Source organism: Anopheles moucheti, chromosome 3 (genome assembly GCF_943734755.1).
Source record: "Anopheles moucheti chromosome 3, idAnoMoucSN_F20_07, whole genome shotgun sequence".
NCBI lineage: Eukaryota > Metazoa > Arthropoda > Insecta > Diptera > Culicidae > Anopheles > Anopheles moucheti.
In genome coordinates this window covers 86,343,614-86,465,452 of record NC_069141.1, presented here as the reverse complement: position 1 = coordinate 86,465,452, position 121,839 = coordinate 86,343,614, and the positions used below count along the sequence as shown (strand labels likewise).

At 49.8% G+C, this 121,839-nt stretch overlaps 2 protein-coding genes across 2 annotated transcripts; one reads left to right on the top strand and one right to left on the bottom strand.

Moving 5' to 3' along the window:
* Nucleotides 1-9,663: 9,663 nt before the first annotated feature.
* LOC128304656 (titin-like) lies at nucleotides 9,664-62,958 on the bottom strand. Its single transcript, XM_053041866.1, has 6 exons — nucleotides 62,847-62,958; nucleotides 34,275-34,420; nucleotides 31,554-31,764; nucleotides 30,904-31,015; nucleotides 28,372-28,547; nucleotides 9,664-10,055 (listed from the first exon to the last, which is right to left on the bottom strand). The coding sequence occupies exons 1-6, from the start codon at nucleotides 62,956-62,958 to the stop codon at nucleotides 9,664-9,666; spliced, it is 1,149 nt and encodes a 382-aa protein (XP_052897826.1).
* Nucleotides 62,959-64,445: 1,487 nt separating this feature from the next.
* Nucleotides 64,446-65,684, top strand: LOC128303078 (chaoptin-like). The gene has a single exon (XM_053039932.1). It carries the CDS (start codon nucleotides 64,446-64,448, stop codon nucleotides 65,682-65,684), a length of 1,239 nt encoding a protein of 412 aa, XP_052895892.1.
* Nucleotides 65,685-121,839: the final 56,155 nt, after the last annotated feature.

Below are 121,839 nucleotides of genomic sequence, written 5' to 3'. Positions count from 1 at the left end.
TAAGTTTTTCCCAAAAACCATTCTTCTAACATAACGTACAGAGTGTGTTTATTCGTTTATATGTTTAAAAGTATCACATTTTGGTTGTTTCATTGCTTTGTTTTTCTGCAATTTTCCCACAATACGAACAAGCGCAAGCAAGCCGATGCAAGCAAAAAGTGGGTGATTTTAATTTGGAAACTTTTCAAAATTTATTATGCAGATAATGAATAAATCAACCTCCTGGCGTTGACTAATTCAGCAAAACTTTCGCACAAATTTTAACCCCTTTCAGCGCAAAACTTCCCGCGCGAAAGCATGCTGTTGTTATTTGTATTGTGATTTTGCCGCCACCCTGCGCTGCGGCCTTCTTTTCGGACGTTTGCCGGAATCGGGAAAAGGACGAGCTGGTTGATGGGGGATGTTACGGATTAGGGGTTGTTTTTCATTTGTGATTCTCTCTCGCTATTTCTTGGGATTATTTAATCATCAGTTTCAGGGTACCGGCGTGTCGAGTTCAATTAGTGCTTACTTTGCGCTGAAAGGTGTTGAGTACACGGCGGAAAAATGAAATGTATAGTCTTCGGAAGAGTTTGTTTGCTCCTTATCATAATTTAACTCGATTGTTGTGTTATGTGTTAATCAATGTGTATTATTCGCCTTACGAACTAGTGAGTTTTGTTTATAAATGTGTAAATTGTATTTTCGGGACTTTTTTTTTGTTGAAAGAAAATGTTTGGAAAATCAGATCGAGTTCCAGGATCTATCTATCAGAAACATAACAAGAATAATTCCTCTTAGTACGATAAAACAATCGCTTAAAACTTCACCGATCCTTCGTTTTGGTACCAAGTTTCCGGGAAGGATCTAGAAGAATTTCCTTTCATTTTCCTGGTGGAAAGTATTCCCTGTCCAACATAAGGACTGAACTACAGTGTGCGCCTTGTGCTAGGAAAATCAATCCATTATTGATTTCTTGCCAAGAGTCTTAAGGTCAAGAGCAACAAAACGGTAACCGGTTTTACTGCACTACTGGCAGAAACACGTCAATGTCAGCAACAAATTGATACACTCGGTAAGTGTGTGTGCGCTTTGGGTAAAGATGAAGACGATGGCGATGATGATGATGATGATGATGATGATGGGGATGGTTGCAGTTCGGTTCCGGCAGCGCTGCCAAATCTGGCGCTCAAAGATTGACGTGCAACTTTCGTGGCGGTAATCATTTATATCCGACAGTCAATTCGTGGCAATTGGAGTTGCACTCGGTTCTGGCTGATTGATTTGCTGGATCGATTGTTTTGCACCCTGTTGGCAGCGTCGGGAAGAAGTCGATGCAACAATGTCGATTTTTCACGGTGAACATTTTTTTTTTCAAGGAGTTCCAGCAAAGTGGATAATAATTTTTTTGAAGAATAGTTTTCCTGCACAGCAAAGAAAGGTAAGTTTTCCCTTGCACCATTGGGTTAATAGAAATTTATTGAATAGTTCGTGGAAAATCCCATCACATACAATTAAAAGCTTTTTTCGTGTACATGGCATACCTTTGGGGGTTTTGGGTTGATATTTAGAATGCTTAAAGATCCAACGGTTGTCGTGGAAACTGCGATGGTTTTCACTAGACAGAACCAGAATCCATTTCCAACATGGATCGTTCCCTCGCAATACTGAATTATCTATCCGGCTAAAAGGGAAGAAAGTAAGTCGTGCAAAAAAAAAACAGAACCACCAGTATCAATTTAAATAACTTTGTACTGCGCAGCACTATTAGCCAATTTCATCTTTAATCAGCAGAATACGCACTGGTATCTTTTCAACCTGCCTGTGACCTTTCCGATGAGCGGATCGACAGAAAATGCTTTCACCTGACACTTTTCACCATGGCTTCAACCGCGGCGCACAACAACCAGTGGCAAAGAAACAACAACTTTAGTGAAATAAATTAAAAATATGAGTAAAGTTTACCATGTGCCACAACACATACCCACGCACACAACTCGGCTCGGGCCACTGGTTAAACTTTGTGCTTTCTTGGCATGACCGAGCTTTTGTAGTTGCTTCGTTTCCTTTTCTATTCTTCCTTGCCCTTGAGCGGCCAAACTCACCTCATTCCCTCAACGTGCATGAGATTATTTCATTCCATTTTTATGACGCTTGCGACACGCGGACTTACCTGCCCGGTGTTTTCTTTGCCCGTTTCTCCCGTGGTGATTGTTGTGGTGCTGTGTTTTGCACGGTTGACTTTAGGCTGGCTGGCTAAAAGTTTGCACCGGTCGCTCGTGCCCGTGCACAAATAATCCTGTCACGTTTTCAGAACTCGACAGAATTAAGCGATTGAAGCGGGTAAAGGTTGAATTTATCCACCAGTGCCAGTGCCTAACGCTGGCTCGGAGGTTTTGAAGGTGCAAAAATTGGAAAAACAAGCGACACACACCTTCCGCCCTGGGTGTGTTTTCGTTCGAAGTGTTTAAAGTTCCTCGCGGGTGGTGAAGACGTGCAGCAAGTATCTCAATTAGATGGTGAAAAAATGGACCCGATCCTTCCCTTAGCTGATTGGGGTACATGGTGCAAAGGTGGATACAAGGACGGTAACAAAAACAAAACATTTTTATTTATGATCGAAGTTTTGTTTGTTTCTCTAAACCAGTCCAATCCTTGTCGGTTGTTTTGTGTCTCTGTACGTGCTAAAGTAATACTTTTCTTATGATTCACTGAGCGTGCGATGCATAAATTATATCAATGACTATACAAAAATTTAAACAAATCTGAAAATTTGCTTAAAGTTTATAAAAGAAGCTAAAGCTATTTTCAGAAGTTTTTCTAAATTTGGAAATAAGCATAAAAAATACAACGGAAATACACTTTATAATGTGAACAAAAAGAAAGAAAACAGTGATAAACAAGTATTGTCTATTTTACGTTCTTTCCTTTACTCCTCGTGTTCAATATGTTAATAGGAAGAATAACAACCATTGGTTTGAATTTTATCATTTTTTATCAATAATATTTATTATTTCAGATACTTTCGTCACTTTTATTATAACCATTTCCCTTCACTTTTCTCCACGAATTCGTATTCCCGAATGGTAACACCGTTAGGCATCCCGGATTTGTTTTCCCTTTGTATTTCTGCTAAACCCCTTACGTTTAGAAGTTTCACGTATTAAAGTATCAACCTATCTTACAACGCCAACGGCCAAATCAAACGCTGGCTTACGTTGGGTGGCTGCGTGTTGCAGAACCAGTGGTAGCCACTGTTACGGGAAACAGACGAAAACCTTCCCCAGGCGTTAAACGCATGAAAAAACCCGCTCCCTACGCCTACCACCGGCAATCATCCGCGGAAGGAGAAGGTTACCCTCTTACCTTGCATGTCGGATGTGGTTAGGTGAAGTTTTATTACTTTAAAAATACATCTAGCGCTGTTTGGTTTGATTCGTTTTAATTGAACGATAGAACAAGACTCACAAAAGCAAACCAACACATGCTAAAACAAAACCCCCGGAAAGCTAATGGAAGGACTAGCTCGTGCACGGTTCAGTCATATCCATACACGACGAGAGTTAATTAGGTGCGAGAGAACCTTTCACCTTGGAACGTATTACGCAAAGCAAAACCAAAAACCATCAGCACCGTAATCAAAATTACATTTTCACTTGTGTCTGCCGGTTTGGGACGTTAGCAATCATTGCGAAACAGGTGGAAAAAAGGAGCCCAAGATGGAAAGCTTCCTTCCGGCGCTTTCCATTCACACGTCGGGTTGGAAAAGCAGGGTAAAATTTCATTCGTTACATTCAAATTATTCCTCACCACGGTCGGCAGGCTTAGCAGGCTTTGGGTTTTTGCTCACCTTTCTCCCAACTTCAGCACCGCCTGCTTAGAGCTGGTGGGTGTGGTTTTCCGCCGAAAAAAACAGCAAAACCGCTTCCTTCAAGTGTTGTGTCTTCGTATGATTTTTTAGTACATTCTTCTATCTGCTGTGTTTTACACGCGCCCCGTAAACGAATTTTCCCAAATCCCGAACGCTAAAATCTACCTACAGGTGTATGTGTGTCGGCGTGTGGGTGTGTCTGTGTGTGGTTATATTTGTGCGTGTTTATTTGTGTGTTGTTTTTCTTACAATTAAAACATTTTTTATTACACCTCTTACACCGCCCCTAACGGTATGGCGCGAACTGTAAACCAACCGTGTCACGACGCGGCACATTCTTCAAACCGGTTCACGATTTTTAACGATCCGGTGCTATTGTGGTTTCACTCTCCTTTAGCATTCTTTCTTACCTTCCACAGCGCCACAAGCACATCCCAACAATGAATGGGGATGGTTGCCACCGCCCTCATCGCGGTCAGCCCAGGAAACCGGGTGTAATTCAATGGAAATAATTAGCCTTTTTAACAGTTATTTTTAATCGTTTCCATAATTGTTTCCGCGGGCTCTTGTATTTTTCCTTTGCAGAGTGTGTTGTTTTTTTCTCTCTCTTTCCATCGATTCAATATCCTTCTGCACCGACCAATTCACTAACGCAAAGCACCACTCCAAGCCCAGCGATACATCGTCCCGAGCGCCGGGCCTTCCACTGGCCTACCGTCCATAATTTGTTCGCACCCGTTCACTCGCAATTGGATTATCGCTTTCGCATGTACCGTTTTGGTTTTGTTTCGTTTAACTTATTTATTTTGATTCACTTGTCCCCGGCTCCCCCGTTTCGCACGCTCGTAAACGGAGCACCCGAATTGGGGGGAGGAGTGTTAGCACTTTAATTATTCCTTTTATGCTTTATTTTACAATTTTCACTCACCGTTGATTTCTTGTCGTTTCTTGTTTTAAATGGTTTTATTTGAGTGTGTATTTTTCTCCTCTTTTCCTTCGTTTATTTTCTGTGTGTTTTTGTGTGCCAAAAGTATAGAGATTTTTTATTCCGTTTGTGTGTGTGTGTGTGTGTGTGTGTGTTTGGTTTGTTTTGTTTTGTAGTTTTCTATTTTGGTAGTTTAAAATTATTTTTCTGCTTCGTTCTTCCTTTTTTAACATGCTTTAGATTTAGATTTTTCTTCATTTTGTCGCTTTAGTTTAACTCTATCGCGTGCGTGTTTTTTTGTTTGTTGTTTTCAAGTTTGCATTACTATTATTATTGTACTAGTGCCGCCGGCTCGGCAGTGCCGCGGCTATCCGGCACTCGTTAATCAGCCGGCTGGCTACTAGCAAACGATTCATTACTCCGGTTGTTGCACAATTAAAACTAACGACCAACACTTGCCGAGCGAAATTCCCATTCGCACGGCTGTATCACGCTTTTCAGTCAGGTTTTTTTTCATGTTGGGTTTTTTGTGTTTGTTTTTTTGTTGTTTTGTTTCTCTAGCTGCCGGACTTTTATGGTGTGGCACCATTTCATTTCACCACCCCGTGCAGTCACACACACACACGCTTGGATAGTTTAGTGTTATTATATTCTCCGTTTTGTTGCCAGAAAGAAATCCTGCTGTTAGGGTTTGATAAAAACAAACCCCATACAAGCTACTGCTATCATGTGTTGTTTCTTTGTTTGTGAGTTTTTCTTTTTCTGTGTTTTTTTCTCTTTTTTTTGGGGGGCATCTTTCGATCGCTGTGAAAATGGACGTTCCGCTTTTTGGGGGTGGCTTGGTAAAACACTTGAACCAAAACAACGTACACTGGTGTCCTTCATCTGCTTGGTTGTGGAGGTTCCACATTGGGTCGTTCGAGCTTTTTTCAGCTCCAACTTTGCTGGAGCCGGCGACCGACAAAATCAAGAACCATACCATACACGTTGATCTGTTTGTCTATCACATACCGGAAACAAACATTTGGCCACACAAAATGGTTTCAATTTTGCATTCCACTGCAGGAGCTGATGACCGGGGCTTTGGGAAAAGGTGACCATGAAAACCATCGTATCATCGGGTGCAGCTGATTGTTGTTGATTGAAATAGTTTCGTTCCATTTTCCCTGCACTTCTGCACCGACGCTTCGAGCTGTGCTTGTTGAGTGCGGCCGAGGTGCATGCCGAAGTGAATGGGAAAGTTTTCCCATTGTCACCCGGTTGAGGCGGATGCGGAGTTTGCTGTACTATCCGGCAGTCTGCACCTGTTCTAAGGTGCGGTTGTGCTTTGCATCGTTACACAAACTATTTTCCGAATGCCAAAAGAAAATAGAATTGTCATTCGATTTGTTTCACTAGCTTGGCATCATCGGGGTTTTGGAATCGTGCAAACCACACGACGTGAGTAAGTCCTGTTGTTTTACACTTTGCAGCTAAATTTATCATCCTTCTTCGGGGAAATTGCCTTGGCCCGTTGTGAGGTTCGTGCGCTTACAGCACACTGGCGCACAGCATCCACCGTATCGCAACCGATGGCACATAGGATAACAACAGAAATGAAAAATAAATGCCGAATCGATCACTGGGAATAGATATTCGATCCGGTCGGGTGGAAAATGTTTCGTACGATGGTACAGAATGTAATTCTTCTGCTTCGGCGTGCAACATAGCCATGTGAGGAAACACACTACTCTAGTCATATTTCCTTACAGCCGTTCCACGTCCGTGATCAATGTTCAATCTTGCGGATATCTATCGAGGGAAATGTATGGAATTTTTGTCGAGCTTTTCGTACGATACGTACGACGATGAGGGTGTTTTTTTCCCCAGCTAATCGAACACACAGCAATGTTTTGAATGAAGAGTTGTTCGAGGGAAATATTGCACTCCTCATGTGGAAGATTACCAAATGCGAAGAGAAATGAGAAATTTTCCATATTGTGCATGTAAATAGTTTCTTCTAAAGCGTGAAGAAGTTGAAAGCGATTATACACAACATGTATGATAATAAATCAAAAGCTATGCATCATGATTATAGCCGACCAGAATTTGTTGAAATTCTACTCTATTTTCATGTTAAATAACTAAATGACTCTAGAGAATTAATGGACAACATTTAGGTTTAAGTAATTTGCGTGCGTTAGGCATTCGACGATGTCGTTATGCCTACAGTGTAATGCGCATGGTATAAATCAGGGCGTTTTGACAGAAGGAACAATCCGCCTGAATGTAGGCAATAAGCACAAGAATCTCTCGTATTTTAGTAACAATTTGAAAAAAAAATCAAATATCTCACTAACAATCCCTTAATGTGGATTTAAACAAGGATTCGCAGAATTAAATGCCAATTCGTCTAACATGATTGCCGCTCGGCGAACAACTACTGTTTAATGTGAGTATAAAAAAAGTCTCATTTCATGTTTATAATCCGCCTAGCTAAATGCCATAAGGTCAACCGAACGCATCAGCATGACATCAGCACTGTTCCCAGTACTGAGCAGGATTAGAAAGTTTTCTCGCAACTGCAACTGCAAACGCTATGAAACGCTATTTGCATTATCCAGGTGGTGGGTGTACGTTGCAAAAGATAAAGTGCTCCAATATGGCTCGCAATTTGAGTCCACCGAACCGTAACTGCTGATCCCGATGGCTGACGCTGCGGTGGCTTTCGATTGCAACTTCATCCATGTGCCGTTCACCCACCCGAAACCTCTCTGCCGCCCTTTTGGTTCGAGATAAAATAACTATAATTTGCATTTTTAATCGTTTATGCAAATACCATCAATGATGCAGCGGTACCGCAGCACAACCAATGCACACTGGTTGGGCATTATAAGAAATTGGCATTGCTGGAGGCGGCTGGAAACTATGAAGTACCATGCAATCGTACTCGATACCGCGCTGAAGTGTGGAGTGGAAATGGAAACTTTTCCACCGGGCACTTCATCCATTCGCGAAACTCCCTTTCAATGGAACAGATAAATGTATTTTATTCATGATTAGTTGCGAACGCCCTGCCGTGCAGCGTTTGGCTCATTATTTCTACTGGCGAAAAGGGGAAGCGCGGTGGCACGATCCACCGAACGCTGCACGATTTATCGTCTATCGTTCAGCGATCCAGGCTAACGCTACTAATCCTTGGGAAATCTTTCCGCGAAGTAAAAGTGAGGTGAAACTGGAAGTTTCCTGAGTGCGCTAAACTTTTATATTGCTTTCCTAGGCGAAGGGAAGCTTTTTCGATTCCATTTTAATCATAGTTTGATTACAGTGCTTCTTACAGCATTATGCCATGTTTGTAAGTTCGGTTTGAAAACATCATCCTTCTTAAGGTATAAAAATACCCATCATGAAGAATAAGTTTCAAATAATAATAAAATTTTAGAAAACTCAAAGTAAAAAATGAAGGAAGTTGAAGAACATGTGTGCAATTTGATGCACAAATCAACTTTTACATCAAATAGATAAATTAATAAAACCTCTTCGCAAACGCCTTACTCATATGACACACCCTGTGCATGCATTATCAACTGCAACAAATCCAGGAAAAGAAATCTTTCGTACCGTTTCGTGTACTCTTGCTTCCGATAATGATACCATTACAGTCTTTGCTCCTTGAGCCTTTCTCGTGACCGGGTAGCAGCAAACATCGAGCGCATCGAACAAAACGCAAATCCACAAGTTTTCCTGCAGGAAAAAGTTGTACTCTCGATCGGTTTAACTAACCTCCGCCGCATTGCAAAAGGGAGACGGATTACAGCAGTACTGGGTTTGTATGCGGTAAGCCGAACGAAATGTAAAACGGAATCTTTTCCATCTGTCCGAAACGAAGAACCAAATAAAAAACAGAAACCACCCTCGTTCGGGACGATCGGGAGGATTTACTTTGCCCAGACAACGTCGAATTGAACGTATTCCGTTTGTTTAATCAATATTTCATCGTAAATACTTTTATCCGCTTGCCATTGCGGTGCGGGTGAACGACGGTGATGATGATGATGATGAAGTTTTACGTCTCTCTAGAAACTGCCCTGCGAAAGAATCCCACCTTGGGCGTGAGAGCTTTTGACTTTGGCTCCAAGCAAGGGGAATGGTTTTGGTTCGAAGCAAATTTACTCAGCTAGGAAAATTTGTAGCCAAAGTTCGACAACTATTGCGGATAGATTAGGGCGAAACAATCTCATCGCAGTGATTGATTCGGGCGGAATGTGGCAGGAATGTGTGTGTTTGTCTTACAAATGGATCGATTTGAAATGATTGATTTTATGAAGCAATCAATCGCCCAGCGGTTTGGTAGAAATCGGTTCGAAAGTTTAGTGCATGCTAACCACACGCTGGTTAGGAGAGCAGGGCGCACCCGTTGCAATTAAAACGCTGCGTACATGCAGTGGCCTACATGAGCCACCACAAAAGATGTCTCCGTTTGGGTAGATCAACTGCACAACGGCAGATAACAATTTAAGCTCACCTGCAACTGCAACATGGTTACCATTGGATGATGTTAGGAGCACCGGTAGTACGGTTTTCGTACGTGTCTTATTTGCCTTGCAAACATGCCATCCAAACGCATTGACCCTTTCACAGCATCTCTCTCTCTCTCTCTCTTCTCTTCCTGGCACACCAACACCCAGCCATCGCTTGTGCCGTCTAGTCCAACTGTTGTACTTTCTGTTGTTGCAGCTCGGCCAAACAAACCGAAACCGCACCGAATCCCTTAATTGCCCGTAAAGATTAACCCTAAACATTTTAATGCTAGAAAACCTGTACAAAATATTTATACGTATGTCAGCTCGGCGCTTCAGGGCCAACCTTTCCTTCGTGCTACCCGTACGAAGTACTCGGTAGGGACCGTTTAAACTACATCGAACAGTTTAATACTTTTGCTGAAGATCGTCTTAACGGAGTGTAGCAGAACGGTTAGTATACAGTGCAGTACAGTGCGGCCGGAACGCCTGGCGACGTGGTAAGGCTCGTGCCGTCGTTTGTGTCCCATCGGTCGGGATGGCATCGGGATGGTGGGGCCAGCCGCCCTCCCAAACGATGCCGACCAGCATGTCAGCAGCGTGATGAGACTGATCGTGGCAGGAAGCAAACTGACCAGCGTCGGACAGCACAGCGTGCTGCCTTCTGCCGGCCGTAACCAACCGCACCGATATGCGGTGGTCAGGGACAGTGCCGCACTGGCACCGGACGTTGCCGTCGGGTTCTCGTTTGGATTGCGATGCATTGCGGCTGGCTTTTCACCTGCAAAACATAAACGGAGAGAAAGAAAACCGATTAGCAAATAAAAACAAAACATCTCCGGGTAAAAACTCGTCCCGTCGGGTGCAACAATGCAGATGGATTAGGGAGAAGTAGTAGTAGTAGTGGTAGTAGTAGTAATGGTAGTAGTGGCAACGCGGTCCCTTGAAATAGTTTGTCTCGTGCTACAAGGACAAATAAAATGAAATACACAGAACCATCCCTGACGTTTGATGGAGCGTGCTCAACTCGGACACAAAGTCAAACGAAATGGCTGCCCTTCACGAGCAGCACTCTTGTGGTGATGATGACGAGTTTTGGAGAAATTGTTAAAAAATTTGACAATATAGTTAACCGTAGCCAGACAGTGACAGACAGACGGCCATTTCCGGTGTGATTTATTGTCATGGAAATGGCGTTCATTTGCTGCACGCTGGAGGAACGCAACGGTACGATTGAAACCACTTGGTTGATGAAAACCGCAAACTGCAGTAAAATAAGAGCGAAACAACAATCTTTCGACGTTTGAGTGTGTTTTTCAAAAGGTTTTCCGCGTTGAGCTGAAAACGACGTCGGGTATGGGGTTTATTTCGTTTCGTTTCATTTAAGTATATTGAATGTTCCATTTCAACTGGCCCGGTGCATCAAGCGCATGTCAAGCATTCCAATCAAGTGATGACAGTCGGTTGCAGTGAACCTCAATAGAACGGCTGATTGGCATCTGGTCGTCAATAGATTCGTTACTTTAAAGAGTAATATTTTCGTATGACAATGTTGCTACATATCAATGATTGCAGTAATAGGGGGTTTTATGAATCTTTGGGAACTATTTACCCATGAACATTTATCGGAGATAGTTCTTCATTAAAGGAAAGCATTTGGTGAAAAATAAGGTCTTCTAACGAGTCTGTAGCAAGAAAACTGGAATTTCCAAGAGCTACTTAGATCCATGCCATTGGAGAGACAATCCTTAATGAGCTTGTCATGTTCGGAATAGAGATTCGAGTACGACAAAGCTTACAGTTTGTCCAAAACTTGACCATTCAACATTAATTAGAAAAAATTGAATCAACGTTAATAAAAATAGATTATAACATTATAAATATGGCCTATAAGATGAGCGCTACTTATTCTTGCTTTTTACACACGTGGCCACACTTTTTACACACGTGGCCACACACAGATACTTGTAATTGTCAAGATAATACGGTTATGGAAGTAATGTGTAGCACAAACGATTTGTCACGTCAGCAATAGAATAGCCGTGCGGACATGTCTTCCAGCATGGACCTTTACTGGACAAGTTCAACAAACCGTGAACCCTTTTCCATCATCCATCATCGCAAAAGCCAACCGATAGGTTAGCCTGCACCGTTCCAAGCATTCTGTTCACCTGTCAATAACAACGGATCGCAAAATATTGGATAGATGTGGAAAAGTTGCAAACGTTCATCAATTTTAAATCAACGCGCTCTAGTTATTGCCGCGCTTGTGCCAGTTGCCGAAAAAAGTGTTTGCTAAACAAAAGACGGTACAAACCAGCACACGAGCGCACCACGGCGTGTCCACTGGTCAAAGGGCGTGAAAATGTATCCGACTGCTAAACGACTTTGATGAAGATTGATTTCATTGCTTTTGTTTAGCTTTCTTTTGGTTTTGTTCGATGTTTGCGCCTTGGCCGATGCTGATACGCACCACAAGAAGGCGCTACAGCCTTCTTGACCGGACCGTGTACACCTTTTTGTTCCACTCGTTCCACCCCAAAAGCCAAGTCAATCGTGTGTAAAGATATGATTCAAACAATCAACGCTTACCAACCTCCCCCGAGACGGATAAAGTGTCAAAGGTGCCACGGGGGGGGAAAAGGCCGGTGCCACGAAAATTGATTGAATTTTAAGGTGTAAGTTCCCCGAAGGTGCGTGTAGTAAACATGTCAGCGCCCGGTGCCACGCATAAAGGTGACAAACTTTTTCGACTTGTTTTGCCAGGGTGAGTCACGTGTGCTAAAGGTGTGGTCTTGCCAGACATCAACACCCCGGCACAGGGTCGGGTGTACGTAAGCGATGTTTATTGGAAGCACACAGAAAGCTGAAAGTGGTGCAAGAAATATTCTTCCTTGGAGAGTTTGATTTTCCACTTTTGGGTTGGAATTTTTCGCACACGTTGGTTTGAAAGTTCCTATCAAAGGTAAGCCGACGAAATAAAAACCGCTTTGATGCGGGTATTGCGGAACGAACACACGCAGCATGAGCACAACTTGACCAGAATAATAAGGGCAAAATGGGAATACGCAAGCCAGGTACTGTAGCCAACCCGACGGGCATTGCTAGTTGAAAGCAAGGGTACAACAATTTGCATAAAAAGCTAAACTTCGCCTTATAGGTAGGGGGTAGTTTGAGGATGTTTAAACCTTTCACTTTAACACGTTTACAATGATGGGGCCTACGGAGAGATGCAGCGAGCAGAAGAAGAACTTTCGCGACCCTAAAGATGGTTATGGTTATATTTTCTTCACGGTAAAACCGAGCAGAAGCAAATGGAAAAGTTGAACTTTTCGACGCATGTAAGCGATAGAAAATAGAAGAAAATAAAACACAAAGAAATAGAAGAAAGAGTGAAAGTGTATCAGTAAAAGTGAAGAAGAGTAATGACATTGATGAATAGAAGTGAATAAGGTACATTAACAGTTGAATTCATGGTAACAGAACCTCCGAAAAAATAATGAGACCACATCAGAGTTGAAAATTGTAAAACGAATTGCATAACCCGGGAGGCTTGTATCAATTAGCCTAAAAGTATGCAATTTGCCAATTTTGCTCTACATGAATTTATAGTTCAAGTGATAAGTTGCCAGTCATTTCCAGATTCTTTTCAAGCTGAGTTTGACTATGTGAAGGTAGATTTGAAGTCATTCCATTTTTCCAACCAGATTGAATAGTTTGTATTCAGTTTTAGACACTATCTAAAATGTGAGGTATATTAGAAATCTACTCTTTCACATTCCAGTTCAACAGGAAAAGAATCCATAAATGATTCCAAAACGCTGTGAATTAATATTCAAAACGCATTCCTTTCATCTGGAGTATTCTGGCAAAACCGTCCTCGGAATGATGCTGGCAGCTAAATACGTAATGTGTTGTAAACTCATTTTTTTACCAGTAACAGTGTTTCTACAATGTTTTCAACAAAAACCGTCCCCTCGGTGGAGAAAAAAAGACCACTCACATGATCAATTTTCAGTCTGCCTCTAGCCTCCGTTGCGAAAGGACGTATTTCGTTTGGAAGCGTGCCTGCGGATTCTGCATTTGGCAGGCAGTGGTCAGTGTCCTGAAGTACGATTGCGTACTTATCGTGCTTTCCGTTGTGGCTGTAGCGTGCTAATCGGTGTCCCCGTTTGTCTCCGATATTCGTTCGGTAGACGTGTGTGTTGTGAGTGTAGCGATCGAATTGCGATAAGCGTGCTCAGCGTAGCAACGCTTTCGCAACGATCAACGTTTGTTATCTGTGTAGTGCGTGTGTGCATTCGTCGATCGTGCGTAAATATCAAACCGGTATTTATAATCCTTCTGCCCTCTCTGATCCGTTGTCTCGGACTCTACCATGGGGGTAGAGGAGGAGCTTTCCGATTCGGACAGGGATATGGAACAGTGCGCCAAAAGGAAGCCGGGACGCCCGAGGTCCGGCCAAGCTTCCAAAAAGGTGGCATCGGACAATAGACCGTCTGCATCGGGAGCCGTGCAAAGTGGTGTGAGTGGGCCGAGTGACAACGGCCTACACCGAGCACGCGCTTACCCACCATCATGGCAGGGTTTGCCGGTTGTTTATTTTATGCCGCGCGTAAAACAGCTCGATGTGCGCTCAATAGCCGCATCGCTGTTTAAGAAGTACCAGGGAGTAACCGATGTTTTTCGGCTGCGCCCTAACAAGATTAAGGTCACCGCAAAAGACCGGGCACAAGCCAACGTCATTGCGGCGGACCCAGAGTATACGGAGCACTACCGGGTTTACATCCCCGGTAGTCTGGTAGAGGTTACCGGCGTAATCGAAGATTTTGATTACCCGGAGGAAGATCTGGTGAAGTTTGGACAAGGGACATTTGCTGCCCCCGATACGCCCAAAGTGAAAATTCTTGAGGCAAAAAAGCTCTATAGAGCTGCCAATGATGAGAAAAATGTAAAAACTTTTGTCCCGACTTCCTCTATTCGGGTTACGTTTGAGGGAACGGTACTTCCGCAGGCAATCATCCTTGAAGGCCTCCGGATACCCATCGACCGGCCATACATACCGAAGGTGGCCACTTGTTCGAAGTGCAACCGCATTGGTCACACGGAACCATATTGCACACGTAAAACGTGCTGTGGAAAATGTAGAGGGACACATGCTACCGAGGATTGCAAAGCTTTGACCCATAAATGCTCGCATTGTCGGGACGAATGGCATGAGGTAGTTTCGTGCCCCGTGTATCGGAAGATACAAAAAGAGCAGACTAAAACAATAGCCGAGCGGGCACGCGGCTCTTATAGTGATGCTCTTAAAAACGCCAATAACCCTTTTGCCGTGCTGACCAATGTAGATGTAACTAACGCATCTAGTCCGGTTGCACCGAGTCAAGGTACGGTCATGGGATCGAATAAAGGACCGAGAATATTGTACAAAAAGGTACAAAAAAAGGTCCTTAAAAAAATGAAGAAACCCTTGGCACCACAGCGTCACGTGACCAGTAAACTTTCTAACCCCTCCCCCGTGAATCCAACACGGAACGCTGATCCTTCTTTTCCTGATCCATTACTTCCTAGGAAACAGCCCAAGAAAAAGCGATCTCCTCGGACTAAGGTTCCTGAAGAGAACTTGGCTTTCTCTAAGGAGCCTAAAAGCTTCCCGAGGATACCTACCCCATCCTTAACCGAGATCCTCCAGTCCCTCCTCATGACCCTAAACCTCCCGCAACCATTGCAACTGATCGCTACTTGGGCCCTTCCTTACCTGAAGGGGATGATCAAACAGTGGCTGGCACAATGGCCGTGCCTAAGTATGATGGTCCGCCTGGACGACTAGTCTTCCAATGGCTACCATCATACAATGGAACTGCAGAAGTCTGTTGGGAAAAATAGATTCTTTTAAAGCACTGGTAGGCGAACACAATTGCGATGTGTTCGCACTCTGTGAAACTTGGCTATCGGAAGACATAAATCTAACCTTCCCGGGGTATAACATAATCCGTGAAGACCGAATCTCCAGGGGTGGGGGGGTACTGATCGGTATAGGAAAGAGTCACAGCTTTTCCAGAATACCAACCCCAAACCAACTATGTATTGAAACTGTCGCAATAAAGGCAAAACTTGGGGGTCTTCACGTGACAATTGCATCTGTTTATATCCCCCCGATAGCCAATAATGAAAAAGACAAAATTGAAAAGTTCAAAAAGGATCTTGGAAATTTAGCAACGGACTTGCCTGGACCGCTTTTGATCCTGGGAGATTTTAACTCCCATGGAATCGAATGGGGGAGCGATAAGGATGATATCCGCGCTCCCATCATTCGTGAGTTTTGCGACAGGTTTGCGTTTTCTATCCTGAACTCAGGAGAGGCAACTAGGATGCCGACGCCGAAAAGTAGAGCAAGTGCACTGGATCTGTCTCTATGTCCTTTAGCTATGGCCCTGGATTTTAGTTGGAAGGTCATCCAGGACCCTATCGGAAGTGATCACTTACCGATAGAAATTTCCTATGTCAAGGGATGTCCAGTTAATGCAAATCCCGTCAAATGTGACTTGACGAGGAACATTGACTGGACAAGATACGGTGAATTAGTAGCCGCTTCGCTTTCTCTTGTAGGAGAAAATTTGCTCCCTGTAAAGGAGTATGAAAACCTTGTTTTAATAATAAACAAGTGCGCCCTTGAAGCTCAAACAAGGGGCACCCACCAAGCAAGGAAATTCAAAAGACCTCCCACTCCTTGGTGGGACAAGGACTGCCAAGCGGCTTTTAACAAGAAGCGGAAGGCATTTAAAGCCTTCAGAGACACAGGTTCCAGGTCATTATATGACAAATATAAAGGACTGGAGAGATTGTGCAAAAACCTCCTGAAGGCGAAGAAAAAGGGTTATTGGCGCCAATACGTCAATAATCTTGATCCTTCCACTTCTCTAAATTCGCTTTGGAAAATGGCTAGAAGGATGCGAAACAGCAACAACACCAACGAGAACGAATGTTTTTCTGGCGAATGGCTTAACGAGTTTGCTCACAAGTTTTGCCCCGATTTCGTTCCAGCGCAAAACTTCTTCCAAGATGCGCCTGGTAGTGATCCAATGTTGGACTCACCATTCACCATGATGGAGCTATCTCTGGCTCTTCTTTCATGCAAAAATTCGACCCCAGGTCTGGACCAGGTTAGTAGCAAACTACTTCAAAACCTACCAGACGTGGGCAAGAAACGACTGTTGAGAATCTTCAACAATATGTTGGAACTCAACATCGTCCCGCAGGAATGGAGAGAAGTGAAAGTTGTCACTATTTTGAAGCCTGGCAAACCGCCATCAAGACACGACTCATATCGTCCGATATCTTTGTTGTCGTGTCTGAGGAAACTCCTAGAAAGAATGATTCTTTTCCGATTAGAAGAATGGTTGGAATCCCACAACCTTCTTTCAAATACCCAGTTTGGTTTCCGTAAAGCTAAGGGTACTAATGACTGTTTAGCGCTTCTGGTAACAGAAATTGAACTTGCTCGTGCTCGCAAGCAAAACATGGGGTCTATTTTTCTAGATATACAGGGGGCGTTTGATTCAGTTTCTCCGCACAAACTGAGCCAAAAACTGCAAACTGCCGGGCTGGGACCAAAATTGAATAATTTCCTATTCAATCTTTTGTCGGAAAAAGCTATGAATTTTAACAATGGTCACGTTCAATTAAAACGAACCAGCTACCACGGACTGGCACAAGGGTCCTGTCTGAGCCCCCTGCTATATAATTTTTATGTGAGTGAAATAGATTCTTGTCTAGCACCCAACTGCAGTATTAGACAATTGGCAGACGACGGCGTCATTTCAGTCGCTAGCAGGGACGCCGTCGAAATACAACAGGCTTTACAAACCACTCTGGACAATCTTGCCGAGTGGTCCGATAACCTTGGTATCAAGTTTTCTACAACGAAAACTGAAATGGTAGTCTTTTCTCCTTTTAGCGACACCGAAAAAAATAGGGAGAAAAGACTATATGAACCAAACATTGATGTCTTTTTATACGGGGAAAAGATATCAATCACCGACAATTTTCGATACCTTGGTGTTTGGTTCAACTCCAGGCTCAACTGGAGCGTGCACATCACCCAGCTGATAAAAAAATGCTCGAAAAGAATCAACTTTCTAAGGACAGTCACAGGATTTTGGTGGGGCGCACACCCATCAGATGTCCTGCGACTGTATAAGACTACGGTACTCTCCGTATTGGAATATGGTTGCATATGCTTCCATTGGGCATCCAATACGCAGTTTCTTAAATTGGAGAGATTACAGTATCGTAGTCTTAGACTCGCACTAGGGAGCATGAAATCTACGCACAACATGTCCCTAGAAGTGATGACCGGAGTGATGCCGCTGAGATTACGTTTTGAAATGCTGTCGCTTCGCCTTCTAGTTCGTTCTTCAGTATCAAATCCCTTGATCATAGAAAATTTTAAAGCGCTTATAGAGACAGGTTCTAAGAGCAAAATTATTAATATCTATAATGATTTTGTTACTCTACAAGTCAATCCTAGCGCCCCACAAGCAGTAAACCGTGCTGCCCTTCCTGAGTGCTACAGTTCCATTGTTAGTACGGACTCCTCGTTGCGTGAGGAGATCAAGATCATTCCTCATGATCTTCGCCCGAGGGTTGTGCCGGGCATTTTTGTGAACAAGTACGGCCATATTGACAAAATGAACCAGTATTACACTGATGGGTCATCCTCTGAGGAGGGCACTGGCTTCGGCGTTTTTAGCGAGACCACCGAAGCATTCTTCAAATTGAGGCAGCCATGTTCCGTGTTCACGGCTGAGCTTGCCGCAATTTTTTACGCACTATTGTTAATAGCAGCGAGTCCCCCGAATCAGTACTTCATATTTACAGATAGCCTTAGTGCTATTGAAGCACTGAAAACTCCGAGGGCTGTTAAGAGCCAAGTCCATCTTGTAGCTAAAATTGTTGAGTTGCTCGGCTCAATGTTTAACAAGGCGTTTAGAATATCGCTAATTTGGGTCCCTTCTCATTCGGGAATACCTGGTAACGAGAAAGCTGACTCACTGGCCAAAACAGGCGCCACAGAAGGCGTTTTTTACGACAGGCCTATCTCAACCCAAGAATTCCTCCGTTCGCCACAGCAACTTTTCCTGTCAAGATGGCAGAGCATGTGGGAAGCGGACGAATTAGGGCGTTTCCTTTTCTCGATCTCTCCGCAAGTGTCCCTGCGGCCTTGGTTTGGTGGGCTCCCTGTAGATCGTGCTTTCATTCGAATGATGTCCCGACTCATGTCGAATCATTTCGCTTTGGATGGACATCTACAGCGTATTAATCTGGCAACGTCAAAGGTATGTGGCTGCGGTGTAGGATTTCACGATGTGGACCACCTTCTGTGGTCCTGCGTGGAGTTTGAAACCGCCAGACCTTCCTTGTTGGATGCGGCCGGGATAATCGGAAGGCTCCCGGGTACTCCAATACGCGACATTTTGGGGTGTAGGGACCTCAAGTTTATGAGGCTCATTTACTGCTTTGCGCGAGATAACGGACTTATCCTTTGATTCCTGTCCTTAATTTCCATTGTTCCCATATCCCTTCGTAGTACATCTTTTGTTCTTTGTTGTCTTTGTGGATAATTGTTTTATGTAGTGCCACTTTAAGCCGATGAGGAAACAGTCACCTCCAAGGACAACGCCAAAACCACTGAAAGGGAGGCAGACTTATTGGTGTATACTTGTAGTCCGTCTCTAACCCATCTGCTGTCTTGTTTTGTTCTAGTTCCGTTAAGGGTCGGCCAAAGTCGAACAGTGCCAAGTTGTTCCAGTGAAGAGTGGCGCAATCGCCTATCAGCCACACCACGTACAATAGATGCAACACATAAACCACTATGCATCACAACAACTAAAACAATAGCCCCGGATCAATACCATCACACAAAACAATAGGACAACAGACGTATCACATACAACAACGACAGACAAACAACATCGAAATACACCAACTACCATCACAACCGAGCATGCCCGGGATAAGGTAAATCGCAAGGAGGAAATGCCTTGTGACAAAAATTTGTTATTTTCATTCAACACAAGCGGTGTTGAAAATACGGCATTGCCGTCATAATGAAATTTAAATAAATAAAAAAATGATCAATTTCCACATCAAGTGGAACATAAATTAATGCTTAACAAGCGAACGAAGAAAAAAGGTTATTTTTACAGTGTTCTGTAACGTTGCAGATAAAAAAAAAACATGAAAACTTTCAGAAGAAAAAAGAATGCTTATTTTGTGGTCCCCCCAAATACCAAACCATGGTAGAGGAGAAACTTTGCTAGCAGATAAAATTTACAGTTCACGAGCACTTTTTACCGAACAGAAAGAAAACATAATCGTGAAGCGAAAGTTTTTTCTTTCGCCCCCAAAAACCGATCCCAATTCTTTTGCGTTTGTTTCCATCCATCAACATGTGGCGATACATGTGGGATGGGCAATTTTGCTAACATTTTATTTTCGCTTTACGACCCATGTGCGGTGAAATCCTGGAAAGTTCTCCATGAAGTGTAAATGTGTGAAAACTATGCGTGCTGGTGAAGCGCACGGAATGTCCTGCAGGCTGCATTGGATTTTTATCAAACTCCATGTTGCAACTTTCGACGCAACGCGCCAAACAAAGGTGAAATAGTATGATGACATACAACTAAAAAAAAGTGAAAGTTCCGTTCCGAAAAAAACACACACTGGTAGTTTGTTTTGTATGTTTTTTTTTCGCTGCCTTCTATCGCACTTTACCGTATTCCATTGCTACGTAAGTGCCTTCTATCGGTGGGTGGATATGGTTTTAAAAGTAATTAAATAAACTTTTTCCAGCATCGGAATCCTCCGGAAGGGAAAGTAAATCAATTATACCAAACTATGCGCATACATCCAGAGTCATGTTTGTTCATATATGCTCACAGACACACATCCGTTTAGGAACAAACACACACACACACACACAGTAGCATCCGTAGAATGAACTGGGTAATCTACTTTACAAACGGATCGTACACGAAAGTAACACGGCAAACTGAACTAGCGTCAGCACAAATTAAATCGTAAAAGCGGAAACTTTTTCTCTCATTCCCTCTGTCTCTGTTTGACAAAAAAAGAAGAACCCAAAGACGTTAAACTTTTGGTAAATTATGAGATCCCGTGCTTTCTACTTCGCCCAAAGTACCGGAAACACCCACATCCTTTTCCCCGCCTGATGCTTCACCTACTCAAGCACCCGGCAGAGGCTGGCGGGATTGTTACACAATAGTTTCCCGGAGCACGTTCGCCAAAATTTTGGTACTGTCAAGACAGTATGAGAGATAATTCCACACCGTAGGTGTATGTGAGTCGTTACCATCTCTTCCGCGGCTGAAAGACGTGCACGTGGTTACATTCATTGCAACACCAAGCCGGTCAACCAACGTACGTACGGGCAACGTACCAGTGTCCCCATGGGGTCCATACAGTGACCGCTCGATTCGTTCACGTTTCATCGACGTGACTTTTTACTTGCCGTTACCGAAACGGGTTACACCATTACATGGCCAAAAGGTTAGCAATCGTATCAACCTAACGGGGCCGTTTACAAGGTAGAAAGCACCGAGCTGGACGCGATTTTCCTCACGAGCGCACAATTTATGACTCCCAGCGTTATGATGTTTTGTTTCCGTCGATAAAACTTCTGGCCGGGAGTTGCATAAATGCGGGGTGCCATTCAAAGTTATTACTAATTGGTATTGTGATTATAATTAAATATGTTTCATGAAACATGTGTAGGGTTGATGTTTTAGTCAATGTGTTTTGCACGTCAATCAGAGGACCAAGGATCTAGCTTAAAACTGGTCCGTAATTCTAATCGGTTTGCTGGAAAAATTATATTTTTCAAACATAAAGCGCTGTTTTCTTTAAAAGTAGACAGACGAATAATTTATAATAAGTTACGCACGACAGTCACTTTGACGGAAACAATACGCGTTTAGTAATTCACCAATGATGGTTTGAGTTCAGTATACGCCTGAAGGTATGCATTTATGCTATTTTTTTCTCCAATTATACTTTGGGCAAAATTTACCAATTGCATACTTTTAGGCGGTTAACAAAATTTGTACGATAATTACATTGAAATAACCCACCCTAACCCGTATCATACTTAATGATGTGTTTTTATTGGAAATTTTTAATTATAACAGTCACCAAGATTTAAAAAAAACCTAAAATCCCGCCTTGCAAAGAAACAATAACATATGGTAGTCGTCATAAATATTTTTATACGACTTTATACAGCAACAACCATCACACCAAACAAAGACGTGTTAAATGGTAAGCAACGTTCCTCCGTATCGTAAACACGTTTTATATGCCGTTTTGTGGAATAGCAGTAAAAAGTCAACCCAGCATGGTTTATTCTCTACAAGGAAAAAGTAGGGAACAGAATTTTAAACTGTCAAACGCTGCATCGTAGTACAGCGCGACGGTTTGTAAGCAGTGAAGCAAAAACAAAACCCAACGCCAAAGAAAACTATCCTCTGTCAATGGGCCGAGTGGTGGAATGAAAGCTTCTTCCATTCGTTCCAGCGCGGTAAGAGCCATTCCAGCATTGGAAAAATGCTTTAGCTTAACTGTAATATCATAAACATCAAATGAAAATGGAGTAGGAACGACACGCCCCTATCCTGCTGCCGACCATCATGGCACCAAACCAGCACTGGTGGTATATATCGGTACGGTCTTAATTTTACATAATTCAACAAATGAAAATTTATTACACACGCTCCTACATTTTCCTACCAGGCCAGGACCTCAGCTGAGGTTGCCTTCGGTTACCGTGTTTGTGCGCCTTTAGGACGAAACCGAATCCTAAAACGGTTGGCGCGTTTGTCTTCCCATTTAAGGCGGCAAAACGGAGTGTTCGGAAGCAACAAACTGCTCGCCTCCAATGTGGCGTCTACGGAACAGTGGAAAGATAATGCAAAGTGAATGGAAATCGGAATCTCAGGCATGTGGCAGTGGGTGGTGATAGCTGGGGCGGGATACATTTCATTTTCCTTTCTTATTTTCCCTTTTGAAAAACTCTCGACCGAATCTTGGGTCTTGTACTGCAAAAAGCAGGCTTACATTGCTACCAGTGCAGATGTTGTGCATTGCGTTCGCTCCGCTCTGTTCACGGTGGGTCCCTATTGCTTGTAATGTGCTTACGTTCGACGAACTTATGCTTTTACAGCCATTGAATTGATGGGATTGGTTGATCTGGATTGGTAATCGTAATGCGGATTGACGAATCGAGTAAAGAGGCAGATGTTTTTGTCGCTCTCAAATGCATGTTTTATGTAAGATGAGTTTCGTAGTTACTTTCATGGTGCGAAATCTCTCTTAGACATGAACCATTTGTAACAAAGAAACATACTCAAACAGGCACATGTTACAATGTGCCACACTGCTTATTGGTACATTATTTATCGTAACATGGTTATGGTCAAAAAGATGGACCCACTTTTGAGCGGTCCAGCTCTTTTTTATTATAATGCTGCCAGCTACAACTGAGCCACAAAAAAGATATAAAAGATGTAACAGAAATTAAAACGATGCAAAAGTAAAATGAATTGAAGTTGAAGCTCCCTCTAGTGGCAATTCATTTATAAATGCAAGAAGCAAAAAAAGGGGACGAATGTGGCGCCAGTCAATGGCCGTTTAATGACCCATTTTCCACCGCGGGGGTTGGGCCGAAGTAGTACACAAAAAAGTCGACCCTAAAGAGAAAAAGAGTGAGAGAAAAAAAGAGCCCCAAATGTATTGATGGAAGGATGAAAATCCAACAAAATATAACGTGCTTCACCGCATTCGCCTGGAAGAGATTAATTTTCTCGCGCTGCATAAAAATATGCGAATGGCAAATGAATGCTTAATGCATTTCCACTACACCGCCAGGTGCTGGATGTTGATGGGTTTGATGGGAATAAAGTACACACTCTGAAGATGACACCCGTGCAACGAACCATGGTGGACAGATCCGGAACATACATCATTTGGCGGTGAACCTTACAGAGAGCGAAAGGGAGAAGTAGAGATAGAAAGGGAAGGACGCGGCCAGTGTGGTGGGAAATTCGTTTCGCAGGTTGTACATCGCTGCCGTCCTTTTTTTCAATGCTACTGCCCATTCCCTTCACCCTGGGTGAGAACACTTTTTTCATGCAGCTCTTAAAATGAGGTTAAATCACTCACCGGGTCTTGTTCGCCCGCTCGGGGATCGAGACGTTTAACACCCCACAGGACAGGACAGGCTGTGGTTTATTCTTTGATACAGGCAGAGTGCACCAACGTATCATGCGATGGGCGAACAAGAAAGAGGGAGCGAGAGAACCGTGATTGGCTATGGTAAAGGTCCTTGAGCTTAATTTATGCGACGTGGTGTGAAAATAGTTTTTGCTTTGATGTGTGCAAGTGCTGCTACTCGTTTCGCTGCATTCTATCTTATCTGCTATAGTTCATGGCCATGTGACAATCGCCCTTTTGCATACTCACATCACCTCACGTGGTCCACATTGTCAATAGGAGCGTGTCAAGATATAATGGTAAAGTTCTTCAGCCTTTCTGAGTGAAAGAGCATTTCACGCATATTTGGCGATGATGTATAAATGTTTTAATACTTTATATTTTTTTATGTTTTTTTGGTTAACTTATCACAATTATTTGGCTTATACAACAATTCGTATTAATTCGAGATGTTTCTTTGAGTATTCAGCAAGTTTGGAAGAAGATTGGCAGAGGAATGCCCACTTTAATAACTGTAATTGAGAAACTTTAAAAAACTATGTGTTCTCGTATGAGTGAGAACGTGATGTGAACAAATCTTCAACAACAACCTCACTTGGCACGTAAGTAAAGTAAAGCATCACATAAAAGCTCATAAAAAGCGCTTACATATTTTTTGTTGCCGCAAAATTTCCACTCTGCACCAGCATACTGCAACAGCATTGCGTTAACGGAGCAAAGAACTATCAAACATTTATATCAATTTCTAGTGCAACTGTTTGCACCATTTCCTCCATGCCACAGTGCAGTTTACTCTCAATCAGCTCGTAACTAGCGAAAAACCGGCATAACCATCGATCTCTCCTTCGCTCCTGACGGTGCGCTCTGCGTCATTGCACCGCCATAAATGCATTAATGAAATTCATTTTCTCACATCCTGCACCTCGACATGCCACAACGAACGAGCGAACGAACGAGCTGCAGCATCGGGGCGTGTGTGTAACAATTTCCTGGGCCTGTTTGAAGAGGAAGACACAGCTACAACAACGAAAAAATACATTCCTACCCCGTTTGGTTCGGTACGCCTCACGTGGCCCACGATGGTGAAGTTTTACCAGCAGCATCCCCACAGGACGGCCACCCTTTTACGAAGTTTCCAATCATTCCCATACAGCCGTACGGAGCTCCAAGGGTGTGTGTGAGCTTGTGACTGAAAATGGAGCCCATCCGTTCGCCATGATTCAACCAAACACGTCCAACCGACCCAGAAGGACCGGGCGGTCTGCTACCGGGCGGTAGTGGAAATAACAAACGAATCATAAAATAAGACTGAACCAAACCGCCAGGAAGTAATGCGCCGGAAAAAAGGGCATCAGAAGCGGGATGGACGGTGTAAAATAACTTTTGTAACAATTTCGTTCTCATTTTTGCCTTCAATCGCACACACACACACCCGCACACATACACCGAGTGGAAGAATGCAAAGGCAAAAAAGTTACGCGAAACTGGCCTAACAGCCAGAAGTTGTATTAAAAACTTTCGAACCCGCACTCCCAAAAACGGCACCCGTGTCCGTTTTGCCTCTCGCCCATTTTGGCGCCCAATTTACAGCGGAAGTGAATATTAAAGTTATCGTTTTTGCTTCACACGCACGAGCAGCTTTTCAGTGTGTGTGGGTGTGTGTGGGTGAGTGTCATTTTTGTTTCGTACACTTCCTATTGGATGCCATTTCTCCAGGACTCCAGAATTTGAAAGCCAAATGGTAAGGGAGACACAAAGTTTAATGCACGGACAGTTCCCATTAGGAACTCAATTACGTTTCAGGCGGTGCGTGTGCAACCCGACACACCCATACACACTGCCTGATGGCCGTTTCCTGTTCAGGGAAATGTGTTTATCACACGCCTGGTCATGGAATTCTCCCTACGTATCGCTAGGGCAGCTTTTTTGCCCCCTAATTCCAACTTGTTATCCTATTCCCGGTACAAACGGAGGAAAGCAAATTAAACGCACTTATTTGTCGGAGTGCCAAGTTTGCCACTTTGGCATTAGATCGAAACCGATCCCTGGTGTTGGTGACGAAATAGACAGTTCATAAATGCAGTTTTTTTGTTCCTTTGTCGCTTGCTTTCTTTTTTACAGTGCCAGAAATCAAAAGCGTGACAGATCTAGTAGTGCATCCAATGGAAAGGAGAGTAATTTTATTCAAGCTTTTGAAGCTGGAAGAGTTTTAAATAGAGAAAGCGCATAGAGAGAAAAAGAAGAGAGAAAGAGAGGAAGAGAGAGAGAGAGAGAGAGAGAGAGAGAGTCATTTCTGGCTTAATAGAATTAATTTTACCACGTAGCTGGATAGTGCGTCCTTGCGGATTGGTCCGGATGGGATTTTGGACCGGTCCTGCCGTGTGAAGAACAGAACAGCGATCTTTTATGCGATCTTACACAAAAGCGATCCACTAGCTCATGTTTGCCTCGGAAATGTAAATCAGAATTATTTTTACTACTTAGCCAGATAGTCAATCCTTGCTAACGCGGACAATTTTATAATATATTCGATCCATGTTTGTTGAAATGTATTTAAATGTGCACTTATTATCGGCATAAACATCAAACATCGCTCAATTATCAACACGACATATGAACACCGTTTATCGGATTGTGTGTTGTTTTAACCTTCTGTCCTTAGAAAATGGGAAATTTGTACCGTGTCACAGTGCAACACAAAATTATCCGCACACAAACAAAAAAGCACAATGTACGGGTGCCAAGTTTCGCAACAACGGTTCATACCAATCCGACGAAAGCTTCACGCTGCGGAACCAAAAATACCGCTTCCAGATTTCGTGTTTTCGTTTCTTTTTTGTTTTTCTTCCTCGAAGCTTTGTTTTTTTTTTGCTGTCTTCCTCGGGGTGACGGAAGTGGAAGGAAATTAAATTTCTCCCGCATGGCCATGTTTCACGCCATCCTCCCGGGTGCCCTTGACATGCGACGGTATGGCACCTCCGAACATAGTGAGTCTCGCTGCAACCACCCCCACCCGGCCGGGCACAATTTAATGCAATCCATTATACTCCTGTGTCGTTGCCATCGAGCACATGTGAACGGGAAAATTGTATATTTATTTCCACCTCACCATTACTCTTTGTAGCAATGCAAGAGTAACGTGAATTTTTCTTTGGGTCTTTCGGGTTGTTTTCCTTTACCCCGCCGCCACACGGTGAGCTTTTCCAAGCTGTGGAAAACATTGCTTCACGAAATAAAACAACCTTAAACAAACTCCTCGTTTCTAACACAGGCACAAACCCCTGACATAGGCTTACAAATACACTCAAGCGTGCCGGGGGTTTTTCGGTGGAGCCCGGGTTTTTTTTTTGGGTTGCAGGTCGACTTTCACCGTGCTAGTGCTCGGCACTACGGACACCAAGATCCTTGAGTCGCTTTCATCTTGCACCGTTCCCGGTTCCCCTTTACGTCATCAATCTTGGCCCCGTTCCCCGACTACGGGACGCAAAACGAACATATGTTATTGCACTGCTCATATTTCACAAAGTGTCCGATAATGATGCATTGCAGTAGTCCCAAGGCAATTTCTTCTACGTTCGGTTCGGTGTAGGAAGAAATGCACACGGCACACGGGGCGGTTTGGCACGATACACGATCTACGGAACGTGAAGTTTGCTGCAAACACACAAACGTCGTTGGGTCTGGGCTGGTACGTTCGTACGGTGCTGCACAGTGGGGAAATTTGGTAGAAAGTTAGCGTCAATATTATTATTTCAACAAATTTAATCCAATATAATTATGATTGATGAATTGGATGCAGTTTCACCTTTTGTGAATTTCAAGATAGCTCCATCAACATCTTTTGTTAAATATTCATCACCAACAATAATAACCAAATTTTTAATTTACTACGTAGAATTCATCAAGACTATTCCAACCTTTTCTTAGCAATGGTCTTCAAGGATCGAGTTAAACATTTTAAAATAAATATTATTAAGAAAGGAGATAAAAAGGTGCCATTAAAACTTAGCAACCATCTGAAAAATTACTGAAAAATTGTAGTAAATGATTGCTAGTTGCGTGTAATCGTGTAATGAATAATCTCATTCCCAGAACATTTCTACTTTATTCAATCCTTCAAAACAAAGCGTTAAAACTAATTTTCATTTGCAAATAAAGGATTTTACTATTTTTTGCCTACATTTGGGCGTTTATTTATTTATGGCGTTCATTTAGGCGTCTCCTTTATCGTAATTCCTCAGGTTTTTCTTTTAATTTAACTCATGTTTTTATACTTTGCTTCACGTCAATGCCTGGTATTTTTGTTTTTGAATGATATACTTCAAAATGGTCAACTTTTGTCCCACTGTGCCCATGCTATGTCCCCGTATGGCGTCGGTTGTTAGCCTGAATATGGAATTTATAAATTTGCTTTTCCCAATTCTTTACCTTCCCTGATTCTCAAAGCGGGGCAAGAAGCAGTACTCAGCACAATTCCTATTTTCATAATCGACCAAAGCATTGGCGAAGTTATTTTCACTCGCACGTCTCCTGTTGTGTCCTGCAGCTCCGCTCGAAATTTGCTGAACCTCCATCGGGGACAGCGTTATGGTAATGTAGCGTTATAGCTTTTGCAGCGTTTTTTTTTACTGAAGTTGCATTCCATCCGCGGTTGACCGAGTGCGACCCTTGCACTGGCGTCCCGAGGAAGGAAGATCGATGCCATATGCAAAAACCTTCTTCTGGTACGCCGACAATATTTCCCCTACCGGTCGGGGCCGCCGGCAAAGGGCCAGAGAGAAGCAATGTGGCATAATACAACTTACCTTTCAGCACGTGCACGTAAATACTCGATTGGCGCGCGTTGGCCGGAGCGCAGGTGTAGTTGCCACCGTGCCGGGCCGTCGCATTCCGCACCGACAGGATGCTGGAGGCTAGCTTATTGTTCGACACGGACACGCCATCCTCCTGATCGTAGTTCACCATCCGATCTTCGTGATACCTGTGTACGATGAGAAAGTAGGGAAGAATGGCTCCATCAGAAGGGGCGAAAATAGAATTGAGGCGAAACCGGTAACAAAAAAGCACACCAAACAGCAAGGAAGCAAAACGTCACGGTATGCCACGGTGTGCTACTTTACTGAGACAGGTAGGTTGCTAGGTTACTACCCCATCTCCGTCGTCCGCTGAGCTAACAGGACTTGTCGAGCGTTGTCACCGCTCGGGGTATTTGTTTATTTTTTCCACCGGTTTTTTTGTCGCTCTTTTACGTTCGCTTAGCTTCGCTCAGCATAATAAATGAAGTGGAAGAGATTGAAATTTGATACGCGCTCATAAATCGTCCCAGCACATGCTGGTGCTGACAAAACACCAGCGCACACATCGCACACAGGTATGAACCGTCTCGGTTCTGCGTCCCATATAGAGGCGACGGTCGATTTAGGGCGAGTCAAGCCGATTGCCGACAAAGAAAGTAAACCGTCCCGTATTCCCGTGTTGTTGCTTTTGTTTTCCTCCCCTGCTGTGGTGGTATGCCTTTTTTTAAAGCTTTAAAGGGACATTTAAGTGGTGAAAATTACTCCATCAGGCCCGAAACCTTTAATCCCAACGTAAAGGGAACGATAAAATGTGTTAAATTCCGGTTCATAAACCCGGTGCTTGCTGACAGCAGGTGAAAGTAATAAAGAGTTTTTTTTCTCTAGCAAATCTTTTACTTAACAGGGTAGTGACACTATGGTGGCAAGCGAGTTTGTTTGACTAATAAATCTGTTCAAAATGAGGTCTTTATGGGGACCATTGAATAAACTTTTCGAGTATGCTCAACATAATTTCAAGCTGTTTGTTACCATTTTTATTACTGCGTCAGTCTCATTTGTAAAAGAGTTTGAGTAATGAATATTTATTCCAATAGCCTTTTAATTGGTAAGGCTCATACTTCCTCAACGCTGCTTTATTTTACCGGATTCATGCAACTATTGTCCATCAGCATAAGTACTGGTCCTGTTCAAAGTGAACGTTCTTACTTGAAGTTTTTGTGGAATTGTTGTGTTGGTAAAACAGCTTCTGTTTTACAGAAAATCCGTTCTGTTTTTTTTTAAATCCAACTTACTATTGGCCACTTTCATAGAGCGCAGCAGGGTTGGCAGCGATATAGCACTGAGATCGTGGAGATCTTAGATCAGCTTAAACAGTGCATATTGTAATAAAAGGGTAACTAAATCGTAGTATCTAGTATTCACATAATGATGCTAACCCTTCTCCAAGTTTAGACCTTGCGAATACGATGTAGATGTGAACCGAAACGAAATCTCAATTGCATCTTAAAGTAAATATAATATGCAATACATGAATCTTGTGCTGTGTAAAGCTGATATGCCCTAGCTAAACAACTACCTTAAATAGAATCTTCTTCTCTCACCCGTGCACCCATTTTTCAGAAGCTTCCATCATTTTTTCGAATTAAATCTATTGATCTACCAGGAATGTTGTCCATCCTACCTTCCTCGCTTCCAACTGGATTCAAATTCTTTACTCACTAGCTCGAATCAAATCCGACAGCACGTGGTCGCAGGATTGCTGTTTGCATTCCATGTCCCAAGCGAAAGCAAAACAACGCACTCAAATGGGCCGGGCGCGGCCACGACGACCAACATACCACCACAGCAAAGCTCGCCCCACCACGGAAACAACTCCACCGAAGAGGAAATATTTGGGAAGCGGACTCCCAATTTTATGATTACGACGCATTCCATCACGCCAATGCGTCCTGGAGTGAAAGGTGCTTCTGCCCGGTGGGATGAAAAGAAAACAACCCGGCGAACCCTGCATACACCCTGCCCATTTCCGGGCGTCCGGAGCGTCGTGCGGTGATCATCTCGGGAATCATAGACCCGCACAAAATTGGAACCGTTTCATCTTTTCTGCCCACATCAAAAAGGGCACGGCCATGGGACTCGATTCCGCCATAAATCGTACCACGACACGGCCCCAATTCCCCCATCGTTTTCCATTCGTGTGGATCGAAATTCGCGGTTCAGAATCTTTCAATGGGTGGGATTTTTTTTTTTGCGCTGCCACCGACAACGATGGCGACGGTGGGTTTTGCTGCCACTTGACGGATATTTATTTATTTCATTTCATCGCCCTCATCGCTGCTGCTTGATCGTTTCGGAACATTTCGGGGTCGGTAGGTGGTACGGTATATTCTTTCTTTTTTCACATATATTCATCCTGCACTTTTGCAACCGATATTTTCTCTTGTCGTCATAAATCTTTCATAACCGATCAACCGAAACCGACGAGTGGCGCGCATAAAGAAAAGCACACATAAAAAAAAACAGTGTACGCGGAATACTTACCAAAAGACGTAAAGCGGACTTTCGGTGGCACGTTTCAGTTTGCATTCCAGTCGCAGTGTCGATCCTTCGTCTATATGCAAATCGGGCGATTCGAGAATTTCTGCGACCGCCTCTGTTGGTGTGAAGGGAGTTTGGAAAAGTAGAGAAAGAGAAAGAGAGAGAGATAGGATGAATGAATGGAACGTCAAATGCATTAAGGGTGCTTTGAAAGGGAAATTCCTTTCCCCACGTAACGTTTCTTGTATCAAAGATATAAAAGTGACAGATAGCAATCGACCATCTGCGGGCGCTGGAGTCTGTTATCATAACTAGAGTTATACAACGTCATTTAGAACGAACGTAACCAAATCATTCGTTGGAAACCAGCTAGATCTTGCCTTCCTCCGTGTCCCAAGTTCAAGTGGCAACAGCAAAAATAGTCTCCATTTCTATGAGACCAGAACACCGAAAACCGGTTCGGTGTTTCCCAGGTGACTAATAATTCATCAGATATTTCCATATAAATTACATTTCTTTGCGCCCAGGTACGCAAACCAAATCGATTAAGAAATTTCATTCACAAAAACCCCTTGTCACACAAAGCAAAATGGCGCTTGGTAGGGGATGACGGGGAAGCGCTAAAATCAAGGATTTCCATCCAAAATGCTTACCGACGATCCTAAGCTCGATGAATATCGACTGGGGTGGATGGGTGGATATTTGGCACTCGTACAGTCCTTCGTCCTCCTTTCGGGCGTTCTTTATCCGCAGCGCCCAGTTGCCGAGGTGGCGCGTATGCTCGACCAGGAACCGATCGTCGCTACTGTACGTCGAAAGGCCGACCGTCAGCAGCTGGTAGTCTTTCCGCCGGAACCAGGACACCTGCAGAAATGCGAGAGAGTGGAAGAGGAAAAATGCCGCATGGATGGAAACACGATCAAGTACGGGGTGTGTGTATGTGTGCTATTGCTCTACCACATCCAGCTGCATGCAGTGGAAGCAACTAAACAACGGTGAAAGAAATAAACTAATGAAAGCATTTTGGACCATTTGGCACACACGGAACACACGGCAAAGTGAGTGAAAATTTAATTTGAAACAATTTCCCCACAACTCAGGCACGGAAAATGGGACCACCTTTCCGGTGAGCTAGCACGAAAAGGGTGTCTGTCTGTTTGTCGTTTGAAACCGATGGCTCTTGACCGTACTTGTCGAATTTTACAAGCCTTGTCGACCATTTTTATCCACCACTCACACCCAAGTGCGGTGCACTTTGGTACCACCAAACTGGGGTTGTTGTTGCCGACGCTGCTGCAGAAAGACGGTAGCCCTTCTATTTCCGGCAATTTGCCCGGAAAGATCCGGGCCACGCTGCGGAGAATATTCTACCCAGTATCTGGCACGATCGGGCCCGCACGGTCGCAGTGTCGGATAAAATTTCAATTAGCAATAAATTCCTAAATTTTCACTTGTTGTAATTGCTTGGCAGATGGTTTTCGGTGCCTCCCGGAGTGTGGCACAAGTGCCGCAATGGAAGCGCGCATTGCTGGAGCCGGGCCGGGCCCGGGTTGAAGGTGCCTATTTAGTGTGGAAGGCGATACAGTACGCGGGCAGAAGGTGAAAAACTTTGAAACGGTAAAATTCATCTGCTATCGATTTAACCTTGCCGCATTACGGGGCAACGGGGCAGGAGGAAAGCAATGGAACGCAGGCAGACATGCTGTAGCAATTTCAATTTACAACGAGCTTTCGTACAAGCAAACTTTTCTTTGGCGTCAGCGTTTTTCTCTCTACTTTTTTGTTGCCTGAAGAAAGCGTACGGAAAGTTAAAAAATAGGCTGGAATTAACTTTTTCAGATTTTTTCCTTCTCGCTGTACTGACAGTAGCAATATTGTCTTGGATACTTTTGTATATGTTAGTTAAGTGGAACAAGTTTGAAGTTGGAGGAGAATACTACTCAGAATTTTTTCGCTTTCCAATATTTTAGATATCGAAGAAACGGTGGCATATATATGGTGGTAGTGTAACTGTCACTCACAATCTGCAAAGACAGATGCAAAGGAGTATTTAAATACCTAACTAAACACAATAATTCTTTGACTACACAGGTATTATTATGTCTTCTTTTGTAATAAAACTTTTACTACTTTAAAGATCATATTACTTTTTGATCATATTTCCTGTCATGCGTGCGATGTTGTTGTAGCAATGCGCTCATAGGTGAAGCACATTTTAAACTCAGTAAAGTAGTACATTTTTCAACTGAAACTTCGAAATAAACACACAAAAACAGCATTGATTGAAATGCAAGACAGCGGAAAAATCTTCGCTGACCTACAAAATAGTATCGGTGAAAAACGAAACACCGGATGTCTGCGATGTTGGAAACCGAGCCAGTGTCCATTCGATGCTGGAAAAGCTATCTTACTGTACAACCGGAAGCAGGTTGTTTTCGACTTTCTTCTGCTTGGTGTGTTTTTCTCTGCCTTTGCTCCTATCGGTCTATTCTATTTAAACTTTTTCCGCTATTCGGCAGGACTGTCGTGCTGAATGGGAAAATCAATCTGTTCGATGGCTATCATTTCTGTCCGAATGGTTCACCCACTAGAACGAGAATCGTTAGGTTTTCGTGGCAGCAATAATGCCGTGGAACTTTATGTTGTATCAGCATCGTTCGGGCGCTAGTGTTACGAGAGTTTTCCGAAAAGAAGATCCGCTTTGGATGTGTCCTCACTAAACGGAAGCAGGGCAACAATAAGTATCACAAATAGCAACGTTATTTTCGATCCTTTTGCAGCACAATACCTGTACGACCTTCTTTTTTTCATTTGGGGAACCTCTGGAAGAGATTATAGCTGCTTTAGGACTATCGAAAATAGGTTGCTTCGTTGCAGTCCAGTGGTCCAGTTGCGGATTGATTACAATCGTTGGCATGTGCCAGTCATTCTATTGCTACCGTGCGCAATTACTTTACAAGTGCAGGACATAAATCGTTTACAAGGGTAGATACTGTTATGCCCTCCTTGTTTGGTTTGAATTGGGGTTAAGATGTATTTATTCATGACTTCAAGAGTACACGAAACACAAGTGTATCCACAATGAATAGTTTTTCGACTGAACAGATTCTCTACATCCAGGCTATGTTATGTCGAATGAATAAACTTGCGAAATGGTTAGGCTTCGCATACAAAATGATTAATTATTGCTTCTCAAGAAGCACTGTGGTTACCAATGGTTCGAAAAATGCTTTCATTGTAATAAAACTAGTAACAAATATAAACTGAAACAATTAAACTGAATGTAAAACTACCCAACACAGAAACAAAAGGCAAGTACAAAAATATGAAACAGAAGCAAACCAAAGCGTTCGACTAACAAAATACTTACTTACAGTGGCTGGTGTTGTCATGGTGACGCTGCAGGGCAGCACCGCTAGGCCTCCTCGTTGACTAATTACTCTAGTGTTATTCTTAGTAATAAATTGACTTTGTAATGGACCTAATGAGTTTCTGTGCGCTGCCTTCGCCTCGTTGGAATCTGCGAAGAGAAATGAGAGAAACGAAAACAAAAACACACAGATAAGAAAAGCCACATCCTCCAAACCACACAATGTCACACGGAAGGAAGGAAGAGAAAGCAGCAGCACAACAAAGAAGGTAACGCTAGAATCGCATCCTCGAGCGATATGAGGTGACATTAGCATCATCGGTTAGCGAACGCCACTCCCATCTACCGTGTTGCGAAGATTAATGAGTCTTGGCGACAGATCGTTTTCGGAATTGGATTAAAGCCCGGGCTGATTATTATCATCCAGGGCAATAAAACACCTCCCTTTCGTTGGTCTCATCTTAGCAGCGCCGATCCCGCTTTCCCCTCCGCCGAGATGCTCAGCTGCTTGAAGCACGGGAAAGAAAATGCAAATATCATGTCGTAATGAAGTTTAAATTTGCCTCTTTGGCTAATCTCACATCCCAGCGCGGGATGCCAGTTGTTAAATAACTTTCCTACACCTTTCCCACTTTCGCCATCGCGTGCTTGTTTTTGTTAGAGTCTTCTGCTGTTATGGGGCTTGAGAAGCATGTTTTTCATCGAAATGACTTCTGAATTGGCACATTTCCGATGGCAGTGCCCGTCACGGTTGTCAAGGTTTGCGCGATGCATAAGCATAATTACCGACGTACCGACGAGCGCACGGACACGGTTTTTCGTTTTTCCCCATCCCGTGTGAGTGCTGCTGTTGTTGTTGTGTTTTTTTTTTGTGCTGAGACGACAAGAAGTTTTCACTCGCAGCAAGAGTTGCTGTTCTAATTAATGTACTTGGTTGGGGAGTTCTGGTGTGAACTGTATTAATTATTTCGTGTATGTTGTTATAAAGTACATAAAGTACACTATTGAGAGCAAAAGAATAGTTTAGTAGAAGGTGTCAAACACAAATAAAAAGCATCGAATAATGTACACAAGTCTTAAGAACATTTTCAAATTTTTTGAGTATCTTAAGTTGGGGGACATAGTAAGTCGATACCAACAAATGTATGGGTAAGATTTTTCTGTTACAATAGTTAATCTAGTAACTTAAGACTGTAAAGGACAGCTTATAAATGTTCAGTTTTCATCAATGTTTACAGGACTTTATGATATAATTTAGCAGAAACCAATCGTGAATTGTTGTATTTAGTAAATGATATTTAAAACAAATTCAAGTCGTTGGACTACACAATTTGATTGTTAAATACATATTATTACAATGCTTGGCAATTAACTACAAATTAGGCACGCTTCAACGATAAGCAGCGTAAGGATTTCACCACCACAACAATACAAATGTGCCACGCACCGACATTTACTACATCCCGACGGTGAATGGAAAGAAAATAAAACAATCGGAAATGCTCTTGCAATCAGTGCCAGTGGCAGTGGCTCTTCACCGCAACGATCAGCATCAGCGCATGAAGCGTCAGCACATCAGCAGTACGCTGCTGCTGCGTCGTGTGATTGCATTAACATTTATTACCGCTTTCCTGATGGGTGCCCTGCAAAATTTCCGTCCCATTAAGAACGCATCAATGCCAACAGGGCCGCCCAACCTCACGACGTGCGGCCGGAAGTAAACTGACTAATGACAGACCACCGAATGGTAATGCTGTTACTTCCATCGGTGCTGCTTCCGAGGGTCGGTAATCAAACCTCACAAGACACAGCTAATTACATAGCTTATTATTGCTTGCTTTCCGCCCTAACTACTGCTGCCATGTTGGGGGTGTGATAACAGGAAGACAGTTTCTCGAAGCTTTCGCACCACGAAGCTTCCGCAATGGCCTGTGCTTGCTTTGCGTCACTGGCGGAGAGATTGCCATAATTAGGCTGGTGGAGTGGTTGTAATTTCGTATTTTGTGTTTATTTAATTCAATTGCCGTTCGGTGCTTTTGATGAGCAGTTCCCGCTCACCGAGGAAGGGAAGGGCGTGTGTTTGCTGTAATGTCAGCGCGGGTTGGCAGGGAACAGCTCCAATAGGGAAGGAATCTTTTTGTGCTGGTACAATCTCAAATGTAACTACCGTACCGTTCAGCTTTCCTTTCCAGCGCACCATTGAAGTGCATGGTGATTGAGCGCTGTCAGACGCATACAGAGCAGATTCCGTTGAATTGATTTCAATTTCTTCAGCACTGCGATGTTTGATCGTTGCAGGAAGGTTGCAATAGCGGATGAAATAAGCCAATCAATCTGTCGAAATCGCTTCTCACGGGCGGCGCACGGCAAGCGATGATGAAACGCTCGAATGGAGCGCCTTAATTGCATCAGTCTTGCAAAAGGAACACGAGGATGAAAGATGCGCATCGTTACACATGCACCGGTGAAGCTAAATGGAATTCGTAGTAGAGGATGTGCTTCTTTAAACGGAATGATTATGCGGACGGAGCTGAGCAATCACTTGTTTCAACAAAGATGGCACAGGGTGGAATTTCAGTTGGAAAATGAGCAAATGTATGGAAGCAAATATTAACGCAAGGAAGAGGGCCACTTACGAGCTAGCTTTTCTGATTTTGAGCTCTTATGCACTGTGATCTTCTTGACGTTTTCAGTGAACTTACTGCTTACTTGTGATTGCAGTACCGAACAAAAATGTCCTATCTTAGGAAGGACACGCTTTCCATCTTAATAATTCTTAATAGCCCAAATTCGATAAGTAGTGATTGAATGAAATACACACACAAACACATAGATACTTTCGCAACAGTGGAGGATCAATCCCCTTGGAGGCCCAGGGCGGTATTATAGTTGGGGCCTCTAAAAACGATGCAAAAGGGAAGGGGAACATTGAGGGGACTTGAAATGAGACAAGGCGAAAAGCGCAGTGAGAAGGGGCCTACTCCGCCTACCGTTTGATCTGCCGCTGGGCCGCCCCTAATCATCTTCTTCAAATGGACCGCCAGGGCCATCACCATCTTCGAATACAATATCGGAACCGGCTAAATCACCACCAACACCAGTTACCACTGCACCTGTACTCTTCTAAATGTAGCTACAATCATAGGTGCGCCAACTTCGAGAAGCTTCACTTGGTGGAATTTACAATTACAGCATCCAAGGAACACTTTGCCATCGAATTGGTTCGCTCGCTGTGCTTCCGGGAGATTCGCCATGCAAAACTCAGTTATACTTCTTCGATCTTAACTTAACTTAACAAAACACTCAAGCACCAGCATTTGGTGGTGAACTTAATCGCTATTGTCTATCCTGTATCCTGGGTATTTATCATACGCAATCCACTAACATGGATGTTCAGTCATACGTATGAACGCATGTCTGTTCGCGATGAGCTGCGCCTTTGCCTCCTTTCACGTATACCAGGTATTGACCAGTGCCGGAACAACACACCGACTGCAGGTGAGATGGGTCATGTGTGTTTGTGACGACATCGCCGGTAGCACGGAATATACACGGGAGATTGTGCTGCAACATCGTGCTACAGGATCCTTAAGGCCAGTGTATGAGACCAACCAGATCATGCGTCCACTACAGTACCCGATCCTGTTTCCACGGGGTGAAGCCGGTTGTACTCATGGTATGTTTAAGATACGTCGTCGAGGAAGACAGCCGAAACAATCGAGCACGGGGACAAACACAGATAGTGGTGCCGTCATCAATGAGGATGATCCCCAGATGGAGCCGAATGCGGAGAAAAAATCATTGCATATCCTGGCGGGAGATCGCTTATTCTCTGACGCATTGTGAGGGGTAATCACCTGTCATACATTTTGCAATACAGAATGAGCGAGTTACTAAGTTGTGAATTTCGATGTTTTTGTTTATTTATTATTCAGTAGATTGTTTAACACTGTGTATCCCATTAAACAAACAACGCAAATTTTATATAATAATAATAATTTGTGTTATGCTAAACTTGTAAACTAAAATGCTAGGTCAAGTTTTTGTGTTGAAAGACTACCTCCATGATCATTCGCTCACGTCGATGTTTTAGGCGATGAATAAAAATTAACGGTTGATTCCTGTGGTGAGCTTCTACTTACTGAACTTTTTCAACAACTGATCATGTTTTATAGCATTCTTTGATCCATTAGGTGCGGGGCCACGAGAGTTGACAAAATGATGACTAATTTGACCAATGACCAAATCAGCTGGTCAACTGTGAAAACCATTATACCGTTGCCGCGCACACAATTGTTTTCAGATTTTCGATACCAGGAGAGCATGTTTTTCAAGAGGTGGAATAAATTTGCGCTGCAGGTGAAATAACCTACAGCGTGGAATAAATTTGCCCATCAATATTGCATTGCATACTATCAAACCCGTGAGAGTGTTCACTAGTTTAAGAAAAATGGATGAAACGGAGAACATCCTTCATTTCGCTCAAACTTTCCATGGGCTGGTACGAAATTCCATACAAAACCCGCTGTTTTCAGATTCCCGATACCAGGAAAGCATCCACGGAAGAGGTAGCACCTTGTACAGTAATTTTGCTCGAAAACCGCCTAAAGGTATGTAATGTTTAAACACTAACTATCCCGTTGGTCGTGAAAAATTTCTTCGAAAACCGCCGAAAGGTATGCAATTTTTAAACACTAACTTTCCCGTTGGTCGTAAAAAATTTCTTCGAAAACCACCAGTTTTCGAATGTATAGTACCAGGAGAGCATGCACGGAAGAGGTAGCACCTGGTAATTTTGCCCGCCTAAAGGTATGCAATGTTTAAACACTAACTTTCCATACAAACCAGCTGTTTTCAGATTTCCGATACCAGGAGAGCATGTTTTTCAAGAGGTAACACCTGGTACCAGCAGAGCAAGAACACAATTCATGAAAAGTTTCATGAAATTAATTCATGAAATATTTCATGAAACATTTCATGAAAATTTCATGAAAATTTCATGAAATATTTCATGAAATATTTCATGAAACATTTCATGAAATATTTCATGAATGAAATATTTCATGAATGAAATTTTTATGAACGAAATTTTCATGAATGAAATTTTTATGAATGAAATTTTTATGAATGAAATTTTTAGGAGTGAAATTTTTATGAATGAAATTTTTATGAATGAAATTTTCATGAATGAAATTTTTATGAATGAAATTTTTATGAATGAAATTTTTATGAATGAAATTTTTATGAATGAAATATTTCATGATTGAAATTTTTATGAATGAGATTTTTATGAATGAAATTTTTATGAATGAAATTTATATGAATGAAATTTTCATGAATGAAATTTTTATGAATGAAATTTTTATGAATGAAATTTTCATGAATGAAATTTTTATGAATGAAATTTTCATGAATGAAATTTTTATGAATGAAATTTTTATGAATGAAATTTTTATGAATGAAATTTTTAGGAATGAAATTTTCATGAATGAAATTTTTATGAATGAAATTTTTATGAATGAAATTTTAATGAATGAAATTTTTATGAATGAAATTTTTATGAATGAAATTTTTATGAATGAAATATTTCATGAATGAAATTTTTATGAATGAGATTTTTATGAATGAAATTTTCATGAATGAAATTTTCATTAAGGAAATTTATATGAATGAAATTTTCATGAATGAAATTTTCATGAATGAAATTTTTATGAATGAAATTTTCATGAATGAAATTTTTATGAATGAAATTTTCATGAATGAAATTTTAATGAATGAAATTTTCATGAATGCAAATTTTATGAATGAAAATTTAATGAATGCAAATTTTATGAATGAAAATTTAATGTTTCATGAAATGTTTCATGAAATATTTCATGAAATTTTCATGAAATTTTTCATGAAATGTTTCATGAAATATTTCATGAAATTTTTCATTAAAAAATTTCATGAAATATTTCATGAAACTTTTCATGAATTGTTGGGCGCCATCTTGCTCTGCTGGTACCAGGTGTTACCTCTTGAAAAACATGCTCTCCTGGTATCGGAAATCTGAAAACAGCTGGTTTGTATGGAAAGTTAGTGTTTAAACATTGCATACCTTTAGGCGGGCAAAATTACCAGGTGCTACCTCTTCCGTGCATGCTCTCCTGGTACTATACATTCGAAAACTGGTGGTTTTCGAAGAAATTTTTTACGACCAACGGGAAAGTTAGTGTTTAAAAATTGCATACCTTTCGGCGGTTTTCGAAGAAATTTTTCACGACCAACGGGATAGTTAGTGTTTAAACATTACATACCTTTAGGCGGTTTTCGAGCAAAATTACTGTACAAGGTGCTACCTCTTCCGTGGATGCTTTCCTGGTATCGGGAATCTGAAAACAGCGGGTTTTGTATGGAATTTCGTACCAGCCCATGGAAAGTTTGAGCGAAATGAAGGATGTTCTCCGTTTCATCCATTTTTCTTAAACTAGTGAACACTCTCACGGGTTTGATAGTATGCAATGCAATATTGATGGGCAAATTTATTCCACGCTGTAGGTTATTTCACCTGCAGCGCAAATTTATTCCACCTCTTGAAAAACATGCTCTCCTGGTATCGAAAATCTGAAAACAATTGTGTGCGCGGCAACGGTATAATGGTTTTCACAGTTGACCAGTTGATTTGGTTATTGGACAAATTTGTCAGCATTTTGTCAACTCTCGTGGCCCTGCACATATTAATGTGAAATTTTATCGTTCGCTTGATTTTCGCATATTAAGTTTGATGCTCCAAGTCAAGATCGGTTGTCCGTGCGTCAAGAAATCCATGAATTTCTGGGCCGATCTCTTCGGTCATTGTGAAGACACTTGCGATCATTTCGTCACATTTACACTTGCACATTTACATCAATATGAAACACACTATGTGCTCCTCAGGCACAATTTGATACTCAGTACCAAATTATAGGTTTACAACACCACAAAACTCTCACTAATTTTTCTCAAACAAACTGAGTTTTCAATGCAAAAAAACGAGACCGCTTTCAGCACGCACGGCAATGTTTTACCAAGACTACTATGATAGGTGCTTCGTTGAATACATCGTTTTTATATCAATGGATACTTAATTTTTTCAAGTATCTTTTTTCGTGTTCTTTTTTAATTTAGATCAACGATTTCGCGGTGATGATCTTCAACCGTATGGATTTAGAATTGGAAATTTTAGATCAATTTCAGTCTAACAACGATGCAAATGTTACCGAGATTACAACAATGTAGTTTGAACAGTATTCTACACGGGGATATGATGAAGTGTTTGGACAGTTTGGGATGGGTGGACATAAGCTGGACCTACAATCCAGCTTCGAATAAGTAATATTCAAGAAAAACAGAAATAGTATTCCAAGAACCATGAGGTTGTAACATCAAACGGAAAGTTCAAAAAATAGAATACATGAATAGGTTGAAGTAAAAGGGCATATAAGGGTTCACGGGGCGGCCAGATGGTGTATTGGTAGCGCAGTCGGTCTGTACAAGACAGGACCACGGAAAAATTTCATTTAGCCCACCAAACCTCCGTACGCAGCACTGACTATCCTACGGGTAAATAAAGTAAAAAAAAAACAAGTAATGGTAGGCTTAAGCATCCTGAAGATGTCGTGCCGATAAAGAAGAAGGAGTTTGAATGCACTGCATTCTTCTCTTGCGTAGCCGTGTAACCGGACCGATATACCTAATCAAATAGAAACAAATGTTTTATATAACCAAGGATATATAAAATTCAAAGATACCAAGGATATTTTCGATCAATTTTCTACCTTTTTAATTAGATTTTGTGCTATAAATTAACTCTGCTGTTAAATTTCCAAAAATCGCACAATCTGCACAAATTGTTTGGGGCCCCCAACACGACGAGGCCCCAGGCGACCGCCTACTCCGCCTACCTTTTGATCCGCCGCGAAATTCGCAAAAAGAAAATCCTGTGTATTGTATGTTTACTGCTTTAAAATTTATATTGCCCAAATGTACGGCGTTCTAACACAATAAACAATCAACATAATTAATCAGCCAATCAAACGTAAATCGAACTGACAATCGAAAACACATTCCCAGACCCCCTTATTACATCCATCAAACACTGTACACTGTGCCATCTGTTCCCGCACGGCCGCCCGGCCGGATACACTTATTACTTCCTACCACACTGTCACGTCAATCTATTTGTCATCCGGCGTTTTGGGGGTAACATTAACTTTTACCCCCCACCGGTCCGTGTCATAACGATCGATGCCCGGGGCACATTTTCACCCTCACTGAGAACCTATTTGTCATCCCGTTAGACTCACACAGTTACCGTAATGTATGCAACAATAGTAATTGATTCATTGTTTTCCTGTCACCATAAATTATACCACACGGTGTCAACCCGGCGCTTGGGTGGCGTCCGGGCGGCTTCGCAGGCAGGGTGCATTTCTCGAAGTCAGTCAAAGGAATTTATTCGTGTTTAGTATTGAGAAGACTCTGCTGCTGAAGTTGGCGAAGAATGTGCCGATGGTACGGGGAAGGCTTATGGGTAGCATATAAATTTGCCAGTTACATACGAGACGATTGTTTCTCCACTGGTGTATGATTGATACGAAACATGGTTCTATTTTATGACCCATTCAAACGTACACCAGGTAAGTGTCTGCTCGACTAACACCTTCACTAACAACTGCCGTACTCTAGAGCACTGCGGCAAGTGAAAGCATTCCGTTTTCTTTCCAGCTGCGGCAGCTTCCAAGCGAAGGTAATAAATTATGCAGAGCTTGATGTCATCTGGGGCATCCCGAGCACTGCTTTTCGGTCTGCACTGCTGCTTCTTTCCATCCCACCCAAGTTGAATGTAAGAACGTCGGGAATGAAAATTCATGTTCATTTCGCCGATGGACGATGCTTCACAGTGGATGGCTTAACTTTAACATCAGCCAGCAACCCTCCAAGCTACACTTAAGTGAGCGGCAACCCACACCACCCGACCCACCACTGACTTATCTTACTCCTTGTGTCTTATCATCCCCCCTCCCCCTACTTTACGCTTCCCCTGTCCCCTGGAGGGATGCTACAGCTGGTGGGTGTTTTTTTTCATCCCTCCATCACACGCAAACGAATGGCAGTGACCACACACCTGCGTACCGAGCAGCAGGCGTACCGGAGGCTACGCCGTTGCTCTAAATTGTTGATTTGGGAGCCATTCTGGAGTGAAATTAAGAAATTCGCTTTTAATGAAGCACTCTCCGGAGGATGATGGGACCGGTTCCGCGTAACAACGCGCGACCCAGCGCGTTCTCCCTCCGGCACACGCGTTAACCACTTGACCGTTTGGTTGCAGTAAAGCGCACCACTTGCATGGTGTTTCCTGCCCTTACACTTTCTTTTAAAACAACACCAACGAAAAGATAGCAACCGAAATACAACAAAAAGTAAGATACTTAGATCCTTTTTTTATGCAAACTCAAAGGAGGGAAACAACAGAATTGCGGGTGGCACGTAAACCAGTGCGCAGCCCAAAATTGTTTCGTGTCTGCATAATGCAGTGCATGTGCGGAGAGGGCAAAACCAAGCTGTGCAAAAGTTTTTAATTAATGGTAGAGTTGTAAGCAAAATCACAAATTTTAATTAGATGATAACGCAAACGAATGCAAAGTGGATGGTTCGTGTTTCAGTCGTTTCAATCGGGGCAATTTTATTTTAGTGAAGAGAAAATGGTGTCCTCCTGGTTGATTTTTTGTGACGACACTTTCGCGGTTTGACACTTGCTAACTAGTTGTGCCATTAGATACGTGCGTTTGCAAATTGGAAAGCAGTGATCCTGTTGAGGGCAAAAGTTAATAGACGATTTGAAAGTATAATTACATTACATAACAATGCCGCTTGATGAAGTTTATAAAAATGTTATTAAATTAATGGACTCGAATTTTTGTGTTCGTAGTTACATAATTTGTAGGTAATTTGTTTTTTTTTGAAGTTCTTTAAAATATTAAGTATTGTGTTTTAAGTCTGTTCAAATAGAGCAGTTTTATGAAGAACTAATTTTCATACAGCCACATCACAGAGCACATCTAAATACTACGAAAATGGCCCTTTGAAGGGACAATTTCATAGAAGAGCTTGAAACGTAAATACACATGGAAAAGTCCTAAATCCGAGTTCATCGGAAGAATTGATGGAGTTCTTCATCTTAAGGAAATAGCTACCAAATCAGAATAAGAACCAAATCCCTAATCAATCGATGCCATTCCGAAAATGTTGACAGCATGGGATGCATTCACAGCGTATATTATCGTAACTGATGAGCTTAGTCCATTTGACATCCCAGGTAACGAGTGAACACGCTGGAACGGATTAAATTCGTCATAAAAGGGTTGACTTATACAATAGAATTCATTACGCAGTTAGAAAAGATAAACAAGCAAAGGCCATAAACAGCAAAAGCGCATGAAAAAAGTACAATCGACAGAAAAGATGGCCAAAATTCACAAACTTTAACGTCCATCAATAAAATTATCAAACGTGAACACAGGATGTTTTATTATGATTTGCTTCCTAAATCTATTATGTTCCATATATTCGTCCCATCGTTAACAGAATTTTCTAGTAAATAAATTGGGAACATCCAAATCCGTACACACGCTATGGGATCGCGTGACATGTTACCAGTTTACCTTTCTTCAAAGTCGTGAGTATAGGTCTTCTGCTACGGCTTTAAAAGTCATTCGCTTTTCTCCTACCAGTGTTGTCCGCTATTCATCATATTTACTCGTGGCTCACCAAGCAGAACTTCCAGCGAAGAAAAATATGCCGTCCGTGCCATGTTTTTGTCTTCGATTATAAAAAATCCCGAAGAGTAACGTTTCATGTCATATACTTTTCATGCAGCTTTCTCTTTATTGCCACTTCGCCGTTTTGCACTTTCTCATCCGGTTTTTCTTAGCGACAAAGTATGATCCCTTTCCTTTAATAACGCCAAATATGCGTGCCTCGGTTGGAAGTGAAATCTTTTCCCGAGGAGGGTCGCAAACCCTGCTGTAAAGCATAATCCATAGCCAACGTGACCAAAGAACGACCGGACGTGAGAGTGGCGAATGAAGATTTATCATACTTCTCAAAACGTGAGAGTCACTTTCACTTGTCTTGGTGCACACACACACAAACGCAGAAGACAAAAAAAAAGGATGAACTCATAAATCTTATCATCTTTTGCGGGATGGCGGAAAAGGGATAGCTCCTAGTGAAAGTGAACAGAATGACATTATTTTTGCCTCCCCACTGGCCCGAAATCTGTGGCAAAGTTAGGCGACAAAAAAAGAAAACTTTGAATGTGCAAGACGGCACAGAGTAGGCGAGTGAGCAAATCGGATGATCTAGCGTGATGAGTGAACGAAAGTTAATCATCTCGAATGATGATTGGGTCAAACGAGCGGGAAAATTGATCTCGCATTCATTCATACGCCGTGGCTGACTGGGCGTCTCCATTATATACATATTTTTTCCCCCCGGCCACAATGGAACCGTTCGGGATTGTGTACACTGGCTGCAACCTCATCATCGTTCGTCATAATTGTGATCGGTGGAAGCGAAGGCACAACACACAGGGCTGGACCGGTGATCCATTTCCATACGGGGAAGAAAATTGGTTGATGAAAAATATGTTCCGGAAGAGGGTCATTGTTGACAGTGCAGGGGGGGGGGGGGGGGGGGGTGGACCATTTTTTTTATCTCGAGCCTAAGCCATGCCTTTTCGCCTTTATGTTACTTATTCTTTTTTGTATCGCTTTATTCGGTGCCTTTTTTTCGTGCGTGTGTGTATCTGTACTTAAAGCAGCTAAAATTGAATTTGTGGTTTTATGTACCATGCCGTTTTATGGGCCATCCCTTTTCATCCTTTCCAGCATACTTTTTTTCCCCTGTGAAAGGATATTACTTCCTTCTTCTCCCGCGATTTTCTTTTCTGTCTTTTCCTCTATACTACCCTCTTTCATCACTTCAATCACAAAATAAAACCGCAAACCACATGCACACACAGACACACACACATACAGAAAGCAGATTCCGTTTGCGCATCATCAGATTTTCTTACAAATACTCACCGAAACCGGGAGTGTCGTCACCGCACCATGACCAGGCGGTTACGGGTGCACAAAACGTAATGCCTGTGGGCCGGTGATGTGATTGGAATAAATTTTCATACAAATGTTACTTAATTATTAACGCCTCGGATACAGCGGCAGCAATGTCCCACTACGTAAAAAAAAAATCGCACCCCAAAGCACCGAGGGGCTGCAGTACACGAGACGCATACGATATCGATTGCCCCAACGTGGACCGTGGCGCCCTGTGACGCGTTTTTGTGCGGCTGGAAAAGGCCTCTCCTGCCATGCCAAGAAAGTAAACCGGTGAATGTTTCATGAGCCTCACATCGGCTTTGTTTTCCCGCCCGCTCGTCCCCAAAAGGGAAGCAAGGAAAGGTACATTTTATCTTGGCATAAGAAAGCAGCGGGAAGAAACTTTATGGCCGACGTTTTGTGTACGGTCGCACAAAACACAAACACCATCGTGACCGAGTGGACGACACGGTGGGCAATAAATAGCAAACCACATTATCCTGCCATTGCCATTTGTATATGGCACACGACCGAAACAATCCCGGGAACGGGACAAGCTGGTGTGAAGTCGTTTTGTATTGGTTTGCGACTGGCCGCGTCGTTCATTTTGCTGCCGTTTGCGGTTCGCTCGATGGTAATGAACAGTACGACCGGAAGATGCGGTCAATATGCTCGATAAGCGGTTGATCCAGCTGCTTCCGCACGGACGTGCAGCGACTGCAGTGATTGCAGTTCAGGGTTCATGAAGCTAGTCTGTTTTTTTTTTCGCGAATAAGAACGTAGATTTCTCTCCTCACAAAAATGGTACGAAAATTATTCTTTCCTTTCAACATTTTAGATGCATAAAATAGGAACTCATCGTGGTGGTGATGATGTAAAAAGCATTGTGCAGAGTTTGTGTTTAAATTTCAACAATAATTCTCCAACGAAAACAAGGCGGAAAGCTGCAGGAATTTCCATATCTTCGCCGTCCAGTTGATTTGCATTTAATACACTATTCAGCTTCATTCACATAAGAATAAGTCACCATCTCCGACCGAGCTCCGATTCCCTCCCATTCTTCCACTTCCACCACCACACGCCACACTGTTCGCGCACCCTTTCGTCCATTAAGAACGAGTGCATGTTTTTTGTTTCTTTCTCTGCCACGCTTCGAGGCTGGCTCTTGGCTTACCATCAGCATCATCTTCACAGCTGCACGACCATGCAAACGATGCTCATAAAAGTTGTGAATGGGATTCCATTTATTTATTCCATACGGCCCCGTACCAAAAATATGCTGATCTTTGCAGCTGGGATGGCTACGGCTGGCTATTGCTACAATATCATCTGCTCATCCCGTGCATTCCCGTTTCGTACCGAGTGTCCGTGCCAAACCAAACGCGCCCGAGGAGCAGTGTAATGAATTCTAATCTTGCAACAACGTTCCTATGCAAGTATGGTAACTCGTTCCGGGCCTCGGTGTGTTCTGGTTTGGAGGTGTTTTTTCCCTTCTTCTACTGCTTTCTGTACAGTTTCCGTGCTTTTCGCTCGAAATGTATGCTGATCTCATAAATTGAATCTGCCAAAACAGGAGTGACTCAGCGGTATGTGCATTAAACTGGTCGATATGAATTTCAACAAGGGCAAGCTTTATTTCAAACTCATTTAACTTCATACTACTAACTCATCGTTCGTGTTAAATGAGGGTTGCGTTAGGTTGTTTAACGTTAGTTTGGGTTTTTTTTTGAATGAATCCTTTCAAAATGACATAAGTATATAAGCTTATCATTTCAAGGGAGGGGAGGCAGGGTGGGGGGGGGAGGTTGCTTGCGAAAACATAATATAATCTCTGATTGATTAGAGTATGTAAATTTCAAATTATTCATGCTCTTTTGATGAATGCTTCGGTGGCAGCCATCAATCATAACACAACAATAAGGTTCGCTGGGACCTACTTGGTTGTACCATACACTACAAATGTGGTGATGTAGGTGAACGAGCAAGTATGGCAGTTTTTGCAACGTTTTTAATACTTCTCAGCATCCAAAACTAAACATGGAAGCCTTTATTCTAACTCACTCCGCTACCTGCTACAACTCACTGATCACTGATCACCGATCGATGTAAAGCCAATTCTGTAACTTTTGCTTACAGAAGCTGTTCAGTTGATGGACATGCTTCATTAAATACCGATTTGTGCCATAACAAACAAAAACCTCTCGTAATCAAGTCATAACAAAAATAAAACATAAAACAATCACAAACCTTGATGCTTTTAGGTACTCATCACAAATAAATCACAATAATACATGAATAATCACAAAATACCCAAAAAGATTTTCGAAGAACATAAAACTGTTTTTTTTTTGTTCAAACCTCTTTCTAAACCTATTTTTCTCACAATTATCTTTGCAGGCAAATCGAAAACTCACAATTTAGCGGGCAACGTTAAAATATGACCCACTTTTCCACACGAACGAGTCATCTGTTAAGGAATGCCACCGTCCCGGATATCATAAAACTGTATCCGAATAGGATCGGAAAAATTTGTCACCTCGTTTAGCCATCCCAGGATCCCCCCCCCCCCCCCCCCCCTCTCCCGAACTCTCGCGACCTTTGACAGGCAAATCTTTCAATTCATTAGCATACAAATGTCGTTGATAATGTTACTTCACAGAGCGAAGGCAAAGGTCAGCGGACAATATCTCTCTCCCCCCCGAGCTGTGAATAAAAACTCGAAAGAAACGGTGTGCCACTATCGCCCATCTTGCTGCCGAGAAACCTCTTTCCCGGAAACGAGTTCCCTGAGACATCCCTTTGTGCTATAAATATCTGAACTTTCAACAAAACCCAATGAGACCCTTCTTCCCGGCTGTCAGGGGTGCACAAGCGCAGCAAAAAACCGGGGATGGCGAAAAATATTCCTCCAAGTGTAAAACATGGGATTGGCGGCGGGGGTTGAAAAATTCGTCCTTATCCTTTCGGTTAGTTCCGTTGGGCGAGAAAGTTTCTTACGCACCTTGTTCCATTTTCACCCGCCAGTGTAACTCTACCGGCTGGCTGACCAAAGATGGCCACTGAATGGTGCCAGCCAGGCTTATCACCTTCCAGAAACCAACGCTACCCTAACCTTCGGATCGGAATCGGACGAAAAGCCCAGATCGAAAGTGGAAGATTAGCTGTAACGGAACCGCCTGGTAGTGGGGCTGGGTTGGTGCGCATTTTGACCGGAAACTTTCACACTGATCCACGGGAAAAACGGCCGTACGCTTTTCAACTAGCGGATGGGTTGGGTGCCCGTTCGATTTTGCTGGAAAGCCCGACGGCTTTCATTGGCACCAGCATCGGCAGCCACGCGGTGTGGGTTTTGTTACCAGATTTCAAAGTTGGAACATCGATCCTCGGTCATGTCAGCGTGAGCAGCCGGTATTAGGGTTATAATTGATGGATTTTAAACTTTCTTTTCTACCTTTCGTCGTTAGCAGTAACAACAAAAAAGTGGATAAGAAAAGCATCTTCCAATCTTTTATCAAAGTACGTGAGAAGATTCTTCAAGCAAAGCTTTGAAGTTCACAAAAGAAAGCGTTCCGCGAGCGGTAATTTTCGACAACCTTTTCGAATGAATTATTCGACATTCTAAAAGCCCGTTACCTATTGCTTGATCTTTCCGCCATCATGAGCGCAGCACGAGTACCAAAACACAGGATGTATTCCACCTACAAACTTAAAAGCGTGAGGACGTGCAATGATTGAAAATTATTTTGGAGGATCTTCAAAAGGCTACGATTGATTCAAACTTTGCTTTTGTTTGGCAAAAGTCTTCGAAACACTGTAATTCTAATTAAATCACTCAAATGAAAGCTGCAAATGATTGTTTCGAAGCAATCCATATTCACACCTCGGTAATTATTTGCCCTGAAGCTTTAAAAGCTAACCGAAACCATTTTACGCATCCCAAGATGCGATTAGTGCAGCTGTGTTTTCTTTATTTTACGGATAATCAGTCTTCTAACTACAACGTACCATAGCCTCCGGGTAGAGAAAATATAAATTGTTTGTAACTCATCGCCATAAACGCTGGATACGGTTCGGGATCAGTGCTTTAGGGAGCAGAAACCACTTCTTGATAAATGTGCTCCTTGCTTGAACATTGACCACTAAGGGTAAACATCTTTTGCCCATAACACACACACACACACACGCGCAACATCAAGGAAAAACGGACAACCGACGCTTTCTCGGAAGGAAAAGCAAGTGAAAGAAAGTGAGGAAGATTTGTTTTCCCAGCTGCAATAATATTGAGATGGAAAACAACTTCGGTCTTTGGAAGGGGTAGAAAGAAGGCCAACAAAGCAAAAGAAGATGCTGATGAGAAGAGCGTTCGTTTAACTGCCCTGTACACAGTCAACAAATCGATAGCGATTGGGACGTTTTCGCTCAGCACAGCAGGCCATGCTACATGCAACATCTTACTTGTCCTTCCTTGCCGGAACCTTTAGTGCTCCCGAAGCATCTTCGGCCGCTTTTCACTGTTATCTCCATTTCCCATCGATACAGGGCGGCCGTGACTGATGGGCCAGCAATCCATTCCCGTAAACCCCAACGCCCGACCTTTTGATGACTTCAGTGCACACTCCAGCACACGGAGTGCGCCGACCTCAAAACCGACATTGTTGATCCAGTCGGCTGGAAAAGATAAATTGGGAACGCACGCAACGACAAAGGCCAATAAACTAGTCCGCCAGCATCAGCACGCCACCCGGCCGTTGCCCGGCGCGATTCGGGCTGAGTATCACATTTGTGAAGTGTTCTGTGTACACACTTTGTGGGTCTTTTTGCTTTTAACGTTGACACCAGGCGGGAGAAGATGTCCAAAGCCTTGGCTGTCTCGTGCGGTAGAAAAGAAACATGCGATGGAAAGGCAAAGCTGCCCAGACATGACGGGGTAAGGCAGAAAGGTGATTAGATGCCGTATGCAATTAATACGGAAGATTTTCGCCCTGCGGGATGACTTGTCCGCTCGTGTCAAAAAAGGGAGGTCAACTGGATGCGTACGCCGCGCCACGTACAATGTGTATGGCGTATCTGATAAGGATACATATGAGGCGGTGTGACAAAGTGGAACAAAATACGGCCGGACATCGGATACGTTGGGAGGGCCAGTTGACTTTGTTTTTTTTTTTTTGCCGGTAAGATTTATTGCGCGGGTGTGGTACGACCATGCTGACTAGAAGCACAGCTCGGGAGATAAATGTATTTTTCTTTGGGGAGAAAGATTCATGCTGAGACAAGCGCCCTGTTTATGGGGCTGTGCAATTATTAATTGTTGGGTTAATTTCTCGTTTATTATGCACAATCTATCATGCTATTACTAAACACCTTCTAGTAAATAGCGCAAGTTTCGTGGAAATATATGGGATATTGGTAATAGTTCTTCCATAATTCTCTGTATTAAGAAACTTATTAAAACACTTTTTTTGAAGTACAACTATTTCGTTTTCAATTTTTGCAGCTATTAAAGTTAGTAAATAGTGTAAAGAAGGTTTGTTAGTTTGTCTAAGTATGTTCAATGTTGTACGATGTTGGACAGATTTCATATATGGCAATATAAAAAAAAACTATTTTAAAAAGGTTAACATTTACTATTTCATAAATGAAATATCAGTTGAGGTCCTATGTATAATGTGAGCATTACTCCGGTGTATAAGTAGACTGTTAACATTTTTTAAATACACTAATCAAACAATTTGTTTTTCTACTACCTACACAATATGCGTAACCGGCATCCCCAGGAAAACAGGTACCAGCTGGTAGACGAACCCAAGACGATCAGAATAGCTCATTAAAACTTATTTCAACCCATCCCCGGGATGCCTGGTAGCTTCACACCCGTAATAGGGTACGGCTAATACATGATTTATCTATCACACATGTTGAACGGAGCAAAACACCCTCGGCAGACCCGCTCACCATGAAAGGACACATGTTCTCGCATCTAAGCCGACACCCGTACCCGAAAGGCATCCGGGCCACGAGTACTCACAACTATCCGAAAACCATTTAATTATTCCAATTATGAAAACTCGCTGCTACCTTTGCTCGCAACGATGCCAATGTTCCCGGGAAACATCCCCCCGGGGGGGTTGGCTCTTTGCATGGCACGGTGAACAGCGCAGGCGAAAGTTTTGAGGAGATGAGAGCGAAAACAAAACGACGAATCGACCGGAACGACCCCGCGTAAAGGAGGATCGAGATCTTTTGGAGCGTAAAAGATGGTTGTCGTTTGCGAAAGCGGGTTCTCGTTTTGATGCCGAGTGGAGCCAGCAGATTTTGTCGGAGATTGTTGCACGTGGTTTCAGTGAAAAACGCTTCATAACGTGTTAGTGGGTGTACGGTTTTCAACCCAGCAGTTCCCGTTCGGTGAGAAACTGTACCCCTAGCACAATTACATTTGATCCAATTAACATCTAATCTAAACGTCTTGTGCGACGGTAGCGAACGGTACGCTATCGTAGCTCTCTTGCCGGATTGTGCCAAGTGTTTAGGAATAGAGGGAAATGTTATTAATTAATCAGCTGTTATACTGTAATCTAAACGCTTTCCCATTACATTACCCCCATCAACGCCCGTAAACGGTGCGGTGTCCCTAGCGCGTTTGCATGGGTGACTCAAAATAGAACTTTCCTTCCGTGTGTTTATGTGTACTGCGGCAGCTTTAGATGTAATTCGAAACCCATCACTTCCACGTGCAAAACGAACAACTAGCTCGACATCTTACTCTGTGCATGATTGGAAAATCATTACACTATGCCCGCCAGTTCATCACGTTTACGTCATTTGATGCGCCGAAGCGTGAATCAGAAACGGGGAAATAACGCAAGGCGTTCGAGCCCTTGGGAATTACACTTACTCCCAACGTTTGGAAGGTTCGCAAAATGATCCTTCACGCAAGCTTTTCCGTCACTTTCGCTGGCAAATGCTTTCAGGCGTAACAGGATGAATGGGTTCTGTGCTGGCAGATTTTGCACCGATCGCTCTTTCTTATTAGTTAGTTTACGCCCGATCGAAAATGACACCGCTTGCACAAGCATCGGTAAGATGCTAATAAGAGTTTCTGGCTCGTTTGCATAACTTTGCAAACTTCTGCCCAAAGCATTCCGTCTTTCATATTTTCGCTGTAAAATGTATTTTTTCACCATTTACACTTTGAGGGAAATATGAGCGTTGAGCGTAAATTCGATAAAATTTTGTAGGGGAATTTCCGGGCAGGAAAAACAATATTTGTAACTCGAAAAAAAGCGATGCTATATGAGTAGGGAAATTAATTTTAAGTTATTTGCTTTGATTATGCTACCCTGAAAATGCAGCCTTAATTGTTATTAATGTTATTCAACAAATAGATCGGTAAAGTAACTGCTGAACTGCTTCCAATATGTGTTGGCATGTGAGTGTAAATTCAAAAGCTTCCAACATCAACAAATAGCACGAAGATATGCTTTGGATTTCTAGCTTGATATAGAACCGTAAAGTGAATATTTGTTCTTTGTTTCATTGTACTTACCATCAATACATTGTGTGTATTTCATTGAAAAGTGAAGGTCTTGTCTTTGCAGAATGTATAAGAGAACACAACAAAAGAGGTTGATCGTAGATCGAGAATATGTTATTGTAAATTTTAAGTATCTCGTTGTTAAATTCTGTGTCCTCTCGCTAGAATCCATACGTTAGAAGCTATTCCTGAATGCAACATACCCAAGGGATGTGAAATCACATATGCTCAGATTCATTGGAATCTATAATCTGATGATTGTATTACTCTTGCCATTTGAAACATAGTTACGTGTTATGTGTATTGTTTAATGTTTTGGACATCACAAACCAGCTTGATTGCAATGCTAGCCGTAAGATGAACAAGATGTACGATGGAATACTTAGTTCGAAACAGCGATACCTTCAGGAAGGCCTGCTGAACAGTGAGAACTTGAAAAAGAGTGAGCGTGAGGGAAGGGAGATACTATTAGCCGGAAATTTACGAATGGTTCGTTAAAGATTGTACAGAATGCGTCAATTTCGTGCTATCATTGTTGCTGTTGAATACTCCACAAAATACTGTACAGTCGGCTACTTACTAATCGCAGCATTAAATATATACACGCATCGACAATAGTTCCACGAAATTGACCCGTAAAGTTAAACCAAGTGACAGCGTCTATGGCGTAGGTTATCAGGCTGAAACAGCCTGATCAGTCTCAAATCCTACCAAACATTAGCACTTCAAAAAATAGAATAATCAACTTTGCAAGGCTACGTTAGAAGTCACAACGCTCTACAGGTTTTCTTTTTACAACTCAAAACTCGGTTGTTATCTGCAAATGGGTATTTAAAGAGATTTCGTCTTTGGGAACTGTGCTTAGTTTCAATCTTTCGTTCGAGCCGTACAGTTCCCGAATTTCCGTGCTGCAATGGGCTGGCTGTACAGCTTATCACTTTTAAGGTAAAGTCGTTTCTACAGTTGCCAAACTTGGGCGTGTAAGATCACTTATGGTTTTATTTCAACTGTTTCCCTTGGTGTAGTGTTTTAATCGCCTGCAGTTTCGTTACTGCTGAGTATAGTTACCCAAGCTACAAGGCATACCACAGGCAACCCGAAAGGAATGCACCCAGAGGACGGCCGTTAAATGGAATTCAAAAATGGCCACGGTACAGTTGCAGTGAATCTAATCCGAGCTACGATTGTATATTTCGCGATGTGTCAATCGATAGAAGTTCTCCCGGTGCTTACTTCGGTGATGTTGAGACAACGCGTAACAGCCAGAAAAACATTACATTCGAAAAATCAGTCATGAAAAAGCTACCGGAGACACTGTTAGACTCGTTCAGAAAAGTCGAGAAGCTCGATCTGACTGACCTCCAGATAGAGGAAATCGAACCGAACGTCTTCACAAACGGTATCTACATCCGGGAACTGTATTTGGGCTGCAACGATATTCGCGTATTACCACATGGTGTGTTTCATAACATGAGGTCTCTTGAATTGTTGGTGCTGAATCGGAACCTCCTCGAGCATTTGCCATGGAACATCTTTGCCAATACATCTAATCTCATCGAACTGTCGATTGCGGACAACAACCTGGGGCGAATCGATGATAATACCTTCAAGAATGTTAAAAATTTGAAGCAGCTATCATTGCCCAACAATAATCTCACCAACATTGACCTTTCGCTCATTCCGAGCCTTATCTCGGCAAATGTCAGTTCCAACTTGCTAACGACATTGGCAATCTCGGTGGCTGTGGTCGGACTCGATGCCTCGCACAATCGCATCAACACAGTGACGGGTCCAAGCAATGGAGAGCTCGAGAGTCTCTTTTTGCAACATAACAATCTAAAAAACATCGCATGGCTTAAGCGCTATTCCGGACTGATCGTTTTGGATCTTTCATACAATGAGCTAGAAAAGGTAACAGACAATCACTTCAAGAATTCGTACCGTCTAGAGAAATTATACCTGTCTAACAACCGGCTGGTGGCGTTGAACCTGAATTCCGCACCTATCCGAACACTCAAGACACTCGATGTCCGGCACAACCATCTACTGGTTGTGGAAACGAACAAGGATCAGTTCAATACCCTAAAGGAGCTGTATCTCGATCACAACGCGATCGTGAAGCTCAAGCTCAGCTCCATAAACATGCTCCAAAACCTCACAATATCGCACAACGATTGGGATTGCAAAAATCTGGACGAACTGTTTCGAAATGTGTCCAAATCGGTGATTCATGACAGTGACCGCTCCTGCAAGGTAAACTATAAACTCAAACAAGGCATTTGCTGCAAGGAAAGTGACAAACCGTACCTGGAACGACTGATACAGCTCAAAAGTCCAAGCAGCGACGCAGAAATGCTCGATAGTGACGAATCCAATCCAGAGTCTGAACTTAACGGGCTGAAGAGTGATATCGGGCGGCTAACGAAAATCGAGGAGCTTCTTCAAGACCTGCAAACTAACATAGCTTGGATAAAGAGCAAGATGAATGATGATGATTCGCCCAGTAGCACCGATAGACCCGATAGACCGTAAGCACCAAGATACAGAAGTAGTGGAGCAGAAGGAACTAGCTCTACCCAATCAGTACACTGAGGAAAATCAAAGGGAGGTTGATATTAAAATGGAGGATGTATGTTCGTCACCGAAGAAATCTGTGCGAGCAGGGCAGAAATAAAATGTATAAGAATTTATGCAACTATTGAATTTTAAAAGTCGAACCATTGAACTTAATCGAAAGTCGAATCGAAAGCAGTTCGCACAGCTAACAGTGAAACTGTTGAGAAAATGTTGCTTGCAAAATGTTGAGAATATGTTTTAACGGCTAATACTATGCATTCCAGCCGACGACACCACGCCATGACCAGTGTGTATGACAAAACATTCGCTTTGCATCATATCACAAAATGTGGGCTCCATGCTCCGATGTAGAGCACAACTCAATGAGGAAGATCACTGGCAGAGGATTAAAATACTGCAACATTTAAACAGACAAACATCTTTCAAAAAAATCATCCCTCATGACCCGTACACTTCGTAGGAGCATTTCCGATCTTTCTGTTCCACAGCCCAAACCATTTTCTGTCACTCCCACAAGTTGACTTACGAACGGTGAAATTCAATTTCTTCGCCAACCAACCGCCTATCCTATTCGGCGAAGTGAGAACTTTCTCCAGCCTTCGCTAATGGTTGCCGACTGCGGGGTGAACGTAAAGTTACAATATCAATCGTTAACCGAGGTTCTGCAAAAGGTAGTCATGGGGTTCGGGAAGTGTTCCGTAGACCAGCTACGGAATAATTCCTTTCCATTCGGCGCGTTACTTTGTCGACCTTTCTCCGGAAGGGAATTATTGTTATTCACTTCTCAGCAAGATCGCTACTCCCGGGGATATTTCCACATTAAACGTGTTGCCCTATCGAGCCCGTCCGTGACCATGTTCGATGAGACGCAGAGGTAAACATTGGTAAACCCGACTGCAAAAAAGCGGCACAGACGCGAACTTCCGCTTTTTTTTTGCCAAACGGCTAACAACCTTTCCACTCACTAACGATAATCCTGTTCCCAATGTCGAGGACGTGAACGATGATGAGGATGATGATGGTGATGACGCTCGGATGGTGATTGTGAAGCGAAAAGCTGATTTCGAGCTAAAACGATGACATTAAGCTGAAAAGCATTCGGCTTGGTTTGGATCGACGAAGAAATCCAGCTAGACGGAAAATGGGTTTCCTTCATTGACAATGTGCACTATGTTCACGCCCGCTGCGGGCATTTCACTGGAAAAAGCTCGTTCAAGCCGTGTATCTGGCATTGTTAAAGTTTGACAAAGTAAAGGGTATAAATCAGTTGGAAAGATTTCTGAAGCATTCGTTTAAAGACAGTCAGCAACGTCCCAAGCCATTATGCTTAATTTTCGTGGTACAAGAATCGAGCTCGAAACATACGTCTCTATCCTGGACGGATTTTTTGTCCGCCATGACGTTGCAATCAATTTCACCGTACGTCGATTATGTTGCTACGTTTTATTTCCGCTGCCTCCGGTTCCAACGGGATGTCACTGTACCTTTATCCTTGGCGTTTTGTTACATGTACTACTCGTAGCTTCTCGAGCTAATTCCAACGCGTTGGTTGGGAAAAGCAAGAAAAGCAAAGAAACGTTGATCGTGCAATCATTCGGTGTTCTGCATTTTCATTGCGCCTTCCGTTCCCTGCCATCCTGATGTCGATGCTACCCATGGACGAATTCCAGCAAATCGGTAATGCAAGCGTTCGAGCATGAAATGAACGCCAGCGATGGCGGTGGATGAACAAATCGATTTAGTTACGTGTGAAAGCGCTACCAACGCTGTTCCGTCGCTTGAATTGTTCGAACGCGCGATGCGATTAGCTGCGAGATTGATAGTCTTTAGCAAATGCACACGAACCAGTTCCACAACAAACAGGGAAAGAAAATTCGTACATCCCAGTTGTGATGTGTTTTGCAATATGGTATTAGACAAAACAAACATGAGGCCAAAATGTGATTTGAATTTTTGCGTAATGGAGCGCATTACGCAACGCACGGTGAATAAAATCACCCCACATTTCCACACACAAAACCACCCCAGTCGAAATGCCTCAGCCCCAAAAGAAAGAGGGAAGAAATTCGAAACCCTTGATGAATGTGAATAAATTGAGCGATCGTCGGGTTGTGGGGGGTTTTTTTTCTTGCTTTCGTTGGAACGTTGGCAAACGGGACGTAATAATGAGCCGAACATGCAAACATGCGGCGAACATCATGCTCAAACACCATTTACGCTAATGGAGTTCGGGCCGAAGAGTTTTTAGAAACAATTTGCAGCCACACATTCTGTCATGATGGGCCTTCACTTTAGAGGGGGAGGGGTTTCGGGGCAAAATATTGCAATTCCAATTCCCATCCCTAAGCCAACGCCTCAAAACGCCCTACGCCACACCGGGACACCACCGGAGGTTATCGTGTCAATTACTGCCGCTGGTTCGTTCGAGCGGTTGCAGCGAGTGTACGGGGAAGTGGTCTTTTAGCCTTTTTATTCGCCTTTCCGTAGGATAAGTTTTACATTCCGTAAGGGACATTTTTACCACTCTTTCAGACCCGCTTCCATTACCGTCCGGGAGGCAATGTAGTAAACCTTTTGCGGAATGTCATCTGCATACAGTAATGGTGGATAGCGTTGGCAAAACCCTCTTCAAGTGACTCACCATGAGAAGGTATTGCAGGAGAAAAAATGAAAACCATTTTCGGGGACATTCTATCGTTCCTTTCGAACTGTCTCTTAATGGGAAATTGTCGCACACATTCGAACCTTGGAACAGGCGGAAGCTAAACCGGAAAACGGCTGACTGGAGAGATTTTTTGCCTCACCATTCACCATTTTCCACGTGTGTCTTTGGGTGTGTGTGTGTGTGTGTGTGTGTGTGTGTGTGTGTGTGTGTGTGTGTATAATTTGTTCACAAGGAAAAACTTTCTCAGCACAATTTTGAAATCGCTCGAAATGGGCCACTATAAAGTGCTTCCCATATTTCGCCATCCAACCTTCCCACACGTGGGAAAAGTTGAATCCCTCACGATGACAACATGAAACGTCGCTGTATCTATCTCTCACGGTTTTGTTTTTTCGCATTTGGCTCGACCGACTTTCTGGTGGGACATTATTAAAAAAAACACACACACCAGAAGGTACTAACCTTACCAATCCGCACGCCTGGAGTTAGGCTTCGGCTGATGGCCACCATTTGACCCATTTTACACATGTTCATTACATACTATCAAAATTCTACAATCTGCATCTTCCATCGGTTGGCCTCGCCGGTTTCATCGTTGTGTGTGTGGCCTTTCCGGTGGGGCACACAGAATTGGGAAAGTTTCTCGCGCTACAACCACTTGCCCTGCTCCTGCCTTTGCCGATGCAATGGTGGCCCAAGTACCGCCATGCGCTCACGGTAGGTTTGGCTAGCTTCATACCCCAAGAGTCGTACCACACTACATTATGATGGCTCGTCGCGCACGTAATCCGGAATAGGAAATGTTCCCAATGTGTGCCACGCAGCCGGTGTCCCTCCCCTCGCGGGGAACCGAAAGGAAACCGTGTTCGGCAACACGAAACAATAGCGAGCCAAGGTTTCAGCGTCAACTTTTCCGACTGTTTGTGCGCACTTTCCTAAAGTCATGTGCAGGAAACTTGTCCTTTCCCGCAACCCAACAGGCTCGAGTAACTTCGAGGAAGAAAAGCAGTGGCTGGTCTCATTCAACCATCGGCACGATGGTTGTAGGATGTGTAATAGAGTTTTTCATGGGGTGAACTAGCCCTTCCTCGCTCGTTTCTGACTCTTTCCCGATCGACACGGCTGATGTTAATTTTTCCATTCCATGCAGTAAAGCCCAAGCCCGAGCCCGATCTGGTTCAATGATACGGGGTGTAACTCGAACGCCCCAACAAAAGCTAGTTTGGTTGAAGTTTTTCACATTTTCTTTACCACCTGCTCCCCACACTGCCTTGTCAATACCCGTTCTCCATTGTGAATTAACGATTCCAGAGTCTTGCAATTCTTGCGACTCTTGAACAGCTGTGCAAAGAGGCAAGGCAATGGGGATGGAATGGGACGTGTAGGGCCAGGTTTGTTTTGTGTTTGTATTTTTGCGTTCATGTCTAACCAAAGCCCAACCACCCGACCACTCGTCGCTTTCATGCGTGATTCGAAGAGGCGTTGGAGTTTTGTTGTCAGTTGTTAGCCAGCAATCGAGCCTGATTGCCCACAAACGCTTCTGTGGTTAGGCCGGAGGACGATGGCACGGAAACTTTATCTTTCAGCTGCTACATGTGCAAGGGAGTTGGATGCAGCAATGTAGGGCATACTCTCCGAGTTATGTTTGTGATGCTTTGTATCAATGCCATTAGTACAGGTTCTTCTCGTTAACCAGGCAGAAGCATAAAGGGAAACTAATCTTAAATTGTGGTTTTACACTATTCGAACAGCCAATCATTCTTTGATGAGTGTCATTGTACAGGCAATGGACTTTTGCGAATGGACAAGATTGAAGTAAACAAGTGAAAGATTAATAAAGAAGCACAATTGCTCAATAAAAGCGACATGTCCGAACCTACGTAACGTATTCTCTAGGTAGAAGTTGAGCGCCTACACGTATGCAATATGTATGCAAATGCTATGTAACAATTTACGAAAAAGGTATATTTAATTGATACATTCAAATGCTATTCGTAGCATTAGAAATAGAACAATACGTGTATCTTATAATTCTAATACGTTAAGGATTCCTATTCATGGATCAGCTTTGTGCGCTCAAGTCTGAGCCTAAAGGTATGCAAAAAAAATCTTTTTTTTTTGTTTCTTCATACTATACTATATAAATACTATATGCGGCTTGGTGAAGGACATCACTATGTTGTTGAATTAATTAATGAAGTCAAAGTATAAAAGATATAACTTTCTGCGATAACAAACTGCTAAGGGACTATTTTAACAGTTCTTTTTTATAAAACCGGTAGGTATATTTAGTTCAGATAACCATGTACCAGCTCTAGTATCATTTTGTATAATTTGATTTATATTTCCACACAGTGACATTCTCCTTGAGAAATACACAGTCCAGATAATAGCGCATTCAATCATCACAATTCCAATCCACTCCAAGAGCCTTTCGAAACTTCACACTAATCAAATTCAACTGCAAAACGAGAAATATTTAACGCAACGCTGGCAGAAGTGGGCAGAAAAAAAACAATAAACAGCATCGAAAATCCAACCGGCTTTATTAAACGGAAACTTTTACTTTTCAATCAACTCCTGGTGCCCGTGAATCGTGAATTTATTAAACACTTTTCCCTCGCCCTCCAGCGGGTCACGAAGTCTTCCAATTCCTCGAAAGTAGCTCTCGAAAAGTTGCCACCGTGTTGGCGCCAATGGAAATCGTGACGCAAAGTAGCAAGTTGCGCTTCACAGGGAAGCGGGAAAAAAACGCACGCACAAACCCCAAGACATAGGCTGTATGGTAGGGAAAAAAGCCCCAAAAAGCAACGTTTCTCGAAATAAATAAAAAAAAAAACAATTCCTTTGTCCCTTTCTGGTCTGCGCGATTCCAAACGCCAGGCCACGGTTCGGGAGAAAACCGAAATGTAATTAATTTATCCAATAAGTCTTCCGCAGCTCAATGAAAGTCAACCTACCGAGCGGAAGGGCCTAAAAGCGAAGCATTGGGTAAGGGATTGGAGGGGATGCGTTTTGGCCTGGGAGGGAAATTTTAATGAGCTGGAACTGCTTCTCAGCCCAACCGTGCAGGCGTCCGCCTAATCACACCAGCCGCGGAAAGTACGGATAGGAAAACAGGTGGGATGGTGGGAAGACGGGGCGCGAGGTGAACAGTGGAAAAAGCGCTTCGTGTCACTTTACCGGTGAACGGAACACAACTTGTCACTTTCTCCGCCCTGTCCCATCAAGCTGAGGGAAAAACGGAAAATAATGAACCCCGGTGACGTTTAAATTGTTTATCCTAAACTAATTAAGCTCGGACCGGCCGAAACCCCCTGGGCTGTTGAAGAAGGGTGCTTAAAGATCCAACGTTCAGTTTCGATGGGTTCTATGTTTGGTAAGGTTAGACTCTCTTCGAACGGGAGCTTGGGCATGGAACAATCAATCGATATAACATCGCTAGTGGGAAAATTCTTTACGGTTGCCAATGCTTAACCAGCACAACCAGATGGAAACAGGTTTAAGCGTACTAAGTGAACTTCTCTTACTCTCAACTGTCATGTTTGAAGTTTTTTCAATTGGTATGAATTATCCTCCAATAATATTTGGGCAAATTAGTTTTGCCAAGTATACCGGAATCGTCTTCACATCGTATCATCGATATGTCTTGTGCTGACATTTGAAGAGGCGACTTACCTTTCCTTCGATGGCGGCCATTGCTCTGCAGGTGATGATTATCCAGAAAGTATCCATCCAGCGAGTTGAACAGTGTGAGCAAGTACACCAGCACGAGCTTTTCGAGCCACATTTTCCCACCACATTCAGCACCACCACCCGGTTCCGGTGGTGTGCAAGTCGTAACGGCAGCGACACTGGCAACAGGCGCGTTATCGATAGTACCGGTTGTAGTTGCAAATGCAAACAATCACTAATCACTGCGAAACACTCAACACACGCGCATGATATGCGCAAAACTGGGAGGCGTAATTATGATTTGCTGTAGGAAATGATTTTCACAATGTTCTACAACTTCAGCTTAATTTGTCACTGTGATGCACACGTGCCATTTAGTATGGTTTTTGCATGGATATGCTTTCCAGAAATGCAAATGCTTGAAAGCACATGGTCACTGAATCACCTGACATTTCGTGGTGTTGGCGTGGTTATCGTCATGTTTTACTGCAAACGATTTCTTGGAATATCGAAACAAAAAAATATAGTTTTACTGTCGCCTTTCGAAACACAGTGTTATGTTATGTGTTATGTGTATTGTTTAATGTTTTGGACATCACAAACCAGCTTGATTGCAATGCTAGCCGTAAGATGAACAAGATGTACGATGGAATACTTAGTTCGAAACAGCGATACCTTCAGGAAGGCCTGCTGAACAGTGAGAACTTGAAAAAGAGTGAGCGTGAGGGAAGGGAGATACTATTAGCCGGAAATTTACGAATGGTTCGTTAAAGATTGTACAGAATGCGTCAATTTCGTGCTATCATTGTTGCTGTTGAATACTCCACAAAATACTGTACAGTCGGCTACTTACTAATCGCAGCATTAAATATATACACGCATCGACAATAGTTCCACGAAATTGACCCGTAAAGTTAAACCAAGTGACAGCGTCTATGGCGTAGGTTATCAGGCTGAAACAGCCTGATCAGTCTCAAATCCTACCAAACATTAGCACTTCAAAAAATAGAATAATCAACTTTGCAAGGCTACGTTAGAGATCACAACGCTCTACAGGTTTTCTTTTTACAACTCAAAACTCGGTTGTTATCTGCGAATGGGTATTTAAAGAGATTTCGTCTTTGGGAACTGTGCTTAGTTTCAATCTTTCGTTCGAGCCGTACAGTTCCCGAATTTCCGTGCTGCAATGGGCTGGCTGTACAGCTTATCACTTTTAAGGTAAAGTCGTTTCTACAGTTGCCAAACTTGGGCGTGTAAGATCACTTACGGTTTTATTTCAACTGTTTCCCTTGGTGTAGTGTTTTATTCACCTGTAGTTTCGTTACTGCTGAGTATAGTTATCCAAGCTACAAGGCATACCCAAGGATTGCACTCAGAGGGCAGAAGCAAAATTGTAGGGATTCTAATACTAGCTTCGACAGAAACCAAAAGCAAACTGTCCTTAGTGAATCTAGCTCGCGGTACAGTTGCAGTGAATCTAATCCGAGCTACGATTGTATATTTCGCGATGTGTCAATCGATAGAAGTTCTCCCGGTGCTTACTTCGGTGATGTTGAGACAACGCGTAACAGCCAGAAAAACATTACATTCGAAAAATCAGTCATGAAAAAGCTACCGAAGACACTGTTAGACTCGTTCAGAAAAGTCGAGAAGCTCGATCTGACTGACCTCCAGATAGAGGAAATCGAACCGAACGTCTTCACAAACGGTATCTACATCCGGGAACTGTATTTGGGCCTCAACGATATTCGCGTATTACCACATGGTGTGTTTCATAACATGAGGTCTCTTGAATTGTTGGTGCTGGATCGGAACCTCCTCGAGCATTTGCCATGGAACATCTTTGCCAATACATCTAATCTCATCGAACTGTCGATTGCGGACAACAACCTGGGGCGAATCGATGATAATACCTTCAAGAATGTTAAAAATTTGAAGCAGCTATCATTGCCCAACAATAACCTCTCCAACATTGACCTTTCGCTCATTCCGAGCCTTATCTCGGCAAATGTCAGTTCCAACTTGCTAACGACATTGGCAATCTCGGTGGCTGTGGTCGGACTCGATGCCTCGCACAATCGCATCAACACAGTGACGGGTCCAAGCAATGGAGAGCTCGAGAGTCTCTTTTTGCAACATAACAATCTAACAAACATCGCATGGCTTAAGCGCTATTCCGGACTGATCGTTTTGGATCTTTCATACAATGAGATAGAAAAGGTAACAGACAATCACTTCAAGAATTCGTACCGTCTAGAGAAATTATACCTGTCTAACAACCGGCTGGTGGCGTTGAACCTGAATTCCGCACCTATCCGAACACTCAAGACACTCGATGTCCGGCACAACCATCTACTGGTTGTGGAAACGAACAAGGATCAGTTCAATACCCTAAAGGAGCTGTATCTCGATCACAACGCGATCGTGAAGCTCAAGCTCAGCTCCATAAACATGCTCCAAAACCTCACAATATCGCACAACGATTGGGATTGCAAAAATCTGGACGAACTGTTTCGAAATGTGTCCAAATCGGTGATTCATGACAGTGACCGCTCCTGCAAGGTAAACTATAAACTCAAACAAGGCATTTGCTGCAAGGAAAGTGACAAACCGTACCTGGAACGACTGATACAGCTCAAAAGTCCAAGCAGCGACGCAGAAATGCTCGATAGTGACGAATCCAATCCAGAGTCTGAACTTAACGGGCTGAAGAGTGATATCGGGCGGCTAACGAAAATCGAGGAGCTTCTTCAAGACCTGCAAACTAACATAGCTTGGATAAAGAGCAAGATGAATGATGATGATTCGCCCAGTAGCACCGATAGACCCGATAGACCGTAAGCACCAAGATACAGAAGTAGTGGAGCAGAAGGAACTAGCTCTACCCAATCAGTACACTGAGGAAAATCAAAGGGAGGTTGATATTAAAATGGAGGATGTATGTTCGTCACCGAAGAAATCTGTGCGAGCAGAGCAGAAATAAAATGTATAAGAATTTATGCAACTATTGAATTTTAAAAGTCGAACCATTGAACTTAATCGAAAGTCGAATCGAAAGCAGTTCGCACAGCTAACAGTGAAACTGTTGAGAAAATGTTGCTTGCAAAATGTTGAGAATATGTTTTAACGGCTAATACACCACGCCATGACCAGTGTGTATGACAAAACATTCGCTTTGCATCATATCACAAAATGTGGGCTCCATGCTCCGATGTAGAGCACAACTCAATGAGGAAGATCACTGGCAGAGGATTAAAATACTGCAACATTTAAACAGACAAACATCTTTCAAAAAAATCATCCCTCATGACCCGTACGCTTCGTAGGAGCATTTCCGATCTTTCAGTTCCACAGCCCAAACCATTTTCTGTCACTCCCACAAGTTGACTTACGAACGGTGAAATTCAATTTCTTCGCCAACCAACCGCCTATCCTATTCGGCGAAGTGAGAACTTTCTCCAGCCTTCGCTAATGGTTGCCGACTGCGGGGTGAACGTAAAGTTACAATATCAATCGTTAACCGAGGTTCTGCAAAAGGTAGTCATGGGGTTCGGGAAGTGTTCCGTAGACCAGCTACGGAATAATTCCTTTCCATTCGGCGCGTTACTTTGTCGACCTTTCTCCGGAAGGGAATTATTGTTATTCACTTCTCAGCAAGATCGCTACTCCCGGGGATATTTCCACATTAAACGTGTTGCCCTATCGAGCCCGTCCGTGACCATGTTCGATGAGACGCAGAGGTAAACATTGGTAAACCCGACTGCAAAAAAGCGGCACGGACGCGAACTTCCGCTTTTTTTTTGCCAAACGGCTAACAACCTTTCCACTCACTAACGATAATCCTGTTCCCAATGTCGAGGACGTGAACGATGATGAGGATGATGATGGTGATGACGCTCGGATGGTGATTGTGAAGCGAAAAGCTGATTTCGAGCTGAAACGATGACATTAAGCTGAAAAGCATTCGGCTTGGTTTGGATCGTCGAAGAAATCCAGCTAGACGGAAAATGGGTTTCCTTCACGCGCGCACTTCACCATTCCACACTCACTAGCACTCATGCACGGGCGCCATTTGGTCGTTCCGAGCGTGAGGGCCCGGATGTGGACAAAAGTATTTAGCATATAAATGGACGACTAATTTATGATTATTTCACATCCACTCGCACCCGATTTGCTGCTCCAAACAATTCCAAGCACCCCAGCCTGCTCACCGATCCCATGGCCGAGGGTCCCCTGAGCTGTGTTGGTTTGATTTGTTTTCTGCTCACAGCACACCTTACCACATCAGCTGCGGTTGTGGAAGAGGGTGGTAGATGCAGGAAACGTACGGAAGCACACTTAAGCCGGATTACAAACTTTGCCATTTGCCACCACGTTTCCGGTGCGTCGCATTGATTCGTGCCTAATGTGGTCCTAAGATTCGCATAAGCATAAGACACTCCACTCCGGAGCGTCACGTGAGCGCCCAGGGAGTGAAGTTTGGTCCGGGATAATATCCCGGGTGTATGGAGTGATGTAGTGATGTCGTCCGTTTTGGTACTGGCCATTCAGGGACATGAGCCCCACAGCGGAAGTTTTAATCCTTCGGCAGCTTTCACAAGCTGTCAAAAACTCGGACGGGCGCGCGGTCTTGAATGAACACCGGCGACCACGACCATCCGATAGCTTACCGGCCATGACCCAGACCTTTCGGGAAGCATCACCAAAATAGATTTTAATCGGATTTCTGGTCGGTGAACGGTGTGCGATGTTTCGTGTGCAGCCTGTCGGATACGCGATCTTCCGAACTTTTCCGGAGCCGGATCCTGTAGCCAGTACGGTGAAACAGCTGGTCCGTTGATTCCTTTGCTTGGAGTGTCTTGGTCGAGCGAATGATACACCGGTGCCAAATATTCTTACACATGCTAATGGATCGAATCAGGCCGGGGAGGAACCGGGAACCGACCCGCCCGCTATTAGCATCCATTTCTTCGCTCCACATCTCTTGCGTAAATATTTAAAACCGGCGGTCTGTTTTGTTGCCACCAATTCGCCACAATATTCGCACTGCGCGTGGAACACATTTATCGACCCGCCATGTCTGTCGCTGTGCCTGTTTCATGACTTTCGAGGGCACATCACTGTCAGGCGACAGGCAATACGGCACTGACCTCGTTAGCTTCGCTCACACGGGTTGACTCTACGCCACACGTTCTGGCTGCTGCGCGCATCGATTTATCTTCGTTTTCACCTTAATTTATCATAATTTATGAGGCGCGCTGCATTGCCCGTCTGCCACTGTACGGCGGTGTTTGTTTGCTCCTTCTGCCGTTAATGCACACCTTTGGTAGGTCATGCCCCCACGCCACGTTTGGGAAGGAGCGGGTGGTGAGATCTACTAGAAGGTGCTATTAGATCACCATCAGCATCACGTGGAGCACTGCTAGCATTGCACTACCGAAACGGGAGCATCAAACTTTTAAGCCGCACCATTACGAGAGACAGGGGTGGTAATCACATCCCATGCCACCCTTGCCGTACACAACACAGACAGGCACACGCACACACACACACACGTCGCATCCACTACACTGTCACCCACCAGGTGTGCGAAGAAATCAGAACAAGAAGAACGGACGCCACACACGCCTATTCGACACCAGAACGAACGGATTCGGAAATCACGGAATCTACGGGCTTTCGAACCGGTTGCCACGAGGTATCGCAGTTAACTGAAAAGGGAGCCTGGTCCTGCGATCTCCCTAAACAGCAGCACCGTGTGTGCACGGTTCGGCATCTCGGTGCGGCGATTTGGCACCGCCGTTCGTGTTCGTGGCCGTTTGCGCTTCGGCTGCCACGCAAAAGCTTCCCTGCGTATGGGCTCGCACTGCTCGAATCGGACGGCTGGCTGCTCGAAACACACCGTCGAAGGACAACGAATGGGGTGGCGCATGCGCTTGGCAGGCGTGTCGCTGTGTACTGCGGACGGTGCATAGTGAAATTGAGCTACTGGCTGTTTGCCAACACACAACCCGTGCGCTCAGTTACCGGGGCCAGCGAAAACGCACAAACATCGGCTAGCGTTCGGTGCGATAGGGTGGCTTGCACGTACAGCTGCACGTCTCAGGGCGGGTGGGTCTTCTTCCTTACGCGAAGCGGCCAAATTTCTGTAAGGAGTTGGGCTGTTGGCTTGAAGAAGGCCAACGGAAAATGGTGCATCTGTCAACGACCTACGACTATGTTGCAATCGATGTAATATTGCAGAACTTCCTGTGAAGAAAAAATGCAATCGAGCCCGGGAGTAAAGTACGGCACAATGGGCTATACAATGCCGATTGGAGGAAAGAGCTTTCAAAACACATTTCCTCCTATAAATGCTAAGCTTCCTTTGTGTGAATTAGATAACGCTTCGGAGCAATGTAATCACTCTGATGTGTCTGCATAATCCTTATGAATTCGGTGTTCGGGTGCCATCTTGATGCAACATCGCCATCAGGTGCTATAAACGATGAGGGTTGAAATTTCTAAGCACTTTTGCTGACCTAGCATTGTAACGTAGTCAAATATTCGCCTGGTATTATTATAATTTTCAAGGAAGATCCTGTGCCTGTGATCCTGTGGTGCTAACGAGCCATTCAAACATAATTGGGGTTCAAGGGATGACTGAAACATTCAGGTCTAAAGGGCTGCAATATGAAACCATGTAATCAAACACTGGCCTGAAGAATAATGAGTTAATTCATTCCATTAACCAGCTTAGCCTTGGTCTATTACAAGTTCACAACTCTCCAAGAGTTATGGTACCTCGTTATCTGGTATTGAATTCAATTTTAAATAATGAACTGAGCAATTGAAAATGTTGTATGACCAAAGAAATCATATGGTCTACGCATCCGGCTCCGAAATGACCAATGATAATATCCGTTTTGCTAGTATGCCAGCTGCTGATGGGTAAACTGGAACCAGGTGTTATTTTTTACCTTCACATGCTCCCGCCCAAAACCGTGCTCAACAATCTAACCACGCACGATTAACTAACATAGCTAATCAAATTGAAACTTGTTTGGACACAATAATCTCTCTCCCGCCACCGTCAAGCACTTCTTTTTACGAACCAGATCCTAATAAAAGGCAACAGTTACCCGGTTGCTCCGCTGGCCCCACTCGATAGAACGCCTCGTTCACTTTAACGAGTGGCTGATGCTGACGATAGTTTCGCCCAAGCAATAAAACGCATCGTGACAGCAAAGGCAAATGGCGAACAGTTTGGCACTTTGCAAGCAACGAAAACAGTACCGTAGAGGGATTGTAATGGTTATCGAGTGGATTTTGATTAGTTTTGATAGTGACCGAACAATCCGGACGAGGCACCTTCTGACTCGTGTGGTTTTATTACTGCAGTTTGCAGCAACTGTGATGTGGTGGTGGTGCACCTTTCGAAATGCGGACAATATTCCTTTTTAAAACACGTTCAACTGTTCCAAATTTTCCTTTTTTAACTTTTAAATTTCCTTGAACGATGGTGGTTATAACATGATGGTAGAAACTGTAAATTATTTCTAAAAATTGTTAATCACTTTTGGATCTATGTTCATGAAACTTATGAATGTCAAAGGAACCTTAAACTCGTGTATGATCGTTGATGATCTTCACATGTCGGGTCACAGCATTTAAAAATCCTTACCAGCAATTAAAAAATCACTAAACAAAATGTATCCCCAATCAAATCGGGCTTTATTGAACTCGATCTCAATCAGGCAACACCCCCATTGGTGTCGTTTCCACACAGAGGCTGCCCACACTTGAAGCGTACTCGGTTTTTGGATTCATTCCGGCAAAAATACCCAACCATTTCCGTTCCCTTTCCGGTTAAGCTTCATGTTCGTGATTTTCTATGCGCTTCATTTCTTATGCCCAAGCCTTCAAGCGTCAAGTTCAATTATTTCGTACGTGTGAAATTGTGCAACGCGCCACACAAAACGGCATTTATTAAAATCAACGCAACGAACGGCTGGGCAGAAGGAGGCTACGTCACTTAACCGTCACGGAACACCGAAGCGAACATGAGTTTAAACTGAACGGCACGTGGTTACCCCGTGCCCCGAAAAAGCGTTTGCCTGGTTTTTCGTGCACTGAAAGCTGGCTAACACGCAATTTCTCATGTTGAACGGTATTTAGTAGTGAACCGGTAACAAAATCTAATGTCCTTCTGGTTACTGCTTTTGTTGTTGGCATCAATCAACACTCAAAGACAGAAACTTGATGGATGGAGGATGGAGCTCTATTCGGTGCTGTCACATTGCGTTTGAATTTACCGTTTGTCGTCGTTTGTGCACGTTGGCTCTGGGTTCGTAGTTAACCACAATATGGTGGTAATTCAATGTTGAGATTATGTCGTTTAGCAATATCATTTGAAAAGAAAAGCATATCTTATTTATTAATTGCTTTTAGCAATTTTTTTTTTGCACAAAAAGAGTTTTTTTTGTTGGGTGTTGACTGTTTTTCCTACCTGGGAGTATGCAATAACTCAATTGTTTTTGATTTGCAAGTGTAACAAGTGTGAATTACTGCTTTACAATTTTACACACAGCACTAGTTCGTACTTTTAGACACATATTTTAGACACACATGTTTTTAGTTATCGCATACATCGAGGCGTATTGTACGTTGTTAACGATGAGCTCTTTGCGGTAAATTTTTTTTTTTGCGGGATAACTTTTTTCAATTGTTTAACTATTTTGAGATTAGTTCATACCATGATATCAACTTTTCCACATAATAATTGCAAATCCACGAAACATATTTCAATCTGACGTCTACGACAACATTTTATTGACCGCATCCGTCTGTGGCACAAATTAGTTTTTCAAACATAGACCTGCCTAGGCTTGACAAATCCAATCCAATTAATAGCAATTTAACAAATAGAATTGTATAAAGACATACAGTCAATCGTGCTCAATTCTTTGGCGGAAAATAAGTAGCTTAAACCATTGTAATGCTTTCGAAATCTTGTCCAGCTTCAATTATCTCCGAACATATTTATATTGCAGCTCTCGCCATTTCCCTCTCCCAATTCGTTCCACCTTTCGCGTGGCGATCGTCAAACGTTTTGTTTTCCCTGGATTGAAAAAGCCACACAAACCAATTACCATACAGGAGTGCAACCTCTTGCACCTGCTGCCGATTTTACCTTGCGGCGAAAGTTCCGAGAGCGCGAGACAAGAAAGACACGGCATGGCCCCTCTCCAAGCTCAACAACGTCAAACCAGTATAAATCAGCGCTAATGTGACATTTTAATGTTACTACACGCAGGTAGTACCTGCATGCCGAACACCGTTCGAGACGGATGCGTGGGAAAACCGGGAACCGGCCTCAGCTATCCGGCCCGCTCAACCCACATTGCACAGTGATCTCCATTGTGGACGTGGGAAATAATGCGAATCCTGGAGAAATTACACAAACAAAACGCAAGCTACGTAGGGGACCGACGGTACCGATTTCCTCGTCCTGCGCGAAAGTACTGCACAACAAACACACACACGCGCACTACACCGACTCGTTATAAGAACCTCCGTTTGGTCCTCGTGCGGGAAGGGCAATAATAATTAAATAAATATTTTATTGTGCTACATAAATAAATTTGCCCACCAAACAGCCGGAGCCATCGACGGATGGACGGGTTTAGGTATGCCCGTGTTGGCTCGGTAACGGCCAACCGGAAATGTCGCAGCAAAGGGCGAACCGTCACCACCTCGCATCATGCCCATGATGGGCACACCGTAGAAAGGGGTCATGGAGTCGTACTGCCTCGTGGAATCCAAGGGTTTGCGCAATCGACCCCTAGGAGCAGGTACCCTGTCGGGAAGCATCGGCACGAAACGATGCTACCGGAGCAATAGGTAACATCCGCCAACGTGGGTAAAGGTTTGCTTTACGGTCACCGTTGCTGTGACCCGCGCTTCGAAACGGAATGTCGTAACAGAAGTCTGTGTTTGTGACCCGTGCAGCGAATGCTGGCACGGTGTAATGTTTGAACTGTGAGGCATTAGTGTCGAGGATAGTGTTCCAGCGCCGTTTGCTGTAGCAAATGGTCGGGCAATTGTTTATGCTTGTCGAAAACATTATTTATAGGACATTCGGAAAGCGGCATGATGATGCTGTCATAAAATGGGTATTGAAATTTGTAATGAGACGTAGAATATGGAGTGATGGCACCGGTTGCCGGATTGAAAATATAAATCGAATAATGTTGCTGTCATTCGTGAGTTTTAATGAATCGGCCCAGAGGTATTTTGTACGATGCAGCATGCTTATAAGCATAGGAATTGGTTCCATTCATGGAATCAAACAACTAACAAAATACGCTAGTTTTGGGATCACATTCCAACTGGGCTATGTTCTATTGTAAAGATCGATTAGCGAGAGAATCGAGAGCTGCTCTGACTCTGGCCGTGAATTTATTTCACATATGATTCCTGCGGTATTGTTTCAAATACAGCGACAAAAAAGTCACTAACGCTTCTGGCGGGAAACCGTTGCTGTTGCTGTTGTACGCTGGACAGTGCACTGGGTTATCTTGCGATTGCCATTAATAGTAGGCACAGTATCCATCTTAGCTTTGCAACATCAGAAAAAGTAGCAACAACAACAGCACCGCCTGCTGCAGCAGAACCAACAGCACGGTGTACGGCACTCTCAACAGCAACTAGCTCACCCACTCAACAATCAGGATCATCTCTCTCTACTAACGAGCATAACAGCGAGCTTCTAGGTCATGGCTGCCATTTCTGGCTTACATGAATTAATTGTACCACGTAGCCGAATAGTCGGTCCTGTGTAGTACAAGGACAGCATCCACGGAAGAGGTAGCACCTAGCACAGCAATTTCGCGCGAAAACCACCGCAAAATTTCGACGGAAACTACCAGTTTCCGAAAGTATAGTACCAAGAGAGCATGCACGGAAGAGGTAGCACCTAGTACAGCAATTTCGCGCGAAAACCACCGCAAAATCGCTTCAAAAGCTTCCAGTTTAGTACCGGGAGCGCATCCACGGAAGAGGTAGCACCTAGTACAGTCATTTTGGTCGAAAACCACCGAAAAACTGCTTCAAAAAGTACCAGTTTCCGAATGTATACTACCAGGAGAGCATCCACGGGAAGAGGTAGCTCCTGGTACTGCGCCGTAAGGTATGCAATGTGTATACGCTAACTTTGCAACCAACTTTCCGCCGTAAGTTATGCAATGTTTATACACTAACTTTGCAACCAATTTTCCGCCGTAAGGTATGCAATGTTTATAAACTAACTTTTCATACAAACCAGCTGTTTTCAGATTTCCGATACCAGGAGAGCATGTTGTTCAAGAGGTAACATCTTCCATCCCCCTCCCCCACTTCCCCTCAAAAATGGTGACCAAGATGGCGGACACAAGATGGCAGCCAAGATGGCGGCCAAGATGGCGGCCAAGATGGCGGCCAAGATGGCGGACACAAGATGGCGGACAAGATGGCGGACAAGATGGCGGACAAGATGGCGGACAAGATGGCGGCCAAGATGGCGGACACAAGATGGCGGACAAGATGGCGGACAAGATGGCGGACAAGATGGCGGACACAAGATGGCAGCCAAGATGGCGGCCAAGATGGCGGCCAAGATGGCGGCCAAGATGGCGGACACAAGATGGCGGACAAGATGGCGGCCAAGATGGCGGACAAGATGGCGGACAAGATGGCGGCCAAGATGGCGGCCAAGATGGCGGCCAAGATGGCGGACAAGATGGCGGACAAGATGGCGGACAAGATGGCGGACAAGATGGCGGACCAAGATGGCGGACAAGATGGCGGCCAAGATGGCGGACACAAGATGGCGGACAAGATGGCGGCCAAGATGGCGGCCAAGATGGCGGACAAGATGGCGGGCAAGATGGCGGACAAGATGGCGGCCAAGATGGCGGACACAAGATGGCGGACAAGATGGCGGGCCAAGATGGCGGCCAAGATGGCGGCCAAGATGGCGGACACAAGATGGCGGACAAGATGGCGGCCAAGATGGCGGCCAAGATGGCGGCCAAGATGGCGGACAAGATGGCGGACAAGATGGCGGACAAGATGGCGGGCCAAGATGGCGGCCAAGATGGCGGCCAAGATGGCGGACACAAGATGGCGGACAAGATGGCGGCCAAGATGGCGGCCAAGATGGCGGACAAGATGGCGGGCAAGATGGCGGACAAGATGGCGGGCAAGATGGCGGACACAAGATGGCGGCCAAGATGGCGGACAAGATGGCGGACAAGATGGCGGACAAGATGGCGGACAAGATGGCGGCCAAGATGGCGACCAAGATGGCGGACAAGATGGCGGACAAGATGGCGGACAAGATGGCGGGCCAAGATGGCGGCCAAGATGGCGGCCAAGATGGCGGACACAAGATGGCGGACAAGATGGCGGCCAAGATGGCGGCCAAGATGGCGGACAAGATGGCGGGCAAGATGGCGGACAAGATGGCGGACAAGATGGCGGACACAAGATGGCAGCCAAGATGGCGGCCAAGATGGCGGCCAAGATGGCGGCCAAGATGGCGGCCAAGATGGCGGCCAAGATGGCGGACACAAGATGGCGGACAAGATGGCGGACCAAGATGGCGGACAAGATGGCGGACAAGATGGCGGACAAGATGGCGGACAAGATGGCGGACAAGATGGCGGACAAGATGGCGGGCCAAGATGGCGGCCAAGATGGCGGCCAAGATGGCGGACACAAGATGGCGGACAAGATGGCGGCCAAGATGGCGGCCAAGATGGCGGACAAGATGGCGGCCAAGATGGCGGACAAGATGGCGGCCAAGATGGCGGACAAGATGGCGGACAAGATGGCGGCCAAGATGGCGGCCAAGATGGCGGCCAAGATGGCGGACAAGATGGCGGACAAGATGGCGGGCCAAGATGGCGGCCAAGATGGCGGCCAAGATGGCGGACACAAGATGGCGGACAAGATGGCGGCCAAGATGGCGGCCAAGATGGCGGACAAGATGGCGGACAAGATGGCGGCCAAGATGGCGGACAAGATGGCGGGCAAGATGGCGGACACAAGATGGCAGCCAAGATGGCGGCCAAGATGGCGGCCAAGATGGCGGCAAAGATGGCGGCCAAGATGGCGGACACAAGATGGCGGACAAGATGGCGGACCAAGATGGCGGCCAAGATGGCGGACACAAGATGGCGGACAAGATGGCGGACAAGATGGCGGACAAGATGTCGGACAAGATGGCGGACACAATATGGCGACCAAGATGGCGGCCAAGATGGCGGACACAAGATGGCGGCCAAGATGGCGGCCAAGATGGCGGCAAAGATGGCGGCCAAGATGGCGGACACAAGATGGCGGACAAGATGGCGGACAAGATGGCGGCCAAGATGGCGGCCAAGATGGCGGCCAAGATGGCGGCCAAGATGGCGGACAAGATGGCGGACAAGATGGCGGACAAGATGGCGGCCAAGATGGCGGCCAAGATGGCGGCCAAGATGGCGGACAAGATGGCGGACAAGATGGCGGACAAGATGGCGGCCAAGATGGCGGCCAAGATGGCGGCCAAGATGACGGACACAAGATGGCGGCCAAGATGGCGGACACAAGATGGCGGACAAGATGGCGGACCAAGATGGCGGCCAAGATGGAGGACCAAGATGGCGGCCAAGATGGCGGACAAGATGGCGGACAAGATGGCGGATCAAGATGGCGGCCAAGATGGCGGACAAGATGGCGGACAAGATGGCGGACCAAGATGGCGGACACAAGATGGCGGACAAGATGGCGGGCAAGATGGCGGACAAGATGGCGGCCAAGATGGCGGCAAAGATGGCGGACAAGATGGCGGACAAGATGGCGGACACAAGATGGCGGACAAGATGGCGGCCAAGATGGCGGCCAAGATGGCGGACAAGATGGCGGACAAGATGGCGGACAAGATGGCGGACAAGATGGCGGACAAGCTGGCGGGCCAAGATGGCGGACAAGATGGCGGACCAAGATGGCGGCCAAGATGGCGGACAAGATGGCGGACAAGATGGCAGCCAAGATGGAGGACCAAGATGGCGGCCAAGATGGCGGACAAGATGGCGGACAAGATGGCGGATCAAGATGGCGGCCAAGATGGCGGCCAAGATGGCGGACAAGATGGCGGACAAGATGGCGGACAAGATGGCGGACCAAGATGGCGGACAAGATGGCGGACAAGATGGCGGCCAAGATGGCGGACACACCATGGCGGCCTAGATGGCGGACAAGATGGCGGAAAAGATGGCGGACAAAAGATGGCGGCCTAGATGGCGGATGAGATGGCGGCCAAGATAGCGGACAAGATACAAACCAGCTGTTTTCAGATTTCCGATACCAGGAGAGCATGTTGTTCAAGAGGTAACATCTTCCATCCCCCTCCCCCCTTCCCCTCAAAAATGGTGACCAAGATGGCGGCCAAGATGGCGGTCAAGATGGCGGCCAAGATGGCGGACACAAGATGGCGGACAAGATGGCGGACAAGATGGCGGCCAAGATGGCGGCCAAGATGGTGGACACAAGATGGCGGACAAGATGGTGGACAAGATGGCGGACAAGATGGCGGACAAGATGGCGGACCAAGATGGCGGCCAAGATGGCGGACAAGATGGCGGACACAAGATGGCGGCCAAGATGGCGGACAAGATGGCGGCCAAGATGGCGGACACAAGATGGCGACCAAGATGGCGGCCAAGATGGCGAACAAGATGGTGGCCAAGATGGTGGACAAGATGGCGGCCAAGATGGCGGACACAAGATGGCGGACAAGATGGCGGACAAGATGGCGGACAAGATGGCGGACAAGATGGCGGACCAAGATGGCGGACAAGATGGCGGACAAGATGGCGGACAAGATGGCGGACAAGATGGCGGACAAGATGGTAGACCAAGATGGCGGCCAAGATGGCGGCCAAGATGGCGGCCAAGATGGCGGACACAAGATGGCGGACAAGATGGCGGACAAGATGGCGGACAAGATGGCGGACAAGATGGCGGACAAGATGGCGGACCAAGATGGCGGACAAGATGGCGGACAAGATGGCGGACAAGATGGCGGACAAGATGGCGGACAAGATGGCGGCTAAGATGACGGACAAGATGGCGGCCAAGATGGCGGACAAGATGGCGGACAAGATGGCGGACAAGATGGCGGCCAAGATGGCGGACCAAGATGGCGGACAAGATGGCGGCCAAGATGGCGGACAAGATGGCGGCCAAGATGGCGGCCAAGATGGCGGACAAGATGGTGGCCAAGATGGTGGACAAGATGGCGGCCAAGATGGCGGACACAAGATGGCGGACAAGATGGCGGACACAAGATGGCGGACAAGATGGCTGCCATAAAATGGTGGCCAAGATGGCGGACAAGATGGCGGACAAGATGGCGGACAAGATGGCGGACAAGATGGCGGACAAGATGGCAGACAAGATGGCGGACAAGATGGCGGACAAGATGGCGGACAAAATGGCGGACAAGATGGCGGACACACGATGGCGGACCAAGATGGCGGACAAGATGGCGGACAAGATGGCGGCCAAGATGGCGGCCAAGATGGCGGACAAGATGGCGGACAAGATGGCGGACAAGATGGCGGACAAGATGGCGGCCAAGATGGCGGCCAAGATGGCGGACACAAGATGGCGGCCAAGGTGGCGGACAAGATGGCGGCCAAGATGGCGGCCAAGATGGCGGACAAGATGGCGGACAAGATGGCGGACAAGATGGCGGACAAGATGGCGGACAAGATGGCGGACAAGATGGCGGACAAGAAGGCGGGCCAAGATGGCGGACAAGATGGCGGACAAGATGGCGGACACAAGATGGCGGACACAAGATGGCGGACAAGATGGCGGACAAGATGGCGGACACAAGATGGCGGACAAGATGGCGGCCAAGATGGCGGACAAGATGGCGGACAAGATGGCGGCCAAGATGGCGGCCAAGATGGCGGACAAGATGGCGGACACAAGATGACGGACAAGATGGCGGACAAGATGGCGGACACAAGATGGCGGCCAAGATGACGGCCAAGATGGCGAACAAGATGGTGGACCAAGATGGCTTACAAGATGGCGTAAAGATGACGTAAAGATGGCGGACAAGATGGCGGCCAAGATGGCGGACAAGATGGCGGCCAAGATGGCGGACAAGATGGCGGACAAGATGGCGGACAAGATGGCGGACAAGATGGCGAACAAGATGGAGGCCTAGATGGCGGCCAAGATGGCGGCCAAGATGGCGGACAAGATGGCGGACAAGATGGCGGACCAAGATGGCGGACAAGATGGCGGACAAGATGGCGGACAAGATGGCGGACAAGATGGCGGCCAAGCTGGCGGACAAGATGTCGGCCAAGATGGCGGCCAAGATGGCGGACCAAGATGGCGGACAAGATGGCGGACACAAGATGGCGGGCCAAGATGGCGGACAAGATGGCGGACAAGATGGCGGCCAAGATGGCGGACAAGATGGCGGGCAAGATGGCGGACAAGATGGCGGCCAAGATGGCGAACAAGATGGAGGCCTAGATGGCGGCCAAGATGGCGGCCAAGATGGCGGACAAGATGGCGGACAAGATGGCGGACCAAGATGGCGGACAAGATGGCGGACAAGATGGCGGCCAAGATGGCGGACAAGATGGCGGACAAGATGGCGGACAAGATGGCGGCCAAGATGGCGGCCAAGATGGCGGACACAAGATGGCGGACAAGATGGCGGACCAAGATGGCGGCCAAGATGGCGGCCAAGATGGCGGCCAAGATGGAGGACCAAGATGGCGGCCAAGATGGCGGACAAGATGGCGGACAAGATGGCGACCAAGATGGCGGACAAGATGGCGGCCAAGATGGCGGACAAGATGGCGGAACAAGATGGCGGACAAGATGGCGGACAAGATGGCGGACACAAGATGGCGGCCACGATGACGGACAAGATGGCGGACAAGATGGCGGCCAAGATGGCGGCCAAGATGGCGGACCAAGATGGCGGACAAGATGGCGGACAAGATGGCGGACAAGATGGCGGACAAGATGGCGGCCAAGATGGCGGCCAAGATGGCGGCCAAGATGGCGGCCAAGATGGCGGCCAAGATGGCGGACAAGATGGCGGACCAAGATGGCGGCCAAGATGGCGGACAAGATGGCGGACAAGATGGCGGACAAGATGGCGGCCAAGATGGCGGCCAAGATGGTGGACAAGATGGCGGACAAGATGGCGGCCAAGATGGCGGACAAGATGGCGGACAAGATGGCGGACCAAGATGACGGACAAGATGGCGGACAAGATGGAGGACAAGATGGCGGACCAAGATGGCGGCCAAGATGGCGGCCAAGATGGCGGACAAGATGGCGGACAAGATGGCGGCCAAGATGGCGGACAAGATGGCGGCCAAGATGGCGGCCGAGATGGCGGACCAAGATGGCGGCCAAGATGGCGGACAAGATGGCGGACAAGATGGCGGACAAGACGGCGGCCAAGATGGCGGCCAAGATGGCGGCCAAGATGGCGGCCAAGATGGCGGACCAAGATGGCGGACAAGATGGCGGCCAAGATGGCGGACAAGATGGCGGACACAAGATGGCGGACAAGATGGCGGACAAGATGGCGGACCAAGATGGCGGACACAAGATGGCGGCCAAGATGACGGACAAGATGGCGGACCAAGATGGCGGCCAAGATGGCGGACAAGATGGCGGACAAGATGGCGGCCAAGATGGCGGCCAAGATGGCGGCCAAGATGGCGGCCAAGATGGCGGCCAAGATGGCGGCCAAGATGGCGGCCAAGATGGCGGCCAAGATGGCGGCCAAGATGGCGGACAAGATTTCGGCCAAGATGGCGGACAAGATGGCGGACAAGATGGCGGACAAGATGGCGGACAAGATGGCGGACAAGATGGCGGCCAATATGGCGGACAAGATGGCGGTCAAGATGGCGGACCAAGATGGCGGACAAGATGGCGGACACAAGATGGCGGCCAAGATGGCGGCCAAGATGGCGGCCAAGATGGCGGCCAAGATGGCGGCCAAGATGGCGGCCAAGATGGCGGCCAAGATGGCGGCCAAGATGGCGGACAAGATGGCGGCCAAGATGGCGGCCAAGATGGAGGACCAAGATGGCGGCAAAGATGGCGGACAAGATGGCGGACAAGATGGCGGACCAAGATGGCGGACACAAGATGGCGGACAAGATGGCTGCCAAGATGGCATATCAAGTTATCGGCCAAGATGGCGGAACAAGATGGCGGACAAGATGGCGGACCAAGATGGCGGACACAAGATGGCAGCCAAGATGGCGGCCAAGATGGCAGACAAGATGGCGGACAAGATGGCGGACAAGATGGCGGACACAAGATGGCGGCCAAGATGGCGGCCAAGATGGCGGACAAGATGGCGGACAAGATGGCGGACAAGATGGCGGCCAAGATGGCGGACAAGATGGCGGACAAGATGGCGGACAAGATGGCGGGCCAAGATGGCGGCCAAGATGGCGGACACAAGATGGCGGACAAGATGGCGGCCAAGATGGCGGCCAAGATGGCGGACAAGATGGCGGGCAAGATGGCGGACAAGATGGCGGGCAAGATTGCGGACACAAGATGGCAGCCAAGATGGCGGCCAAGATGGCGGCCAAGATGGCGGCAAAGATGGCGGACAAGATGGCGGACACAAGATGGCGGACAAGATGGCGGGCAAGATGGCGGACACAAGATGGCGGACAAGATGGCGGACCAAGATGGCGGCCAAGATGGAGGACCAAGATGGCGGCCAAGATGGCGGACAAGATGGCGGACAAGATGGCGGACCAAGATGGCGGACACAAGATGGCGGCCAAGATGGCATATCAAGTTGGCGGCCAAGATGGCGGACAAGATGGCGGACCAAGATGGCGGACAAGATGGTGGCCAAGATGGCGGCCAAGATGACGGACACAAGATGGCGGCCAAGGTGGCGGACAAGCTGGCGGGCCAAGATGGCGGACAAGATGGCGGACCAAGATGGCGGCCAAGATGGCGGACACAAGATGGCGGACAAGATGGCGGACCAAGATGGCGGCCAAGATGGAGGACCAAGATGGCGGCCAAGATGGCGGACAAGATGGCGAACAAGATGGCGGACCAAGATGGCGGACACAAGATGGCGGACAAGATGGCGGCCAAGATGGCATATCAAGTTGGCGGCCAAGATGGCGGACAAGATGGCGGACACAAGATGGCGGACAAGATGGCGGCCAAGATGGCATATCAAGTTGGCGGACAAGATGGCGGGCAAGATGGCGGACAAGATGGCGGGCAAGATGGCGGACACAAGATGGCAGCCAAGATGGCGGCCAAGATGGCGGACAAGATGGCGGACAAGATGGCGGACAAGATGGCGGACACAAGATGGCGGCCAAGATGGCGGCCAAGATGGCGGACAAGATGGCGGACAAGATGGCGGACAAGATGGCGGACAAGATGGCGGATCAAGATGGCGGCCAAGATGGCGGACAAGATGGCGGACAAGATGGCGGACCAAGATGGCGGACACAAGATGGCGGACAAGATGGCGGCCAAGATGGCATATCAAGTTGGCGGCCAAGATGGCGGACAAGATGGCGGACCAAGATGGCGGACACAAGATGGCGGACAAGATGGCGGCCAAGATGGCATATCAAGTTGGCGGCCAAGATGGCGGACAAGATGGCGGACCAAGATGGCGGACAAGATGGTGGCCAAGATGGTGGCCAAGATGACGGACACAAGATGGCGGCCACGGTGGCGGACAAGATGGCGGACAAGATGGCGGCCAAGATGGCGGCCAAGATGGCAGCCAAGTTGGCGGTCAAGATGGCGATCACAAGATGGCGGACCAAGATGGCGGACAAGATGGCGGACAAGATGGCAGACAAGATGGCGGACACACGATGGGGGACAAGATGGCGGACAAGATGGCGGCCAAGATTGCGGACAAAATGGCGGCCAAGATGACGGACAAGATGGCGGACAAGATGGCGGACCAAGATGGCGGACCAATATGGCGGACCAAGATGGCGGACAAGATGGCGGACAAGATGGCGGACAAGATGGTGGCCAAGATGGCGGACAAGATGGCGGCCAAGATGGCGGACACAAGATGGTGGCCAAGATGGCGGCCAAGATGGCGGACAAGATGGCGGACAAGATGGCGGACAAGATGGCGGTCAAGATGGCGGACAAGATGGCGGACAAGATGGCGGCCAAGATGGCGGCCAAGATGGCGGCCAAGATGGCGGACAAGATGGCGGACAAGATGGCGGACCAAGATGGCGGCCAAGATGGCGGACAAGATGGCGGACAAGATGGCGGCCAAGATGGTGGACAAGATGGCGGCCAAGATGGCGGACAAGATGGCGGACCAATATGGCGGACAAGATGGCGAACAAGATGGCGGCCAAGATGGCGGCCAAGATGGCGGACAAGATGGTGGACAAGATGGCGGACAAGATGGCGGACAAGATGGCGGACAAGATGGTGGCCAAGATGGCGGCCAAGATGGCGGCCAAGATGGCGGACAAGATGGCGGACAAGATAGCGGACAAGATGGCGGACAAGATGGCGGACAAGATGGCGGACACAAGATGGCAGCCAAGATGGCGGCCAAGATGGCGGCCAAGATGGCGGCAAAGATGGCGGCCAAGATGGCGGACACAAGATGGCGGACAAGATGGCGGACCAAGATGGCGGACAAGATGGCGGACAAGATGGCGGACAAGATGGCGGACAAGATGGCGGGCAAGATGGCGGACAAGATGGCGGACAAGATGGCGGACACAAGATGGCAGCCAAGATGGCGGCCAAGATGGCGGCCAAGATGGCGGACAAGATGGCGGCCAAGATGGCGGACACAAGATGGCGGACAAGATGGCGGCCAAGATGGCGGCCAAGATGGCGGCCAAGATGGCGGCCAAGATGGCGGCCAAGATGGCGGCCAAGATGGCGGCCAAGATGGCGGCCAAGATGGCGGACAAGATGGCGGACAAGATGGCGGCCAAGATGGCGGACAAGATGGCGGACAAGATGGCGGACAAGATGGCGGGCCAAGATGGCGGCCAAGATGGCGGACACAAGATGGCGGACAAGATGGCGGCCAAGATGGCGGCCAAGATGGCGGACAAGATGGCGGGCAAGATGGCGGACAAGATGGCGGGCAAGATGGCGGACACAAGATGGCAGCCAAGATGGCGGCCAAGATGGCGGCCAAGATGGCGGCAAAGATGGCGGCCAAGATGGCGGACACAAGATGGCGGACAAGATGGCGGCCAAGATGGCGGACACAAGATGGCGGACAAGATGGCGGACCAAGATGGCGGCCAAGATGGAGGACCAAGATGGCGGCCAAGATGGCGGACAAGATGGCGGACAAGATGGCGGACCAAGATGGCGGACACAAGATGGCGGACAAGATGGCGGACAAGATGGCATATCAAGTTGGCGGCCAAGATGGCGGACAAGATGGCGGACCAAGATGGCGGACAAGATGGTGGCCAAGATGGCGGCCAAGATGACGGACACAAGATGGCGGCCAAGGTGGCGGACAAGATGGCGGACAAGAAGGCGGCCAAGATGGCGGCCAAGATGGCGGACAAGATGGCGGGCAAGATGGCGGACACAAGATGGCGGACAAGATGGCGGACAAGCTGGCGGGCCAAGATGGCGGACAAGATGGCGGACCAAGATGGCGGCCAAGATGGCGGACACAAGATGGCGGACAAGATGGCGGACCAAGATGGCGGCCAAGATGGAGGACCAAGATGGCGGCCAAGATGGCGGCCAAGATGGCGGACAAGATGGCGGCCAAGATGGCGGACAAGATGGCGGACAAGATGGCGGACAAGATGGCGGACACAAGATGGCGGCCAAGATGGCGGCCAAGATGGCGGACAAGATGGCGGACAAGATGGCGGACAAGATGGCGGCCAAGATGGCGGACAAGATGGCGGACAAGATGGCGGCCAAGATGGCGGACAAGATGGCGGCCAAGATGGCGGACAAGATGGCGGCCAAGATGGCGGCCAAGATGGCGGACAAGATGGCGGGCAAGATGGCGGACAAGATGGCGGGCAAGATGGCGGACACAAGATGGCAGCCAAGATGGCGGCCAAGATGGCGGCCAAGATGGCGGCAAAGATGGCGGCCAAGATGGCGGACACAAGATGGCGGACAAGATGGCGGCCAAGATGGCGGCCAAGATGGCGGACACAAGATGGCGGACAAGATGGCGGACCAAGATGGCGGCCAAGATGGAGGACCAAGATGGCGGCCAAGATGGCGGACAAGATGGCGGACAAGATGGCGGACCAAGATGGCGGACACAAGATGGCGGACAAGATGGCGGCCAAGATGGCATATCAAGTTGGCGGCCAAGATGGCGGACAAGATGGCGGACCAAGATGGCGGACAAGATGGTGGCCAAGATGGCGGCCAAGAGGACGGACACAAGATGGCGGCCAAGGTGGCGGACAAGATGGCGGACAAGATGGCGGCCAAGATGGCGGCCAAGATGGCGGACAAGATGGCGGGCAAGATGGCGGACACAAGATGGCGGACAAGATGGCGGACAAGCTGGCGGGCCAAGATGGCGGACAAGATGGCGGACCAAGATGGCGGCCAAGATGGAGGACCAAGATGGCGGCCAAGATGGCGGACAAGATGGCGGACAAGATGGCGGACCAAGATGGCGGACACAAGATGGCGGACAAGATGGCGGCCAAGATGGCATATCAAGTTGGCGGCTAAGATGGCGGACAAGATGGCGGACCAAGATGGCGGACAAGATGGTGGCCAAGATGGCGGACAAGATGGCGGCCAAGATGGCGGACAAGATGGCGGCCAAGATGGCGGCCAAGATGGCGGACAAGATGGCGGACAAGATGGCGGACACAAGATGGCGGACAAGATGGCGGCCAAGATGGCGGCCAAGATGGCGGCCAAGATGGCGGACAAGATGGCGGCCAAGATGGCGGCCAAGATGGCGGCCAAGATGGCGGACAAGATGGTGGACAAGATGGCGGACAAGATGGCGGACAAGATGGCGGACAAGATGGCGGCCAAGATGGCGGCCAAGATGGCGGACAAGATGGCGGACAAGATAGCGGACAAAGATGGCGGACAAGATGGCGGACAAGATGGCGGACACAAGATGGCAGCCAAGATGGCGGCCAAGATGGCGGCCAAGATGGCGGCAAAGATGGCGGCCAAGATGGCGGACACAAGATGGCGGACAAGATGGCGGACCAAGATGGCGGACAAGATGGCGGACAAGATGGCGCACAAGACGGCGGACAAGATGGCGGGCAAGATGGCGGACAAGATGGCGGACAAGATGGCGGACACAAGATGGCAGCCAAGATGGCGGCCAAGATGGCGGCCAAGATGGCGGCCAAGATGGCGGCCAAGATGGCGGCCAAGATGGCGGCAAAGATGGCGGCCAAGATGGCGGACAAGATGGCGGACAAGATGGCGGCCAAGATGGCGGCCAAGATGGCGGCCAAGATGGCGGCCAAGATGGCGGCCAAGATGGCGGCCAAGATGGCGGACAAGATGGCGGACAAGATGGCGGCCAAGATGGCGGACAAGATGGCGGACAAGATGGCGGACAAGATGGCGGGCCAAGATGGCGGCCAAGATGGCGGACACAAGATGGCGGACAAGATGGCGGCCAAGATGGCGGCCAAGATGGCGGACAAGATGGCGGGCAAGATGGCGGACAAGATGGCGGGCAAGATGGCGGACACAAGATGGCAGCCAAGATGGCGGCCAAGATGGCGGCCAAGATGGCGGCAAAGATGGCGGCCAAGATGGCGGACACAAGATGGCGGACAAGATGGCGGCCAAGATGGCGGACACAAGATGGCGGACAAGATGGCGGACCAAGATGGCGGCCAAGATGGAGGACCAAGATGGCGGCCAAGATGGCGGACAAGATGGCGGACAAGATGGCGGACCAAGATGGCGGACACAAGATGGCGGACAAGATGGCGGCCAAGATGGCATATCAAGTTGGCGGCCAAGATGGCGGACAAGATGGCGGCCAAGATGGCGGACAAGATGGCGGAACAAGATGGCGGACAAGATGGCGGACAAGATGGCGGACAAGATGGCGGACACAAGATGGCGGCCAAGATGGCGGCCAAGATGGCGGACAAGATGGCGGACAAGATGGCGGACAAGATGGCGGACAAGCTGGCGGGCCAAGATGGCGGACAAGATGGCGGACCAAGATGGTGGCCAAGATGGCGGAAACAAGATGGCGGACAAGATGGCGGACCAAGATGGCGGCCAAGATGGAGGACCAAGAAGGCGGCCAAGATGGCGGACAAGATGGCGGACAAGATGGCGGACCAAGATGGCGGACACAAGATGGCGGACAAGATGGCGGCCAAGATGGCATATCAAGTTGGCGGCCAAGATGGCGGACAAGATGGCGGACAAGATGGCGGACAAGATGGCGGAACAAGATGGCGGACACAAGATGGCGGACAAGATGGCGGACAAGATGGCGGACAAGATGGCGGACACAAGATGGCGGCCAAGATGGCGGCCAAGATGGCGGACAAGATGGCGGACAATATGGCGGACAAGATGGCGGACAAGATGGCGGATCAAGATGGCGGCCAAGATGGCGGACAAGATGGCGGACAAGATGGCGGACCAAGATGGCGGACACAAGATGGCGGACAAGATGGCGGCCAAGATGGCATATCAAGTTGGCGGCCAAGATGGCGGACAAGATGGCGGCCAAGATGGCGGACAAGATGGCGGACACAAGATGGCGGACAAGATGGCGGACAAGATGGCGGACACAAGATGGCGGCCAAGATGGCGGCCAAGATGGCGGCCAAGATGGCGGACAAGATGGCGGACAAGATGGCGGACAAGATGGCGGACAAGATGGCGGACAAGCTGGCGGGCCAAGATGGCGGACAAGATGGCGGACCAAGATGGCGGCCAAGATGGCGGCCAAGCTGGCGGACAAGATGGCGGGCCAAGATGGAGGACCAAGATGGCGGCCAAGATGGCGGCCAAGATGGCGGACAAGATGGCGGACAAGATGGCGGATCAAGATGGCGGCCAAGATGGCGGACAAGATGGCGGACAAGATGGCGGACAAGATGGCGGACCAAGATGGCGGACAAGATGGCGGACAAGATGGCGGCCAAGATGGCGGACACACCATGGCGGCCTAGATGGCGGACAAGATGGCGGAAAAGATGGCGGACAAAAGATGGCGGCCTAGATGGCGGATGAGATGGCGGCCAAGATAGCGGTTAAGATACAAACCAGCTGTTTTCAGATTTCCGATATCAGGAGAGCATGTTGTTCAAGAGGTAACATCTTCCATCCCCCTCCCCCCCCTTCCCCTCAAAAATGGTGACCAAGATGGCGGCCAAGATGGCGGTCAAGATGGCGGCCAAGATGGCGGACACAAGATGGCGGACAAGATGGCGAACAAGATGGCGGCCAAGATGGCGGCCAAGATGGCGGACAAGATGGCGGACACAAGATGGCGAACAAGATGGTGGACAAGATGGCGAACAAGATGGCGGACAAGATGGCGGACCAAGATGGCGGCCAAGATGGCGGCCAAGATAGCGGACACAAGATGGCGGCCAAGATGGCAGACAATATGGCGGGCAAGATGGCGGACAAGATGGCGGCCAAGATGGCGGACACAAGATGGCGGCCAAGATGGCGGCAAAGATGGCGGCCCAGATGGCGGACACAAGATGGCGGACAAGATGGTGGACCAAGATGGCGGCCAAGATGGCGGACCAAGATGGCGGCCAAGATGGCGGACACAAGATGGCGGACAAGATGGCGGACACAAGATGGCGGACAAGATGGCGGACAAGATGGCGGACCAAGATGGCGGACAAGATGGCGGACAAGATGGCGGACAAGATGGCGGACAAGATGGCGGACAAGATGGCGGACCAAGATGGCGGACACAAGATGGCGGACAAGATGGCGGACCAAGATGGCGGACAAGATGGCGGACAAGATGGCGGACAAGATGGCGGACAAGATGGCGGACAAGATGGCGGACCAAGATGGCGGACACAAGATGGCGGACAAGATGGCGGCCAAGATGGCGGACAAGATGGCGGACAAGATAGCGGACAAGATGGCGGACAAGATGGCGGACAAGATGGCGGACACAAGATGGCGGCCAAGATGGCGGCCAAGATGGAGGCCTAGATGGCGGCCAAGATGGCGGCCAAGATGGCGGACAAGATGGCGGACAAGATGGCGGACCAAGATGGCGGACAAGATGGCGGACACAAGATGGCGGACAAGATGGCGGCCAAGATGGCGGACACAAGATGGCGGACAAGATGGCGAACAAGATGGCGGCCAAGATGGCGGCCAAGATGGCGGACAAGATGGCGGACCAAGATGGCGGACAAGATGGCGGACAAGATGGCGGACAAGATGGCGGACAAGATGGCGGCCAAGCTGGCGGACAAGATGTCGGCCAAGATGGCGGCCAAGATGGCGGACCAAGATGGCGGACAAGATGGCGGACACAAGATGGCGGGCCAAGATGGCGGACAAGATGGCGGACAAGATGGCGGCCAAGATGGCGGACAAGATGGCGGGCAAGATGGCGGACAAGATGGCGGCCAAGATGGCGAACAAGATGGAGGCCTAGATGGCGGCCAAGATGGCGGCCAAGATGGCGGACAAGATGGCGGACAAGATGGCGGACCAAGATGGCGGACAAGATGGCGGACAAGATGGCGGCCAAGATGGCGGACAAGATGGCGGACAAGATGGCGGACAAGATGGCGGCCAAGATGGCGGCCAAGATGGCGGACACAAGATGGCGGACAAGATGGCGGACCAAGATGGCGGCCAAGATGGCGGCCAAGATGGCGGCCAAGATGGAGGACCAAGATGGCGGCCAAGATGGCGGACAAGATGGCGGACAAGATGGCGACCAAGATGGCGGACAAGATGGCGGCCAAGATGGCGGACAAGATGGCGGAACAAGATGGCGGACAAGATGGCGGACAAGATGGCGGACACAAGATGGCGGCCACGATGACGGACAAGATGGCGGACAAGATGGCGGCCAAGATGGCGGCCAAGATGGCGGACCAAGATGGCGGACAAGATGGCGGACAAGATGGCGGACAAGATGGCGGACAAGATGGCGGCCAAGATGGCGGCCAAGATGGCGGCCAAGATGGCGGCCAAGATGGCGGCCAAGATGGCGGACAAGATGGCGGACCAAGATGGCGGCCAAGATGGCGGACAAGATGGCGGACAAGATGGCGGACAAGATGGCGGCCAAGATGGCGGCCAAGATGGTGGACAAGATGGCGGACAAGATGGCGGCCAAGATGGCGGACAAGATGGCGGACAAGATGGCGGACCAAGATGACGGACAAGATGGCGGACAAGATGGAGGACAAGATGGCGGACCAAGATGGCGGCCAAGATGGCGGCCAAGATGGCGGACAAGATGGCGGACAAGATGGCGGCCAAGATGGCGGACAAGATGGCGGCCAAGATGGCGGCCGAGATGGCGGACCAAGATGGCGGCCAAGATGGCGGACAAGATGGCGGACAAGATGGCGGACAAGACGGCGGCCAAGATGGCGGCCAAGATGGCGGCCAAGATGGCGGCCAAGATGGCGGACCAAGATGGCGGACAAGATGGCGGCCAAGATGGCGGACAAGATGGCGGACACAAGATGGCGGACAAGATGGCGGACAAGATGGCGGACCAAGATGGCGGACACAAGATGGCGGCCAAGATGACGGACAAGATGGCGGACCAAGATGGCGGCCAAGATGGCGGACAAGATGGCGGACAAGATGGCGGCCAAGATGGCGGCCAAGATGGCGGCCAAGATGGCGGCCAAGATGGCGGCCAAGATGGCGGCCAAGATGGCGGCCAAGATGGCGGCCAAGATGGCGGCCAAGATGGCGGACAAGATTTCGGCCAAGATGGCGGACAAGATGGCGGACAAGATGGCGGACAAGATGGCGGACAAGATGGCGGACAAGATGGCGGCCAATATGGCGGACAAGATGGCGGTCAAGATGGCGGACCAAGATGGCGGACAAGATGGCGGACACAAGATGGCGGCCAAGATGGCGGCCAAGATGGCGGCCAAGATGGCGGCCAAGATGGCGGCCAAGATGGCGGCCAAGATGGCGGCCAAGATGGCGGCCAAGATGGCGGACAAGATGGCGGCCAAGATGGCGGCCAAGATGGAGGACCAAGATGGCGGCAAAGATGGCGGACAAGATGGCGGACAAGATGGCGGACCAAGATGGCGGACACAAGATGGCGGACAAGATGGCTGCCAAGATGGCATATCAAGTTATCGGCCAAGATGGCGGAACAAGATGGCGGACAAGATGGCGGACCAAGATGGCGGACACAAGATGGCAGCCAAGATGGCGGCCAAGATGGCAGACAAGATGGCGGACAAGATGGCGGACAAGATGGCGGACACAAGATGGCGGCCAAGATGGCGGCCAAGATGGCGGACAAGATGGCGGACAAGATGGCGGACAAGATGGCGGCCAAGATGGCGGACAAGATGGCGGACAAGATGGCGGACAAGATGGCGGGCCAAGATGGCGGCCAAGATGGCGGACACAAGATGGCGGACAAGATGGCGGCCAAGATGGCGGCCAAGATGGCGGACAAGATGGCGGGCAAGATGGCGGACAAGATGGCGGGCAAGATTGCGGACACAAGATGGCAGCCAAGATGGCGGCCAAGATGGCGGCCAAGATGGCGGCAAAGATGGCGGACAAGATGGCGGACACAAGATGGCGGACAAGATGGCGGGCAAGATGGCGGACACAAGATGGCGGACAAGATGGCGGACCAAGATGGCGGCCAAGATGGAGGACCAAGATGGCGGCCAAGATGGCGGACAAGATGGCGGACAAGATGGCGGACCAAGATGGCGGACACAAGATGGCGGCCAAGATGGCATATCAAGTTGGCGGCCAAGATGGCGGACAAGATGGCGGACCAAGATGGCGGACAAGATGGTGGCCAAGATGGCGGCCAAGATGACGGACACAAGATGGCGGCCAAGGTGGCGGACAAGCTGGCGGGCCAAGATGGCGGACAAGATGGCGGACCAAGATGGCGGCCAAGATGGCGGACACAAGATGGCGGACAAGATGGCGGACCAAGATGGCGGCCAAGATGGAGGACCAAGATGGCGGCCAAGATGGCGGACAAGATGGCGAACAAGATGGCGGACCAAGATGGCGGACACAAGATGGCGGACAAGATGGCGGCCAAGATGGCATATCAAGTTGGCGGCCAAGATGGCGGACAAGATGGCGGACACAAGATGGCGGACAAGATGGCGGCCAAGATGGCATATCAAGTTGGCGGACAAGATGGCGGGCAAGATGGCGGACAAGATGGCGGGCAAGATGGCGGACACAAGATGGCAGCCAAGATGGCGGCCAAGATGGCGGACAAGATGGCGGACAAGATGGCGGACAAGATGGCGGACACAAGATGGCGGCCAAGATGGCGGCCAAGATGGCGGACAAGATGGCGGACAAGATGGCGGACAAGATGGCGGACAAGATGGCGGATCAAGATGGCGGCCAAGATGGCGGACAAGATGGCGGACAAGATGGCGGACCAAGATGGCGGACACAAGATGGCGGACAAGATGGCGGCCAAGATGGCATATCAAGTTGGCGGCCAAGATGGCGGACAAGATGGCGGACCAAGATGGCGGACACAAGATGGCGGACAAGATGGCGGCCAAGATGGCATATCAAGTTGGCGGCCAAGATGGCGGACAAGATGGCGGACCAAGATGGCGGACAAGATGGTGGCCAAGATGGTGGCCAAGATGACGGACACAAGATGGCGGCCACGGTGGCGGACAAGATGGCGGACAAGATGGCGGCCAAGATGGCGGCCAAGATGGCAGCCAAGTTGGCGGTCAAGATGGCGATCACAAGATGGCGGACCAAGATGGCGGACAAGATGGCGGACAAGATGGCAGACAAGATGGCGGACACACGATGGGGGACAAGATGGCGGACAAGATGGCGGCCAAGATTGCGGACAAAATGGCGGCCAAGATGACGGACAAGATGGCGGACAAGATGGCGGACCAAGATGGCGGACCAATATGGCGGACCAAGATGGCGGACAAGATGGCGGACAAGATGGCGGACAAGATGGTGGCCAAGATGGCGGACAAGATGGCGGCCAAGATGGCGGACACAAGATGGTGGCCAAGATGGCGGCCAAGATGGCGGACAAGATGGCGGACAAGATGGCGGACAAGATGGCGGTCAAGATGGCGGACAAGATGGCGGACAAGATGGCGGCCAAGATGGCGGCCAAGATGGCGGCCAAGATGGCGGACAAGATGGCGGACAAGATGGCGGACCAAGATGGCGGCCAAGATGGCGGACAAGATGGCGGACAAGATGGCGGCCAAGATGGTGGACAAGATGGCGGCCAAGATGGCGGACAAGATGGCGGACCAATATGGCGGACAAGATGGCGAACAAGATGGCGGCCAAGATGGCGGCCAAGATGGCGGACAAGATGGTGGACAAGATGGCGGACAAGATGGCGGACAAGATGGCGGACAAGATGGTGGCCAAGATGGCGGCCAAGATGGCGGCCAAGATGGCGGACAAGATGGCGGACAAGATAGCGGACAAGATGGCGGACAAGATGGCGGACAAGATGGCGGACACAAGATGGCAGCCAAGATGGCGGCCAAGATGGCGGCCAAGATGGCGGCAAAGATGGCGGCCAAGATGGCGGACACAAGATGGCGGACAAGATGGCGGACCAAGATGGCGGACAAGATGGCGGACAAGATGGCGGACAAGATGGCGGACAAGATGGCGGGCAAGATGGCGGACAAGATGGCGGACAAGATGGCGGACACAAGATGGCAGCCAAGATGGCGGCCAAGATGGCGGCCAAGATGGCGGACAAGATGGCGGCCAAGATGGCGGACACAAGATGGCGGACAAGATGGCGGCCAAGATGGCGGCCAAGATGGCGGCCAAGATGGCGGCCAAGATGGCGGCCAAGATGGCGGCCAAGATGGCGGCCAAGATGGCGGCCAAGATGGCGGACAAGATGGCGGACAAGATGGCGGCCAAGATGGCGGACAAGATGGCGGACAAGATGGCGGACAAGATGGCGGGCCAAGATGGCGGCCAAGATGGCGGACACAAGATGGCGGACAAGATGGCGGCCAAGATGGCGGCCAAGATGGCGGACAAGATGGCGGGCAAGATGGCGGACAAGATGGCGGGCAAGATGGCGGACACAAGATGGCAGCCAAGATGGCGGCCAAGATGGCGGCCAAGATGGCGGCAAAGATGGCGGCCAAGATGGCGGACACAAGATGGCGGACAAGATGGCGGCCAAGATGGCGGACACAAGATGGCGGACAAGATGGCGGACCAAGATGGCGGCCAAGATGGAGGACCAAGATGGCGGCCAAGATGGCGGACAAGATGGCGGACAAGATGGCGGACCAAGATGGCGGACACAAGATGGCGGACAAGATGGCGGACAAGATGGCATATCAAGTTGGCGGCCAAGATGGCGGACAAGATGGCGGACCAAGATGGCGGACAAGATGGTGGCCAAGATGGCGGCCAAGATGACGGACACAAGATGGCGGCCAAGGTGGCGGACAAGATGGCGGACAAGAAGGCGGCCAAGATGGCGGCCAAGATGGCGGACAAGATGGCGGGCAAGATGGCGGGCAAGATGGCGGACACAAGATGGCGGACAAGATGGCGGACAAGCTGGCGGGCCAAGATGGCGGACAAGATGGCGGACCAAGATGGCGGCCAAGATGGCGGACACAAGATGGCGGACAAGATGGCGGACCAAGATGGCGGCCAAGATGGAGGACCAAGATGGCGGCCAAGATGGCGGCCAAGATGGCGGACAAGATGGCGGCCAAGATGGCGGACAAGATGGCGGACAAGATGGCGGACAAGATGGCGGACACAAGATGGCGGCCAAGATGGCGGCCAAGATGGCGGACAAGATGGCGGACAAGATGGCGGACAAGATGGCGGCCAAGATGGCGGACAAGATGGCGGACAAGATGGCGGCCAAGATGGCGGACAAGATGGCGGCCAAGATGGCGGACAAGATGGCGGCCAAGATGGCGGCCAAGATGGCGGACAAGATGGCGGGCAAGATGGCGGACAAGATGGCGGGCAAGATGGCGGACACAAGATGGCAGCCAAGATGGCGGCCAAGATGGCGGCCAAGATGGCGGCAAAGATGGCGGCCAAGATGGCGGACACAAGATGGCGGACAAGATGGCGGCCAAGATGGCGGCCAAGATGGCGGACACAAGATGGCGGACAAGATGGCGGACCAAGATGGCGGCCAAGATGGAGGACCAAGATGGCGGCCAAGATGGCGGACAAGATGGCGGACAAGATGGCGGACCAAGATGGCGGACACAAGATGGCGGACAAGATGGCGGCCAAGATGGCATATCAAGTTGGCGGCCAAGATGGCGGACAAGATGGCGGACCAAGATGGCGGACAAGATGGTGGCCAAGATGGCGGCCAAGAGGACGGACACAAGATGGCGGCCAAGGTGGCGGACAAGATGGCGGACAAGATGGCGGCCAAGATGGCGGCCAAGATGGCGGACAAGATGGCGGGCAAGATGGCGGACACAAGATGGCGGACAAGATGGCGGACAAGCTGGCGGGCCAAGATGGCGGACAAGATGGCGGACCAAGATGGCGGCCAAGATGGAGGACCAAGATGGCGGCCAAGATGGCGGACAAGATGGCGGACAAGATGGCGGACCAAGATGGCGGACACAAGATGGCGGACAAGATGGCGGCCAAGATGGCATATCAAGTTGGCGGCTAAGATGGCGGACAAGATGGCGGACCAAGATGGCGGACAAGATGGTGGCCAAGATGGCGGACAAGATGGCGGCCAAGATGGCGGACAAGATGGCGGCCAAGATGGCGGCCAAGATGGCGGACAAGATGGCGGACAAGATGGCGGACACAAGATGGCGGACAAGATGGCGGCCAAGATGGCGGCCAAGATGGCGGCCAAGATGGCGGACAAGATGGCGGCCAAGATGGCGGCCAAGATGGCGGCCAAGATGGCGGACAAGATGGTGGACAAGATGGCGGACAAGATGGCGGACAAGATGGCGGACAAGATGGCGGCCAAGATGGCGGCCAAGATGGCGGACAAGATGGCGGACAAGATAGCGGACAAAGATGGCGGACAAGATGGCGGACAAGATGGCGGACACAAGATGGCAGCCAAGATGGCGGCCAAGATGGCGGCCAAGATGGCGGCAAAGATGGCGGCCAAGATGGCGGACACAAGATGGCGGACAAGATGGCGGACCAAGATGGCGGACAAGATGGCGGACAAGATGGCGCACAAGACGGCGGACAAGATGGCGGGCAAGATGGCGGACAAGATGGCGGACAAGATGGCGGACACAAGATGGCAGCCAAGATGGCGGCCAAGATGGCGGCCAAGATGGCGGCCAAGATGGCGGCCAAGATGGCGGCCAAGATGGCGGCAAAGATGGCGGCCAAGATGGCGGACAAGATGGCGGACAAGATGGCGGCCAAGATGGCGGCCAAGATGGCGGCCAAGATGGCGGCCAAGATGGCGGCCAAGATGGCGGCCAAGATGGCGGACAAGATGGCGGACAAGATGGCGGCCAAGATGGCGGACAAGATGGCGGACAAGATGGCGGACAAGATGGCGGGCCAAGATGGCGGCCAAGATGGCGGACACAAGATGGCGGACAAGATGGCGGCCAAGATGGCGGCCAAGATGGCGGACAAGATGGCGGGCAAGATGGCGGACAAGATGGCGGGCAAGATGGCGGACACAAGATGGCAGCCAAGATGGCGGCCAAGATGGCGGCCAAGATGGCGGCAAAGATGGCGGCCAAGATGGCGGACACAAGATGGCGGACAAGATGGCGGCCAAGATGGCGGACACAAGATGGCGGACAAGATGGCGGACCAAGATGGCGGCCAAGATGGAGGACCAAGATGGCGGCCAAGATGGCGGACAAGATGGCGGACAAGATGGCGGACCAAGATGGCGGACACAAGATGGCGGACAAGATGGCGGCCAAGATGGCATATCAAGTTGGCGGCCAAGATGGCGGACAAGATGGCGGCCAAGATGGCGGACAAGATGGCGGAACAAGATGGCGGACAAGATGGCGGACAAGATGGCGGACAAGATGGCGGACACAAGATGGCGGCCAAGATGGCGGCCAAGATGGCGGACAAGATGGCGGACAAGATGGCGGACAAGATGGCGGACAAGCTGGCGGGCCAAGATGGCGGACAAGATGGCGGACCAAGATGGTGGCCAAGATGGCGGAAACAAGATGGCGGACAAGATGGCGGACCAAGATGGCGGCCAAGATGGAGGACCAAGAAGGCGGCCAAGATGGCGGACAAGATGGCGGACAAGATGGCGGACCAAGATGGCGGACACAAGATGGCGGACAAGATGGCGGCCAAGATGGCATATCAAGTTGGCGGCCAAGATGGCGGACAAGATGGCGGACAAGATGGCGGACAAGATGGCGGAACAAGATGGCGGACACAAGATGGCGGACAAGATGGCGGACAAGATGGCGGACAAGATGGCGGACACAAGATGGCGGCCAAGATGGCGGCCAAGATGGCGGACAAGATGGCGGACAATATGGCGGACAAGATGGCGGACAAGATGGCGGATCAAGATGGCGGCCAAGATGGCGGACAAGATGGCGGACAAGATGGCGGACCAAGATGGCGGACACAAGATGGCGGACAAGATGGCGGCCAAGATGGCATATCAAGTTGGCGGCCAAGATGGCGGACAAGATGGCGGCCAAGATGGCGGACAAGATGGCGGACACAAGATGGCGGACAAGATGGCGGACAAGATGGCGGACACAAGATGGCGGCCAAGATGGCGGCCAAGATGGCGGCCAAGATGGCGGACAAGATGGCGGACAAGATGGCGGACAAGATGGCGGACAAGATGGCGGACAAGCTGGCGGGCCAAGATGGCGGACAAGATGGCGGACCAAGATGGCGGCCAAGATGGCGGCCAAGCTGGCGGACAAGATGGCGGGCCAAGATGGAGGACCAAGATGGCGGCCAAGATGGCGGCCAAGATGGCGGACAAGATGGCGGACAAGATGGCGGATCAAGATGGCGGCCAAGATGGCGGACAAGATGGCGGACAAGATGGCGGACAAGATGGCGGACCAAGATGGCGGACAAGATGGCGGACAAGATGGCGGCCAAGATGGCGGACACACCATGGCGGCCTAGATGGCGGACAAGATGGCGGAAAAGATGGCGGACAAAAGATGGCGGCCTAGATGGCGGATGAGATGGCGGCCAAGATAGCGGTTAAGATACAAACCAGCTGTTTTCAGATTTCCGATATCAGGAGAGCATGTTGTTCAAGAGGTAACATCTTCCATCCCCCTCCCCCCCCTTCCCCTCAAAAATGGTGACCAAGATGGCGGCCAAGATGGCGGTCAAGATGGCGGCCAAGATGGCGGACACAAGATGGCGGACAAGATGGCGAACAAGATGGCGGCCAAGATGGCGGCCAAGATGGCGGACAAGATGGCGGACACAAGATGGCGAACAAGATGGTGGACAAGATGGCGAACAAGATGGCGGACAAGATGGCGGACCAAGATGGCGGCCAAGATGGCGGCCAAGATAGCGGACACAAGATGGCGGCCAAGATGGCAGACAATATGGCGGGCAAGATGGCGGACAAGATGGCGGCCAAGATGGCGGACACAAGATGGCGGCCAAGATGGCGGCAAAGATGGCGGCCCAGATGGCGGACACAAGATGGCGGACAAGATGGTGGACCAAGATGGCGGCCAAGATGGCGGACCAAGATGGCGGCCAAGATGGCGGACACAAGATGGCGGACAAGATGGCGGACACAAGATGGCGGACAAGATGGCGGACAAGATGGCGGACCAAGATGGCGGACAAGATGGCGGACAAGATGGCGGACAAGATGGCGGACAAGATGGCGGACAAGATGGCGGACCAAGATGGCGGACACAAGATGGCGGACAAGATGGCGGACCAAGATGGCGGACAAGATGGCGGACAAGATGGCGGACAAGATGGCGGACAAGATGGCGGACAAGATGGCGGACCAAGATGGCGGACACAAGATGGCGGACAAGATGGCGGCCAAGATGGCGGACAAGATGGCGGACAAGATAGCGGACAAGATGGCGGACAAGATGGCGGACAAGATGGCGGACACAAGATGGCAGCCAAGATGGCGGCCAAAATGGTGGCCAAGATGGCGGCAAAGATGGCGGCCAAGATGGCGGACACAAGATGGCGGACAAGATGGCGGACCAAGATGGCGGACAAGATGGCGGACAAGATGGCGGACAAGATGGCGGACAAGATGGCGGCCAAGATGGCGGACAAGATGGCGGACAAGATGGCGGACACAAGATGGCAGCCAAGATGGCGGACAAGATGGCGGACAAGATGGCGGCCAAGATGGCGGCCAAGATGGCGGCCAAGATGGCGGACACAAGATGGCGGCCAAGATGGCGGACAAAATGGCGGCCAAGATGGCGGCCAAGATGGCGGACAAGATGGCGGACAAGATGGCGGACAAGATGGCGGACAAGATGGCGGACAAGAAGGCGGGCCAAGATGGCGGACAAGATGGCGGACAAGATGGCGGACAAGATGGCGGCCAAGATGGCGGACACAAGATGGCGGACACAAGATGGCGGACAAGATGGCGGACAAGATGGCGGACACAAGATGGCGGACAAGATGGCGGCCAAGATGGCGGACAAGATGGCGGACAAGATGGCGGCCAAGATGGCGGCCAAGATGGCGGACAAGATGGCGGACACAAGATGACGGACAAGATGGCGGACAAAGATGGCGGACACAAGATGGCGGCCAAGATGACGGACAAGATGGCGGACCAAGATGGCGGCCAAGATGGCGGACAAGATGGCGGCCAAGATGGCGGCCAAGATGGCGGACAAGATGGCGGCCAAGATGGCGGCCAAGATGGCGGACAAGATGGCGGACAAGATGGCGGCCAAGATGGCGGACAAGATGGCGGACAAAATGGCGGACAAGATGGCGGACAAGATGGCGGACAAGATGGCGGACAAGATGGCGGCCAACATGGTGGACAAGATGGCGGTCAAGATGGCGGACAATATGTCGGCCAAGATGGCGGCCAAGATGGCGGACCAAGATGGCGGACAAGATGGCGGACACAAGATGGCGGGCCAAGATGGCAGACAATATGGCGGACAAGATGGCGGACAAGATGGCGGCCAAGATGGCGGACACAAGATGGCGACCAAGATGGCGGCCAAGATGGCGAACAAGATGGTGGCCAAGATGGTGGACAAGATGGCGGTCAAGATGGCGGACAATATGTCGGCCAAGATGGCGGCCAAGATGGCGGACCAAGATGGCGGACAAGATGGCGGACACAAGATGGCGGGCCAAGATGGCAGACAATATGGCGGACAAGATGGCGGACAAGATGGCGGCCAAGATGGCGGACACAAGATGGCGACCAAGATGGCGGCCAAGATGGCGAACAAGATGGTGGCCAAGATGGCGGACAAGATGGCGGGCAAGATGGCGGACAAGATGGCGGGCAAGATGGCGGACACAAGATGGCAGCCAAGATGGCGGCCAAGATGGCGGCCAAGATGGCGGCAAAGATGGCGGCCAAGATGGCGGACACAAGATGGCGGACAAGATGGCGGACCAAGATGGCGGACAAGATGGCGGACAAGATGGCGCACAAGACGGCGGACAAGATGGCGGGCAAGATGGCGGACAAGATGGCGGACAAGATGGCGGCCAAGATGGCGGCAAAGATGGCGGCCAAGATGGCGGACACAAGATGGCGGACAAGATGGCGGACCAATATGGCGGACAAGATGGCGGACAAGATGGCGGACAAGATGGCGGGCAAGATGGCGGACAAGATGGCGGACAAGATGGCGGACACAAGATGGCAGCCAAGATGGCGGCCAAGATGGCGGCCAAGATGGCGGCAAAGATGGCGGCCAAGATGGCGGACACAAGATGGCGGCCAAGATGGCGGCCAAGATGGCGGCCAAGATGGCGGACAAGATGGCGGACAAGATGGCGGACAAGATGGCGGACAACATGGCGGACAAGATGGCGGACAAGATGGCGGGCCAAGATGGCGGACACAAGATGGCGGACAAGATGGCGGACCAAGATGGCGGACAAGATGGCGGACAAGATGGCGGACAAGATGGCGGACAAGATGGCGGCCAAGATGGCGGCCAAGATGGCGGACAAGATGGCGGACAAGATGGCGGACAAGATGGCGGACAAGATGGCGGCCAAGATGGCGGCCAAGATGGCGGCCAAGATGGCGGACAAGATGGCGGGCAAGATGGCGGACAAGATGGCGGCCAAGATGGCGGCCAAGATGGCGGACAAGATGGCGGACAAGATGGCGGACCAAGATGGCGGCCAAGATGGCGGACACAAGATGGCGGACAAGATGGCGGCCAAGATGGCGGACACAAGATGGCGGACAAGATGGCGGACCAAGATGGCGACCAAGATGGAGGACCAAGATGGCGGCCAAGATGGCGGCCAAGATGGCGGACAAGATGGCGGACAAGATGGCGGATCAAGATGGCGGACAAGATGGCGGACAAGATGGCGGACAAGATGGCGGACCAAGATGGCGGACACAAGATGGCGGACAAGATGGCGGCCAAGATGGCATATCAAGATGGCGGCCAAGATGGCGGACAAGATGGCGGCCAAGATGGCGGACAAGATGGCGGAACAAGATGGCGGACATAAGATGGCGGACAAGATGGCGGACAAGATGGCGGACAAGATGGCGGACACAAGATGGCGGACACAAGATGGCGGCCAAGATGGCGGCCAAGATGGCGGACAAGATGGCGGACCAAGATGGCGGACAAGATGGCGGACAAGATGGCGGACAAGCTGGCGGGCCAAGATGGCGGACAAGATGGCGGACCAAGATGGCGGCCAAGATGGCGGCCAAGATGGCATATCAAGATGGCGGCCAAGATGGCGGACAAGATGGCGGCCAAGATGGCGGACAAGATGGCGGAACAAGATGGCGGACACAAGATGGCGGACAAGATGGCGGACAAGATGGCGGACAAGATGGCGGACACAAGATGGCGGACACAAGATGGCGGCCAAGATGGCGGCCAAGATGGCGGACAAGATGGCGGCCAAGATGGCGGACACACCATGGCGGACAAGATGGCGGAAAAGATGGCGGACAAAAGATGGCGGCCTAGATGGCGGATGAGATGGCGGCCAAGATAGCGGACAAGAAACAAACCAGCTGTTTTCAGATTTCCGATACCAGGAGAGCATGTTGTTCAAGAGGTAACATCTTCCATCCCCCTCCCCCCCTTCCCCTCAAAAATGGTGACCAAGATGGCGGCCAAGATGGCGGTCAAGATGGCGGCCAAGATGGCGGACACAAGATGGCGGACAAGATGGCGGACAAGATGGCGGCCAAGATGGCGGCCAAGATGGCGGACAAGATGGCGGCCAAGATGGCGGACCAAGATGGCGGCCAAGATGGCGGACACAAGATGGCGGACAAGATGGCGGACACAAGATGGCGGACAAGATGGCGGACAAGATGGCGGACCAAGATGGCGGACAAGATGGCGGACAAGATGGCGGACAAGATGGCGGACAAGATGGCGGCCAAGATGGCATATCAAGATGGCGGCCAAGATGGCGGACAAGATGGCGGCCAAGATGGCGGACAAGATGGCGGACAAGATGGCGGACAAGATGGCGGACAAGATGGCGGCCAAGATGGCGGCCAAGATGGCGGCCAAGATGGCGGACAAGATGGCGGGCAAGATGGCGGACAAGATGGCGGCCAAGATGGCGGCCAAGATGGCGGACAAGATGGCGGACAAGATGGCGGACCAAGATGGCGGCCAAGATGGCGGACACAAGATGGCGGACAAGATGGCGGCCAAGATGGCGGACACAAGATGGCGGACAAGATGGCGGACCAAGATGGCGACCAAGATGGAGGACCAAGATGGCGGCCAAGATGGCGGCCAAGATGGCGGACAAGATGGCGGACAAGATGGCGGACCAAGATGGCGGCCAAGATGGCGGACACAAGATGGCGGACAAGATGGCGGCCAAGATGGCGGACACAAGATGGCGGACAAGATGGCGGACCAAGATGGCGACCAAGATGGAGGACCAAGATGGCGGCCAAGATGGCGGCCAAGATGGCGGACAAGATGGCGGACAAGATGGCGGATCAAGATGGCGGACAAGATGGCGGACAAGATGGCGGACAAGATGGCGGACCAAGATGGCGGACACAAGATGGCGGACAAGATGGCGGCCAAGATGGCATATCAAGATGGCGGCCAAGATGGCGGACAAGATGGCGGCCAAGATGGCGGACAAGATGGCGGAACAAGATGGCGGACATAAGATGGCGGACAAGATGGCGGACAAGATGGCGGACAAGATGGCGGACACAAGATGGCGGACACAAGATGGCGGCCAAGATGGCGGCCAAGATGGCGGACAAGATGGCGGACCAAGATGGCGGACAAGATGGCGGACAAGATGGCGGACAAGCTGGCGGGCCAAGATGGCGGACAAGATGGCGGACCAAGATGGCGGCCAAGATGGCGGCCAAGATGGCATATCAAGATGGCGGCCAAGATGGCGGACAAGATGGCGGCCAAGATGGCGGACAAGATGGCGGAACAAGATGGCGGACACAAGATGGCGGACAAGATGGCGGACAAGATGGCGGACAAGATGGCGGACACAAGATGGCGGACACAAGATGGCGGCCAAGATGGCGGCCAAGATGGCGGACAAGATGGCGGCCAAGATGGCGGACACACCATGGCGGACAAGATGGCGGAAAAGATGGCGGACAAAAGATGGCGGCCTAGATGGCGGATGAGATGGCGGCCAAGATAGCGGACAAGAAACAAACCAGCTGTTTTCAGATTTCCGATACCAGGAGAGCATGTTGTTCAAGAGGTAACATCTTCCATCCCCCTCCCCCCCTTCCCCTCAAAAATGGTGACCAAGATGGCGGCCAAGATGGCGGTCAAGATGGCGGCCAAGATGGCGGACACAAGATGGCGGACAAGATGGCGGACAAGATGGCGGCCAAGATGGCGGCCAAGATGGCGGCCAAGATGGCGGACAAGATGGCGGCCAAGATGGCGGACCAAGATGGCGGCCAAGATGGCGGACACAAGATGGCGGACAAGATGGCGGACACAAGATGGCGGACAAGATGGCGGACAAGATGGCGGACCAAGATGGCGGACAAGATGGCGGACAAGATGGCGGACAAGATGGCGGACAAGATGGCGGACAAGATGGCGGACCAAGATGGCGGACACAAGATGGCGGACAAGATGGCGGACCAAGATGGCGGACAAGATGGCGGACAAGATGGCGGACAAGATGGCGGACAAGATGGCGGACAAGATGGCGGACAAGATGGCGGACACAAGATGGCGGCCAAGATGGCGGACAAGATGGCGGACAAGATGGCGGACAAGATGGCGGACAAGATGGCGGACAAGATGGCGGACAAGATGGCGGACACAAGATGGCGGACAAGATGGCGGCCAAGATGGCGGACCAAGATGGCGGACAAGATGGTGGCCAAGATGGTGGACAAGATGGCGACCAAGATGGCGGATCAAGATGGCGGACCAAGATGGCGGACCAAGATGGCGGACCAAGATGGCGGACCAAGATGGCGGACAAGATGGCGGACAAGATGGCGGACAAGATGGCGGACAAGATGGCGGACAAGATGGTGGACCAAGATGGCGGACAAGATGGCGGCCAAGATGGCGGACCAAGATGGCGGCCAAGATGGCGGGCCAAGATGGCGGCCAAGATGGCGGCCAAGATGGCGGCCAAGATGGCGGCCGAGATGGCGGACCAAGATGGCGGACCAAGATGGCGGACAAGATGGCGGACAAGATGGCGGACAAGACGGCGGCCAAGATGGCGGACCAAGATGGCGGCCAAGATGGCGGCCAAGATGGCGGACAAGATGGCGGCCAAGATGGCGGACAAGATGGCGGCCAAGATGGCGGACAAGATGGCGGACAAGATGGCGGACACAAGATGGCGGACAAGATGGCGGCCAAGATGGCGGACAAGATGGCGGCAAAGATGGCGGACAAGATGGCGGCCAAGATGGCGGACCAAGATGGCGGACAAGATGGCGGCCAAGATGGCGGACAAGATGGCGGCCAAGATGGCGGCCAAGATGGCGGCCAAGATGGCGGACAAGATGGCGGACAAGATGGCGGCCAAGATGGCGGACCAGATGGCGGGCAAGATGGCGGCCATAAAATGGTGGCCAAGATGGCGGACAAGATGGCGGACAAGATGGCGGACAAGATGGCGGACAAGATGGCGGACAAGATGGCAGACAAGATGGTGGACAAGATGGCGGACAAGATGGCGGCCAAGATGGCGGCCAAGATGGCGGCCAAGATGGCGGCCAAGATGGCGGCCAAGATGGCGGCCAAGATGGCGGCCAAGATGGTGGACAAGATGGCGGACAAGATGGCGGACAAGATGGCGGACACAAGATGGCGGACAAGATGGCGGACAAGATGGCGGACCAAGATGGCGGACAAGATGGCGGACAAGATGGCGGCCAAGATGGCGGACAAGATGGCGGACAAGATGGCGGACAAGATGGCGGACAAGATGGCGGACCAAGATGGCGGACAAGATGGCGGACAAGATGGCGGCCAAGATGGCGGCCAAGATGGCGGACACAAGATGGCGGCCAAGGTGGCGGACAAAATGGCGGCCAAGATGGCGGCCAAGATGGCGGACAAGATGGCGGACAAGATGGCGGACAAGATGGCGGACAAGAAGGCGGGCCAAGATGGCGGGCCAAGATGGCGGACAAGATGGCGGGCCAAGATGGCGGACAAGATGGCGGACAAGATGGCGGACACAAGATGGCGGACCAAGATGGCGGACAAGATGGCGGACAAGATGGCGGACACAAGATGGCGGACAAGATGGCGGCCAAGATGGCGGACAAGATGGCGGACAAGATGGCGACCAAGATGGCGGCCAAGATGGCGGACAAGATGGCGGACACAAGATGACGGACAAGATGGCGGACAAGATGGCGGACAAGATGGCGGACAAGATGGCGGACAAGATGGCGGACCAAGATGGCGGACCAAGATGGCGGACCAAGATGGCGGACAAGATGGCGGCCAAGATGGCGGACAAGATGGCGGACAACATGGCGGACAAGATGGCGGACAAGATGGCGGACAAGATGGTGGACAAGATGGCGGACAAGATGGCGGACAAGATGGCGGACAAGATAGCGGCCAAGATGGCGGCCAAGATGGCGGACAAGATGGCGGACAAGATGGCGTACCAAGATGGCGGACCAAGATGGCGGACAAGATGGCGGACAAGATGGCGGCCAAGATGGCGGACAAGATAGCGGACAAGATGGCGGACAAGATGGCGGACAAGATGGCGAACAAGATGGCGGACAAGATGGCGGACAAGATGGCGGACCAAGATGGCGGACAAGATGGCGGACCAAGATGGCGGACAAGATGGCGGACAAGATGGCGGACCAAGATGGCGGACAAGATGGCGGACCAAGATGGCGGACAAGATGGCGGACAAGATGGCGGCCAAAATGGCGGCCAATACGGCGGACAAGATGGCGGACAAGATGGCGGACAAGATGGCGGACCAAGATGGCGGCCAAGATGGCGGCTAAGATGGCGGCCAAGATGGCGGCCAAGATGGCGGACCAAGATGGCGGACCAAGATGGTGGACCAAGATGGCGGCCAAGATGGCGGACAAGATGGCGGCCAAGATGGCGGCCAAGATGGCGGCCAAGATGGCGGCCAAGATGGCGGACAAAGATGGCGGACAAGATGGCGGACAAGATGGCGGACAAGATGGCGACTAAGATGGCGGACAACATGGCGGACAAGATGGCGGTTAAGATGGCGGACCAAGATGGCGGACCAAGATGGCGGACAAGATGGCGGACAAGATGGCGGACAAGATGGCGGACAAGATGGCGGACCAAGATGGCGGACCAAGATGGCGGACAAGATGGCGGACAAGATGGCGGACAAGATGGCGGACCAAGATGGCGGACCAAGATGGCGGACCAAGATGGTGGACCAAGATGGCGGCCAAGATGGCGGACAAGATGGCGGCCAAGATGGCGGCCAAGATGGCGGGCAAGATGGCGGCCAAGATGGCGGACAAAGATGGCGGACAAGATGGCGGACAAGATGGCGGACAAGATGGCGGCCAAGATGGCGGCCAAGATGGCGGCCAAGATGGCGGCCAAGATGGCGGACCAAGATGGCGGACAAGATGGCGGACAAGATGGCGAACAAGATCGCGGACAAGATGGCGGACCAAGATGGCGGACAAGATGGCGGACAAGATGGCGGACAAGATGGCGGACAAGATGGCGGTCAAGATGGCGGACCAAGATGGCGGCCAAGATGGCGGACAAGATAGCGGCCAAGATGGCGGACAAGATGGCGGCCAAGATGGCGGCCAAGATGGCGGCCAAGATGGCGGACAAGATGGCGGACAAGATGGCGGACAAGATGGCGGCCAAGATGGCGGACCAAGATGGCGGACAAGATGGCGGACAAGATGGCGGACAAGATGGCGACTAAGATGGCGGACAAGATGGCGGACAAGACGGCGGTTAAGATGGCGGACCAAGATGGCGGACCAAGATGGCGGACCAAGATGGCGGACAAGATGGCGGACAAGATGGCGGACAAGATGGCGGACAAGATGGCGGACAAGATGGCGGACAAGATGGCGGACCAAGATGGCGGACAAGATGGCGGACAAGATGGCGGACAAGATGGCGACCAAGATGGCGGCCAAGATGGCGGACCAAGATGGCGGACCAGGATGGCGGACAAGATGGCGGACCAAGATGGCGGACCACGATGGCGGACCAGATGGCGGACAAGATGGCGGACAAGATGGTGGACAAGATGGTGGACAAGATGGCGGACCAAGATGGCGGACAAGATGGTGGACAAGAGTGCGGACCAAGATAGCGGCCAAGATGGCGGCCAACATGGCGGACAAGATGGCGGACCAAGATGGCGGACCAAGATGGCGGACCAAGATGGCGGACAAGATGGCGGACAAGATGGCGGACCAAGATGGCGGACAAGATGGCGGACAAGATGGCGGACCAAGATGGCGGACAAGATGGCGGACCAAGATGGCGGACAAGATGGCGGACAAGATGGCGGCCAAAATGGCGGCCAAAATGGCGGACAAGATGGCGGACAAGATGGCGGACAAGATGGCGGACCAAGATGGCGGCCAAGATGGCGGCTAAGATGGCGGCCAAGATGGCGGCCAAGATGGCGGACCAAGATGGCGGACCAAGATGGTGGACCAAGATGGCGGCCAAGATGGCGGCCAAGATGGCGGCCAAGATGGCGGCCAAGATGGCGGCCAAGATGGCGGCCAAGATGGCGGACAAAGATGGCGGACAAGATGGCGGACAAGATGGCGGACAAGATGGCGACTAAGATGGCGGACAAGATGGCGGACAAGATGGCGGACCAAGATGGCGGACAAGATGGCGGACAAAATGGCGGACAAGATGGCGGACAAGATGGCGGACCAAGATGGCGGACAAGATGGCGGACAAGATGGCGGCCAAGATGGCGGCCAAGATGGCGGACAAGATGGCGGACAAGATGGCGGACAAGATGGCGGACCAAGATGGCGGACAAGATGGCGGCCAAGATGGCGGCCAAGATGGCGGACCAAGATGGCGGCCAAGGTGGCGGACAAGATGGCGGCCAAGATGGCGGCCAAGATGGCGGCCAAGATGGCGGTTAAGATGGCGGACCAAGATGGCGGACCAAGATGGCGGACCAAGATGGCGGACAAGATGGCGGACAAGATGGCGGACAAGATGGCGGACCAAGATGACGGACAAGATGGCGGACCAAGATGGCGGACAAGATGGCGGACAAGATGGCGGACAAGATGGCGACCAAGATGGCGGACAAGATGGCGGACAAGATGGCGGACAAAATGGCGGACCAAGATGGCGGACAAGATGGCGGACAAGATGGCGGACAAGATGGCGACCAAGATGGCGGACAAGATGGCGGACAAGATGACGGACAAGATGGCGGACCAAGATGACGGCCAAGATGGCGGACAAGATGGCGGACAAGATGGCGACTAAGATGGCGGACAAGATGGCGGACAAGATGGCGGACAAGATGGCGGACAAGATGGCGGACCAAGATGGCGGACAAGATGGCGGACAAGATGGCGGACAAGATGGCGGACAAGATGGCGGCCAAGATGGCGGCCAAGATGGCGGCCAAGATGGCGGACCAAGATGGCGGACAAGATGGCGGACAAGATGGCGGACAAGATGGCGAACAAGATCGCGGACAAGATGGCGGACCAAGATGGCGGACAAGATGGCGGACAAGATGGCGGACAAGATGGCGGACAAGATGGCGGACAAGATGGCGGACAAGATGGCGGTCAAGATGGCGGACCAAGATGGCGGCCAAGATGGCGGACAAGATAGCGGCCAAGATGGCGGACAAGATGGCGGCCAAGATGGCGGCCAAAATGGCGGCCAAGATGGCGGACAAGATGGCGGACAAGATGGCGGACAAGATGGCGGCCAAGATGGCGGACCAAGATGGCGGACAAGATGGCGGACAAGATGGCGGACAAGATGGCGACTAAGATGGCGGCCAAGATGGCGGACAAGATGGCGGTTAAGATGGCGGACCAAGATGGCGGACCAAGATGGCGGACCAAGATGGCGGACAAGATGGCGGACAAGATGGCGGACAAGATGGCGGACAAGATGGCGGACAAGATGGCGGACCAAGATGGCGGACAAGATGGCGGACAAGATGGCGACCAAGATGGCGGCCAAGATGGCGGACCAAGATGGCGGCCACAAGATGGCGGACAAGATGGCGGACCAAGATGGCGGACAAGATGGCGGACCAAGATGGCGGACCAAGATGGCGGACAAGATGGCGGACCAGATGGCGGACAAGATGGCGGACAAGATGGTGGACAAGATGGTGGACAAGATGGCGGACCAAGATGGCGGACAAGATGGTGGACAAGAGTGCGGACCAAGATAGCGGCCAAGATGGCGGCCAAGATGGCGGACAAGATGGCGGACAAGATGGCGGACCAAGATGGCGGACCAAGATGGCGGACCAAGATGGCGGACAAGATGGCGGACAAGATGGCGGACAAGATGGCGGACCAAGATGGCGGACAAGATGGTGGACAAGAGTGCGGACCAAGATAGCGGCCAAGATGGCGGCCAAGATGGCGGCCAAGATGGCGGACCAAGATGGCGGACCAAGATGGCGGACCAAGATGGCGGCCAAGATGGCGGACCAATATGGCGGACAAGATGGCGGACAAGATGGCGGACAAGATGGCGGACCAAGATGGCGGCCAAGATGGCGGACAAGATGGCGGACAAGATGGCGGACCAAGATGGCGGACCAAGATAGCGGACAAGATGGCGGACCAAGATGGCGGCCAAGATGGCGGACAAGATGGCGGCCAAGATGGCGGACAAGATGGCGGACAAGATGGCGGCCAAGATGGCGGCAAAGATGGCGGACAAGATGGCGGACAAGATGGCGGACAAGATGGCGGACAAGATGGCGGATCAAGATGGCGGACAAGATGGCGGACAAGATGGCGGTTAAGATGGCGGACCAAGATGGCGGACCAAGATGGCGGCCAAGATGGCGGACAAGATGGCGGCCAAGATGGCGGCCAAGATGGCGGACAAGATAGCGGACAAGATGGCGGACAAGATGGCGGCCAAGATGGCGGACCAAGATGGCGGACAAGATGGCGGACAAGATGGCGGACAAGATGGCGACTAAGATGGCGACTAAGATGGCGGACAAGATGGCGGACAAGATGGCGGTTAAGATGGCGGACCAAGATGGCGGACAAGATGGCGGACCAAGATGGCGGACAAGATGGCGGACAAGATGGCGGACAAGATGGCGGACCAAGATGGCGGACAAGATGGCGGACAAGATGGCGGACCAAGATGGCGGACAAGATGGCGGACAAGATGGCGGACAAGATGGCGGACAAGATGGCGGACAAGATGGCGGACAAGATGGCGACCAAGATGGCGGACAAGATGGCGGACCAAGATGGCGGACCAAGATGGCGGACAAGATGGCGGACAAGATGGCGGACAAGATGGCGGACAAGATGGCGGACAAGATGGCGGACCAAGATGGCGGACCAAGATGGCGGACCAAGATGGCGGACAAGATGGCGGACAAGATGGCGGACAAGATGGCGGACAAGATGGCGGCCAAGATGGCGGCCAAGATGGCGGACAAGATGGCGGACCAAGATGGCGGACCAAGATGGCGGACCAAGATGGCGGACAAGATGGCGGACAAGATGGCGGACAAGATGGCGGCCAAGATGGCGGACCAAGATGGCGGCCAAGATGGCGGACAAGATGGCGGACAAGATGGCGGACAAGATGGCGGACAAGATGGCGGACAAGATGGCGGACAAGATGGCGGTTAAGATGGCGGACCAAGATGGCGGACCAAGATGGCGGCCAAGATGGCGGACAAGATGGCGGACAAGATGGCGGACCAAGATGGCGGACAAGATGACGGACCAAGATGGCGGACAAGATGGCGGACAAGATGGCGGACAAGATGGCGGACCAAGATGGCGGCCAAGATGGCGGACCAAGATGGTGGACCAAGATGGCGGCCAAGATGGCGGACAAGATGGCGGCCAAGATGGCGGCCAAGATGGCGGGCAAGATGGCGGCCAAGATGGCGGACAAAGATGGCGGACAAGATGGCGGACAAGATGGCGGACAAGATGGCGGCCAAGATGGCGGCCAAGATGGCGGCCAAGATGGCGGCCAAGATGGCGGACCAAGATGGCGGACAAGATGGCGGACAAGATGGCGACTAAGATGGCGGACAAGATGGCGGACAAGATGGCGGTTAAGATGGCGGACCAAGATGGCGGACCAAGATGGCGGACCAAGATGGCGGACAAGATGGCGGACAAGATGGCGGACAAGATGGCGGACCAAGATGGCGGACCAAGATGGCGGACCAAGATGGTGGACCAAGATGGCGGCCAAGATGGCGGACAAGATGGCGGCCAAGATGGCGGCCAAGATGGCGGGCAAGATGGCGGCCAAGATGGCGGACAAGATGGCGGACAAGATGGCGGACAAGATGGCGGACAAGATGGCGGCCAAGATGGCGGCCAAGATGGCGGCCAAGATGGCGGCCAAGATGGCGGACCAAGATGGCGGACAAGATGGCGGACAAGATGGCGGACAAGATGGCGGCCAAGATGGCGGCCAAGATGGCGGCCAAGATGGCGGACCAAGATGGCGGACAAGATGGCGGACAAGATGGCGGACAAGATGGCGGTCAAGATGGCGGACCAAGATGGCGGCCAAGATGGCGGACAAGATAGCGGCCAAGATGGCGGACAAGATGGCGGCCCAGATGGCGGCCAAGATGGCGGCCAAGATGGCGGACAAGATGGCGGACAAGATGGCGGACAAGATGGCGGCCAAGATGGCGGACCAAGATGGCGGACAAGATGGCGGACAAGATGGCGGACAAGATGGCGACTAAGATGGCGGACAAGATGGCGGACAAGATGGCGGTTAAGATGGCGGACCAAGATGGCGGACCAAGATGGCGGACCAAGATGGCGGACAAGATGGCGGACAAGATGGCGGACAAGATGGCGGACAAGATGGCGGACAAGATGGCGGACCAAGATGGCGGACAAGATGACGGACAAGATGGCGGACAAGATGGCGACCAAGATGGCGGCCAAGATGGCGGACCAAGCTGGCGGACCAGGATGGCGGACAAGATGGCGGACCAAGATGGCGGACCACGATGGCGGACCAGATGGCGGACAAGATGGCGGACAAGATGGTGGACAAGATGGTGGACAAGATGGCGGACCAAGATGGCGGACAAGATGGTGGACAAGAGTGCGGACCAAGATAGCGGCCAAGATGGCGGCCAACATGGCGGACAAGATGGCGGACAAGATGGCGGACCAAGATGGCGGACCAAGATGGCGGACCAAGATGGCGGACAAGATGGCGGACAAGATGGCGGACCAAGATGGCGGACAAGATGGCGGACAAGATGGCGGACCAAGATGGCGGACAAGATGGCGGACCAAGATGGCGGACAAGATGGCGGACAAGATGGCGGCCAAAATGGCGGCCAAAATGGCGGACAAGATGGCGGACAAGATGGCGGACAAGATGGCGGACCAAGATGGCGGCCAAGATGGCGGCTAAGATGGCGGCCAAGATGGCGGACCAAGATGGCGGACCAAGATGGTGGACCAAGATGGCGGCCAAGATGGCGGCCAAGATGGCGGCCAAGATGGCGGCCAAGATGGCGGCCAAGATGGCGGACAAAGATGGCGGACAAGACGGCGGACAAGATGGCGGACAAGATGGCGACTAAGATGGCGGACAAGATGGCGGACAAGATGGCGGTTAAGATGGCGGACCAAGATGGCGGACCAAGATGGCGGACCAAGATGGCGGACAAGATGGCGGCCAAGATGGCGGACAAGATGGCGGACCAAGATGGCGGACAAGATGGCGGACCAAGATGGCGGACAAGATGGCGGACAAGATGGCGGACAAGATGGCGGACAAGATGGCGGACCAAGATGGCGGACCAAGATGGCGGACCAAGATGGTGGACCAAGATGGCGGCCAAGATGGCGGACAAGATGGCGGCCAAGATGGCGGCCAAGATGGCGGCCAAGATGGCGGTTAAGATGGCGGACCAAGATGGCGGACCAAGATGGCGGACCAAGATGGCGGACAAGATGGCGGACAAGATGGCGGACAAGATGGCGGACCAAGATGACGGACAAGATGGCGGACCAAGATGGCGGACAAGATGGCGGACAAGATGGCGGACAAGATGGCGACCAAGATGGCGGACAAGATGGCGGACAAGATGGCGGACAAGATGGCGGACCAAGATGGCGGACAAGATGGCGGACAAGATGGCGGACAAGATGGCGACCAAGATGGCGGACAAGATGGCGGACAAGATGAAGGACAAGATGGCGGACCAAGATGGCGGCCAAGATGGCGGACAAGATGGCGGACAAGATGGCGACTAAGATGGCGGACAAGATGGCGGACAAGATGGCGACCAAGATGGCGGACAAGATGGCGGACCAAGATGGCGGACAAGATGGCGGACAAGATGGCGGACAAGATGGCGGACAAGATGGCGGCCAAGATGGCGGCCATAAAATGGTGGCCAAGATGGCGGACAAGATGGCGGACAAGATGGCGGACAAGATGGCGGACAAGATGGCGAACAAGATCGCGGACAAGATGGCGGACCAAGATGGCGGACAAGATGGCGGACAAGATGGCGGACAAGATGGCGGACAAGATGGCGGACAAGATGGCGGACAAGATGGCGGTCAAGATGGCGGACCAAGATGGCGGCCAAGATGGCGGACAAGATAGCGGCCAAGATGGCGGACAAGATGGCGGCCAAGATGGCGGCCAAGATGGCGGACAAGATAGCGGCCAAGATGGCGGACAAGATGGCGGCCAAGATGGCGGCCAAGATGGCGGCCAAGATGGCGGACAAGATGGCGGACAAGATGGCGGACAAGATGGCGGCCAAGATGGCGGACCAAGATGGCGGACAAGATGGCGGACAAGATGGCGGACAAGATGGCGACTAAGATGGCGGACAAGATGGCGGACAAGATGGCGGTTAAGATGGCGGACCAAGATGGCGGACCAAGATGGCGGACCAAGATGGCGGACAAGATAGCGGACAAGATGGCGGACAAGATGGCGGACAAGATGGCGGACAAGATGGCGGACCAAGATGGCGGACAAGATGGCGGACAAGATGGCGGACAAGATGGCGACCAAGATGGCGGCCAAGATGGCGGACCAAGATGGCGGCCACAAGATGGCGGACAAGATGGCGGACAAGATGGCGGACAAGATGGCGGACCAAGATGGCGGACCAAGATGGCGGACAAGATGGCGGACCAGATGGCGGACAAGATGGCGGACAAGATGGTGGACAAGATGGTGGACAAGATGGCGGACCAAGATGGCGGACAAGATGGTGGACAAGAGTGCGGACCAAGATAGCGGCCAAGATGGCGGCCAAGATGGCGGACAAGATGGCGGACCAAGATGGCGGACCAAGATGGCGGACCAAGATGGCGGACAAGATGGCGGACAAGATGGCGGACAAGATGGCGGACCAAGATGGCGGACAAGATGGCGGACAAGATGGCGGACAAGATGGCGACCAAGATGGCGGCCAAGATGGCGGACCAAGATGGCGGACCAAGATGGCGAACAAGATGGCGGACAAGATGGCGGACAAGATGGCGGACCAAGATGGCGGACCAAGATGGCGGACCAATATGGCGGACCAGATGGCGGACAAGATGGCGGACAAGATGGTGGACAAGATGGTGGACAAGATGGCGGACCAAGATGGCGGACAAGATGGTGGACAAGAGTGCGGACCAAGATAGCGGCCAAGATGGCGGCCAAGATGGCGGCCAAGATGGCGGACCAAGATGGCGGACCAAGATGGCGGACCAAGATGGCGGCCAAGATGGCGGACAAGATGGCGGACAAGATGGCGGACAAGATGGCGGACAAGATGGCGGACCAAGATGGCGGCCAAGATGGCGGACAAGATGGCGGACAAGATGGCGGACCAAGATGGCGGACCAAGATAGCGGACAAGATGGCGGACCAAGATGGCGGCCAAGATGGCGGACAAGATGGCGGCCAAGATGGCGGACAAGATGGCGGACAAGATGGCGGCCAAGATGGCGGCAAAGATGGCGGACAAGATGGCGGACAAGATGGCGGACAAGATGGCGGACAAGATGGCGGATCAAGATGGCGGACAAGATGGCGGACAAGATGGCGGTTAAGATGGCGGACCAAGATGGCGGACCAAGATGGCGGCCAAGATGGCGGACAAGATGGCGGCCAAGATGGCGGCCAAGATGGCGGACAAGATAGCGGACAAGATGGCGGACAAGATGGCGGCCAAGATGGCGGCCAAGATGGCGGACCAAGATGGCGGACAAGATGGCGGACAAGATGGCGGACAAGATGGCGACTAAGATGGCGACTAAGATGGCGGACAAGATGGCGGACAAGATGGCGGTTAAGATGGCGGACCAAGATGGCGGACCAAGATGGCGGACCAAGATGGCGGACAAGATGGCGGACAAGATGGCGGACAAGATGGCGGACCAAGATGGCGGACAAGATGGCGGACAAGATGGCGGACAAGATGGCGGACAAGATGGCGGACAAGATGGCGGACAAGATGGCGACCAAGATGGCGGACAAGATGGCGGACCAAGATGGCGGACCAAGATGGCGGACAAGATGGCGGACAAGATGGCGGACAAGATGGCGGACAAGATGGCGGACAAGATGGCGGACCAAGATGGCGGACAAGATGGCGGACCAAGATGGCGGACAAGATGGCGGACAAGATGGCGGACAAGATGGCGGCCAAGATGGCGGCCAAGATGGCGGCCAAGATGGCGGACCAAGATGGCGGACCAAGATGGCGGACCAAGATGGCGGACAAGATGGCGGACAAGATGGCGGACAAGATGGCGGACAAGATGGCGGACCAAGATGGCGGCCAAGATGGCGGACAAGATGGCGGACAAGATGGCGGACAAGATGGCGGACAAGATGGCGGACAAGATGGCGGACAAGATGGCGGTTAAGATGGCGGACCAAGATGGCGGACCAAGATGGCGGCCAAGATGGCGGACAAGATGGCGGCCAAGATGGCGGACAAGATGGCGGCAAAGATGGCGGACAAGATGGCGGACAAGATGGCGGACAAGATGGCGGACAAGATGGCGGATCAAGATGGCGGCCAAGATGGCGGATCAAGATGGCGGCCAAGATGGCGGACAAGATGGCGGCCAAGATGGCGGCCAAGATGGCGGACAAGATGGCGGCCAAGATGGCGGCCAAGATGGCGGACAAGATAGCGGACAAGATGGCGGACAAGATGGCGGCCAAGATGGCGGCCAAGATGGCGGACCAAGATGGCGGACAAGATGGCGGACAAGATGGCGGACAAGATGGCGGACAAGATGGCGGTCCAAGATGGCGGACAAGATGGCGGTTAAGATGGCGGACCAAGATGGCGGACCAAGATGGCGGACCAAGATGGCGGACAAGATGGCGGACAAGATGGCGGACAAGATGGCGGACAAGATGGCGGACAAGATGGCGGACAAGATGGCGGACAAGATGGCGGACAAGATGGCGGACAAGATGGCGACCAAGATGGCGGCCAAGATGGCGGACCAACCAAGTAGGAGGAGGGGTCACCAGCCGGCCCTGCAATGGTTAAGGTACTCCAGCAGAACCTCAACCACAGCCAGCTGGCCCAGGACATGCTGCTGCAAACGGCCCGATCGGAAGGCTGCGACATAGTGCTGATCTCGGACCCATACCGGATCCCCGAGAACAACGGCAACTGGGTTGCGGATCCGACGGGCAATGTGGCAGCAGTATCGACAGGAAGGTACCCCATCCAACGCATTATCGAGAATCGACGGGATCGCTTCGTCGTGGTCGAGATGCGTGGCATCGTTTTCTGCTCCGTGTACCTACCACCAGTGGGTCCCGATTCGACTGTAGAGGATTTCCGGCGCAAATGGACAGAGATTGCGTCGGTGATACCGCGGAACCGGGACACCGTGATTGGCGGCGACGTCAACGCCTGGTCAAGAGCGTGGGGCATGGAACGCAGAAGCAACGATGGAGAGCGGGTGCACAGGGGCGCGGTGGTGATGGACGCAGCGGCGTCGCTGGGACTGGTCCTGTTGAATCGGGGCAACCATCCAACATGGAGCGGTCACAGTGGTCGCAGCTCCATCGTCGACGTATCCTTCTGCAGCCCGTCGCTCATGGGAGACAACGACTGGCGCGTCTGTGACGAAAATCCGAGCGACCACAACACCATCAAGTTCACGGTCGAGCGAACGACGGCACAACATAACCTGGGACAGAGGGAGCAGCAAACGGCGGAGTGTAGGTGGGCGACCCGATTCTTCAACAAGGACCTCTTCGTTGAAGTCATGGGCTCGCTGGACATCCACAACCACACCCTCTTGGCGGACGAGCTGACGCAGGCCATGACAACCGCCTGCGACGCGACGATGCCGAGATTGCCTGCGGCCCGAGGAAGACGACGATCGGTGTACTGGTGGAACGAGGAGATTGCCCAGCTACGCCGCAACTACATCGGGATGCGGAGACGGCTCAGGAGAGCACGGACGGACGACCAGCGAGAGGAACGACGGCCGGCCTGTACAGCAGCCAGAGCAGCATTGGAGCAAGCGGTCAAGCGAAGCAAGAGGGAATACGGCGAACAGCTACCTGAACAGCTAGGGCCCCACGGATTCGGGCCGGGTTACAAGGTCAGGAAGCAGCAGTGGACTGGAGCGCGCGTACCGATGGAACGGGACCCAGCGAAGCTCCAGCACATCGTCGGCGAACTTTTTCCGGAGCGACCGCCCATGGATTGGCCCACAGCGGCCAGATTGTCAGAAGAGGACATCGACCGGGATCCCGTCACCGAGGGGGAGCTGTTGAGCATTGCAAAATCGCTCAACCCGCAGCGAGCCCCGGGCGACGACAATATCCCGAACGTGGCCCTGATAGCGGCGATGACGGCCTTTCCCGGTGTCTTCAGGAGAACGTTCCAGCACTACATCCGGACAGGCTACTTCCCGGACGAATGGAAGAGGCAACGGTTAGTGCTGTTCTCCAAGACGGGGAAACCACCCGGGGAACCGTCGTCGTACCGGCCAATCTGCCTACTGAGCGTCCTCGGGAAAGTACTGGAGCGACTCATTCAGCGCAGACTCACGGAGCATCTTGACGCGACGGGTGGTCTGTCTGACGCCCAGTACGGATTTCGAAAGGGACGCTCTACGATGGACGCCATCAACAGGGTGCTCGCCAACGGAAAGATCGCGCTCGACAAGAAGGGCAAGGGCGACCGACTGTGTGCGATGGTGACAATCGACGTGAAGAACGCCTTCAACACGGCTAACTGGACAGCGATCGGAGAGGCTCTGCAGCGAAGGAACACGCCACCGTACCTCCTGGCGATGCTGCGGAACTACTTCGAGAATCGCACGCTCCACTACGAGACGGACGAAGGATTGGTCTCGCTACCAGTGTCGGCGGGCGTGCCTCAGGGTTCGGTTCTAGGGCCAACACTGTGGAACGTCATGTACGACGACCTTCTCCGTCTGGAGCTGTTCGGGAAGCGTGCGGACATCATCGGGTTTGCTGACGACGTGACGTTCACCCTCGTTGGACGGGACACGCAGGACATCAGCGCCCTTGCTACGAGGAACCTGGAGACGATCGAGCGTTGGATGGGAGGAGTGGGATTGCAGCTGGCCCATCACAAGACCGGCTACATGATCTTCTGCACCCATCACACCCCGCAGATAGGCCAACTACGAGCGGGGACACACACGATCGAATCCACGGAGACGCTCAAGTACCTCGGGGTTGAGCTCTGCCGCAAACAGCACCACGGTCGACATCTAGAGGAGGTTTGCAACAAGGCGACTCGTATCACGAACGTCTTGACCGCCCTGATGCCGAACAAGTGTGGCCCAAAAAGCAGCAGAAGGAGACCCCTGGTGAACGTCGGGAATAGCATCGTCCGCTACGCTGCGCCAGCGTGGGGACGGAAGCTTCTACAGAGGAACACTCACCGCACCACAGTCCAGAGGTCGCATCGCACCGGAGTGCTTCGAGTGGCCAGCGCATTCCAAACGGTTTCATACGACGCCGCCTGCGTGGTTGCAAGCACCATCCCGTTAGTTCTCCTCCTAGAGGAGGACATCCGCTGCCACGACGAAAAGGCAGCGAGGGGAGGTCCAGCACCAGACATACGGAAGCGGCAGCGAGAAGAGACCATGGAGCGCTGGCAACGCCAGTGGACAGCCGGCGCAGAGCAGCAGAGTTCGCCAGGTTTGAAGACAAGGAGGCTGATCCCGAACATCAGTTCATGGGTTGGCCGCAAGCACGGGGAAATAGATTTCTATCTTACCCAAGTCCTAACGGGACACGGGTTCCTGCGGAGCTACTTCGTCAACAAAGGTATCCTGGAAGGCTCGCCTAACTGCCCGGTGTGTGAGCATGACGTGGAAGACGTCGACCACGTGATGTTCCATTGTCCACGGTTCGCCCGAACACAACACGAGATGCAGCAACAGAGCCACACCCGCTTGACGATGGACAACCTTGCCACGGAAATGTGTGCCAGCCGCAGCACATGGGAAGCAGTCCGGACGGCCGCACGGACAATCTTCAAAAGCCTCCAAGTGAGGTGGAATGAGGAGAGTCCGCCGACGGCCAGAAGACGACGGCAGCAGCGACGAAGGAACGCGGATCAACGGAGGCAGCAATAGCGGCTCCCCGCCACCAACAACACCAGGACAACGGAAAACAGAAGCAGCAGCGGTAGCGACGAGTAACCAGAGCAGCAGCAGGAGCTAGGACCCACCCGAGAGTGGCGGCCACGGACGGGTGGATTCTGAACAACAGCAGCAGCAGCAGACGGAAGACACGAAGCGGCAGCAGCAGCGAGGACAACTAGGAAGGACGACGCAGCAGTGCGCAACAGCAAGGGTGCTACGCACACACGACCCCGCATGGAGTACTACGCACATCAGCGCATCGGCAGGGTTCGGATCAGGTCGAGGAGTGGTTTAGTGCGGTCGCATCGGTTGCTTGACTCGCTTCACGGGTCAAGCTTCATGATGAATCCCACATAACCCATCTCGAGGGGCGGTGTCTAGCCGCGATATGCCCCTCTAGGTGGGTACCTTTTGAAGGTTCCCTCCCCGTTAACAAAAAAAAAAAAAAAAAAAAAAAAAGATGGCGGACCAAGATGGCGGACCAAGATGGCGGACAAGATGGCGGACAAGATGGCGGACAAGATGGCGGACCAAGATGGCGGACCAAGATGGCGGACCAAGATGGCGGACCAAGATGGCGGACAAGATGGCGGCCAAGATGGCGGACAAGATGGCGGACAACATGGCGGACAAGATGGCGGACAAGATGGCGGACAAGATGGTGGACAAGATGGCGGACAAGATGGCGGACAAGATGGCGGCCAAGATGGCGGACAAGATGGCGACTAAGATGGCGGACAAGATGGCGGACAAGATGGCGGTTAAGATGGCGGACCAAGATGGCGGACCAAGATGGCGGACCAAGATGGCGGACAAGATGGCGGACAAGATGGCGGACAAGATGGCGGACCAAGATGGCGGACCAAGATGGCGGACAAGATGGCGGACAAGATGGCGGACAAGATGGCGGACAAGATGGCGGACCAAGATGGCGGACCAAGATGGCGGACCAAGATGGTGGACCAAGATGGCGGCCAAGATGGCGGACAAGATGGCGGCCAAGATGGCGGCCAAGATGGCGGGCAAGATGGCGGCCAAGATGGCGGACAAAGATGGCGGACAAGATGGCGGACAAGATGGCGGACAAGATGGCGGCCAAGATGGCGGCCAAGATGGCGGCCAAGATGGCGGCCAAGATGGCGGACCAAGATGGCGGACAAGATGGCGGACAAGATGGCGGACAAGATGGCGAACAAGATCGCGGACAAG

Excerpts from the sequence above, each read along its gene's own strand:
- LOC128303078 (XM_053039932.1), top strand. The coding sequence starts at position 64,446 with ATGAAAAAGCTACCGAAGACACTGTTAGACTCGTTCAGAAAAGTCGAG.
- LOC128304656 (XM_053041866.1), bottom strand. The coding sequence starts at position 62,958 with ATGTGGCTCGAAAAGCTCGTGCTGGTGTACTTGCTCACACTGTTCAAC. Across the intron at positions 31,765-34,274 it reads CCATGACAACACCAGCCACT|GTGTCCTGGTTCCGGCGGAA; the intron begins GTAAGTAAGTAT and ends GCATTTCTGCAG. Across the intron at positions 31,016-31,553 it reads CATCGAGCTTAGGATCGTCG|AGGCGGTCGCAGAAATTCTC; the intron begins GTAAGCATTTTG and ends TCACACCAACAG.